The following is a 128,369-nucleotide window of genomic DNA, read 5'->3' on the forward strand; positions in this document are numbered from 1 at the left end:
AGAGCATTCTAAATATATGGTGGCATCTGCTTTGGCCAAGAAGGCGTGCCTCCTAGTGACTCTCCACCCAGCTTCTGATGGTGAAAGGCCCGTACCCCTTGCATGAGATTATGGATAGAATGAAGTGAGGGAGCTTCAAATAGTGGGGTTTGGGGGTGGATTTTTGGACTATTTTGTATTTAAAGATACATTTGTAAATAACATTTAGCGAATATGTATTATTCTTCTGAACAGTTTTATCAGTGGATTTGCTGAACACGCTTAACCAGGTCAATTAAAGACATACTGTGCCTGCATTTGCACAACGTGATAAGCTTGATAGTTTTTTATTGGGTTAAATTTTTCATGGGTTAGCATGTGTGAATCCAATCCTTGAATTTTATTTTATGAATTCTAGTTGTTTCAGTTAGAATTGACAAAATATTGAATTGTTGGACAGCTCCTGCCTTTTAGGATCAACTATCAACAACGAAAAAAACACCAGTCAAGAAATATACTGCTAACTAGCACTTAGTAGAGTAGCAATGAAGGCCTTGGAAAACATTCAGATGCCCAGATGTATCTATACCTACAAAGTTCAGAATAGTGCAGGCCATGGTTTTGCCTGTGACACTCTATGGAAGTGAAAGTTGGACTTTGAAGAAGCAGAATAGGAAGACAATCAACACCTTTGAACCTTGGTGTTGGAGAAGACTCCTAGGAATATTATGGATAGCCAAGAAAATGAACAAATGAATCATTTACCAAATCAACCCAGAATTCTAACTTGAGGCACAAATGACCAGACTCAAGTTATCCTACTTTGGACACATTATGTGAAGACCAAGCTCTTTGGAGAAGGCTCTAATGCTGGGAAAGGTGGAAGAAAAAATAGGAAGATGACCAACAGCAAAGTGAATGGATTCAGTTACAGATGGTTGCACTGTTGGAGGATCTGAAGGACCATGGTGGGAACAGATCCTCCTGGAGAAAATCTGTGTGGTTGCTAAGAGTTGGCAGCAATTTGGTGGCACATAATCAAAATAAGCTGTTCATAGTGTTGTATTAGAAGGTGGTATGCAAATGCAACTAACTAACTAACTAACACTGTTCATTTTATAATTAGGGAATCTAAAGCTCAAAGAAGAAACTTTTCCTGGGTTATCCAGTAAGCTTAACCAAACTGAATAGGACAAGAATATATAGAAGGAACCAGTGAATGAAGCTTTATTAGTCAGGGAGCCTAGTGCATGGTCTTGGGTTGGTTACTCTCAATTTATCATGTGTCACAGAAGAGAACTGCACATCCCAAACGTATTGGTAGATATTTATTTATTTATGGTCAGAGACCAATTTTTAAAAAATGTATACAGAACAAGTCAAATAAGTTAAAAACGTGCATAAATTGAAACAATAAAATAAAATAGTGATAAGCAATGACATTAGTAAGTAGCTGACATTAGAAAAATACCATTTTAGCCCCCTAAACAGTGGCTGACCAATCCACACTGATCAAGTTTAAGCCCACTGACCTTTTTTTAAATTGCAATGGAGAAAACCTGTGATTTTTTTAGAAGCTTCTGTTGAAATACTTGCTAGCAAAAACTGTACAGTCTTGGACTCAGTCCAGCCTCTGCACCTAGCAAGCAGGTGCAGTAACGTAGGTAGCCAGTCCTGTTACAGTGGGCAGTACAACCAGGCTATTGCTTTGATGGCTGCGTCTGAAGTGGTGCTGTAGGCCTGTGGTGCTCCATTGGTCCCCATGGTTCTGATAAGGAGAAAGCTGAAATGTTTTCCTGGCTCTTACTTGTAGCTGTCATCTAAGAGCTGGACTTTGGGGAACAAGACAAATTCAAGCTCAAAATCTGCTGTATCACTCTAATGTATATAATAGGATGCAGCTAGGATAGTGATGAAAATTAACACTTCTCTTTTTGTAATATTATATTTTTACCACTATGGCATTTGTAACTTAATAGAGTTAAACATTCAGCTCCCATAACTTGCTGTCAAGAATAAATAACACATCTTTCATTTGGAGATGCAATATGGAAGGTATGTTCTTATATATTATTGGCAGCCAAGTTTGAAATGGTTTGGGAGCAGAATGTTCCACACTTTTGATTGATTTTGGCTATGTGGATGAGGCTTTTTATGTATTCTGTGAATACAATGGCCAAAAGAGTCTGGGAATTTGCATCTTAAATATTGTCAATCAGCAAGGAAATTTTAATGTGAGCGGCAAAGGAAGGTGAAAGATCTCTCTTCTAACAGTGCCAAACTCCATTTGGCATGAGAACACAGTCTTAACAGTCTTATATAACAAATGCCGATTCCTGGACATATCCTACAGACTCGCGTATTCATTTTCCCCCAAGTGTGTGGCAGTGCCTTCACTCTTCTGGTAGTTTCAGTGAAAATTGCAGATCATGGGCTGCCTCAAACAATAATTGCTTACATATGAGAGGAAGGAGGAATACATGATTCCAAAACTCCTTGGATGTGCATTTATGCCTATATAAAGTTTGCCCAAATTTACATCTAAACCACCATTGGCCACTGTATGGCATTGTCATGAATTAGCAAGAGGATGCTACAAATCCAAATGTGCCTTACTGCTGTCCTACATTGTCCTGTCAGTACAAAGGGGAGACCAGTACTTCTGGAAAACAAATAACACGTCTGATTTGTTACAGGCAATGGATGCTACTAGCCCATCCACAAAGTGTGTAGCCTCTTGCTGAGGAAAAGGATGGACATAGGTAGGTTTTTGACTTCTGGAAGTGTCAACAATCAGGTATGCATGATGAAGGAGCCAGAGCTCACAGGACTTTGCATGCTAGCCTTTACATCCGAGCTAGCTATCTCCTGTAATATCATGTCACCATATGTCATCTGTGCAGCTAAATAGTTACTGATGTTAGTCGGCTTTCTTTGATGGGACAGTAGTTCTTCAGAGCCCAAGCTGCTACAGGACCAATCTAAGGAGCTACTCTAGACATACACAGGCCAGAGCATATTTATACTTTCTCATCCTGGAAAAGTACTATCACAAATTGACCTGGAGTACAGTTGGCTACCTCAAGATCTTATTACCCACCTCAAGATCTTATTACACATTGGAATGGCTACAGCTCAGTGATACATTATATACTTTATATGTACAAAATGTACCTGAAATGCATCACTTTTTGTGACGAGGCCAAAACATTTGGCTGGGCTAGAAACCAGGAGACGGAGAGTTCTAGTCCCACCCAAGGCATGAAAGCCAGCTGGGTGACCTTGGGCCAGTCACTCTCATGCAGCTCAACTCACCTCACAGGGTTGTTGTGGGGCAAACAGGAGGAGGAAGAAGTATTTGGTATGTTCCCTGCCTTGAGTTATTTATAAAATAATAAAGGCGGGATAGAAAATAAATAATACAGTGCTGAATCTTAAGAGAACTCCTCTACGGGGCAGTATAAAAATAGCATAAGCACGATCAATAGAGCAGAGGTGGGCAAACTGTGTATATCCAGGAGACATGTTTTTGAGAAGTATTTGAGATCTGTAGGAAGTTTGGAGCTGATGTCAATAGAAGTTGCAGTACTCACATTTTCAACTTTGAGGGGCATTTAGAAAATTTAAAATAGACTTTAGAGGATTAACATGCCTGTTTTCTTTCTATTGGCAGTTATGACTTGGGGGCTCTGAGGGCCATTCAGACAAAAGACAGGGAATACCTGTAGTCTGTCAATCCTTGAAGTAGATTGTCTGAGCATAAGACAACATAATGGAAAATGTTTATGCTCTAAGTCATAGATACACATTTATGAATGGAAAGGTACCAGGTATGTTGAGATGATCGTCACTGGGTAAGAAAAAAAATGGCACCCAAATAATTTTCAGTGGTTTAATGTTCTTGGAAGGCTTTTTCCTAATATGCTGATGATGAACTTGGGTTTGAAATAGTGTTATCAGAAAAAGAAAGTGTAGCAATTCATTTCTCATACTTAACATTTCTGGCAACTCCTTAAAGAAGCTGTGTCTTTTCCTGTGATTGCACAGGAGAAGCCATGCAACCCTAAGAAAATATGGGTTTAAGGATATGGCAACAAATCACTATGCTATGCTCCAAATCACCTTTTTCTTTTTGAATCCTGATCTCTGCCCAGCTCCAGTAGTTATTAACAGTTCATATTCATTATGGAAGCAAGTGTTTGGATTTTATGCAAGCAATGCTTGTGCTTCTCTCATTTTAATATACTGCTAAAAACGAATGGACCTGTCAATTTTCTTCCTGGAGATGCTCTTGGAGAAATTGGCATAAACTTTGCAAAATTACTACTGTATGGAAATATCCAAAACTCAACTGTAGCAAATAAAGGATTCAACCAGAATATAAATCTATGCTTTCCATATCCAGTTTAGTCCCAAAGTAGAAAAAGATCAAGATATGCATCTTGATTGCTTATTTTTGCCACTCTGAGTTTCAAACTTCTTCCTTTGCACAAAATACCTGAACCTATAATGTTGAGTACCAGTCCATAGCATTATTTCAAAACATATATCTTGCCAGATATATCATAATGTAGCATACTGAAGCTAATGAGAGCTCAGAAAAAGAGACAAACATTTCCTAGTTAAAATCTGATTTAATGCAGGAGGCCAGCGGACTAAGTATTTTGATGTCAATTGCTATTGAATAAGTACTTGTAATGTAAAGGTGTTAGAACCTAAATATTATGAGATAATCAACATTTCTACAGCATATGAAGAGGTTTAAGGATAGAAGTTTCCTGGGAATGGAGTATCTTTCACATGATATATTGGAAACTTTTACTCATGCTTGGCTTAACTTCCTTTTATTCAACATTAATCTTTCCACACTGATACAATTGTTTTCTCCATGTAAGGGCAGAACTAGTTGTATAGCATCAAGGGTGATTTACAGCTACTCTCTTTAATTAGATAAGGAACCCAAAAGCTTTGTTTGCCACAGTAAAGCAGATTTCTACTATAGATTTATATATGTATTGCATAGATCATGATCATGTCTAAAAAAAATGTTTGTAGTGTTAATTCCAGATTTTCATTTTCAGTTTTAGGGTTGTAAAAAAAAGGGCATTACAAAGGTTCAGTAATTATTTTAATGTCATATAAATGGCTTTTCTTTCAGGCATTTGGCCTCCCAATACAAGGAATGGCTGCTTATTTTCTGAGCTGATTTGTTGTAGTACTGGTCAACCACTCACTGGATCATTTTTGCCATGGGCACCAGCTGTACTCCAGCATGCTACTGGCATATATCAAATGACAGTAAATAGACTGCCAGAAGCAAGACACATGGCCAGAGGTCATGTGACTGTAACAAGAACACACTCTGCGACCAAAACCATCAGTAATCCAATCATATCTGTCTTTACCCTCAACTGCATCCTGTTCAAAGGGCTTGTGCTTACAAAAGAGGTCAAAAGATGCTTGCTTTCAGCTTTTGGTGGTGTACTCCCTAGGCATTTCAGAGAAAAACTGTACATTCCCACTCACTATTTAGAATATGAATCAGTAGGTTTTATTGTTTTTAAATAGTTTTACAGGGGGATTCCACCCCTATTTACAGAACACTTTTAAGTACAACATAAAACAATTTCATAAAGATACAAAGAACAGATTTCCAGAAGTCATTATATTCATCAAGTCTAACATTATACACCATCATCAGGAGCATCTCTCTCACCAAAATACTGCAAAAAGATAGTTGGATTACTAGTATAGAATTGATCTAGCAACTTCTTTCTCTCCTTTGTGGAGAGACTGGAGTCCTCATCAATAGTTTTTAGTAAGGACACCAGTTCTTCTTTTGTAGTCTTTTTGGCGCTGAAATGATACTCACATTCATCAAGCCTCTGGCAAAAAGTATATCCTAGAAGAATAAAATTCATTATTAAAAATATCATAGAAATTTGGGGTGTTTATAGCGGTTTTCTTAAATGTTCACACAATATTCACTTATTTACAATTCATAGAGTGATTGGACTCTAAGACTGGAGATTTCCATTTCTCAGATAAAGGTGGAGGATCTGTCTTGCTTAAGCCTCTTACACCTCTCATAGAAGAATGCACTTTAGACTTGAAGGGATCACATGGCCCTCAACTAATCCCAACTCTCTTTCCATGAAGTTTAGGATGTTTAGTGTTAGAAAATGGTAAGCAACGCAATATTCAGTACTTCTTCTGGAGAGATTAAAGCATCATGTAAAGTATAAAATAGTCCATCTTGATACATTTTTTAATTTACTTTTAACGTCACTCTTCCCCACCCCCAAAGAGCAGATTTTTCTAGACTAGCTTATTTGGCAGCTTCATTTTCATAGTGGACTATGCCCAAAGCAGCTCATGTTAAAGTTTATTACTAACATGACTAAAGCTTATGAAAATAATGTTTACCAGTATTCAGATTGGAATCTCTGCCTCTTTGTATAGCCAGAAGCTTATCACTGACCATTTTATGCAGGGTCCCTGGAATCTTGAGTAAAATAAAATAACATGTCAGTCATTAAGAATGGAGTAGACTATGTATAATAGCGCGGAGAAGATGACTTGAGGAGACCTACCTTTAAAACGTCTTTCTGATAGTCCACTAGAAATAAAATCAAAAGATCTGTTTTTCCTTTAGATAATGTCTTATTGTTGACTATGGCTTTGGAGAACATTCTTTTCACAACCATCCTGTTTTCACTCTATAAACCATGGGGGAAAAGCAGAAGGATTAACAGTTTGTACTGCTAGATCCACCTCATTTCCTACAGCTATAATTACAGCATATATTCTCAGTTTTCAAACGCATGTCCCTTAGTTCTCAGCAAATTGATCATCTTGTAAAAGTGCAGTCAACCACAGTTATACAAATGCAAGTGATTTTAAACATTATGCAAATGAGGTTGATTTATTTCAGGGCAACCTATATGCAAGCATGCTTTGCATTCTTCCCATGGAGTCCCTGCCAGGGCTTAGCTGTGTCAGCCACTGTACTGTAATCCTTTCCTGTGTTGCTTGGCAATATTAGAAGTTCAAAATCATGGGGTAGAAATTCTTGCTGAGGTCACCTTCTCACTTCAGTGCTCCTCTTTCTCAGGAGGAATGATGCTGCCATAGAAAGTTCACTTTATTTATTAAATATATATGCTGCCTAATTCCCAACAACTCTGGGCAGCTCACAAGTAAAATCGTGGTATTCTCCTATATAGTCTTTGATTTTAACTACTAATCAGTGACACAAGAAGGATCCACTGTCTAATGCATGGTTCAGGAACCTGCAGTCTTCCTGATGTTCCTGAGCTACAGTATTGACTGGTCTTGATGAGGTTGTTGGGAGTTGTAGGTTAGCACATCTGAAGGTCCCCAAGTTCTCTATTAGCATTCCAATGTCTCCCTTGTCACCAAAGAGCATGAAGAGGGCTCACATGTGGCGTACTTGCCTCACTTTGCAGCTTAAGTGCAGAATTCTGAGCTATCACAGCCATGAAATAAAGCAGCTTCCTGAACTCCTCTCTTGCTGGGCTATCCAATAACTTCAAATAGAGCTGAATGGCTTCCAAAGCCTGATCAGTCTTTCCATTAACTAGAAGGAAAACAAAAACCAATTGCTACATTGCTTTTCTATTTAAATACTGAATGACCAAAATGTGCATAGTTTGCCATCTCCCTCTTATTATGAACTATGTAAGAATGCTGAAATATAAATTTATTTAGATCAGATTAAATCAATATTCAGTTTTTTTCATGCTGTGCATCTGAACCATTAGAAAAAAAATGGGCATAGAATCAGTCTCCAAGGATAATTTTTGTAGACAAGATCCCTACCAGTCAGTTGGCATGATAGTCTACTGTATTTCTTACTAAAATAAGATGCTTAGTAAGACCATAAACATTTCTGAAAATGATCCCTTTATCAAACCTCACAGCTTCTGATCTAATCAGAATCCTAGTTATTTGTTACTTATAAATAACAACACGACCACCAGTATGACAAACTGGCAGAATGTAATCTGCTGACAAATCCCTATCATAGATTTCTATTGTTCATTATGGAAGTTCCTCCTTGTAAAGAGTACATGAGCTGTCCACATATTGGCTGTTGTCTGCTTAGCTTTAGAAATTAATTCTTCTAAGCTCAGTTGTGATTATGGATTACATGCAAACACATGACCTGCAGACACCAGTAGTAAAGACAGCTCTGGTTAGGATCATAATGGTCCCATGGCTTTCAAACTTCTGACCTGGAGAGGATCACTTCCATGTGTACAAATCCCACTGATCCTCTGCATGTTACAGAGGATAGTACAGTGACACAGGTTCACTTAGGTAAAGCTTTCTGGGTTACATTACTGCATCGGTAGGAGAAAGTATCCTACAATGCTGCACATTGAAGAAACTGGCAGACCGTTCGTGTCCAATACAGTTTCCCACCATCACTTAGACTGGATTTACACACTGCGATAAGTCATTGTTGTTGCTTGATTTTGGCTTAGCTATTAACTCTGGCACTGTGGTTTCTAAATCATGGATTATGACTTAGCATGTTGTGTAACCTGGCCACTACTATAGTTCATTTAATAAACTATGATAAAACAAAGCATGGTTTAGTGTGATATGTGAACCTGAAACATGATATAATACATTTGTTGAAACCAAATACATGTATTTTAAAGGCACATCTGACCTCAATTCCTTTTACTCCCATCACATCTTAGGCTACAAGAAAATAAGTAACAGCCTGTATTTATACATCTCCATTGTCTTTATAAGCAAGCCTTTCTGCATTTCCCTTTTTTCAAAATAGAAGCAGTATACATGGAGATCCCATGGATCCTTGCTTTCTTCTAGATGGCCCCATTTCACCGGCACAGAGCCACTGTTGCTTAATACAGGGGAAAGCATGACAGATTAAGCACTTTGCTTTTCACAGCATGTGTGTCAAATCCATTCACCTACCTAGCAACTCAGCAATTCCCAGGTGGATTTCAGGCACATGATTTAGCAATGGTTCCTTCTTTTGGCTGTAATACCTCCCAATAGTATCAAACAACAACAGTTTCCCCATATGCACTTTGTCAGGTCGATCAGGTAAACTGCGGCTTACTTCAACCACCATCGTGTCTGGGAGATACTCCAAACAGTCAATTGCTGCTGAGAGCCATTCATCTGCCCTAGAAAAAGAAAATTCCTACAGTTCTATATTGACTATGGTACTGGCTCGACTGCAGATAACATTTGGGTGTGAATAAGTCCCACTGGAAGTCAAAGGAATGTGTTAGGGCCAAATGGACAATGATGAAAGGATCGCTGTTTAAAGAAGATGAAGCAGCCACTGAGCAGGGCTGAGCAGGCAGGGATTACAGCACTGAGGAGGAGAGCTCTTCCCATATATCAGGAGCAAGCAACTTGCACCCCATGTATGGCCCACGAGTCCTCTGCAGGGAGCCCAACATGTTCAGCTTTCTGCTATGGCAGGGGGGCTTAAGGGATAAAATGGGTGCCTGGACCCTAATGTTTTCATCACTCGTAAACACACCTCCCAGCTAGTCAATTTTTCCTAATGGTGGACTTTCTGAAGGGGAGAACTGGTATTCTCTTAAGGCCCTCATCTGGTCTCTTTTCCCCAGAAGCCATAAATGGCCAGACATATCTCCTATGGCCTTTTGAAACTCCCCAAAATTAAAAATGTGGCCTCAAATCACAAAAAGTTGCCCATGCCTATGGTATACTCTATACTTGAACCTCTTCCTTCCCTGCCAGAAAAACAGCTATTATCTGCTTGGGAAGGCAAATAAACATTGCTGATAAATCAGCTTTTTGCCTTCCTATTCATATAGATATATACATATATACTTACTGGGCATCACCAAAAGCTTTCAGAATTTCTCGGTCTAGATAGTTGTTGGTGATGCTACATTCAGGTTCCTGCTTGGTTTGTGGAAATTGGGATCCAATCTTGTGGTATTCAAGTAAAGAGTCAAGCAATGGAAGATCTATTAGCTGCAGGAGACGGGCAATTGTTTGCTCTCCCCAGACTTGATTAATGACTAGGAAAGATGAAGGGACAAACCAAATAGTGAGATTGTTAACAAACATTATATAAAGATCAACAAAGGTAATACAACATTGCCGTATTTAGGTCTTTGCTTAAGGGGACCGACTATTCTGCTGCAGAGAACATTAAAATAATTTATTCCTGCTGCTTTACTGTCAACCACAAGAGTACTTCAGAATAAAAAAAGAAGATAACCGATATTTATGCAGCAAACAGTAAGGACTTCAATGTATTCAAAATGCTTTACATTCTTTCCTGTTGAAATTGCCAGCTAGATGGGAAAATCAATCACGTAAATCATGCTAATAAGGATGCATAAAAGAAAGAAAGCCTTGTTAACATTTTTCCAGTTCAAACAATGACACCCTTAGTTTGAAGTACTAAACAAAGAACTTGTTTGGGGTTTTCTACATTTTTTCAGAGCAATCTGCAAAGCCAGACACAAAACAACGATAGAACTAGCCACTAAGTTAGAATCAGATTTTGTTCTCATTCGGAAGCAGATTGAAAGAACATGGCAGCAACATGTTACAATCATCTTGTTTAAATCAGCTATGGCTTGGGAAGAATGGACTATTTGTACTGCTGGTCTCTAAGCTGTTTGGTAACTGTGCCATAAGTCAGGCCCAAAGTATGAGACAGGGCCACAGTAGTAAGTTTCCCGTTCCTTCAAAAACGTATGTCTAGCTTTTAAAAAATTGAAAGAGGGGAGGCAGCCGTAAGTGCTGGAGAAGGAGACACAAGTGAATGGAAATCTTTGGTTTTGTTATTGAGGAGTTCAGACCACATCCTGAGAAATCACTCTCCCTCACCCATCTCTAGCACGAACATGCCTATTTTATGCACTCTCTGGTCTGAATTGTTTCCAGATTAGATCAAGAACTGCAGGTTGTTCACCAGTGATCTATGCTGTCATTATTCTCAGACACCACCTGCTTTTCTTCTAATGTGTTATAGAGTCATACTTCCTAAGATGGCCATGGTGTGAGGCCATACCATAGGTTACTCATCTGATTTGTCATTAGCAGCTATGAAGAATTCAGGCAAATACCTCACACAACATGTTCTTTTGCTTGGAGCTCTGCATTTTATAATGAACATAATGGAAGGGAGATTAAATTACTAGTTGCCCCCAGTTTAAGAAACAGAAAATCTTTGCTGGAGATAGTTTGATGTCTACTCCGCCTTACCTTGGTGAGATAAATGTGAGGATGGATTTACTTGAGGAGAATTAACAGGTTTGAGACTCAAGTTTTCCAAGAGATCGTCCAAACTTTCTGATCTCATTGATGGTGTACCAAGTAATGCTCTTTTCTCCTGTCTGTAGTTATAAAAAAAAAAAAAAGGAATGGTCAATCCAAGTATCAGTATTGATAGAAATAGTTAGGTTATGTCTCTCTACACAAAAGCCGACCTTACTACAATTCCAATGGATACAGATATACTTCCCTTAAAAAAAATATCAGAAAGTATTTTTGTATACAATTGCATAATTCATCTACTTTACATTAAATTACTGCATGCATACTTCTATTAAATAAACAATTCTACATTTGTGTGCTTATATTTAGGAAACCTCCGAAATTCATTTCTGGAAGCCTCAGAATTCTTTCACACGTGGAGCTAGAAGCTAGCTGGTTTGCTAGATTTTGGTTAGCAAATTGTATGAAGTTAGCACTGGTGGTATAACATGGCTTACTGTAATCATAGCCATAATAGCCTTGTCACTGTAGCCAATATAAACTTATATTTAAGCAAATAATGGCTTAGTATAGTGGCATGTGAAGCCTGTCACTGAATTCAGTAGGGCTAGAAGTTATGATAAATGGATATAGGTTTGTAACCTAAATCACATATCCAATTAGCATTTAATGATAAAGCAAAATAGAACATGTTCAACATAATCCACAAGGGTTATGGCACATTGCAGTCAAAAGTTCTTTCTAGTTTATGATCACTGGGACAGCATTTTAGTTAAATCTCAAATGCAAGAAATGAACAAAACCCTAAATCATATAGATAAATCTCATGAAAATTACTCCTTAATCTTCATGTACCTCCCTATTAAAGACATTAATTTTTAAAATCCACTTTTATTCCACATAATACATTGAAACAGCTCGCCAGTTAATCATAATGATTATTACATGTGATTGAATCTTAAGCATGTGATCTCAAGTAGATCACTTTCCCATTAGCTAGGATAATACAAACTGAATGCTATCAGTAAATTTATTTGATTTATATCCTGCCTTTTGTACCAGAGCTGAAAGTGGTACACACAGTGTTTACTCCTCCTATTTTTCCCCACAACCACCAGCCTGTGAGTAAGTTGGGCTGAAACAGATTGACTGGCCCAAAGTCATCCAGTGAGCTTCTATGACTGAGAGTGGACTAGAAGCTAGGTCAGTAATATATGGATTTATACTGTGGAAATTAGTCTCATTTATGTCCAATCAAAATCAAAGAGAAGAATTATCTCTTCAGTTGGGACTATTATGCAACTTACTTTTCAAAGTAAGAAAATCTTTATTAAGAAATCATGTAATTATCTAGCTATCTTACCACTGCAGTCACCCATAAGTCTGTAGGTTGAGTCATGGCAACTGGATTTCTTTCTTTTTGATTGAAACGTTTTGCTGCTTGTCCAAGCAGCTTCTTCAGTCTTCAGACAAGCAGCGAAACATTTCAACCAAAAAGAAAGAAGTCCAGTTGCCATGACTCAACCTACAGACAATTCCACCTGGATGACTGAGGATCTTCATTGACATACAGTCACCCATAAGCTTCAATTATACAGATTGATCTAAAATTGCATTACTGGACTGCAGTTATTCTCTAGTCATATTCAATTAATATGGCAAACAAAAAGGAAATACAATTAACAACATGCAGACAAAAGGCAATGTTTGTGCTATAGATCAGTACAACAGAAACCATATGCAGCTTAAAACTGTGTCCTAGTTAGACTTACTGACATTGGTTTCTCCATACGCTGAGGCAGTAATTAAAGCAACCAAGAGTGGCCATCTGAACTGAGGTAACTAGAAAACCCGTTCAGCCAACTGCTGATGAAACAGCAATTGAAAGAGTTGGACAGAAGATTCCTTTTTATTAATAACATGAAGGCTATTACAATATTGCCATTTTGGGTGATTCTAATTCAGAGCAGTAAGCAGCCAACAATGCCCCTTTTCAAAATACTTAATTTCACCACCACAGCCCCCTAGTGCAGCTTTTTTCAACCTCTTGACCCTGGAGGAATCCTTGAAATATTTTTCAGGGCTCCGGGAACCCCTGCACATTCAGGCTCAAATATAGGTCAGAAGTTACAAATTATATTCATTTCACGTGTAGGCCTGTATATATGAATTAACAGTGTTCTTAAACTAAAAATAAGGAATGAAACTTACCTCTTTAATATGAAGTTGCCCGCATTTGAAATAATTTTTTAAATAAATCATGATCTCCCAGGGAACCCCTAGTGACTTCTTGCAGAACCCTAGGGTGCCACAGCACACTGGCTGAGAAACCCTGCCCTAGTGGTTTTCCATGTTCTTTCTCTAATAGTTAGCATTCCTTTGCCACCAAGCATGGAGGGGCATTTACAATAGTTCATTATCCATAAGTAGTGTCATTCTGATCACCTAACAAATTCATTCTCCAAGGGTAAATGATTAATAGACTTTAGAATTATTGCCAACGTTTATATTATGCAAAATAGCCTGCAAGTGTCCTCACTTTTAAGCTTCCTGTCTCTCACATAGGGAGTTATTTTCAATATACTGATGGGCAGTTGAAGCTAAAAACAGTTATTTGGCTAAAGCTACTAAGTGATTGTGGAGAAGTCTGTTTAACAATACAACATCCATGTCCAGTACCACCTGCCAATACTCATAAATTAGCTTGCTAATATCAAATTGCAATCTAACTGGTTTACTTTTGCTAAGTCAGGTAGCTTTGTGGCTGTGTTATTAACATTCAGTGCCACTGAAGTCAGCCAAAGCTATTCCTTGGAAACACTTTTATGGGTGTCTCTCCTTTCTGAGGTCAGATTATGGCACCAAAGTTATGGCCTTTTTTTGTCTGCCTCTCTAGTTGTGAAACTCTCTCCCCAGAGACACTTGAGTGGTCCTTACATTGTTAGCTTCTAGGCACATGGTAGCATGATTCTTCAATTCTTTAATATATATCCCCCATCTAGGACTTTCTAGATGTTCTACAAAACAGCTCTTTTAATCCCAATGTATCCATGCTCACTTTGTTATGGGATTTCTACTCCCATACAACTAGGAGGGTGTAGAAATTGGGAAGATGCAGCTAGCCCAACCAGAAAAATGTAACTTCCTCTCTAGTTTTTCAACACTTCATCTTGAGCATCCACACACAGACCTTTGCTGTATCAAATGACCGTGCTGTCTTCCGCAGAGGCTCTCCACTTGATTCACTGTATTTGAGAACCTGTAGAGGCTGCAGCTGCTATCCTCAAATACAGATCGTTTGTCTTTTCCAAAGACTTTAGTTGAAACAGCCTCAAAAACCTTGCAGTCCATCAATGCTTGGCATACTCGTACAACTTTAATCCGGTTAATATCCGTGTCACCAAAGTATTTGTTTTGGAGAAGATGGGCGTAGACAACATCTACTGCATCAGAGCCAATAAAACAGCCATTATAACACTTTAGATTCTGATGTCGCTTTTTCACTTCAACTTGGGTCTGAAGTGCGTGGATAATGCTGCTCCAAACATAAGTAGCTCCAAATGGTCTCTGTGCCAAGCTGAAGCCTTATAAAGCAATAAGGAAGATGCATTAGCAGATGCATTTTCATTCTTGAAACGATATGTACTGCACATTTTAAAGAACCCTTTCCAAAAGGGGATATGATTTACCAGGAAAATTCTACGTTTGCTTCGGAAGCTTTTCTCTCTTTCTTAAGGTGACATTAGGTAAAACCAATTTCCTTTAGTGCCATTGGAGCACAAGAAGTTTTGCTGGGCATGCTGAAGTCCACACTCCAGAAGTGGGCTCAGCTATGGACTATTCTGAGGTGGCAGCTTTGATGTTTTAAGAAATGAAATCAATACCTGAAGCACCTGCCAGGTACTAATTTTGGCTCTTAAATTCTCCCAGTGGCTCCATTCCAATGGAGCAATGGACACAAAATGCCCCTATCCATGTAGGCTGTGCAGGCCACCCCCCAAAAAAAAAAGATGCTGGTGATTTGCTTGGAACTGCCAGGCTAAACATTTTGCACTCTCATTCTAGTTGATAGCACTGGATAATAGTAATATTCCCTTCTCCTTCTAGATGTTGCAGCACAGACAAAGTTGTAGTCCAGCACGTCTGGAAGGCAACAGGTTGGCAAAGGCATTAATAATATATTACCCCTTTCTCAGGAATGATTCCATTTAATTTTAGCCAAGTAGATGTAATTACTTTATTTGGCTGATAATTTTTATGACATTGAAGTAAAAGGTGCAAATGATGCTTTGGAAAAAATAATCAGAAGGTGGACCCATTCAACTGTAAAGTGCATGCTGTTGTATGTAAAGGATTCTATATTCAAAGCCCACAATGGCCAATTAAAGAAAGAGTAGCTGGTAACTGAATGGGGAAAAGACAACTCTCTAGTGCTGCAGCAGTGAGGCACCCGCCATCCTCTAGGGGTTGCTACGCTTCAGCTTCCTATAACCCTTAGCCATGCTGGCTGGGACTACAAGTTTCTATGGCTACCTCATCTCTGCAGTACTCAAATACACAGACACCTGTTTGGGGAAAGCTATACCAGTTTCCTATAATCCCCAGTCGATATGGGTTATTGAACCAATCCCCAACAACCTTAAAGAAATCATGCTGGAGATGTTGAAAGAAACCAGTATGACGATTCAGTAAAAACAAGCTACATATTGTCATTGGTGATTCTTTTGTTAAAAAGCATGCAAAACTACTGTATGATGGGAAAATTGAGTAAAAGGACATAACAGATAATAAGATAACTCAGTGCCATATAGGGATGCTGTTTTAATCTAAGACCTTTGGAAACAAAAACAGGTTCTATTCAAAATTAAAACTGCTGTAACAAAAACATTTCCTCCAAAAATGCTTAATACGATTACTATATGTTGTACCTTAAAATTATCAAACAATCACCCACATAAGACATTATGAAAACAAATTTCTCTGACATGTGTATGTAGCTAACGCATCTACTCAGTTGTTAGTAGAAACAGTCAGCTCATAATAATTGTGAGTAGGCTACTATTTTAAGTGCTCCTGAGAAATATTTTATTCATTTGACATATCGGCAAGGAGATGCAGGGGTGGCTCTAGGCTAAGGCTGAGTAGGCACTGGCCTAGAGGCGCCAAAATTGAAAAGACTCCTGAAAAACACAATAAAAAAAGCAAAAGAAGTAACAGCACATTCTGTGAGCCAGTGTGCCTGTTCAAGGATTAAATATAATTTCGCAGAATTGTTGCCATATCACAATGGATGCTGACATAATTAAAATCATTTACTGTGTAAATAGGGTGAAAATGTCCAAGAATTGTCCAGGGCTGAAAATCATGAGTGTAAAGCTAAAAAACTTGAAGAAAAAACAAACAAAGAGGACACCTTTTTGAAATTCTTAACAAAATTGGAGGATGAGCCAAACCATAGGGGGCGCCACAATATGACTTTGCTTAAGGTGCCTAAATGTCCAGAGCTGGCCCTGGGGAGGTATGAAACCTCACCTTGGAACCTCTAAATAGCACCTTTCAAGAACATGCTTATCAGATCGATCACAGTAATATACCCAAAGGCATTCTGCTTAAACAAATGGAACTAGTTCTTGTGAGTATGTGCCTTGGTTTGCCGATTGCTCAAAATTTAACCCTGAATTGCTAACAAGCCACACAAAGTGGGTTCATAGAGATAAACTTCAAAAGACAGACTGCAAAACCTATTTTGACTGAGGGCAATATGTGAACATGGCCTATAGCAACTGGAAAGAAAGGAGAAGAAACAAAGGATTGTTGCTTAATTTACTTTTGGTAGAGCTACCTATGTTGGTTAGCAACATTTCAGTCAGGAGAGTTTCCTGGTTTGCTATTCCCAGAGTGGGAAGAGATTACCTCAGCTCCCTAAATCGGGTACAAAAGCAGCACTTCCCCAAAGGATCCTAAAGCAAAGCTAGAAGAGCTTTTCAAGCTCGACACAAACCATTATTTATTGATGTCTTTTATAAAGAGGCAGCAAACTAACACCACCAGCAGCCATTCTTAACTTTTTATGAGAAAGGGACAAGCCGGGGAGCCACTTCTGTTAAGGCAGAAGGTCGGGCATGAATCTCTGCTTACAAAACGGCTTTTTCTCCTTGAATAATACGGTGGAGAGAAGCCTTTGAAACAAAGTAAATAAAAGGAAGCCTGCACAAAGATAGCAGGGCTGGGAAGTAGGTTAGAGGGAGCCCGTCTAAGCACACACCCTCCCCAGCCGGCAACAGGCCCGGGGCAATCTCTGCATTGCTACCCCCTCGCCCAAAGCAGCGGAGCGGATGGAGAAGCGGCGAGCCCTTCCCCCCGAATCCGACTCCACGCCCCCCGGAGTAGCGAGAGGACCAGCCTTTCCTTCCTCCAAGGCAAAGGTGAACTCTCATCCGATAAGACGGGCGCAAGGAAGCCGCAGAGGGAAGTGCATCAGGGCAACGAACCGCTTAGTCCTTGCCTATTCGGGGCAAAGAACCCCGAGTCCACCCCCAAAAAGGGCGCGCGGGGGGCGACAGAGGGCCGCGCCACCGGGAGAGGGGGACCCACATCCTCTGAGCAGCAGCACAGAGAAGCGTATTAGCGCACAGACCCGACGTGAAGTTCTCTCCCGTCCTTACTTAGCTGAGAAGGAAGCAAAACGAGGGAATACTTCCCCCCCAAGCAGCACCACCAGCACCACCGCTTTAAAGAATCCGTCCCGACCGGTCGAGTTTCTTTACCCCTTTCTACAGACATCATGACACCTTGGCCAGCAGCTCGCCCTTCTCTGTAAACGAAGCCTTGGCTCCCCTGCCCTCTCGGTGGAATATAGCCCGGGAGTCCGCCGTTACCTGGGGGTTTATTGGCGGGACTATACACAGCGCGGAGATTCAAAGCTGCCGCCTTCTCCTTCACCGTAGCCATCAGCGCAGCTGCTTTCGGCAAACGCGTCCCCACGAGTGATGCAAACGATCGCTGCCTCCTAGTGGTCTCTTTGCAGGGGTGAGTGGGCGGTCCCTTATATGCGGAGGCCCTTGCTATTGGCCCAAGTTGGTTCTAGGGGGCGGTGCTTATTGCACGCTTCCATTCTAAATAGAGATCATCGAAGAGGAGGTGGATGTCTACTCCTAGATTTAGAAGATGCGATGTAGCGAGCGGCTCTTACCACCTGCTGTAAAGGCTGATGCCTCGGGTGATTTTCTCCTATTATTTTGCTGTAATAGAATAATGGGCAATCTTTGCTTTGCCGAGGGTGATCGAATGTGATAGAAGAGATCATGACTTCGTATCCAGTCATGTAAAAAGAACTTCAGATTCTTTTCACTGTGTGGAAAGATGAATGGTTTCTGATGGGAAATTCTCTTTTCCATCCAGTAGAAATCCTGCCCTGTATTACTGGTCTTCTAAAATCCTAGAAAGAAAGAGAAGGACGGTGAATGGGTAAGAACGATTGCCAAGCAGTGATAGGATCTGACTCTTTGCAACAGCCTGCATGTACATGTCTACTTGTGCCCTAGTGCAGGTAAGTGTGGCTAAAATGCAGCTTTACACATGCATAATCTGATATCAGAAGTAAACCTTATAAAGTCCAACATACAACAGCCAGGGTCCCTCACCATTGGCCATACTGGACCTAGCTGCTGGAGGCGGGGATCCAGACTTACTGCTTGGGGCAAACTACTGAGATAATGATGCACAGTGCAAGCTGCACTTACCTCTAAGGTCTCAAGAACTGCAATTCAGCAGAAAAGTCAGATCAATAAAGCTATAATTATGGAGCCATTTATTTTCAAGGAGCTTCTGAAAAAAGCGTACACTGCAGTGTAATATGGATGTAATTCTAACATTCACGATTCTCATATTAAATTTATTGCTGTATAACAGCAACATTTATCATACATAGTACTTGGCTCATGGAGGAACAAATTACAAAATGACCCAACAACAAAATTGTTCAGTGTCTCAGAACGTGAAGAACTAGGCCAGCACAGAGAGAACAGAATATGTGTAAACACTGCAGTCCTTGTTTTATTTCACTAGATACAAAACAGATGCACAATTCTAGGCATAATTTGTCGAAAGTAGCTCCCATTCTTCAGCAAAGGATCGTTACCTTGTCGTGGTGCTGGAGCTTGAGCACCTCAATGATGCCATGAGCTAAACCGTGAAGGGCCACCCAAGACGGGAAGGTCATGACAGAGAGGTCAGACTAAATGCAATCCCTGGGGAAGGTAATGGCAACCCACCCCAGTATTCTTGCCGTGAAAACTAAATGGATCAGTACAACCAGAGATATGTCGGTATACCATCGGAAGGTGAGACCCCCAGGTCGGAAGATGGTCAAAATGCTACTGGGGAGGAACAGAGGATGAGTTCAACTAGCCCCAGATGTGATGACGCAGCTAGCTCAAAGCCGAAAGGATGGCTAGCGGCCGACGGTGCTGGTGGTGAACGGCGAATCCAATGTTCTAAGGATCAACACACCATTGGAACCTGGAACGTAAGATCTATGAGCCAGGGCACATTGGATGTGGTTATTGGTGAGATGTCAAGATTAAACATAGACATTTTGGGTGTCAGTGAACTGAAATGGACTGGAATGGGCCACTTCACATCAAATGACCACCAGATCTACTACTGTGGACAAGAGGACCACAGAAGAAATGGAGTAGCCTTCATAATTAATAGTAAAGTGGCTAAAGCAGTGCTTGGATACAATCCAAAAAATGACAGATTGATCTCAATTCGAATTCAGGGCAAGCCATCTAACATCACAGTGATCAAATATACGCCCCAACCACAAATGCTGAAGAAGCTGAAGTAGAGCAGTTCTATGAGGATCTGCAGCACCTACTGGACAACACACCTAAAAGAGATGTTATTTTCATCACGGGAGACTGGAATGCTAAGGTGGGCAGTCAAATGACACCTGGAATTACAGGTAAGTATGGCCTGGGAGAACAAAATGAAGCAGGACATAGGCTGATAGAATTTTGTCAAGACAATTCACTCTGCATAACAAACACTCTCTTCCAACAACCTAAGAGACGGCTTTATACATGGACTTCACCAGATGGACAACACCGAAATCAGATTGACTACATCCTTTGCAGCCAAAGGTGGTGGACATCTGTACAGTCGGTAAAAACAAGACCTGGAGCTGACTGTAGTTCAGATCACGAACTTCTTCTTGCACAATTTAGGATCAGACTAAAGAGATTAGGGAAGACCCACAGATCAGCTAGATATGAGCTCACTAATATTCCTAAGGAATATGCAGTGGAGGTGAAGAATAGATTTAAGGGACTGGACTTAGTAGATAGGGTCCCGGAAGAACTATGGACAGAAGTTCGCAACATTGTTCAGGAGGCGGCAACAAAATACATCCCAAAGAAAGAGAAAACCAAGAAGGCAAAATGGCTGTCTACTAGAAGTAGCCCACGAAAGAAGGAAAGCAAAAGGCAACAGTGATAGGGGGAGATATGCCCAATTAAATGCAAAATTCCAGAGGTTAGCCAGAAGAGATAAGGAATTATTTTTAAACAAGCAATGCACGGAAGTGGAAGAAGACAATAGAATAGGAAGGACAAGAGCCCTCTTCCAGAAAATTAGAAACATTGGAGGTAAATTCCAGGCCAAAGTGGGTATGATCAAAAACAAAGATGGCAAGGACCTAACAGAAGCAGAAGAGATCAAGAAAAGGTGGCAAGAATATACAGAAGACCTGTATAGGAAGGATAACAATATCGGGGATAGCTTTGACGGTGTGGTCAGTGAGCTAGAGCCAGACATCCTGAAGAGTGAGGTTGAGTGGGCCTTAAGAAGCATTGCTAATAAGAAGGCAGCAGGAGATGATGGCATCCCAGCTGAACTGTTCAAAATCTTGCAAGATGATGCTGTCAAGGTAATGCATGCTATATGCCAGCAAATTTGGAAAACACAAGAATGGCCATCAGACTGGAAAAAATCAACTTATATCCCCATACCAAAAAAGGGAAACACTAAAGAATGTTCAAACTATCGAACAGTGGCACTCATTTCACATGCCAGTAAGGTAATGCTCAATATCCTTCAAGGTAGACTTCAGCAGTTCATGGAGCGAGAATTGCCAGATGTACAAGCTGGGTTTAGAAAAGGCAGAGGAACTAGAGACCAAATTGCCAATACCCGATGGATAATGGAAAAAGCCAGGGAGTTTCAGAAAAACATCTATTTCTGTTTTATTGACTATTCTAAAGCCTTTGACCGTGTGGACCATAACAAATTGTGGCAAGTTCTTAGTGGTATGGGGACACCAAGTCATCTTGTATGCCTCCTGAAGAATCTGTATAACGACCAAGTAGCAACAGTAAGAACAGACCACGGAACAACGGACTGGTTTAAGATTGGGAAAGGAGTACGGCAGGGCTGTATACTCTCACCCTACCTATTCAACTTGTACGCAGAACACATCATGCAACAAGCTGGGCTTGAGGAATCCAAGGCTGGAGTTAAAATCTCTGGAAGAAACATTAACAATCTCAGATATGCAGATGATACCACTTTGATGGCTGAAAGCAAAGAGGAACTGAGGAGCCTTATGATGAAGGTGAAAGAAGAAAGTGCAAAAGCTGGCTTGCAGCTAAACCTCAAAAAAACCAAGATTATGGCAACCAGCTTGATTGATAACTGGCAAATAGAGGGAGAAAATGTAGAAGCAGTGAAAGACTTTGTATTCCTAGGTGCAAAGATTACTGCAGATGCTGACTGCAGTCAGGAAATCAGAAGACACTTAATCCTTGGGAGAAGAGCAATGACAAATCTCGATAAAATAGTTAAGAGCAGAGACATCACACTGACAACAAAGGCCCACATAGTTAAAGCAATGGTGTTCCCTGTAGTAACATATGGCTGCGAGAGCTGGACCATAAGGAAGGCTGAGCGAAGGAAGATCGATGCTTTTGAACTGTGGTGTTGGAGGAAAATTGTGAGAGTGCCTTGGACTGCAAGAAGATCAAACCAGTCCATCCTCCAGGAAATCAAGCCAGACTGCTCACTTGAGGGAATGATATTAAAGGCAAAACTGAAATACTTTGGCCACATAATGAGAAGACAGGACAGCCTGGAGAAGATGCTGATGCTAGGGAGAGTGGAAGGCAAAAGGAAGAGGGGCCGACCAAGGGCAAGGTGGATGGATGATATTCTAGAGGTGACGGACTCGTCCCTGGGGTGTCGACGACCGGCAGGAAGCTCTGGCGTGGGCTGGTCCATGAAGTCATGAAGAGTCGGAAGCGACTAAACGAATAAACAACAACAAGCTCCCATTAATGGAACTTGTGTTACTCATGACTAAGTATTATTGTTTCCAATGGGGTTATCCTGCATGAATGTATCTAGATCCAATTCCTTGGGGATTAGTCTGAGGTAAGCGTATAAAGGATCAGTGACAAAAATGGAGAGAATTAATTTTATCCTGTTGCATTTCATCCACATTGATTTGTATGAGTTAATGGGTATATTTTCTCTATCAAAAAAAAAAAAAAAGATAAGTGCTTCCTGTCTTTTGGGACTTCTTAATAAACAAACCTGGTGATCCTGGAAGTATGCAAACTGTTTGTAGCGTTAAGTTAGCCTAAAGCAGATATTGCCCTAGTAAGCCATTTTGTATTTTTCTATACTTAATAAAATTACTTAAAATAGTATCCCTAGGAGATTAAAATTTCCTTTTGTTTAATATGCCTTTTATATATTAATACCCATAATAGGTTCTAGCAGGTCCTATTAAGAGCCAACTTGTAAAGGAAAAAAAGTCATGAATAAATGGCATATCAGCATTTATAAACTAGTTGTGTTGAAATACATTGTATATTGGGTTTTCATATTTTCACAGAAAGATGACATGGTTAGATTTTTCAGCTGCTTTTGTCACACTGAGGCACAAAGGAAAGAACACAAAACACCTGTCCGACCCCTTGAAGATCTCTAAGGCAGAGAAAACAAGGAAGTTAGGGGGGGAAAGTACCAAAGTATGAAAGTATTCTAAGTAATTTACTGAGGCCATAGTCCTCACCAGACTACCAGAGAGGAATGTTCATTGAATTCAGTGGGACCTACACTTCAGGAAACTAAATTTTATGTTATTAACAGTTTGGGCTATCCAAGTTTGTGGAAAGAGTAAGAATGAGAAATGGGAACAAATCAACCCATCAGTGTGGCCATTTGGAAAATACATAGGGTGTGTACAAATTCATAAGAGAATTTATATCTATCCCAGTATTTATCACTCTGAAAAGTGTAATGCTGAAATCGACTTCTATCTTAATTCCTTATTTGTGGGAAACTTCAAAATGGCATTTGATGTGTGTGTGTGTTTATTTTGTTAATATGTTTTCTACTACAGATTAAGGTTACTGTGGTAACTAATCATTTTCGCCGGGTGAAGAGGTTGAATTTAATTGTCCTCTTTTTGGTTGTTAATTTTTGCACCTGGGGGGAAGAACTTGCCTGGACTTGTTTTAGTTTCAGTTTCCCTTCTGTGTAGGCATGTAGAGAGTTAAGCAGCTCTCACTGAAAGCCTGTAAATATGTTTGCTTTCTGTAAATAAAAATATTTTTATAGAAATGCCTGGTGTGTGACTTTTCTGATCTCTCCTGAGCCAAAGGCTTTCCTAGCAATCTGCTAACAGGTTATGGGCCCAGTAAGCAGCCCAGTAAAACCCAGAGAGAATAGAGAGATCAGCTTCACACCTCATGCACAATTTAAAGGCAGGTAGCAAAGACCTGTGAAGATTTTCTTTGGAGCCACCTGGAGATTTTCCAGCAACTGCCGGTCTACAGGACAAAGAAGCCAGCTGAGGTGACTTGCAAAAGAAGGAAGAAGCCATGGCTACCTCCCAGCCCTCAGCGATGCCTCTGGAGGGCCTATCAGAGACCAACTATTTGAATTGGGCCCTGAAGATGGAGATGTATCTTCGCAGAGAGAATCTTTGGCTGCCAATTGGTGAGCAACCCCCCCAAAATCCCAGTGCTGAATGACTGAGACAGGATGAGTGGGCTAGAGCCACCATTATCCTGGGAGTTGAGGACAATCAGCTAGTCCACGTGCGAGGTATGCAGTCTGCAAAGCAACTTTGGGACGCTTTGAGAGACTTATATGTAAAGGCAACAGCAGGGAGTAAAGTTACTCTAACGAAAAAGCTGTACAGAGCCTACCTTGCAGAAGGAGATAGCCTTCCTGAGCACCTGCGTTATATTCAGCAGCTGTTCGTTGAGTTGCAGGAGAGAGGAATGGAATTTACACCTCTCACAAAATCCTATATCCTCCTGTCCTCACTGAATGAAACGTGGGACACACTGATTTGTACCCTGGAGGCTATGCCTGAAGCAGACCTCACCCCATCGTATGTTACACAGCGCTTACTTGCTGAATGGGAGAAGAGAGAGGAAAGATCCCCCCCCATCTCTTCTGGAAAGCTGCAGTACCAGAAAACAAGGGAAAAGAAGGGAAAGGAAGCTGAGGCCACAGTGCTAGCCAGCCAGTGATGCTTCACTTGTGGTTCAGCTGGACATTTGCAGAAAGACTGTGCCTTGAGACCCAAGAGTAGAAAGACAGAGAAGAAGAACACAAGGGCAACACAGAAGAAGGCTCTTCAGACAACCCAAATTGCATAGGTTGCTGAGAAGGGTAATTCTGATGTATGGGTGTTAGATTCTGGGGCCAGTTGTCATTTATGTAATTGTAAAAGCTCTTTTGTGTCACTGTCTAAAACAAAGAAAGTGTATCTTTGGCTGATGGGTCTGTGACCAAAATTATGGGACAAGGTGACTTGTATTTATTCTGCTTGGAAGAAACTATAAAAGGTGTGTTGTATGCGCCAAATTTACAATCAAACCTTTTATCTGTGGCACAATTGGCTGCAACAGGGTATATCATAACATTTAAGAAAAATGGTTGTGAGATACGTAAAAATGGAAAATTGTGTGCTACTGGTATGTTAAAAGACTCCTTGTACATTGTGCAAAATGCAAGGAAGCCAAGCTGCAAGGCTGCAGTTGGCAACACTCCATATCATGACCAATGTGTACACCTGATGCACAGGAGATTTGGTCATGCTAACTTCAAGTATATAGCACAAATGCCACAGCTGTGTGCTGACCTAAAGATAAAACCCTGTGACAAATACTTAGATTGTGTAGTTTGCAAAGAATGCAAAACACTAAAAGCTCCTGTGAGTAAGTACAGTGACAGAGTTACAACTAGACCTTTGGAAATTGTACACTCTGACATTATTGGTCCTTTTGCTCCAAGTCTTGGACAAGCAAGGTATGCAATGACCATCATTGATGATTTCTCAAGATACACATTTATCTACATCTTAAAACACAAAGATGAGGCATTTGAGAAATTTAAAAGTTTTGTGACATGGGCAAATGGAAAATTCCCTAGGCCTGTATCTGCACTCCAATGTGATAGAGGAGGAGAGTACCTTTTTCACAAATTCAAAAGGTTCCTAGTGGAAAAGGGGATAGAACAAATTCTTTCTAACCCTTACACCCCTCAGCAAAATGGTGTTGCTGAAAGAAAGGGCAGAACCTTGCAAAATGCAATGGGAGATTCACATTTATCTTTTAAGTATTGGGGAGAGGCAATATCTACTGCCTGTTATGTACAAAACAGATTGTATAACTATGATTCAGGACACTCCATTCCATTTGTTTTATGGTGTGAAACCAAAGGTAAACCATCTTAGAGTGTTTGGTAGCACTGCTTGGGTTCATATTCCAAAACAACAGAGAAGGAAAGGAGGCCCCACAACAAAGAAAGCCATCTTTGTTGGCTATGAACAAAGCCAAAGGAGCTACAGGTTCATAGTGGGAGAGAAATTAATAATTAGCAAAAGTGCTTCTTTTGCTGAACAAAACTGGGGGAGATTAAATTCTAGCTCTCCAGTTGAACTGACCACCACAAGAGAATAGCAAGGACTTGCTAATAGTGATCTTTTGCCTGATGAGGACATTAAACCAGAAAAGCAAACTAAAGATCTGAGGAGACAGATGCTTCTCAGGAAAGTGATAGGAGTCAAAATTTAAGCCCTGTATTACTTCGCAGATCTCAGAGAAGTAATAAAGGCGTTCCCCCATCACGTTTTCAGGCTGAAACAGTAAAGGCTTTTCACATATTCACAGAACCTGAGTCTTTAGAACAAGTGAATGCTTTACCACCTGAGATTGAACAAAATTGGCATTCTGCCATGCAACAGGAGTTTGTTGTTGTTTATTCATTTAGTCACTTCCGACTCTTCATGACTTCATGGACCAGCCCACGCCAGAGCTTCCTGTTGGTCTTCAACACCCCCAGCTCCCCCAGGGACGAGTCCGTCACCTCTAGAATTTCATCCATCCACCTTGCCCTTGGCCCCTCTTCCTTTTGCCCTCCACTCTCCCTAGCATCAGCATCTTCTCCAGGGTGTCCTGTCTTCTCATTATGTGGCCAAAGTATTTCAGTTTTGCCTTTAATATCATTCCTTCAAGTGAGCAGTCTGGCTTTATTTCCTGGAGGATGGACTGGTTGGATCTTCTTGCAGTCCAAGGCACACTCAGAATTTTCCTCCAACACCACAGTTCAAAAGCATCGATCTTCTCTCAGCCTTCCTTATGGTCCAGCTCTCGCAGCCATATGTTACTACAGGGAACACCATTGCTTTAACTATGCGGACCTTTGTTATCAGTGTGATGTCTCTGCTTTTAACTATTTTATCAAGATTTGTCATTGCTCTTCTCCCAAGGATTAAACTCTTCTGATTTCCTGACTGCAGTCAGCATCTGCAGTAATCTTTGCACCTAGAAATACAAAGTCTGTCACTGCTTCTACATTTTCTCCCTCTATTTGCCAGTTATCAATCAAGCTGGTTGCCATAATCATGGTTTTTTTGAGGTTTAGCTGCAAGCCAGCTTTTACACTTTCTTCTTTCACCATCATAAGGCTCCTCAGTTCCTCTTTGCTTTCAGCCATCAAAGTGGTATCATCTGCATATCTGAGATTATTAATGTTTCTTCCAGCGATTTAACTCCAGCCTTGGATTCCTCAAGCCCAGCATGTTGTATGATGTGTTCTGCGTACAAGTTGAATAGGTAGCCTGAGAGTATACAGCCCTGCCGTACTCCTTTCCCAATCATAAAGCAGTCCGTTGTTCCATGGTCTGTTCTTACTGTTGCTACTTGGTTGTTAGACAGATTCTTCAGGAGGCATACAAGATGACTTGGTATCCCCATACCACTAAGAACTTGCCACAATTTGTTATGGTCCACACAGTCAAAGGCTTTAGAATAGTCAATAAAACAGAAATAGATGTTTTTCTGAAACTCCCTGGCTTTTTCCATTATCCAGCGGATATTGGCAATTTGGTCCCTAGTTCCTCTGCCTTTCCTAAACCCAGCTTGTACATCTGGCAATTCTTGCTCCATGAATTGCTGAAGTCTACCTTGCAGGGTCTTGAGCATTACCTTACTGGCATGTGAAATGAGTGCCACTGTTCGATAGTTTGAACATTCTTTAGTGTTTCCCTTTTTTGGTATGGGGATATAAGTTGATTTTTTCCAGTCTGATGGCCATTCTTGTGTTTTCCAAATTTGCTGGCATATAGCATGCATTACCTTGACAGCATCATCTTGTAAGATTTTGAACAGTTCAGCTGGGATGCCGTTGTCTCCTGCTGCCTTGTTATTAGCAATGCTTCTTAAGGCCCATTCAACCTCACTCTTCAGGATGTCTGGCTCTAGCTCACTGACCACACCGTCAAAGCTATCCCCAATATTGTTATCTTTCCTATACAGGTCTTCTGTATATTCTTGCCACCTCTTCTTGATCTCTTCTTCTTCTGTTAGGTCCTTGCCATCTTTGTTTTTGATCATACTCATTTTTGCCTGGAATTTACCTCTGATGTTTCTAATTTTCTGGAAGAGGGCTCTTGTCCTTCCTATTCTATTGTCTTCTTCCACTTCCACGCATTGTTTGTTTAAAAATAATTTTTTATCTCTTCTGGCTAACCTCTGGAATTTTGCATTTAATTGGGCATATCTCCCCCTATCACTGTTGCCTTTTGCTTTCCTTCTTTCGTGGGCTACTTCTAGTAGACAGCCATTTTGCCTTCTTGGTTTTCTCTTTCTTTGGGATGTATTTTGTTGCCGCCTCCTGAACAATGTTGCGAACTTCTGTCCATAGTTCTTCCGGGACCCTATCTACTAAGTCCAGTCCCTTAAATCTATTCTTCACCTCCACTGCATATTCCTTAGGAATATTAGTGAGCTCATATCTAGCTGATCTGTGGGTCTTCCCTAATCTCTTTAGTCTGATCCTAAATTGTGCAAGAAGAAGTTCGTGATCTGAACTACAGTCAGCTCCAGATCTTGTTTTTTCTGACTGTATAGATGTCCACCACCTTTGGCTGCAAAGGATGTAGTCAATCTGATTTCTGTGTTTTTTATCTGGGGAAGTCCATGTATAAAGCCGTCTCTTAGGTTGTTGGAAGAGAGAGTTTGTTATGCAGTGAGTTGTCTTGGCAAAATTCTATCAGCCTATGTCCTGCTTCGTTTTGTTCTCCCAGGCCATGCTTACCTGTAATTCCAGGTGTCATTTGACTGCCCACCTTAGCATTCCAGTCTCCCGTGATGAAAATAACATCTCTTTTAGGCGTGTTGTCCAGTAGGTGCTGCAGATCCTCATAGAACTGCTCTACTTCAGCTTCTTCAGCATCTGTGGTTGGGGCATATATTTGGATCACTGTGATGTTAGATGGCTTGCCCTGAATTGAAATTGAGATCATTCTATCGTTTTTTGGATTGTATCCAAGCACTGCTTTAGCCACTTTACTATTAATTATGAAGGCTACTCCATTTCTTCTGTGGTCCTCTTGTCCACAGTAGTAGATCTGGTGGTCATTTGATGTGAAGTGGCCCATTCCAGTCCATTTCAGTTCACTGACACCCAAAATGTCTATGTTTAATCTTGACATCTCACCAATAACCACATCCAATTTGCCCTGGCTCATAGATCTTACATTCCAGATTCCAATGGTGTGTTGATCCTTAAAACATCGGATTCGCGGTTCACCACCAGCACCGTCGGTCGCTAGCCGTCCTTTCGGCTTTGAGCTAGCTGTGTCATCACGTCTGGGGCTAGTTGAACTCATCCTCTGTTCCTCCCCAGTAGCATTTTGACCATCTTCCGACCTGGGGGTCTCATCTTCCGATGGTATACCAAGATATCTCTGGTTGTAGTGATCCATTTAGTTTTCACGGCAAGAATACTGGGGTGGGTTGCCATTACCTTCCCCAGGGATCGCATTTAGTCTGACCTCTCTGTCATGACCTTCCCGTCTTGGGTGGCCCTTCACGGTTTAGCTCATGGCATCATTGAGGTACTCAAGCTCCAGCACCACGACAAGGTTACGATCCTTTGCTGAAGGCAACAGGAGTTAGCATCCTTGAAAGAAAATAAAACATGGAAACTGGTAAATCTACCTCCCAATGAACACCGTCTAGGTTGTAGGTGGGTTTTCAAACTAAAAAGGGATGCTGATGGCAAAATCCAAAAATATAAAGCAAGGTTAGTTGCAAAAGGGTTCGCTCAAAGGAAAGATTTAGACTTTGACAAGACTTTTGCACCAGTTACTAAAGGTGAATCAATTAGATTACTGTTAAAAATTGCTGCACTCAAAGGAATGTCAGTTCACCACTATGACATTCAAACTGCATTTCTCTATGGTGATTTAGACCACAGATTATACATGCAGAAACCCCCTGGCTATGAAAAAGGGGAGAATCTAGTCTGTGAACTGCAGAAGTCAGTCTATGGGTTAAAACAAGCTGCTAGATCCTGGAACCAAAAATTAGATGAAAAACTGCAGAATTTTGGTTTTGAAAAAGGAAAAGCAGATCCATGTGTATATATGAAGAAAGACAAACAAGGCTGTATGTATCTGTGCATTTATGTTGATGATTTGTTGTTGTTCACACCAACAGAAAAACAAAGGCTTGATTTTGAAGCCTGCATGAAAAGCCATTTCACGTTAAAAAGCCTTGGAACTGTAACAAATTACCTAGGTTTGGAAATACACAGGGAGAAGGATGGTAGGTTTCTGTTAAACCAACGTAGTAAAATTCAAAAGCTCCTAGAGGATTTTAATATGCAAGACTGTAAACCAGTCTCTACTCCGATGATAACAGATTTTCAGAAAGATATAGGAGAAACTCAATTAACTGAGGCAGAGAAATATAGATCTGCAATTGGAAGTTTACTGTACATTGCAAATCACTCTCGCCCAGATATCTCAAATTCTGTGGCCTTTTTAAGTAGACAGGTAGAGAAGCCTACATCTACTGGAAAAGCAGCATTGAAGAGGTTAATGAGGTGTTTGCAAGGAACAAAGAATTATTGCCTGAAGCTAAATGCCTCTAGAACCGAGAAATTGCAGGCTTTTGCCAATTCTGACTGGGGAGCAGATGTCAGTGACAGGAAATCCACTTCTGGGATTTTAATTCAATTTGCTGGGTCTAGCTTAGGCTGGCATTCTAAAAAGCAAACACTTGTTGCTCTTTCCACTGCAGAAGCAGAGTTTTATTCTCTAACACAAACCTGTAATGAGGTTATATGGTTTAAACATTTGTTAAAAGTCATAGGCATGGAAGTGAACCAGCCTATAACTGTTTATGAGGATAATCAAGCTTGCATTGCTATGGCAAAATCTGAAGCCTGCAAAAATAGGACAAAACATATCGATATTAGATATCAATATATCAAAGATATAAGCAAAGGAGAAATAACGTTGAAATATTGTGAATCAAAAGACATGATTGCTGATATTTTAACCGAACCTCTTGCTGTACCAAGACACACAGAGTTAACAAAGCAAATTGGTTTGCATCTTATTCTGTAGTATAAAAAGGGGAGTGTTAATATGTTTTCTACTACAGATTAAGGTTACTATGGTAACTAATCATTCATGTTTATATATATTATATACTTATATAAAATTATATACTGCCCATCTCAATAAAAAGAGACTCTGGGTGGTTTACAAATAAAAGTTATAAAAACCATTATAAAAATATAAAAATACAAAAAGTAGAAGATATGAGGGAAACTAAAAGGCAGAGAGAGTGTCTTTAAGCCACCAACCACCCCCAGGGCTGCCTATCACTCTTGGATCCCCAAGCTAGTTGGCAGAGCCAGGTCTTGACGCTCTTCCTGAAGGCCAGACGAGTGGGGGCCAACCTCACCTCAGGGGGCAAGATGTTCCACAATGGCAGAAAAGGCTCACCTCCTTGACCCCAAAAGGCAAAATTCTTTAGCTGATGGCATCTGTAACATGCCCTTTTTTCTGGACCAGGTGGGATGGGTTGATGTGTTTTTGGGATGAGATGGTTCCTCAGATAACCTGGGCCCATGACATGAAGGGCTTTAAAGGTCATAACCCACACCTCGTATTGGACTCAGCAGCACACCGACACTCAGTGCAGCTCGCACAGCAGAGGTGTTACATGCGCAGCACCAGAGGTGCCCATAACTACCTGCATTGTCACATTTGCACCAAAATATGGTGCATATGGAACTATAGTAAAGTTTATTACATTCTGCACATAAAACTAAACATTGGATACTGATAACAACATTGAAATAGGGATACTGTGCCCTTTAAAATAAATCTTTTCAAATATTTTTTTTTGCGCATGAAAACTAATGCACAAAATTACCTTGACTTCAGTTCCTGTGACTTCATAGACATGTGCATGAAACTTTCTTTTTTTATTGCAATGTGGAAGTGTCATATTGTCTTCTTCCAAGAGGTTTTTTTTAATGCCCTAGTTTTTTGTTGTTTATTCGTTCAGTCGCTTCCGACTCTTCATGACTTCATGGACCAGCCCACGCCAGAGCTTCCTGTCGGTCAACACCCCCAGCTCCTCCAGTGACGAATCCATCACCTCTAGAATATCATCCATCCACCTTGCCCTTGGTCGGCCCCTCTTCCTTTTGCCCTCCACTCTCCCTAGCATCAGCATCTTCTCCAGGCTGTCCTGTCTTCTCATTATGTGGCCAAAGTATTTCAGTTTTGCCTTTAATATCATTCCTTCAAGTGAGCAGTCTGGCTTTATTTCCTGGAGGATGGACTGGTTGGATCTTCTTGCAGTCCAAGGCACTCTCAGAATTTTCCTCCAACACCACAGTTCAAAAGCATCGATCTTCCTTCGCTCAGCCTTCCTTATGGTCCAGCTCTCGCAGCCATATGTTACTACAGGGAACACCATTACTTTAACTATGTGGGCCTTTGTTGTCAGTGTGATGTCTCTGCTCTTAACTATTTTATCGAGATTTGTCATTGCTCTTCTCCCAAGGATTAAGCGTCTTCTGATTTCCTGACTGCAGTCAGCATCTGCAGTAAACTTTGCACCTAGGAATACAAAGTCTTTCACTGCTTCTACATTTTCTCCCTCTATTTGCCAGTTATCAATCAAGCTGGTTGCCATAATCTTGGTTTTTTTGAGGTTTAGCTGCAAGCCAGCTTTTGCACTTTCTTCTTTCACCTTCATCATAAGGCTCCTCAGTTCCTCTTCGCTTTCAGCCATCAAAGTGGTATCATCTGCATATCTGAGATTGTTAATGTTTCTTCCAGAGATTTTAACTCCAGCCTTGGATTCCTCAAGCCCAGCATGTTGCATGATGTGTTCTGCATACAAGTTGAATAGGTAGGGTGAGAGTATACAGCCCTGCCGTACTCCTTTCCCAATCTTAAACCAGTCCGTTGTTCCGTGGTCTGTTCTTACTGTTGCTACTTGGTCGTTATACAGATTCTTCAGGAGGCATACAAGATGACTTGGTATCCCCATACCACTAAGAACTTGCCACAATTTGTTATGGAATGCCCTAGTTAGTTTGGTGTAATAGTTAATGCATCAGGCATTAACCGGGAAACTCTGAGTTCTCGTCCTGCCTTAGGCACAAAGCCGGTTGGGTGACCTTGGCAACGGCAAACTCCTTCTGAAATATCTTGCCAAGAAAACTGCAGGGACTTTCCCAGGCAGTCTCTGAGAATTGGACACAATTGAACGGATGAAAAAAGAAAAAAAAGTCAAGTCTATGGCTCTGGTATTTCTTGCTGATCTTCCATTCACATATTGACTAGGCTCAACTCTGCTTAGCTTTTTAAGATCAGCTAAGGTCAGCTACAGTGATAATTAAAGATCAGAGGTCAATACTACCCTACCAGACATGATTAAAGCCACTTAGGGAGGTCATTTGACTTTACACTGGATGTTGCTGTCTTGGTAAAGGCCTGAGCCAAGTAGTTTCTTAAAAGCCACATTGATGTAATTCATTTTGCTTTGTCTATTGCATGGACTGATTTTACTGTAGATCGCTTTCAGATTTTTGAAGAAATCAGTATATAAAATTTTAGAAGGTTTTATGTAAAACCAATCCCACAGTCCTGCTGTGTTGACTCATCATGGTGGGGAGTGTTCCTGGGAGGGATGAGCAAAGAACGTAGTGAGTGTATGCCAAGATTATATATATTCCCAGCAGGGTCACCCAAGGTATGAAGGTCATCCCAGCTGCCCAGCTAAAGCAAGCAGGCACCTACGCTGGGCAGTAACATAGAGGCAGATGATCACTTTAGTGACAATGGCAAAGGCATCAATTCATACCATGTGGGAGAAGGGAATGATAAACCACTCCTGTATTTTACCAAGAAAACCACATGGATAGAAAATATAAAATGATTGATGATGTAATGCCAGATGATGGGCCCCTCAGGTGGGATGGCACTTATCATGCTACTGAAAAAGAGCTGAGGATCTTTTGGAGTACTAATGGTGTTTATGATGTGGCTAGATTGAAGCCTTTGGGATATCTAATTGCTGATGTTGCCATGCAGGAAAAGAAAATCCAAAGCTGAAACAGTAGAATTACAGGAGGAACATGGAATGTAAGAAGCGTGAATACAGGAAAGCTCAACATGGTGAAGATAAAATGAAACGACTACAACTGACATCTTAGGCGAACTGAGATAGACTGGGATCGGATACTTTCAGTCAGAAGATCATATCGTTTATTACTCAGGACATGAAAAACGAAGAAACACTGTTGTTTTTATAGTTAGGAAGGGTATAGCAAGAACAATACTTGTCTACAGTGCAATCAATGACTGAATAATATTGATTGGACTTTGTGGACAACCCTTTAATATGACAATCATTCAGGTTTATGCTCCAACCACCAATGCAGAAGAGGAGGAGGTTAATGAGTTTTATGATCAAGTCTGATTTAAAATTGACAGAACATGCAAGCAAGATGTACTGCTTGCGATTGGAGACTGAATGCCAAAATTGGAAACTTTGAAGAGGAAAATGTAGTTGGATTGTATGGTTTAGGAAATCGAAATGGAGATCGACTTACCAATTTCTGCCACCCCAATTATTTTTTCATAGCTTGTCTTCATAGCTTGTCATCATTGTCTTCAAACAACCAAAATGATGCCTCTGTACATGGATGTCAGATGGAGTGCATAGAAATCAAATTGACTATATTATTGCTAAAAGGAAGTGCTCAACTATAGCATCAAAAACATGGCAAGGTGCTGACTGGGGAACAGATCATGAACTGCTCACGTGCAAATTCCAGGTTAAGGTAAAGAAGAAAGCCAGCCACTTTCCATGGATGGGCTTGAGCATATACCTAACATTTTCAAGGAGAACATCAGGAATCACTTTGAAGTCTGAACCTCATTGATAGAGAACCAGAGGAAATGTGAAATGAAGTTAAAGAAGATGAAAAATCTCTGAACTCAGGAGGTTCCAACCTCAAATTGGTATGCTAAAGGATGCCAATGGACAGATAGTAACCAATTCCAAGAAGATCAAAGATGGAAGGAGTATACCAAAATACTGTACAGTAGAGACGTTGATATCCAAGTTATGTTAGAAGATATTCCCTACTTACAAAAACTTCTAGAAGATGGAATTCAATCAGCACTCCAGTCATTACCAAGTTGGAATGCTACAGGAACTGATGGAATACCCACTGAAATATGGCAAGAAGCAGAAGAAGAATCAGTCAAGGTTCTAACTAAGCTGTGCCAGCATATCTGGAGAACAACACAGTGGCCAACAAATTGGAAGAGATCAATCTACATTCCAATACCAAAAAAAGGGAGACTTAACACAATGTGCAAACTATCATACTATATCTTTACTTTCACATGCTATCAAAATAATGCTTAAGATCATCCAACAGAGGTTAGAGCCCTACATGGAAAAAGAGATGCTAGATGTTCAAGACGACTTTAGAAAAGGCTGAGAAACATTAGAGATTATTGCTGATGCATGCTGGATAATTGAGAAAGCCAAAGAATACCTAAAAGAAGTTAGTACATGCTTCATTGATTATGAAGCAGACAAGGAAGAATATTGATGGTTTTGAACTTTGGTATTGGAGAAGACTCCTGAGAATTCTGTGAACAGCCAAGAAAACAAACAAATGGATCATCAAACAGATCAACTCAGAGTTCTCACTTGAGGCACAAATGACCAGGCTCAAATTATCCTGCTTTGGACACACAATGCAAGGACCTAGGTCTCTGGAGAAGGCTTTAATGCTGGAAAAAGTGGAAGGAAAGAGGATGACCAGCAGCAAAGTGGATGGACTCAGTTACAGTGGCCATGGGTGCAATATTAGATCTGAAAGAACAAGTTAGGGACAGATCATCATGGAGGAAATCTATGTGGTCACTGACTTGACACTGACTTGATGGCACATAATTTCAAACCAAGTTTGCCACATCTTTGAACTGCAATATTTGGAGTGGTTGTGGGTTTTTGGCCCCCTGGGGTCAGGGGAATTAACATCTCTGACTCTGGATGGGATAACACCCCCCTGTACAGATCTGATGTACAACTTGGGGGTCCTCTTGGACTCATAGCTCCGCTGGAAGAGCAGGTGGCAGCCGTGGCCAGGGGGGCTTTTGTACAAATCCACCAATTGCGCCCATTCCTGGAGTGGGAGGCCTTGCTCACAGTCACCCATGCCTGAGTCACCTCCTGTTTGGATTATTGCAATGCACTGTACATGGGGCTGGCCTTGCAGACCATCTGGAAGCTGCAACTGATCCAGAATGCACTGGCATGCAGTGTTTTGGGTGTCCCGCAGTTCACCCCAGCACCACTGCTGCCTGAGCTGCACTGGCTTCCAGTTGCTTTCTGGGTGCAATTCAAGGTGCTGGTTATCACCTTTAAAGCCCTATGTGGCACAGGGCCAGGTTACTTGCAGGATCGCCTCTCCGTGAGGGTATCTGCCTGTCCCTATTAGGTTAGATAGGATGGGTGCACTCCAGCTCCCCTTCCTTAAATGTTGCCATCTGATGGGAGGTGTGCCTTCTTGGTGGCCACCCCAGTCCTTTGGAACAGCCTCCCACTGGAGATCAGAGGGACCCCTACCCTTTTAGCCTCCCAGAGGGCTGTGAAGACCTGGGTCTTCCCTCAAGCATTGGGCTAGGATGGGGGGTTGAGCTGTGAGGATGGTCTGGCACTTGGAGGAAAGAGTATGTTTTTAACTATGTTTTATGGATTGTTGGGAGCTGCCTAGAGTCACTGTATGAGCCTATAAGTCAGATAGGAAGGAAGGAAGGAAGGTCCAGATCTCTCAACAAAATTCAGTAAGTTTTTTTCTAATAAATACAACACATTTATCTCAGACATTGCAATTATTTCACACTGACCAGTAACAGAGTACCCAGTATTTTGAAAAACTGCTTTCACTTTAATGAATTTAGTAACATCAAATCAAAAATACAAAAAATTATGAAAAAGTCACAAGTCTGTACATTATTGTGGACCACCTGAAAACTGGACTAGAAAGTATCTTTTATAAATCCCAGCCTACATGTTTGCAGTACACAGAGGATAGGTATTATCATGCATTTGTGAGCATTAACTTAAATAGGAAGAGATAAAGAATTATGTGCACTGTATAATAATATACAAAAAGGTATGTAAATATATGACATGAAACACTGTCGTCAACAAAATCATAAATGACTATAGACTGATTTTCAGTTTCATAAGAGTTTTGGCTTGCTCATTTTTTAAATTACTTTAAATAGTAGTAAAATTTAAATATTTAAAAATATTTTCTCTATGACAACTGTTTATTGGAAGACAGTTTATGAGTTTCCTTTTAAACATATATTATTAAAGGAAAATGAAACCGTGTTTTGGTGGAGAAGGCTATACACCCTAGTTGTTTTTCTGTTGATACAAGCAAAATCTGGAATCAAAAACATCAGATAATTTACATTTTTAGAATTCAGAGCACAAAACAGAGATTGTTGAAATGTCAAGATAAAGATGTAGTAATTTAGTTTTACACAGAATTTGTTTTCTCTCATTGAAACCATGAGATTAAATTATACTGGAGGGCAAATTCAGATGTTACGGTTTAACAAATCAGGATATTATGTACTTCTGAGAAAGTTAAATACTCTTGATCTTACACAGTACCTAAAATTTATTATTCAGATCCTCAGTTTAATCAGAAAACATTGTCTTTAAACAGATTAATTTGGAATCAAGTCCCATGATTTCAACATTTAGGTGATGTACCAACTGTACAAATATCAGCTACTCTACTTTTGTGACTGTCCTGACAGTTCTCTAAAGCAGCAATGTTGAACTCTTTATCAGACTAAGGATTGTCCTTAAGTCTTAAATCTCTAAGTAATGTGCCCCTAATGTAGGTGGAATAAAAACAAATGGCTTGCAAAAAATTAAATTTGAATTGAATGAAAATTGATAGTTGCTACAAATTTGTCCTTTAATTTGCTACCTCAGATTGCTGCAGTTTGAATACCTCCAGAACACAAATGGTGTCTAGTATGATAGGTTTCTATACATTTAAGTGAATACTGGCTGTTGAATACGACTTTCAACAAAATAGTACCTGAAACATTTCTGGTCCTCATGACAAATCTATCCTTCCAATATGATGCCACCCAAGCGGTAGGTATCTTCCAAAATGCATGTTCATTTCCAAGACAAAACTCAACAAACCTCATCAATACTTTGCCTAAACTAATGTAGAACAATCTTCTCAAATATTGTACAAAGTTTCTGTGGTTCTCAGTGAAACACTGAGGTCATTTTAATTGATGGGGAAATCTCTTAAGATCATCCCCTCCCCCCACTGCTGATTTATTAAAACACAGAAGCATGTATATTTACCTCTATAATCCTGAGAAACTGCTGCCCCATCTTTTGACATTTGCATCTACTCACCCTAAGAATAAAATAGAAATCTGATACACATAGTTATGAAATATTTGTCTTGTATAGGTTGCATATCAGTAAGTTCCATTGGTTTTAATGAAGCTCTTTCTCAGATAAGCAATTGTAAGACTGCAGTGTGAAATTAGAACTTGAAAGCCTCTTCATTTCATTAAATGAATACAAATTTCAAAGATGATTTAAGAACTGGGGGTGGGGAGTTAAAATGATAGGCCTTTGGAATATTTAAAAATATCATTCATCTTTTTTTAAAAGTACTATCAACTAAGTCCTCTGTGTTCTTTGACTGCTAGTTTAGAATCTGTTATAATTGATGAGCCAGCCATGCTCCAACTACATCTTTTATATATAAGCCTTTGTCAAGATAAATTTTAAATTGGTTGTAGAAGAGCTATTTTTGGATTACACTTATAAACCTTCAATTGCAGACACTTTTAGTCTTTTAGAAATAAATATGGCAGCTCTGCCTCCTTTAAATACCCATCCCCAAATAAGTAGGCTATTGCATCTATAGCAGGAAAAAAAGGTTCTAATTTCTTAATACAGAACAATATTCTTACATTGCTGTCCTACTGATTTATCCAAAAGAAAGTCCTGTAAGTAAATGGGACTTGTATCCAGATGAGTATAGGATTGCAATTTTAAAGTGAGAATGAAGTATATCTATTTCCAGTAAATGTGCATATACTGAAGTTCCCATGCTTTCAAGCAGCCCTGGTTTCTTGCTTGTCACCAGATGTATTCCACACATTTTTCTTAAGCAGAAGATCAAAATTTAGTCTTAATACCACACAGTTATGTGTCTTTAACCTTTCTATAGGACCAGTGGAAATATATCACATTTGGGCTGAATTAACACATTGTGCTAGGCCATAAGATAATTTTCTTTGTTTTGACTTAAGGTGATCTGTGAACCTAGCTACTGTAGCATGTAAACCATGGTTTATGGGTTAGAACTGTGTAAACTCAGCCGTTGTCACTTATGGAACAAAATCACAGCCAAAACAAGCCATGTCTTAGCACGAGGCGTTAACTCAGTCTTACAGTCATAGTACAACTTGACTTTTTCAAGGCAAGTGCAGTAGTAGAATCTTTAAGACCAATTATCAATTTTTACCAATATTTTGACTGAACCCATCAGAGGAATGAAATGAGAAGTACTACATCTAATAACATTAAAACATCTTTTGAAAATACAGAGGTTGTCGAATGTAACATAGATATTAAGATAACAAAATGCTGTCTTTTGATATTTTGAAATCCTAGTTTAATTGCTCATGAACACAGCCCTTCATTGTATTTTACATATCTAAGGTGCATGAACATATGTACAACTAAAGAAAATACATCATGCTACATATAATAATATCCTGGTTGGCTAATGAATGAGGAAACCTGCTTTCTTGGCTGAAATTAAGGCACTAAGTGGCAGTGAAAGGAGAAATGACTTTTTTATATATTATTTGATGAAAGTACAATTTCTTCAATCTTTTCACAAAATCTAAACAAGAAGACCTACACATATTGAATCAATGGCTAAGGTAAGGCATTCTGTTGGCAAATAAAAAAACCTTCCTATTGATGTGAGTTTAGCCCATTTGTAACTTAAGTGGGACTAGAGATTCTGATTGAAAATAATTCAGCAGAGAAAGTCATTTATAAAAGATCTCAGACTCTGAAAAGGCACCAAGAAACAAACAGTTCTGCCATTACCAATTCTAAATAACAAATATAAAAAAATCAGTTGTTTTCAACACTGCATATAGCCTGGTCAATTACTAATCTTCACTTTCCTGAAGACAAATGTAGTAGCTGTTTATTGAAATTTTCTATTAAGCATATTTAAGACAAAAATCACCTTCCATGTATCAGAAAATAAGTTGCAGTGTGTCAATATAACCATACATAAAGCAAACTTATGAAGTCTAATATGTCTCATTCATGGTTAACACTGAAGCAAACCTGTATAAACAAAGAGATTATCTCAAGATACATAGCTTACAATATGAAATTAATATATAAAATGAACAATAAAACAGTTGAAAGTGTATTACAAAGGTACATGAAACAATTTTAAGCCACAATACTTTCTCTCTGAAAAATACAACTATTTGTGAGATAAAATGTACAATTGATTTCTTTCCAAAGGGGAAAAATAAAGAACACAAAGGTAAAGGAAAATATGTTTTTTCTTCAAGAATCAGGGAAAATAATTAAGGTCATTGTTTTTATTATAATATAATTTGCCACAAAATAGCAGTCATAGGATTGCACTAACTCCATGTTGAGTTTCCTGAACAAAACATTAGTAAGAGGAGTCCATAAAGGAGAATGGTATTTCTGAATGGGGATGGAGATTATTCACATACAGTAATTCATGTCCTATTAGATTTGTCTGCAAAATATTTGAGACTCTACTTGATGTCAGACAGTTTCCCACTGTGACTTTTCCTAGTGTTCAGAGTAAAAAAATGGCATGATATTTAAAGTTATTTTAATCATAGCCAAAATATATATTTTAGTGCATGCTTTGATCATTTGTCAAAAATAAACCTAAGTTATTTCAAAACAGGAGTTTACAAAATAGGACAAAATATTCTCCAAGTTAAAAAATGCAGGTTTGTTTGTAGTTCCATTTGCTTGGCAGCAAATTATTAGAATCCAAGGAACCCAGAATACCATGATCTCTTTTGACCTAGAATAAAGCTTGGCATGACCAGCCTATTGTTTTGATGAGTAGGACAGAACAAAAAAAAAAGTGAGATTTGGGTCAATATTTGTTAGGAACATTTCTGCTGAACATGATTCAAAAGTTCACCAAACTTTTCAAAGAGATCTTCTATCCATTTTATATTTTTCATGCACTGCTGTACAATTTCCTCTTGACCTAGATCTACATTCTTCTTTTGAACAGAAGAAATCTATTGAGAGAACAAAGGAAACGGCACACAGTTAGTCTTCTATTATTTCTCCCAGTGCTCTAAGGTCTAATACCGTAACAGTGTATGCATGCTTTCTCTTAGAGTCTGTGAGAGTATGTTGCATTTGGTGACAGAGGTAGCCTTAATTACATAAAGTTCAGGGTTATTCAGTGATCTTCTACGTATGCTTCCTGATGTTCTAATGAACTATTACAATACCTGGTAAGGCAGGATCCCCAATATTTTTAATAGATCTTGTTAAATCATACTCTCATTATCCCCAGTCAGAATATGGAACTCAAGCTAGAAACCAATGAAGCTTCAATAGATACTAAGAAACAAACCCTTCCCATTTATACTAAATTTGCATTAGTACAATGCCAAGATCAGAACCACATGCATGCCCACACCATAGGATTGAGAACAAGTTTTACTGCAGAATGGGCAAATTTGTTCATGACAGGTTTTTAAAACAAAAAAGGGATAGAATGTATTCACTGCAACACTAGAAAGAATGACAGCCAGCATGGTATAGTGGTTAAAGGCTGGATTAGGAGTGGGCAGACCCAGGTTCTAGTCCTCCCTTACACACAGAAGGCAGCTGGGTGACTTGGACTAGTTACTCTCTCTCAGCCTTAAACACCATCAGGCTCTACAACAAGCCAGCTGATATCACCATCCCAAGTCCCATCATGCACTGACAGCTTTGCTGTAAAAATCAGGCCAACACAGTGCAAAAACAAGTGAGCAAATGCTAAGAAAAACACCAAGACAGAAACAGCTTTTCCTGGAAGGTGTGGAGCATTTATTATGGGCCAGGTTGTAGGAGAGGTAAAATACAGATTTTGTTTTTCCTTGCAAGCAGCCAAGCCCTGAGTAGATTCAACATTTTGACAATGAAAATTCAGAGATGCAGTTTAGATTTATGGGCTGAACTTCAAAACTTTTTTGAGAAAAAGTGAATTCAGGAAAAAAGGCTGCTCTGTTGTTAAATTTCAAAATGTTCTTAAATTTTACAGTTTCAGCAGAAGCTTAGGTTGTTAGCTTGTTAATCAGTAAAACTCTAATGCTTTACTGAAATAAAGATATGTATATAAGCATTCCCACAATCTATTAAGGAAATTACTGGTCAAAAAACATTGAAGAACACTAGTCTTGAAAGATCCATTCTGATTTTGAATAAGTATTACCCTTAAAGTCAAGGTGTTTACAGATTGACAAATCTGCTGCAGAATCTTCCCAGGTAGTAATATCAGACTAACTGGGTGCTGTTATCTCCCTTTTTGAAGATAGGGGCATTTGTTCTTCCACAGTTCAGTTTCACACATTCTCCAGAATTGTTCAAGAGAGTGAACACAGGATTCAACACAATCATCAGTAATGTCCTTCAGTTCTCTAAGGTCCAATCCACCTTGCCCAGGAGATCTGCACTCATTCAGGTTTAGTAGGTATTAAGTATTGTGTGTTCTCATGGCACAATACACTTATACAACCATATGTGTGTGTGCCTTTTAGTCAATTTTTGAATCCTGGCAACTGCGTGGACTAATCCCTGCAGTTTTCTTGGCAAGATTTCAGAAGTGGTTTGCAATTGCCTCCTTCCTAGGGGTGAGAGATAGTGACTGGCCCAAGGTCACCCAGCTGGCTTTGTGCCTAAAGCGGGACTAGAACTCAGTTTCTTGGTTTCCAGCCTGATGCCTTAACCAAACCGGCACTCTTTTTTTACAACCATATACAATCTGCAAAACTTTATTTAAATTATTAAATACAAAACTGCTCAATATCTTCTGAAAATAGTATATTGTAATCTGATTTTTTTTATTCTTTTGCATTTATTTTGATTGTACTGCACTAATGAATACAATAAATAATAATATAAACTAGAGAAAGACTTACCTCTACTTTACATCTGAGAAACATGTGGTATTTATAATGATGGAGTGAATGATACAAAGAACACAATGGTATTTTTTCTGGATCTACAGCAAACTCCTGCAGAAACAAACATTTATTTATTAATCACACTAGTAATTAAGTACAATTAAGTTTCTTGATACTAATAATTATTTGAAGATATAAAAATGTACTCATGACCATGCATAAAATCATATATGGAAATAGAAAGAAGTATATTTTATGCATATATGTTTTACTTCCTATATAATATTATTTCATGTAAGTCTGTGAATAATTTTGATCATTAAGAATATTTATTTATTTGATTTCTATAGCTGCCCTCTCAACAAGTGACTGAGTGGCGTACAATAAAAAAACATAAAACAATTAAAACAATATAAAACAAATATATATGGTTGCTGAATAAAACTATTGCCATAGATGTTAATATAGACAAGAAACAGGGCCCTTAACACACTTGGGGCCCCAGGCCCGGGCACATAACCAGGTCTTCATGGCCTTACGAAAGGCTAACAGGGTCAGGGTCATCCTGATCTCTGAAGAGAGAATGTTCCAGAGGGCAGGGGCTATGGCAGAGAAGGCAAGCCTCCTAATCCCTGCCAGCCAACATTCCTTGGCTGACAGGACCCACAGCATGCCCAACCCGCCAGATCGAATTGGATGGGTAGAAACAATTGGGAGAAGACGGTCCCTTAGAATGTGAGCTTGGAATAGATTTCCACTCGAGTGATGGGACCTTTTCCTTCTTCTGCAGTTACCTATTGTAGTGGCAACACGGAACACCGTTGTTATTTTGAGGAGTTTAAGTGACATATTTTGATTTTCTCTCTCACATGAAGAAGCTTAGCATTTATGTTGAGTCATACTAATGTTTAGCTGGCTTGTTTTTTATTTCTGTTTGGAATGGTGTGGGGAGATAAGAGAAAACCCCAAGGTTGTTTTTGTTAAGCACTAGCTTATCTGTATAGCTTCCCAAACTCTTGAAAACAGGAGCTCCAGACCCTGGGAACTATCCCATCAAGGTCAGATCCTGCAACCATGGAAACAGGGTCATGAGGCTTTAGGGCCAGACTTTGATAAAAACCTTAGGATTGTCTTTTGAGTTTGGGAGCTTCTGCACAGACCTGAGCGTTGGGTGCTGTGGATATTAAGCCATCCTGGGGTATCTCCACTGTCCTTAAGGAACTCCTGACAGCCTATGGGAGATCGGGTTTCAACTTGGTATGTTATGATTTCTTTTTCTTTATATCATGCTATGCTTTTTATGCTTCTGTTTGATCTGCCTAAACTATGTTTGTTTAACTCTGCTTAAGTTTATAATAAAGGTTAAAATCTCTTTATCCACTGGCGTGCTTATTGTTTCTGGATCTAAAAGAACCAATTGTCTGGGCACCTGATCACTGCTTGGCAGAACACCTATGTACCATCAACATCTGGGGAAATCTTCAAGCGGGGGATATAGGGGGAAGAGGTATTAACATTCCCCCATTCTATTTTTGGAACCTACTTTTATTAGCAGAACTATATACTTGGATTTTACCCATAAAATTGGAATTGGAAGTCTGGAACTGCATGGGATGCCCTTGAATCTCCCCTTTAAAACTGCTGATAGAAGCACATTAAACTGTGCTAAGGTTACGGCCCAGTTTAAGGGACAGTATTTTAGATTAGTTCATTGCCACACCATGCAATATGCAGAGACGCACTGAGTGCCACTATCCGTTGTGCTCCTTCCTGCACAAGTTAGGTTACTGTGTACGTCATGGGGATGGGAGGAATGCTTGCACTATCAGGCTCGGTCAGGTCATATATAGTCTATGAGAAGACTCAGCATACATCCCACTTATATAACTATTATTGTTGGGAACAGCATGTCATTCAGTTTACATATTTATACAAAACTGACCCAATCTAAATTTTCCATATTCTTTGGATGCTGAATTATATACCACATTTCTCATTTTTATAAAAATGGATTAAAAAGGTTAAGTAGAAAAATAAATACACGTTCTCTTGCTTGTTCAAAAAAAAAGTATGCTACTGTGGCAATGGTTGAGAATGGAGTTAATAAATGCAGCAAGAGAGTTGAAAATAGATTTGTGCATATAGAACCTGACTGCTTCCAGTCTGTACCCTCATTTCCATGTATGTTTCTCAGCCTATTTCTTACTGGGAACAGCTGAGCATCAGGACTATGTAAGACATGATGCAGTTGTAATCACAGAATTGTCACTTCTGATGACATGAAACAGAGAGAAATCTGCCCGTGTGCCTTTGAGTCTACGAGAATTAACAGTAACGTCCTTTACTTAAGTACTCATACATTAGTAATTTTGAGTCCTGATTTTTTTCTGATTTTTTTTTTATTTTTAAGGATAAATAAACCCTCTTCTCCCCACTAACCAGATTTTGTTTCCTAATACTATAATGACATAAGAGAGCCAGTTTGGTGTAGCGGTTAATCTGCTGGCCTAAAAACCAGGAGTCTATGAGTTCTAGTCCCACCTTAGGTATGAAAGTCAGTCACTCTCTCTCAGCCCAACCCACCTCACAGGGTTGTTGTGGTGGGAAAAATAGGCAGGAGTATTAGGTAAGTGTGTTGAGCTGAACAAAGGTTAAAGAAAAAACAGGTGGGATAAAACCATAATAATAATTAAAAAAAACTGGTTGTAGATGTCCATGTCTGTTCTTCATTTGAAGAAAGTACCAGCTGGTAATTATGAAATTCCAGGAAAAGTTTTTCTGGAAATAACCGGGTGTAACTTAATGCTGTTCTAGAAGAACTGGCTCCTTTTGCAATTATCTGCTGTTCTTCCATGACCAGACCTGCTGACTTTATTATTTAAGGGGAATTTATGCACAGAATGCTATGTATTCTTATTAAACAAGAAGTCATCCATTTCAAGTTTCAAATTGGGATTGATCCTTCTTGCCAAATAGGTTCTGTTGAATAAAGTTTTCCTAAAATTTATAGAAGCAATTTATTTATTTTTGGTGCCTTTGAGTCAGTGTTGACTCCTGGCGACTGTCTGGACTGGTTCCTGCAGTGTTCTTGGCAAGGTTTTTTCAGAAGTGGTTTGCCATTGCCTTCTTCTGAGGGCTGACAGGGAGTGACTGGCCCAAGGTCACCCAGCTGTCTTTGTCCCTAAAGCAGGACTAGAACTCACAGCCTCCCGGTTTCTAGCCTGGTACCTTAACCACTATGGATTTAACAGAAGAAATTAAAAGTTGTAGCATAGTTCCTTACAGTATCAACTAAAATCATGTCCTGAGACAACATTTACCATTTTCAAATGAAAATTATGGCGACAGTTTTTACAGTGGTAAATAGAAATAGGCCAAAAAGTGTCCAGGTAAAGGCAGAGACAGGAAGAAAATTTAGAAATTAATTAACAAGGAAGGACCTTTACAGAGGAATCCTATTTATGTTTAATTATTAAGTATACTGGCACTTCCTCCCAGGTAAGGATGCTCAACCATAAGGAGCTTCTATCTTTTAAAAAACAGGTCTCTTTGGCTTTAAAAAAGAAATCTTGTAATTTAGTTTTTTAAATCTTATAATGGGAAAGGTATTTATTCCTAATCTACTGCTTAAAAGTACATACAAGGCAATCAAGAAAACCTTGAGATCAGCATTCCATCAGAAATATGGCAGAAAAAAAAAAACTACATACACATACCTGTGCTAATTTTGTGGCTGCTTTAGAAATCTTCAGTGTTTTCTTATTGTAAGCTTTCCCATTCATTTTGATTCTAGAAACTGCATTCGCCCCCATTTTTGCTTTAGAATCTCGAGTTATTACTGTCAGTTCAGGAAAACATTCCAAAGCAGCCTTAAAAGGAAGTTATAAATGCAGTAGATTACAGATTAAACAGAATTATAAAGCATGTCTAATTAATGTGTTAAGAATTTAAACTAGGATCCTTTTTGCTAAAAAATCAAAGGCTGCAAACAGTATGACTTTCACAGCTGGCCAGCCTATATGCCAGACAATCTTAGACAAAATCCATACCCACAAATGAGGCTTGTTGTTTGGTCACACAGAGAGTCAGATTACCCCAAAATTTAGCTCTGCTTCAGAGATTTTGGAATGATTTTAAAATCAATTGGCAGAACTCAAGGAGAGATCTTCAGCAGATGTCTGTGCATGGAGGGGCTGAAGAAAAGTGGGGGTTTAACAGCTCCTCAATAACTTTATTGAAGCTAGAAGAAATCCAGGCAAACGAAGCAGAGAATGTATGCTTTTGAAAACTCTTATTTCAGCAGAAATAGATAACCAGTCTAGCCAGGAATCTGCATTAGTTTTTAAAAATTTTCCCTTTTTCTGTGTGGTACTTGACAATTAGTCAAATCTTATTCTTTTAATTTTCTCAGGTAAATTCAGGAATTGTGTGTAATCTCAGGTATTATATTAATGTCGCAGGCTATGCACAAAGAAATAACACTGTCTTTCCACTATTCTTGTAATTTATAATATAATTTGGAATCCCTTTGCAGCTTCTCTTCTAAGATACTGCCTGAGTTCTATTTGTAAACAGACTGGTGCCATCTTGTGGTCTGTGCTTTCTTTTGAATGTTTCTTTGAAACAGCTGTTTTATTATGATCCAGACAGGTCTGGAATTTATCCTATCTCTAAATGTTTACATTTTAAAATTTAAAGTTAATCAGGGCTTTTCTTCTTTTTAAATAAAGTTTGATTTTGTTTATCTCTTGTGATAAAAGGAAGGTAGAGCTGAATAAGCTACTCACATACTTCAGTGTTTCATGGCCAAGAGGTTGCCCTAATGAAATTATTTTACTTTTTGCATTTTTAGCTTTTAATTGTCATGAAGGAAGCACAGGTTATAAAAACTCTCTAACACACTAGAGTTACAGATGGATGTTATATGAGGTGCCACTTGGAAAATAGTAGACGGCAGCAGGAACTACCAAACCACTACTCCAAAGCAGGAGGCAGGGCCAAAGGGTGAAGACCCAGAATTTCTGGGAAAGAAGGTTTGAGACCTCCAGCAATCCATCTGTCCATTATAAAGCCATAAAAAGCAAAGTAAAAACTAATCTTGACAAATAAATTGCTGTCAGCCAGTTCCTTAAAGTTTCTGGAAGCAATCCTGTTTCAAGTGTAAATATAGATTTATGTCCTACTTACTGATCTATAAAAGATGCCTTTCATTTGAAAATACAGACTTTTTCAGAGAGAGTAGCAAACTAGAAATATGGCAGAAATTTGTATAGTGGCTTATTTGCTTTGCACCACTAATTTTCAATTTCTATAAAGATATTAATGAATGGAAGACTGGCAAATGATGAAAACATAATTATCAATACCTTGAATGGTCGCTCTAAACGTAATTTGGAAAGTAGCCTTTTTCTATTGTCATTCAGCATGCCATCAATTTTTCTCATATGAGGCAACAGCAGCTCATCTAAAAAAGGAAATGCAATAGATGCCTTTTACTGAATGTAATGTTTCATGACTCTATGACTATCTCTATTCAAATAAGTTTACTTAATAACTATTTAATCAATTTATTAGCTCAAACTAGCTATGCCCCAAATACATACTTCAACATAAAATAATTTTAAAATGTGATGTTTGTTATTTGTAGACAATACTCGGATGTCCTTAAATGTCATAAAATGTGCTGTATCATAAAACTGAATTAGTATTTTAATGCAATATACAGATAGTGTGAACAGATTTTTTTTTAAAAAAATTATTTTTACTGCAACAGTGAAGATATGTTGTATTAGTTGCAGGCTGGCTGATCTTGTCTGGGCTCAGAAGTCAAGCAGTTAGGAGACTTCCAAGGGATACTTGTAAGACAGCAAGGACAATTAACTTCCATACTGTTGCCAAAAAAACCTGCATGGGCACGTTCATATAGTCACCAGAGTCAAATTCAACTTGGAGACTTACCTTTACTTTATTAATCTATAATCAACCTACTTATACCATATCAAAGCAGAGGGAACAATTTGGTACAGGACAAGAAATACTATAAACACAATAAAACATGCCAATATAGTAAGCTAAAGACTTCCTCAAATTGAACTTGTTTCCTGGTAACTATATGGAGATATTATTAGCAAAAGTATGAAAGTGGTTTGCCACTGTCTTCTTCTGGTAAGTTGTTTCAACTTCCCAGTCTAGCCTACTGTCCTGGTTCTGACACCTGCTGCAGCTTCAGTGTTCAGTTAGCTGCGTTACCAGCTAGCTTGACCAAAATTCTCTTGGACCTCAAATGTAAATGATTAACACAGAAAATGAAAGCAAGATCTCCCAAATAAATAATTTTCTAAGTACTTTATGAACAATGAACTCTGCCCCAAATCCCTAACATGTAGTTTCATAAGCCTTACAAGGAATACCCAGACAAGCATTGTGTAAAAAATCCTAATAAAAGCAACCATTTGTCTATGAAACCATAATGAATCTGGAATACTCAACAAGCCAGGTATTTCACATATACCACTGCATCAGCACACACATGGTCTAGCATTGCTATTGCCCAACATTATTTTCAGTAAAAAGCTTGATACAGAACAAAGAGGTTCTAATTACTTCTTCATTTCATTAGCTATTCTTAGAAATTTTAATCTACTACATACATTTTTTCTATTCTCATCTTCTGAATAGTTCAACTGAAACCCTAGTTCACTGTCTTTTGCATGCACACTGCACATGGCTTTGAATGAAAGTACATAAGCCTGCAAAGTTTAATTTGTGTTAAGAGTAACAGGAACTGATTTGGATTAACTTGAGTAAGAGTTTTTAGGGTTATGCAAGGCTTTGGACTGAGAGCTGAAATGGTAGTTCAGTATCAACGCAGGCACCTTCTTAAAGAAGCTGCTTCTTTTCCTAGACTTGCAGAGTAGCTGCATTAACCAAGGAAAATATATGTTTGACTTACGAAGGGGCTGGCAGGATGCCACAAGGTCCTTCACAATGGGCACAGGCATGCCATCAATACCTCTTTAACTCAAACACCTATTTTCCTGGGATTGTGGGCTATTGCCTGAGCCCAGGAAAAAAAGCAACTTCTTTAAAGAGGTGCCAACAGATGTGGCATGACTCTGGATACAAAGTGCTGCCCATCCTTAAAAGTTTCACTGTTAGGCCAGGCATGTTTCAGTGAATCCTGAAAGGTCTCTGTATGTATGTAGACATGCATTTTTATGAATGTGTAAGCATGTATTATGGTTCACCCACCCCAGGTTCATTTTGGCATCCCTCAAAAGGGGAAGTACAAAATATGAAGTCCCATAGATTCTTCTCCCTGTAAAAGAGTTCATCTCAAGTCCGAGTAAACCAAACTTATAAAAGTCTAGAATGTGTAGCCGATTTATGAATCAATCTTGATGGTATTCTAACAGTTCACTGATTCTCTACTATCATTAAGTCACAAATAATCTTGCATCTTTTGGGTGATCTTTTCACATAGTTGGGAAGCACTGCTCTAAATGTCAGTGATCTCAACCTGAAGATCACTGAACTGTGTTGCCATAGGATCTAGCCACCACATACCTTATTCTGTTCATAAATAATACACAGCCATTATTCTAATTTTTAGCAATAAGGCATTTGGTTTTCTTGCTCAAGTTTGTCTGTCTGCTTCCTGTTAACATAGCATCTTGGTACATGCATTAAAAGTAGACGTTTTGACAACTTCTGAATTTCTGCCCTAAGGGTTGTTACTAGTGGAAAACTAGTAGAAAGCATGTTATAAAACAGGATTTCATTTAAGCTTGGCAGCACCTTGTCAGGCACTTTTGCTGCTAGAAAGAATGGAAAGTGCTTTCACTATTGGGAAAAATGCACCTCTGTGGCATCTGGTATATTTAATTTTTAGACTTTTAAAGGTATCAATTCTTTTTGTCATAACCAGAAATTTTCAAGTAGCTCGTCCATTTTAATGAGCAGCAACAGCTTAAAGTTAACACATTTTATGAAGTATTATTTCCCACAACAATTTGCCATTATATAATACAGTTGTAATTGAAATTATTCAACCCCCATTGCAAATCAGGTTGATTGTCAAAATGTACAGACTTTCAGCTGTTTGCAATGAACAGATCAAACAAAAGCAATTGAAATAGCTCAACACAATGAATACTTCAAGTGGTGACCCCAAATTCAACTGAAAATACAACTTATCATGACTTCTCCAGTCTCAAAGTTATTCAACCCCTTCATGGCAAGCATCTTCAGCACTTAGTAGAGGACCTTTTTGCTGTTATGACCTGCTGCAAAGGAGATGCATAGCCAGACACCAGCTTCTGGCAGCGTTCCTGAGGAATCTTAGCCCATTCCTCATGAGCAATGGCCTCCAGTTCAGTAATCTTCTTGGGTTTGCGTGCTGCAACTGCCTTCTTCTAATCCCACCAGAGATTTTCTATGGGGTTCAAGTCAGGTGACTGTGATGGCCACTGTAGAATCTTCCAGGACTTCTTCTGCATCCAAGCCTTAGTGGAATTTGAGGTATGCTTGGGATCATTGTCCTGTTGGAAGGTCCAATGACGCCCAAGCTTCAGCTTCCTTACAGACGGCATGACGTTTTCTCCTAGGATTTCCTGATACTTCAATGAATCCGTCTTGCCGTCCACATGCTGCAGGTTTCCAGTGCCAGAGGATGCAAAGCAGCCCCAGGCATCACCGAGTCACCACCATGCTTAACTGTAGGCAGAGTGTTCTTTTCAGGGTGTGCTTCATTTGTCTTCTTCCAGACATACCGCTGATCCATTGGGTTGAAAAGTTCCAGTTTTGTTTCATTGCTCCACAGAACAGAATCCCAAAACTTCTGTGGCTTATTTATATGATTTTGAGCATATTGGAGCCAACTTTTCTTGTGCTTTTGGGTCAGTAGTGGTGTACGTCTTGGAATTCTGGCATGGGAACCTTCTGTGTTTAGTACGTGCCTTATTGTGCTCACTGAATCTCAGTACCTGTTGCCACCAAGTCTTGCTGCAGGTCTTTTGCAGTCACTCGAGGGTTTCTCTCAACCTGCCTTCTCAGAAATCTGGTTGCAGTCATTGACAGCTTCCTTTTTCTGCCCCGTCCAGGTAGTGTAACCACTGTTCCTTTAACTTTGAACTTGCGAACTATGCTTCCAACGGTGTCTCTAGGAACATTCATTGCCTTTGCTATCTTTTTGTATTCTGTTCCTTGTTTGTGAGGGGCGATGATCTCTTCTCTTACCTTTTTGGACCATTCTTTTAACTTAGCCATACTGTATTTCTAAGACACAGTCAAATGTGACACTCAACAAACCCTTAGCCAGTTCAGGTATTTCATGTGTTCCAGCTCAAGCACACCTGGTGCAACTAATGAAGCCCTTGATTAGTTGCATCAGGTGTGCTTGAGACAACACCTGTTTTACATACTGTATGTGTGCTCTTGTGACAGATTCTATTCAGGGGGTTGAATAATTTTGAGACTGGAGAAGTCATTACAAGTTGCATTTTCAGTTGACTTTGAGGACACCACTTGAAGCATTCATTGTGTTGAGCTATTTCAATTGCTTTTGTTTGATTTGTTCATTGCAAACAGCTGGAAGTCTGTACATTTTGACAATCAACTTGATTTGCAATGGGGGTTGAATAATTTTGATTACAACTGTAAATGTTTTATGGTCTGAGATGGTCATTAGCAATTTTCATCAACCGCTATCTAATCTTTTCAATATTGTAATTATTGCTTTTCTGCTGCTGTTCTGTATTTTACATCTGTATGTCTCAAAGTAATGTTTTAACTGTTGTTCTGTTATCAGAAGACTTAGACTTATGAGTAGGATGCATTCACAACGGTCACACTGAGTCCATTTCCAAACAACTGCTGTAAAATGACCACCTGATTGTTGGCTAGGAGTTAAGTTGTGTTCTGGTGTCAGCAGAGAAGCAATCTGTTCAGAAAGAACACAGTAGGAGGGACAGCCATGGCAAGGAGAGCAGGCAGTAGTGGTCCTTCTCCCATCTCAAATAGTGGACCTTATTAGGCTTCTTGCCACTAACATCTGGAGCAGTGTTTCCCAACTGTGGCAGCTTCCTGATGTGTGGCCTTTGGTACCCAGAATTCTCCAGCCAGCATGGCCATAAATCTCAAAGCTTGCAAGGTTGGAAAACACTGATTGAAAGCTTCAGAAGTTCCATACAATGTACCTGTAATATAGATTCTGACCAATAGGTAGCTTCTAAACAAGAGTCATAATTTGGTAAACAATTTTTAAAAAACCAAGAGATTTAACAAACTATACCATTACTCTTCTCCAATGCCAGCATAGTATCTGGGTCCAAGGCAATGCTGACAAGCAGTTCCATATAATTCCTAAATGTCTCCTTCATAGCTCTGGTGTTTAAAAAGCGAGCAACAATAGGTGCTGGTGGTTCAGTGTCTGAAATATCAAAAATAGAAATATATTGTTTAACTGTTTTAATTTTTTCACTAGCTTGATTATTGCTCTAGTGACTCTGCAGAGAACTTCAGTCCTAATTAGGACTGAGATGTAATATTTATATTCACACTGATATCTGATACTTCATGTGGACAGTTTTAGTAGTCATGGCCACTGGTTATGTATTTTATTAGTCCTATTGTTTTATATCACATGTTTTATTATATTTTAGATTATACTGAAAATATTTTTTTATAATGGAGGAAAATGTTGTAGTAGGTCAGGTTTACAACAGTGACATAAAAATAAAAGTAAAATTATACAGTAGTGTAAAATTAACCCAGTAGTTTCTATGGTTGGTTCATATTGAAATTACTTTCTGATGTATTTATTTAAAATATTTGTATGCCATCTGATAAGCCACATAGTTCCAGGCTCTGCATAACATTAAAATGTCTTCAGTCTGTATTTTGGCTGGGAAATTTAGACTAACAATTGTCCCAAAGCTGAAAGCTGTCCTATTAATACTGATGAAAATTTAACTATTATCCACACTAAAGACTTCTGAGGCCAATTATTTATGCTTAAATAACCTAAATTTGGATAGACACTGATGTTGTGGACATGTTGTTTCTGAAATACAAATTAGGAATTGTATGATCTTTTCAATAGTTTCCTCTGCAAAGATGTTGCTACATTTACTAAATATTGAACAGGAACCCAAATATGCCCATGGCACTGCAATGGATATAACACACATTGACCTTCAGACTCTGTACTAAACATGACATCGGAAGAGGCTTCCTTATACATCTACAGCCGTAAGCATAGAGATGTTTCATGCCACTGGGCCATTTGGAGCGTGTACAGCAGACACTGGGATCAACAAGCAAATAACTAGAGATGCTGGGGCTACTGACACAGGGAATGAGCTAGGGAGTGCAGCCTCCACTCCCTCTTCTATATGCAGAAAAAAGGCACAAATGCCATAAATAAATAAATATATACATTAGGGTTCGTCATATTGTACTAATTAATATAGAAAATTAAAATAGAATTAATATTAAAAACGCACCTCCTTATATATTGTAACTAATAAATGGGACAATACAACAGTGGAAATGATGCAAAATCACAGATGTTCATAATTTCTTCTGATATAGGGATGCTTACCTTCCTCATCACTCTGCAGCTGAGGAGTAGAGGGCAATTCTTCTTTCCATGTTTTGCGTTTTTTTGGTGGGGGTTCAGCCTTTGTCTTTGGCTGTTTTGCTTTGGGTTTCACTGAAGTGACTTTTGTTGTAATAGTTTTTGGCACTGGGGGATCAGGAACTTTGTTGATGCTCATGCTTGGCTTACAGTGAGCAGTTCTGTAAGTTAGAACAATTCAAAGAAACTCTTATAAATCCAATCTTTATAAATCATACACTTAGCTTATTAGTTTTCTTCTTACAGTTTTCCATACTTCATCCATCTGTGCATTAAGATAATTGTTTACACTATCTGATTACAGGGTCTAGGCAACATTAGATGCTAGCCTTAAATCTCCATGCCCATATTAACTAAAGAGTACCTCTAAATAAATAAATAAAATGTGCTCTTAGCAAGGAAACTCTTAATTTCCTAACAAGTAAACAAATCCTTGAAAAGAGAACAGAAAGAAATCCCTAAAAATATTGGCCCATAGAATATTGGCTAGAAAAATGAATACCTGAAAATTATATTGAGTAAAGGACAGAATGAGAATTGATTTGGTCAAAATGATCATCATCTAAAAACCATCCTTCACAAACCTAATAGAACTGCAGTTCCCAGAACGTTAAATGGGTATAGCCAGTGGCTGCTGGGAATGTAGTTTCAACACTTCTGAGAAGAAGGTTGGAAAAAAATGATTTAATACATGAATTAAGTTTGGGGATTGTATGTTTGCTTTCTCTATCCTTTGCCAGCAAACAGAGTAAAAACCTTTACTTTCACATTTGATTAAACTTTGATTCCTGAAATTTAAGGAAACTGATTAAGTGAAAAGTGGAGAGCAAAGATTTCAAGCTCCTCTCATGTTAAAAACAGAAAAATGTTCATGGCTTTTTACAGCTCTTTCCTCATAATCTAAATGAAGGTAGGTTTGTTTTGAGATCTATTCTAGAGCATAAAATACCAACTATTTTAGGTAGTAAACCTTCAAAATAATATATATGAAACAGGTGCCTTTTAAAATCAATTTTTAAAAGTGATAATACATTTTGCCCCCAAATTACATACAATTACAAGACACATCAAAGATCAGAGTAAATGGATTAAAATAAAATACCTTGCAGACTGTACAAGTGTATTTTTTGGCTTCTTGGAACATACTCTGACATACTCTTTTTTGTTTGTATTTTCTATGAACTTCACATATACTCGTTTATACTTTGATTTTGCATCACCAAAATACCCAAGATACTACAAGGAAAAAAAGACATGTATTATGCTAACTTTGTAAGTAATTTATAATCTTGTAAGAAATTAATAAAGCACAAAAAATGGATGGGTCAGGGATAAAACCCCAAGTTAATTTTATTTAAATTTTATTAAATATTAGGGGTGTGCCAAGTAGCTTGCATTCTCATTGGTGAGGTGAAGAGGTAATGTCTCTGAGAGATACTTTGTGACATCTTAAAAACTTTTCCTGAGAGTTTCATTAGGCAGAAGAGTCTTCTGCTGGAAGCACCAGAAAAGACTTCTGCACTTATGTAACTCCTGTATACAAGCTTCTTCTGGCTAATAGAACAACTGGAGGAGGGAAAGTGAAGCAATGCAGCAATCTGACTTGTAAAGTATGAGGGTTCAAAAGGGGGCACAAAGCAGCATTTCGAAGTTCTGCACAAGCCCAATGATTACATCCCAGTGTATTTAAGTTTTCTTCCTAGTGGTAAATTCTGGGGGAGTTTTGCTGTTAATACTTCAAGACAATGTTTCTATTTTTAAGAAATCCTACACAATTCTACTGACAACTGTTTAATTAATTCATTCCACTTATATGGCCACCCATCTCACGTATGTGACTCTGGTGGGTACAATAAAAACAGACCATAAAAAGACATTAAAAAGTATACCATAATAAAACATTAATACTATTTAAAAAGACTAGGAGAGAGCATTTTTGATATTATATACAGTGTAGCCATCTCCCCAGTTAATATAACATGATTAAAGCTGAATAATTATACTTACACTATTAGTAGCTGCAAATTCTCTTTGTCCATCTCGTACTTCAGGAACAAACTTTTGCAACAAAGCCTTTTGAACTTTCCAGATGGCTGGGGGCTCTACTCCTCTTTTTAAAGCAGTCTACACGGACCAAAATGAAAAGCACCAATTCTGTTAGTATTTGCTTTTACACATTGCAACTATTATTCAAATAAAGCTAATTTCAGAATACAGTTTGAATATTTTAAAGAATTCCTTACACATCCCATAGCAGCTTTCAGCATACGTCATAAGTAAGTAAGTTAACTCTAAACCTGAATTTTCCTCATAGGTAAACCCAGCATTGCTACCTGTTACACCTTATTATATTCTTTTTCATTGCTTTGGAACAAATGACAGCAAAAGTGCAAATGGAGATTTAAAATATTCACCCACAAACTATATCCAATTAAATAATAGAAAATATTAATGTAGTCTTTGGAAAATGCTTCATGTCAATGGTGGCATCCCTCTTATGGGACAGGGTGGCCTCATGTCTATTAGAACTACCTCCTCCCTAATGAGTTTCCAAAAAGAAGCAAAATCTGGCTATGGGATATATTAGGTGTTGGTATCTACCTATGCTGGGTCAGTGCCATTATAATTCATATTGTTAAGTACTGTTATTGGAGATATTTTTGACCAGCTAAAAACAATACAAATATTAGAAAAGAAACAAAGAAAATAAAGAAATATAGTGAATAGGAAATAGAAATAGAAAAGATAAGATTATAAAGAAGCAGGTTCTGATATTTTTGACAGTGTTTATAAATGCATTTATATTTTACTTTCTCAAGGTTACAACATAATATCCTTCTTTCCCTAAGCTACCCTTTCTAATCTTCAAACCCATAAATCACAAGTTCATTTTTCTCTTTTTTTCAGCAAAAAGCAAGGGGTTCCTAGTCACCGATAAATGTTGATCTTTCTCTAATCAAACAAATTAATTTTGCCATCTCTGCTAATTTTGTCCTCTTCACCAACCATTCCTCCATTGCGGGTATTTCAGAATCTTTCCTTTTTTGTGCATATAATACTCTCGCAGCAGTAATCATATATAAAAATAATCTTCCATGGTTCTTTTCTAATTGTCGATCCATTAATCCAAGCAAGAAAAGTTCTGGTTTCAGCTGAATGTTGATCTTTAGAATTCTTTGTATCATTATACGTATTTGAACCCAGAAATTCCTAACATAAATTTGAAGTACCTTTATACATTCTCGACAATTTTTCTGAAGTCATATACCAATGGTACATCATTTTATAAAAATTCTCTTTTAAATTATAGCATTAAAAAAAAGGAATTACAAAAAGAGGAGAAAAAAACACCTAAGTGCTTTAACAAAAAAGTGAAAGAAATACAACAAAGGAAAAAAACATTAATATGTCATTATAAGAGAAAACAATGGCAATTCTATATATACTTATCTAGTGCAAATATTATTTACATATATATTTCTAATAGATTTATATGACTGTCATGTTTTCTTTTAAATTATAATGTAAATTTCAATCCTTTTAACCACATATTTTCCCACTGTTCCATCAGTATATTGTGTCCAAAGTTCTTGGCTCATTTTATCATAGCCTTTCACTTGTTCTTCTTCCATTTCAAATTTCAATAAAAATTTATACATTTTAACAATTACATGTTCATCATTTGTACATAGTTTAACTTCACATTCTGTCTTCTGCTCCTCACTTCCAAATGTCCTATTATCTACCTTAAATCTTTCTCTTAACTGTGCATACCAAAACCATTGAAAACTAAATCCCTCTGCAGTCAATTGCTCTCTTGATTTCATCTTATATTGTCCATGCTCTTGTTCTATCAACTCTTGATAAGTTAACCATTTCTCTTTACCTGCTGTTTCTTTCCTGTAAAATGCTTCTTGTGCTGAGACCCATAAAGGCATTTTCGGGCACACTCTGGGTTTATATCTGTTCCATATTCTCAATATGGCACTTCTAATATAATGATTCTTAAAATCTACATTAACCTTATCATACCGTAAAAAACCATGCCATCCAAACCTCAGATTGTGCTCTTCTAATTCTAAAATTCTCTCATTTCTCAGCAAAACCCAATCTTTCATCCAAACTAAGCAGCAGGCTGCAAAATACAATTTCAAATCAGGCAGTCCCAATCCTCCTTGTTCTTTTGCATCTTAAAGTGTTTTTTATTTAATTCTTGGTTTTTACCCTTGCCATACAATCTTAGTTATATCATTCTGCCACACATTGAGTATTCTTAGGTTGTTTTTAATCTTCCAGTTTTTTTTCTATACACATTGATCTGAACTATTGGGAATGTAGTAGCAATACAAAACAATTCAACCCAAAAAACTAACTCAAACATTGACAAAAATGTTAACGTTCCATATGCTGGAAATCTACTGCTGCAGATCAGGTGTAGATTTATTCTGCTGATGCATAATAATTCTTTTAGCTACCCTATGCACGAAATACCTGTAATTCTTAACATCTCGGTTTCAAATATTTGGGATATCCAGAAAGAGAATATGTATCTCTGACAAGTAACTATTTTAAAGCTATATTGACAATTTTGTGAATTTCAGTCTAAAGTCAGACCTTTGTAGTACAAGCCCAAGCTTTCTAAATTAATATCTCAACTCCTGAATTGTACGCCCAATAGCAAGGCAACTGTAACCAGACTTAAATATTCCCTGAAGTGTTATAAACATGCATTTTTGTTTAAGGGCAAAAGATAATAGTTTTAATTTTAAGCCTATCTGCCATGGTTTTGCAAGAACAGGACATCCCAACTCATTATTCCACAAATAATTGTGGAATATCCTGAAAATAATTAACACAACTTTCATTCATTTCTTTCAAATTCTGATGGAGATAGCTTGTTGGCTTAGAAACCTCAGCTAATCACTTTAAGACCTTTAACCAATATAGAATTTCAGTGGCAGTAAAAACATCAGATCAAAGAACCCAAGCAGCAAAATTGCGAAAATACTTTTTTTAAAATTTAAAAATAATGGTACTGAGTTTCTTTTATCCAAAGCTAAAACTTTTGAGCCTGGGGTATGGCAAAGAAGATAATTCAATGCAACAGAAAAGAAAGTCACCTTCCAATTTTAAGAAGTATGAGGCTATGAGGATGATATATATTTTTGAAATCTCTGGGTTTGAAACATGAGAAGATGGTGCAGTACATTGCTATATGGGTTTATGTTTATTGCACAAATCTTTCTGGATTTTTTCTGGGTGGGCGGGTTACATTCAGTTCATTCAGCTACTATAACATATTTAAGTTTTTTTTCCCACTAAAGAGTCACCATTTGATGAGTCACCATTTCCCTTTTGTCTCTCAGTATTTTAACAATAAATAAGATTAAAATATAAAAAACAGATTACAGATTAAAATGGATGACTTACCTTTAATGGTTCTATATCTTCAATCTTCACTACAAATTCATCACGCTCTCTGTATATGCCTTCGCCTTCACTGTCTCCATGGTCATCCTCAACATATCCTTCTATTGCAACCAATGCTTGTGGTTTTGCTAAGTGGTCTGTAACAACACTCTCCTTTTCAAATTGTGCTAAACAGGTTTTCACCTGAGCATCTGCCACAGTAACAGTCACATGGGAAGCTTCCTTCTTTACATCAGTATTAGTGATGGCTTGAGAAACAGTGTTGTCAATTTCTGAAGTACACAACAAGCACTTAACAATAAGAATTTGAATTCATTTTCACATTTATAACACAAATATTTTAGTTTACACATTACTGCTGAATGCAAAATATTAGCTGCCCTGATAACATTAGCAGATTTCTCATATTCTGGAAATCCTGAATATATTTCATAGATCTGCTTTAAGTTAAAAAATCAGTAGAGGGTACAAGAAAAAAAATAAAGCTTAACATTTATCTTGCCTTTCAAATAAAAGTAATGTATTTACATATCTGACCTTGTCATGGAAAAATAATGTGCTGAAGATATTTAAATGAAAAAAGCAAACAAATTCCCATAGGACTTTCTAAATGTATATATTATCTATGTTATGGGCAAATCTAAAATTATTTGTAGAAGCTTTTAAAAAAATTCCTCATTTTGGTAGGTTATTGTGATTTCAGTTTAAGCAAGCAATTGAGGTAGCCTGTAAAAAAAATTTTTTTTAATGCAAATTCTATATAGCATGAATTCGTTAACTGTTTTGATTAAATGACATTTAAAAGCACTTCCAACAATCTTAAAAACTAAATTACCCTCAAAACATTTCTGAATCCCCCAAAATGCTCATTAACTCAAAGAACAGCTATTTACTGAGTGAAAACTGGACTGGTTTAAGTTTATCTTTAAAGCTACATTTAAATTAAAATCACATGTCTAGTCACAAGCATAGTAATCTTTACCTGACTTTATCCTTCTATCAGTTGTTGATAATGGAGAATTTACACTCTTTTGGTGATCATTGTTGCTCCCCATGTTATCTTTATCAAAAGAAAAAAAAGGCAGGGCTTCTGACTTTATCTTAGGTTCTTCATAATTGTTTGTAATTGAATTTTCAGCATAGTAATCAAAACATGAAGGAACTGTTGCTGTCTGAGCTTTTGAGATTGACAGCTGACAAGGTGCTCTAATAATGGGGGTGACAGGTCTTCTCACACGATTAGGAACACGGATAGCAGGTGCTGAAAACTGCTGTCTGGGTCCAGATTTTAAGAAATCTAAAAATGATGCAATAAATCCTGTTCTAACTTCTGGTTGCTTTTCTTCCACCTCTTTAATTTTCTGCCTCATTTTTTCTTGATGTTGGTAAGTTTCATGACAGTTTTCAGGAACAGGAGAATAAGGCAAGCTGGCATCAATTCCTCTTGAATTTTGACGTTTGCACTGCCCACTTCGTTTCAGTTGCTTCTGATTTGCATCAACTTCATTGACATTTTTGATTTGATTTTGTCCTCTGTCCTTTTGCTTTTGAAGGTCCTCTTCTGGTAAAAAATGGCTCTTGTCTTCAGCATTAACATTTTCATTTCTTGGATGCTGCATAGATATTTGTTGCAGTGGAGTTTCAGCCTTGTCACTTGCCATGTTATAATCTGTGTTTGACACCGCAATCTCTTCATTTAGAGTCCTAGTACTTGAAATAAGGTCTATATCTTTCATGTTTAATGTTCCATCCACATGAACATCATTTTTAGCTTCAGATTCAATCCTGGTGCTGGACTGTTGCTTAAGCTGTTCCTGCCTTCTTTCAAGCTCAACTGTTGTAACTCTAGCAGGAATACTTTGATCAGAAATCTCAATGTGTTGTCGGTCAAGGTTCCTGCCTTTTGTCTGTACTGTAGACATTGCTGTTAAATTTAGGGTAATGTGACCTCCATTTAAAGAAATATTGTTTACACTTAGTGGCTTTCCAGAAATTGCAGGTGATGAGCTGAAGCTAGGAGTCACGTGTCTAACATCTATTGTATGGAACTGAGATTTAGGACTATCTCCATTTTCAGCCGAATGAATTTCATCTTCATTGGCTGTTGATTTTGCAAATTCAGATGGTGTTACCCCACAAGCTGCAGCTGTGGCTGCCAAGATATCATCTACATTAGACAGTATATTCCTTTCATCATTGAGAAGTACAGATTCTGGAAAACATACAGAACTGAGGGAAACAAACTGATTCTTAGATTCATGATTTGGCTGCCCAAAATTATCTTTTGATGTCAAATGATGCTGTAGTGGCTTTGATGATTCAGAAATGTTAATTTTCAAAACTTCAGAGTGTTGTGAATGAATCTGCTCCTGAGAATGTCTCCCGTTACTTTGAATCACATGACCATCTCCTTGTAGATACTGAGAATTCATAAGGTGCGGCACTTGTGGAACACTTTTTGTGTATCCTAAGCCAGATTGCAATATTGACTGCTGAAGCATTTGTAAATCACAGGCAGGCTCTAGAAGTACCTGTGGAGTAGGCAGGCACAGCTGATGGCTATGCCGTATGGCCTGAGCATGAAGCTGAGGTGGTGAGCTAACAACATGACCCTGTTGCTCTGAGGCTTTAACTTCATGTACCTTGTGCATAAGAGACTGTTGCTGGCTAAGCTCTTTATTGTTTGCATTTACTTGCGTTGTTGACAGTAAATTAGTCGCTTTTTTAATATCATGGCTCACTGTATTAGTAATATGGCTGATTTGTGCCACTGAGTTAACCATTGTTTCATCTTTTTTTGACCCCTGAAAAGTAAGCCCAACAATTTGATCTTCAAGACGAGAATTACTTCTGATTACACTTTGAGAATAGCGATTATCTGCTTTGGAAACTTTGTAAGTTGTATCCTGAGCATTAATTTCACCATCAGCAAGTCTCTGAGGAGAGGAATCAAGAGATGTTTGCTGTTGCAGTGCCTGCAAATCATGCACTGGAAATTGATCATCTTGTTTAGATGTTTGATACAAATTAGGATCAGATTTCCTTTTAATATATGACTTTGTATCTGAGGAAGATCTGTTGTTCTGCAATGCTGGTGAATTAGGTGTTACTTCAAAAGGAGTTGACTGTACAACTGGCAAAAATTTTTGAGACTGTGGAGAGGATGACTCTTGTACCTGAGAATGTAATGAAATATAGTTCTGGGGAGGGCTTGTAGTTGACAAGTTTTGGACATGAGAAGAAGAAAATGTTTCTGAAGGACTAACAACTGACAAGACCTGCGACTGAGATGAATAGCTAATCTGTGGCTGGCTAACTGTTGACATACCCTGAGAATGACTAGAAGAATAATTTTGAGATTGGGTGCTTGAAGAAAGATCCCTTGTTTGCCCAGAGAAGTTGTTATTTGAAACTGAGGTCAATACCTGTTGATCAGAAGTGTAAGTTAGTGCCTGGCTATCAGAAGTAGCAGCTTGTGATTGCCCAGCAAAAGCAAGTGTTTTGTATAATGATGGTAGCTTCTCAATCTTGATGGTAGAGAATACTTGGGCATGACTAACAGGTGGCACATTCTGTGACTGCGTTGAAACATAATTTTGTGACTGACTTACTGACAAAAGACTTGGAAGTTGTGCTGTAGAATAGATTTGTGCTTGACCAGCTATTACAGAGTTCTGGTTCTGTGCAATTTTGGAATAGCTTTGTGTCTGTACAGGAGGGGCTACACTTTGTGGTTTAGGGGTCTTTGTTGACCTTGGTGGTTGCTTTGTGGAACATTGTTTTGCCTTTGTAGTGGAAACAGATGGGAAACCTGGTGATGGAACTGCTGATGAATATGACTGAGCAAGCTCCACTGAAACCTGAGAGGTTTTCTGCTGTGGACCACTACTGCTCACCTGAGTAGCATCACCAGCTGGGCTACAAGATGATTGGCGGGATGCATCCTGAAAATCAGTTTCACTTGTACTTGGTAAATAGTTCTGTAAGGAATGCTGTGAACCAGTCAGTTGTGCCTGAACAGACTGTGTGTTTGAAGGCCGCTGATGGTGTTTAATTACACTACATTCACGCTGCAGTGCTCTTTCAATGGAGGCAGTGGAACCAGTAAACAGGGTTGAGCTATACACCTGTGGAGTCTGCTGAGCTCCTCCACCAAGTGATGAAGGCAATAAACTGAACTGTGGCTGTAGGAGGTGTGGTGCAGACTCTTGAGCAGAACGGTATGTTGAAGACTGTGGTGGTATGGTGGTACTTAATACGTAACTTCCCAGACGTTCAAATGTCAGTGCAGGGGGAACTGTGCCTTGGGATGTCTTGATCTGCAATAAAGGGTCATGAGCAGCTAGAAGCCCATTTGAGGTTGCACTAAAAGTTGTATCCTGAAGTGTTAGAGAAGGGGTAGTAACAAAGTTTCTACTGCTAAAAGCATTGGGATGTTGATAAACTGAGGTTGATGGAAAGGTTCCAGATGTTGGCAGGGTTCCAGTAACAAAAAGCTCAGTTGATGAATGCATGCCTGCTTAAAAAAACATAAAAAGAGATGTAATTAGTTATAATGAAAAGGGAAATATAAAACTGGTAACCAACCATTTCATTTAGTCTTGAACCTAATCACAGAAAATATTTTACCTCTGTATTTGAAAACCAGATGCACTCAAAGGCAGTGCTAAGTTCTCTCAGGATTCTGAGTTTGCATGAGATTTAGCAAGCAGTACCAAAATAGAATCTTTTCAATTATTCTACCCCGTGCTAAGATGACTGATGAAGATAGGGTGAAACACTTCATCCTCCTTTTACATCTAACATAGAAACCGAGAGGACTGTATTAGACTTCAGGCCAACCAAAATCTCTACAGTCCAGAAACTCAGCTGACTTCAGGAATCCTAACCCCACAGGGTAACAACAACAGCTTCACAAACTTCACAATGCTAGGTAAATTACTTCACTGAAAACACAAGGAAGTCATATATACTCATACCCTGGTCACTTCCCGAATGGACTATTTCAACTTGCCCCACATGGGGTTGCCCTTAAAGAGTATCCAGAAGCTTTAGCTGGTGCAAAATGTGGTGGCACAGGCAGTTATGTGTGCTCCGAGAAGGACACGTTACCCCTCTGCTCTGTGAGCTGCACTGGTTACCAGTGTGCTTCCGGGTCCAATTCAAGGTCCTGGTTTTGACCTTTAAAGCCCTACATGGCATAGGACCAGGTTATCTGAGGAACTGCCTCTTTCCAATTACATCTACCCAACCCATCAGGTCCAGCAGGAAGGGCATTTGTGGGTTCTGTCTGTGAGGGAGTTCCATCTGATGGGACCTAGGTGACAAGCCTTTTCTGCCATGGCATCCCTCCTGAGGTGAGGTTAGTCCCAAAACCTTGAGACCTTCCAGAAAACCCTTAAAACCTGGTTTTATCAGCAAGCCTGGGGATCCCCTGGTAATAGGGAGCCTGAGCGCTGGCTGTATTATATGCAATATCTTCCCTCTCATGATCTTTCTTTATTTATGTTCATTGTTTTTAACTAGTGTTAATAGAACGTTTTAATTGCTGGTTTTATTATACTTTACCTTGAATCACTTTGTTTGAGATGGGTGGTCATATAAATTTAATACATAAATAAATAAAACTTGCCCATTACAGAACACAAAATTCAAGCCCTATATGTACATCAGTCCCACGGTTTAAATCTTAAGCCTTTTCTTCCCGCCCTTGTGAGTCAATGGACTTTTGATCATTCTTTTCCCAACCTTGAGACTGGAAGGCATCTGTTCAATGTTGACATTATGATTCAGACCAGCCTTAGTACCACTGGTTCCTGTCTTGACAGTTTCAGCTATTAAACACTGCTTTATAGGAGACAGGAATCTTTCCCATCCCATTGGAAACTATCTTTTTTTTTTTTGGCTTCATTTTTTATTATGCCAACATGAGTATTCACAAGTAGAATTATACTCAAAATATTCCCACAGTAGAATACATTGGGAGTTTTGCAATTTCTCCATCTATTCCCACTGTCACAAGCACAATCCCCAATCCAGTGAACTAGAAGTCTTCTGTGGATTGTAGAAGCTTCCTATTCAGAGAAGAATGGCTCTAGATCTAAGCCAATGTTATACTCTTTAATGATTTTTACACAGAGATATGCTGACATGATTACCAAAGTATTAGGAAAATGTCACCTGGTTGCCATGTGGGAGCCCTAAATTGTGGTAAAAGAGTTGTTCCTGAAGAAACAGTCTGAGTATTGCGAGATTCAATTGCAGAGAGAAAATTCATAACTGATGTTTCTTTAGTGTTGCTATTGCCACTGTGCGTAGTATTATCAAAAATTCCAGGAAGACCTATACGAAAAAGTATATCACACATGAGTGATGTGATACTAAGACTTACACAAGCATTCATAGGGAGATATACCTCAATGCTTTAATGTCCAATCAAAAAGCTCAATCACAACACTCTAGCTGAGTTTTGGTAATGGCCAAAAAGCTCTATCACAATGTTCTGGTAGTTTACTTAATTAACCATACAAGTTGCTGAAAGTAATTAAAGAGAGGAAATAGACAATAATATAACAAAGTATCTACGGAAACTTTCATTTATGTTGTATTTAGCACACTATTAGCTGAAAGATGAAATGAGGGAGGGAATGGACAATTTTCACCAATTCCACTCTTCTCTAAATTCCCGTGCTTTCAAAAAGCTAAGAGTTCCAAGAAAGAAAATGGGATCAGAAAAATTGCTCCATCCCAAACTTTTTAACAGGTATACAGATTATAAACATACATCTCAGTAATTCTCATGAAATGTATTCTATCATTTTTCAGCTCTAAACTATTTTAGAAGGCATTCATTTCATAAATTATTATTACCAGAAGGATGGGGTGTGGTAGAATATACAGGAAGCTGCTGAGAAGTTGTATACGTTTGTCTAAGAAGATCCGTTTCAGAGTGTGATGAATGTCCTCCTCCATAGTTTAAACTTCAGAAGACAATTAAAAAGGGAGAGAACACACATGAAGATAAAATTCTGACAATTAACCAAAACATGTTAGAGAGATTAATATTCGAAGTTTAAACTTTAGTGGTTGAGCAGTGACTGATCTGGAAGAGTACAAATTATTATAACTTAGAATCCTTTTGCAACAATATACTGGTAATGCTGTAATGTAGTTAGCACATCCAAAACAGAGAGAGATTACCTTTCTGTATTTCAGAGTGATTGTAAGATATTATTTACTGTTCTGTTCCCTGCATTGCTAATTGTATGAATATTTATCCTAGTTTTTAATTTTGCATTCAAGTATATATAAAACAACCTTAAATGTCTTTCAAATTTCTAAAAAGCTATACATACAGCATCTATAACTACCTTTCATAGGCAAGTCTCCTTCTTTAGAAACAGAAATACACCTCTGATTTCACATGGTAGCTTCAGAAAGCATTGCTAGGTCCAAAAAATGTGAGTCAAAGGACTCATGGCCGTTCTTAACCTTCAAGCAGAAGTAAGGATTTTTCTTGGAAATACCTCACATTTGAAAGATACTCAAGACTCTAGAAGCAAAACAGAGAGCAAGTCCCAATCGGCCTTTAGAACTCCAAGCAGAAGAAGTGCAGGGAGATGTTTCTGATCTTTCTAGGTTCTCCAAGTATCTCAGAAGCAGATTCAAACCAACAAACCCTATTTCATGAATTTGAAGGAGAAGACTGTGTCAAGTGCCTCTGATGTTCAATGCAACTGTGAAGATATTCCCTGTTTTCTCCAAGATTTGTCAAGATATACCAAACTTTGGGTGGAAATATAAACAACGCAGTATCTATTACAGCAAGTAAAACTGTTAACTCTGCATATGATAAACCACCTAAATGTGTGTGTGTATAGATTATTTAAATGTATATAATGAAAGTATTTTCACTTTTTAGAGACATCACCTTCTATAGTAAATCAATCACAAAAAATGAGATGGAAGTGTAAAAGAAACTTTTTAGGAACCACAAACACACACACACACACACACACACACACACACAAGAAAGAACAAATGAACAGCAAGGCTGTTTCCTTTTTATCTTACACTGTGTAGAATTAGATTTGAAAGCACTATCTCAGAAGTAATGGTTACTAGCTGGCTGCATGGTTTCCCAAATAGACAGAACACTTGCTTCAAGTCTGAAAAGTGATCCTTAGCTCTCCAGACAACTACCAAAATAATATTTAATGGCAAATGTAAAAAAAAAAACCAATATTCCAAATAATTCCTAAATAATGACTTAAATAATGCTTTTCTGCTGTGATGCCTGCCCTCTGGAACATCCTCCCTCCTGAGATTAGGATGGCCTGACCCTTTTGGCTTTTCAGAAGGCCTTGAAGACCTGGCTTTGTGCCTGGGCCCCCGAGGGTGTAAACGGCCCCGTTTCATGGTTGTGCTGACACCGATATTTTTTAAGATCTCTTGGCTGTATTTATATTTAATTTTTTGTATTGTTTTAATTGTTGACTGTTTTTATTATTGTTAGCTGCCCAGAGTCGCTAGTCTGAGATGGGTGGCTATATACATCGAATAAATAAAGAAATAAATTCCATTAAAAAGAAAAAAGAAAAAAAAAAGCTCTCATTAATTCTTACAGGTAAATGTCTTTCAAATCAAACTCATCTTCATTTTTATACCATATAACTATAATTTCCATATTAAGTATTAAATATGTTTTGTCAGCTACCAATGCACCAGAAGCATGACTGTTATATGAAAGAAAACAGGCCATCATAACATAGGTATTATCCTTTGCATTTGACAGTACCATTAAGCCCCATGGCACAGATGTATTCTCTTCATCTTGGGCAATGGTTGCAGATTACTTATCTAACAAAGACTGCTCATTTCAGTTATGGCAAAATACCAATGCTCCAAATTTTGTTAAATACTGCCAATAGGTCTAAATACTAGCATGCACCTCAATGCCACTTTACTGCAGTTGTTTTATATCAAAATTATATTACATCAAAATTTTATCTGACAATAGTCTTGCATATACACTATATCTGACTAAGCCAGGAACTTACAATTTAATATACTAGGCTGTATTATTTGGCACACAGTCAGATTACTTCCTATTTAATATTCTGTTTGTGCAAACATAAAAACTAAGCTAAAAGTCTGTCATTTCTTGAGGCATGCAAATCTAAGTTTACAGATCAGTATATCCATGTAAGCCAGCATCTATAAACCCAAGTCTTAATTTAATGTTGGCTTATATAGATTATTTGAGCACACAGCTTTTTGTACTCAATAGAAAAAGAAAGCAAAGAACTGAAAAGGAAATAAGGATAGATATAAGAGGTGGAAAGAGGGTTAAATCAACAAGGAACTGTAAATACAAATAACTTAAGATATGGTGTCAGAAAGGCTAACGCTCAGAATGAGCTGAGTTTGTTAATGGATGCTAAGAACAACAAACAAGGCTTTGGATATGGTCAGAACAAAAGGAGGAGAAAAAGAATCAGTATACCAGCTGCTCAGGTACAAAGAAAAGGTAGTACTACCCTTATTTTAGCTCACACTTTTCTAAGAAGATGGCTAAGTATTTTACCAGGCAGTTGTGAAGTGTAGGACGAAGGGGCAGAACTGAAGCCCAAGAATGAAAAAAAATATGTTTATGAATGGATTTACAACTCTCGGGCCAAATGAATTATATTCCAGGACTCCAAAGTAACTGAATCTTTATATATTATCTCTGAGAAACCCTGAAAAAGAGCAAACATCGCTATCTTCAAAAAGGGGAGAAAAGAGGAACAAAGGAACTACAAACCTGTCACTCTGACACTGATATATTGAAAGATTCAAATGCAGAACATTGAATAATTCAACTATAAATATTGCCATGATTGTCAAGAACAAGTATTATCAGATTAATCTTATTTCATTTTTTAAACAGCAATTTACTTAGCACTTTGTGGGAATGTTATAATCATGAAATATGTTGATTTCAGCAAACATTTGACCCATTATCCGATGACATTCTGATTACCACTGAGTGTTGGTTAGATGACATGCAGTTTGACAGCTGACTAAAAACTGTACTCAAATCTACTCATCAAACGTTCCTGATCAAATTCAAATAAGGTATCAAGTGGGGTACCACAACATTCAACATTCTTCAACTTTGTCATTAGTGACTTGGATAAATGCTTATCAGATGACACACAACTAGGTGGAACAGTTAATAATCTAGAAGGCAAAAATAAAATTCAAAAAGGTTGTAATAGAGGAAAGAAAAGGGCTGAAAACGATAGGACAAAAGTTAAAAGCAGAGAAAGAGAATGGAGGCAAATTAGTTTGGGAGTACTACTTACGATCCTGGAATAGTAGTTGATTAAATCTGCACATGAATCAGTAGTATGTTGTTGTTGCAAAAAGGCTAATGATTTTTAGCTGCAGCAACAGAAATATAGTTTTAAAATCATGGGAAGTAACAATCCTACTTTATTGTGTACGTATTGATGAGTTCAATTCATTTATTTATCAGGCTTCCATGCAGCTAATTCTTGTAGACTCTAAATGGCTTACAAAAGGCCATACATGGGGTCAAAAACATCACACCACTCCAACAAACATCTAATAACCCTTCATGGCTTGGGACCATCTCTCTCCAGTTGTTTCTACCTGTCCCATCCAATCCAACAGAAGGGTTGAATCTGGAAAAGAACAATCTGAACAATGCTTGTTGAAAGAACATTTCACTGCTCACTCTTCTATAAGCTGTTTGTCAAGAGATTATCTGGAATGCTACTGACCATGCCACAGGTGTCTGTGACAAGGTAAAATTCAATATGTCTGCCATGCTCATGCACCTATCACTCTCACAAGACACTTTTTAATCTAACCTAAGATTACCCAATCCCTTTTGGGGAAAAGGGATTCAGAGATCCATCTACAGGGCTGAGCTGAGGAGTTAAAAAATCACTCAGAACGGTTCCAAGTTAGACTCTGAGCATGAGGCAGGGTATGTGGAGATGCCCGGGGAACATTCTTACTCAGTTATCTGGGAACGGTTTGATCCTCTTGAGCCTGAGGAAGCGGACAGGATTCTCCCAACTTTAAATGCCACCACTTGCCAATTAGATCCATGCCCCTCCTGGCTGGTGAAGGCAGCTTGGGAGGGGACGTGTGGTTGGGTCCAGGCGATGGTAAATGCATCCTTGAGAAAGGGGGTATTTCTGGCAGCTTTTAAGGAGGCGCTGGTGCACCCCCTCCTCAAGAAACCATCGCTGGACCCTATTGTACTGGACCATTTCCATCCAGTCTCCCACCTCCCCTTTTGGGGGAAGGTGGTTGAGAAAGTGGTGGTTTTGCAGCTCCAGAAGATCCTGGATGAAACAGATTATCTAGACCCCTTCCAGTCAGGTTTCAGGCCCGGTTATGGGATGGAAACGGCACTGGTCGCACCTATGGATGACCTCTGATGAGAGTGGGATGGAGGTAGTGCATCCATCCTGGCTCTTCTTGACCTCTCAGTGGCTTTCGATACCATCAACCATGGTATCCTTTTGGGTTGGCTCAGGGAGTTGGGGGTGGGCGGTGTAGTCTTGTGCTGGTTCACCTCCTTCCTCCAATTGGTGGTGATAGGGAGCGAGAGATCCAGCCTGCAGCCCCTTTTTTGTGGGGTGCCGCAGGGCTTGGTACTCTCTCCGCTCCTTTTTAACATCTACATGAAACCTCTGGGTGAGATCATCTGTCACCATGGGATGAGGTATCATCAATATGCTGATGATACTCAATTATATATTCCCATCCCGGGTGAAGTAAGTAATGCTGTGACCACCCTCTCCAGGTGCCTGGGGGCCTGGATGGGGAACAACAGGCTTCGACTAAACCCTAGAAAGACGGAGTGGCTGTGGATTAATGGCACCTCAGGTTCTGGGAAACTGTCACCTTTAGTGCTGGATGGGGTTGTGCTGCCCCAGACAGACCTGCTGCGTAACTTGGGAGTCCAAGTTACGAGGAGCAGGTGGCAGCCATGGCCAGGAGGGCCTTTGCGCAACTTTGTGTTGTGCGCCAGTTACGCCCTTTCCTGGACCGAGAGGCCCTTCGAACAGTCACTCATGCCCTGGTCATCTCCCATATAGACTACTGTAATGCACTCTACATGGGGCTACCCTTGAAGAATATCTGGAAGCTATAACAGGTCCAGAATGCAGCCGCATAGGCAATCTTGGGCGCTCCAAGTTTGTACAAGTAAAACCTTTGTTGCGTGAGCTGCACTGGGTTCCAGTCTGCTTCCGGGTCCAATTCAAGCTGTTGGTTATCACCTTTAAAGCCCTGCACAGCATGGGACCAGGATATCTGAGGGACCGTCTCATCCCTATTACATCGACCTGCCCTACCTGGTCATGCAGGGATGGCATGTTATGGATTCCATCCGTAAAAGAATTCCATCTAGTGGGGTCTTGGAAGTGTGCCTTCTCTGCAGTAGCTCCCACCCTTTGGAACATCCTTCCCCCAGAGGTGAGACAGGCCCCTGTGCTCCTGGACTTTCGAAAAAGATTAAAGACCTGGTTTTGCCAGCAGGCTTGGAACAGGAGGGGGAATAGCCATACCTGGGGATGGCTAGTGCCCTAGAGTGATTTTTGATGGACCTATTACACCCATGGATTGATAAAGAACTCTCAGCCATCTAGATTCCATAACATTTTTATTTTTATGGTATTTATTGTATTTATAATTGTTTTGAATTTGAATTTTGTTTTTATTGTAAACTGCCCAGAGTCCCTCCTTGGGAGGGAGATGGGCTGTGATAAAGTTTGATTGATTGATTGATAAACAAACAAACAAACAAACAAACAAACCTATAATTTGGGGTAACTGTACTCTTTTTCACAAGTAGTCCGCTCATAGAATGAACTAACTAGGCAGGCTTCGATGTTTCATTTGACAAAAAACACTAATTAATTAAAATAAACCTAACTGCTAAGTTAGCTGAGTTCTCTCATTAAGTCATGCAATAATGCTTTCTAAGTTTATCAGCTCTCATAGAGATGAACATTTTTTTATGTACTGAGAGTTTAAGGAAGCAGCCCAAATCTTATTTTTCTGTAGAATGGAAAATACTAAACCAAATGTAATTGATTTAATTTTGGCTTAGTTTGCTGTGTGAACGTTGCCATTATAGTTTGAACTCAACAGAATTATTTCCAAGTAAATATACATATATAGGATTGTATGTCAACAATTATAAATTTTTTCCTTCAAACTTGTTTTCATAATTATTAATGTGACCAATTAACTGGTATAAACTGTATACAGACTACTAAGAACCACAGTACCGTTTCTTTAACAGCAATCCCTATGAAACATATGGTAATTTGGGGAGAATCAGGGAGTCTGAAACATACTTTATAGTATGAGGTGGGTCAACTGTTCAGATTAGGAGGAAAAAAAATATCCTCCTAAAAAATGCAGAATCAATGTTCTGCATTACCCAAAGTAGCTTTTTAGCTGGACAAATGTCAGGTTTTGTTCAGCAGGAATAGGTATTATTTATGCTGTTCCTGATAAATTCTTAAAGACTATAGAACTATAGTCTTTAACTATAGTCTAGAGGGACGCGGTGGCGCTGCGGGTTAAACCGCTGAGCTGTCGATCGGAAGGTCGGCGGTTCGAAACCGCGCGGCGGGGTGAGCTCCCGTTGCTCGTCCCAGCTTCTGCACACCAAGCAGTTCGAAAACATGCAAATGTGAGTAGATTAATTGGTACCGCTTCGGCGGGAAGGTAACGGCGTTCCGTGAGTCATGCTGGCCACATGACCCGGAAGTGTCCTATGGACAACGCCGGCTCCAAGGCTTTGAAACGGAGATGAGCACCGCCCCCTAGAGTCGGACACGACTGGACTTTACGTCAAGGGAAACCTTTACCTTTACCTTATAGAACTATAAGAAACTAGGAAGAACTATGCTACCCATAGGCCATAGACCACAAAATTCCAGCAAATCCAACCATACCTTTATCTTCATTCTTTGATGTTGTCAGGATGGAGGCTGAGGAGGAGGAGGAGGTTCAGCCAATTGCAGAAAAAGCGAGAGTGCGCCTTTAGCAGCAAGTTCCAGAGCCACCTATCGGTGGAGGCAGATTCACCGCCACCTATCGGTGTGCAAGAAAGGAGGCTAGAAAGGTGGGCTGAGCAGCAAGAGAAGCGATTGGCTCCTGCACAAAAAAGGCGGGAAAGCCGAAGATATAAAGATCGCCAGAAGCCAGAGCCAGTTGTCAGAGACAACAGTTCTCTTCTCCCTGCCTTGCCCTCGGAACATAGCACTGGTGTCTCTATATTGTAGGCATTCATCATCTTTCATATAATCCTACTCCATAGGGTTGAATTAAGACCTGTTTTATATAGTAAGAGATACTGTAGAAGTCTGTAGAGAGCTGATATACTATACATGTTGATGAACAACACATATTTCTTGTGTTCTTATCACCACTGTTTACTATATTACATATAATAGTTGAAAATCCTAACGTTTTCTTCTCCTAACTTCCCAAGATTCTATCAATTTTTTAATCTTTTTTGTTGTTGTTTTGTTTTCCCAGGAGTTAATCCTTGTTATTATCACCAGGCCCAGTTAATTCCAGTTAATATAAGCACCAACATTTACTACCATACCCCTTACCAAAAATATACTTCAGCTATTTGTTCTGCTATCATAGAGGCTATCTATACCAGTACCAACATACTATATATGTTGGTTCCAAGCTTTTTGATTTTACTTTATTTTTTTATTAAAGATTCAAGAACCAAGTAAAACCAGGTACAAGGTAATGGACATGGAAATGTGAACAGTGACTGGGCTCATTTATTGCTTTAAATCTTAACTTACGTGACTATTGTTGGAATTATCAGAGGTCAACTCAGTATTGTCTCATAAGCATATGGGGGCCTTTCTAGCAAATGCATCTCTATTGTGCTTGTGGGATATCACATAGGTCACCTGATTTCCACTTCCTCCTCTTCCTTGGGCTTGGGGATTAACAATCTCCATTACCCTTCTGGCAGACAAGCAAGCAGGAAGAGCTTGCCGCTTTTTTCATCATCCAGTGATGTTTAAGTGCTTTCTACTATGAACCTACCTGTATCCAGATCTACTGAATAAAAGTAAGCTACCTCTATTTTTCTTCATCTAACTACTGTGTGAAGACTGAATTTATTTCTGAACGTAATTAAGCTTAATGTGCAAGTTCTTTTTTTTGGTTCATGCTTCTACTCTGCAAGATTGCTGTTAGCTGCTTGGAGTTCTTTTATTAACCTTTAAAAACTCCATCAACTATAACATGGTTTACTATTATTGAATAACTGTGTTTGTATAATGCTAAACATAATCTCAAATTTGGGTTATTGTGATGTACTGTACTTTCAGAGAACTCTGGTTTTAGCTGATCAAGAGGGCTGTAGTTAGTGCAAAATACTGCAGCTAGGTTGCTAAACAGGGCAACTTATTGTAAATAAATTACAGTGTTTGGAATCAGTTGCACTAGTTGCCTATAATTATCAAGCTAAATTAAAAATGAACAGCAAGCTGTGCATGACTCAGGCCTTGGAAATCTGAAGGACCACCATACTGCTTACTATCTCCATGAAAATTAGCACAGAATTCTGCACTTTTCAGACAATAATTACGTGTCAGCCGAAATAATGGCATTCTTGACATGGCTACCTGGGTTATGGAATTCCCTCCTTGTCCAGTTGGCAACAAGGTTAGTTAACTTCTGGAATCAACTAAAGGCCTGGTTTGCTTTCTCAAACTTTAGACTGAATATATGCTTTTGTGTCACTGCAATTCTGTCGTCATTCCCATGGTCCTGTTTATTTTACAATTTTAACCTTTGTAATTTCAGTAAGATTTATTGGTTTTATTGTATGTAATTTTGGAATTTTTTTTGCAAAAACCAAGTCCAAAATTATAATAAATGTAACAATTTTTTGTTATAAATTTGTAATAAATAAACCATGGTTTAAAGCCACAATGGCTAGATTCACACAGTGTGCTGTTAAATCACATGATGGCTTACTATGATATACAGACCCAGCCATACATTTATAATTAAATTTTAAAAATATGCCTTGACCACATTCTAACTTGGACAGGATACCTTAATAGTGGTCCCACCCATTGCTCTATCTTGCTGTTGTACTAAAAAAAACTGGGCATAAATAGGCCAAATTCCTCACTTCCTCATTTAACTAATGTCAATAGCACATATCAACTTACTCATCTAGGATCAAATCTGAATTACAGTGTTTGAAACTGAAACAAAATTAACAAAGAAACAAAAATAAGGAATTTCCTTCTCTTTCTCCCAACTCCCATAATATACAAGATCCCAAAATTAAACAGAACTACAACATTAGAAGTGTACTTTAAGGACAAATATTTTAATGCTATGTTAGTCTTAAAATATTAATATTAAATTATTTGTTCCTATGTTATTATTTAACCATTTTGAGAATCAGAGAGCTGAAAAACAATACAACTTGCATATTTAGGATTGAGAAAATACTACTTGTTTTCATAACAAGATTTGATACAAGGTTTATGGACATCTAATTATATAAATATATGCAATATGATATATAAAGCAACATATTTTATAAGCAGGATAATTTAAAATGGGCATTTAGTCTCTACTTTAGTGCAATATTCTTATGCACAAACTGAAGGAAAATAGAAATCTTAAATACTAGAAAGCAAGTACCAACTTGCCTGCTTAAGCCTACTAAGAATCTACAATACTTTTAACAGTAAAAACAACAGTTCTGTGTCTTGAAGCTTATATTGACTTTTCTGCAGCCCCTTTTTCCTCCCCACTCTCTTCCCCTTCATCCATAGCAATGTTATCATACTCAGTAAAGGGTTCTTAGTGATATTTAGTAATGTGTTTTATTCTCAGTGAGACTTAGTGATATATTTTGTTTCACCATTTGATTTAAAAAGACCAATGCATGGATTTTTGTTTAAAGGATCTTAATTGGTTCTGATTTTGTAGAATTTTCCATTGGTAGCACAGGTGGTTTGCGCTACTGGCAATTCTATTCTCCATTGGTAAATACTGACCAGACCACATTATCCATGGTAAAAGGGTACACATATGCACTCTTTTTGGCACACAGTTCTATTTAGAGGACAACTCTTAGAATATTTTTATGTGTTTTATGCATGTACAAAATGGTGAATAGCTTTACATGCACATCCTTTTAAAAAAGATCTTGTTATCTATGGTTTTGTTATTTGTGATTGTTAGACTGAAAAGGAGCTTTCATAAATAATGAGGGCATCTCTATATCTAAATAAAAGTTTAATTCTCCTCCTGAGAGTTTTACTTATTTGTAACATGTTTCCATGCAACATCAGCCATTTGGGAAGAAAAAAAACACATTATTTCTGGACTATCACTAAACAAATGTATAGGTACAATGTATATTTAATACACTATTAAAATTTTACCATGGTACCATTAATGTAAAAACAAACAATAATTCAGATTAGACTCATTAATTTTGGTCAGTGAAAGAACAAACAAGATGCAATATGGAGGTGATTCTATAGGGCAAACAATATATTCAGCAAAAATCAAGGGACTTTAAGGTTTGAAAAATTAAACTATATCATTGTGGCTATTTATGGGCTCTATGTTGTCCAAAAGAAATGCTGGCTGGACTGCTATTCTGCTAATACATGGCTTATCTTAGTGTTTGATGACAAGCCATAGTGTTCTGGTTCACAGGTATAACACTAAATCTTAAACCGTATTTACAAATCATAATGGCTAAGTTCAGCTACTGGTAAACTCATAATCTATATAAATGTATATGGTTTATGCAGTGTATCCAGACACATGCTTGTTCAACTAATCACAGGTAAACAAACTGTTCTTTATTAAAATGTGCAAATCCAGTCAAACATTTTATACAAATTTAAGTTATAAAAACTGAAGCACAAATGTCTTATACAAAACATGCATTAGATTATGGGTCATGAGTAAAAGCTGTTCATTCTGATGCATAATATATATTTTCTGCTGTATTATAAGTATGGATTAATATACAGCATTTAGGTATCTCTAATTTCTTATTGCATAAATTTGAAGAATTTTTAGAAATTGAAGTATAGGATTCCTCAACAAATACAAAATCCATCCTCTAAAGTTTAGCACAACAACAAAAAGTTCAGTCTTCACTTTTATTTGACACTTTACAAATCTACTTGAAGTATTAATTTTTATTTATTTATTTTCTATCCTGCCTATTATTTTTATAAATAACTCAAGCAAACATACCTAATACTCCTTCCTCCTCCTATTTTCCCCACAACAACAACCCTGTGAGGTGGGCTGGGCTGAGAGAGAGTGACTGGCCCAAAGTCATCAACTCTTCTCATTATGGATGATTGCACATAAACAATTGAAACAACAACAGTGTCACTAATTCCATATCTTGCAAAGACAGAGATAAAAATTAAACCTGTAATGTCCATCAGGCCACACCATAATTTAACCTCTGTTACAATTAGGTAAGAAAATACCTTATAAAAGGCATAAAAAAACCAAAACACCCTTAAAGGTATTTGTATATCTAAGTATCCAGAACCATAAGCTAGTGCCAATATCCAGATTTTACATACCTTCCTTTCTCACACCTACTTTTTCAGCAAGTTCAGTCCTTTTAAATTCAGACAGCACTATCCATGCCAGATATATTTATATCACAATATAAAAACAACTCAGAGTTTTTATAGGAATAATGTTGTAAGTAAATGAAGCCACGAAGACTACAGAACCTTAGGTCTAAATACCTAATCAGCCATTAAACATACCACCCAATTTTAGTATTTTTTACAACAGTACTCTTCTTTACAAGATTGTTCTGAGAACAAAATGGAGTAAATTTTATATGCATTATCCCGAGTTTCTTGGAAGGAAATACAAGATGTGAATATTAGAGAAATCACTTTATCAAATCTCCACATTATATTTATCTCACCTATTTTTTATGTTATTCAATTACTATTCACAATTCAGAAAAAAGATGTCATACCCTGTAATCAAGAGTGAACAGTTCAATGAAACAGTTCCATACAACTAGCTATGTAGCTTTCTCAAATATGCAATTAAACATAAAGCAGACACAATTTTAGTACGTTTGTGATTTTACTTTCCTCTTTCCTTTATATTTTGTACCAATTATTAAAAGCGAATGCTGAAACAGAGGAAAAATACTATATTATCCAGCAACATTAATATACTTTTTATTAAAAAAGAAAAGGGAAGTTTTGTTAAATTATTCAGAAATATAGTGGAAACTAACTTGGTTCATTCTCACTGACAGATTCACACAGAAATAAAACAAATGCATTTTAAATATTATTTACAAGATCTTTCACTAACTTCCAAAAGATTCAGTTTTTTTAATACTGGAGTTCAATATTCTGCTATGCAAATCTGTAAGTGACTGCCATTACAAATTTTCTTCATAGAAATCTCTGACTGCACAACATAATAGGAATGAGTGACATAAAAATAAACATTTGCTTATCTTACGCCCTTAAACACACAGCACTGTGGTAATTGAACTGATAGAGATTGATGTCTGGCAAGTATGTATTGAAATACCCATGCGGTTGAAAACCTTATCTCTAGCTTGACCATTAGGATCTCAAATGTATCAGCCAATGGAGAAGTACCATATTAAAGATGGAAGAAAAAACTTAACCACCTACTCAATTCTATAGTAACACAATGATAAAATGGAAAGGCTATGAAAATGCTCTGTGATCATGGCACTACATGTAGTTATACATAGAAATAAATTATATTGTGGATAAATAGCTCTTTGGGTTAACAAATAATTTCCTTAATCTGCCTATAATTCAGCATTCATATTTGTAATTCAAGTTAGAGAAAGCTTTTTAAAACCAAAAATAGATATTTCAGTCAATAAAATAATAAAACTGGGGTTACTACTAAGCTATGGTCTGTTGTATAATGACTGAATTCACATTAAACTGAACCATAATCATAGTTTATAAATCACAGGGCCTGAATTCACGTACATTGCCCCAAAACAAAACTACACTGCCCCAAAACAAAACTAAACCACATTAGGATCCATTAACATGATGTGTGGATCCAAACAAACAAAGCCTTAAAACAAATACTATGTATAGGTTTATACATAGCACCAATACATTATATGTGTAATACATATTATGAGGAATACATAATATGTAGGCACTGCTGTTTGGGATTAGCAAATCGTGTGAATTTGGCTACTATGGTTCTTAATGCATTGTCTCTAATTAATACTGTATGTTGCATGCCCAGGATTGTTCCTTGGTCTACAGCATGGCATCTGAATCCAATGATTAACAGCCCAAGATTGTTCCTTGGTCTACAGCATGGTATCTGAATCCAATCATTAACAATTAAGCAGATCTAGCAACCAAATTATTCCACATCATTACTCATCTCAAACAGGAAACTGAAGTGCTGGATGGAGCCAAAGCAGGGACAGGAAAGAACAAGAGATATCAGCCTGCCTACTAGCCTGTTATTAAAAAAAATGCTAAGGCCACCCCCCTCTTAAAATGCAAGATAGCTCAGTGAGACTTAAGCATGATCAGTACATTGTGCAATATGGAGTGTGAGATAGAAAATTAAAAATGGAACATGGGGGCTGAGCTTATGGAGTGGCCTACTGAAGAGGGCTTGAATGACTAGCTGAACACTCTTACCAATACACTGAAACAATTTGTTGCAGATTCTATTTGTTTCTTTCAGGAATGGCAACCTGGATCACTAAAAAACAACATATGAATTTCTACAAAACTCAGGAATCTTCAGAGTCATACAAAAATCATAACTTTTTTGGTTTAAGCTTTAACCAGAAAATGGCCATATAAATAGTAAAAAGATAGGGGCACAGAATTACTAAAACAATAAAGCCGTTCATTTTAACGTTCTGGGAGGATTTTTGTTTTGGCTATTATCTTTTGTTGGTGCCTTATCACACCTGACTAAAATCTAAGCATTCATCATTGTCTTCTATGGGTAGCATTATTTTCATCGTAGGGGAAGAAGATTAAGTGCAACAGAACTAAAATTGAACAGATGGTGGCTGGATTCACGCACTGCCCTAAGATGTGATTTGTTTAATCAGCCACAACGTGGTTTGGTTTTGATTTAGCATGTTGTGTGAAGCCAGACTGTATCACAACTTAGTTGTCCCTTATCACTAACCATACAGGCTAAGACTGATAGGAGTTGGCAACAATGTAAGGAGAGTGGCATGTCATCCACTCCTGATTTAATTCTATAATAGATTGAATTTGAGATATACACATTTTTAGTATGAATTGAAGCTGGGACATAAATGGAACACAGAAAATAGAGGAAACTAACCTTCTAAATCTGCTAAAAAGATAACAACTAAAGACTGTGATACATTATACAATTCCTGCCAAACAATCCTCTTGACAGCAACAAAGTGTTAATGTATGGAAATGATAATCACCTCCAAACCTACTGTCTTCAGCATCACAGTTTATCAGGGAAAAGCTTCATGGAACAAAACTATTCCACCCTCAGCCCACCCTATACCAAGAAACCTAGTGCTATAATTTTGCATACTAAGATGGCTGGAATTAGGGGCTAGAGGCATTTTTCCTTGTTCCTTATAATTGCAAAATCAGTTATTGGTTTGGAAGCAAAACAGGACAATCAGCAAAAGAGAAGGCTTTCTGCATACATGGAAGAATCTTCAAGGTATGTAAAAATAAATATCTTTCCAATATTGATTTCTCAAGGATCTAGAAAGGCAACATCCTTATGTTCTTCTAGGCATTCTGACTACATACATGCAGTGCATAAATGCAAATCATTAAGTCATCATTTGCATGCTCTGGATTCTCAAAGTAAGAATTCTGAACAGTTGCTGTCACAGTCCTGTACCCCCCCTGTTATTAGGTGGGAAACTTGAAACAAGTTATTACACTGCCCTCATCTTGTGTGTGACGTTTTGAACTCATCAACCAGCATAGAAGAGCTATTGTCTCAAAATAAGGAAGGTTGATTCAAGTTTGTGCATGATACTTCTACAAGTTCTTTAATTAAAGGGCTTTCTGAAACCATCATTTCTAAATGGAATGAATTAGAATTAAATTATTTTGTTTTTACAGGGTTTCTGAGGGTGGGCTACGGGCAAAGCAAGGCAGGCTTCTCAGTCAACAATGGAGGTTTGAGTGGTCCTACACATGGGGCATATCCAGTGGTATTCCTTTATCTTCCATAAACTATTTTCTTGAGTAAGCTGAATGATATATTCTGAGATATTAAAAGAGCTCACTACAGATTTACTTACTGCAATAAAACCATACAAAGAAAAGTTAATAAAATTTAGGATTAAAGGAAGCTGATCAGTGGAGATATTAATTTCCTCCAGATATCCTGGGTCATCTTTCCCACTAATCTTCACATTAGAATCAAATCTGTCACTTTAGTTAGGAACCCACTCATCCCCACCCCCAAAGAAATGAACAGATACTGTATAATCAGCATCAACATAAGAAACCATTTCCCCTCTATTTTTAAACGTTTTTTTTCCCTCAGTGCTTCAGGCAGCTTCCTACTCCACCCTCTCACCTTGCAGGTGTGCCTTTTTGTGCTTCCTCACCAAAATACCACCTGCATAACTGCCTACTCCCTCAGTGAAATGTGTTTCTTGCCTTGGGCTATTTGTATGTTGCTAAATGTTGGTAAGTTAAACTATAAAGCGATTCTGCTCAGAAGAGACATAGCTGCAGAATAGGAAGAAGACAGAGCAGGCAGAATTCTCCCCACCCATATAAACCATCACAGGATGAAGGATTACTGAAGAAACCAAAGCTAATTTAATTCTTGCTGACATACTGGCTTGATGATTTATTGTATTTTTGTTGTTGTTATTTTACACTTACTGTACACATATATTACAGCCCAAATAAATTTCAAGTTCAATGCAAACCACTGGTAAACATGTGCAACGTCTCTTAAGAAGCAACAAAGATTCTCCATTAAATATATTACTACAGCTATATTAAAATTCATGTAATAATCAGTTTTAAAATTTTTATTTAATACCTGCAGGGTGAGAAAACCACCTGTTATTCTATCTGATAAAATATCCTTGAAAAGTGTCTCATTAAATATTCTTTACGTTACTATCCTAGCCCCTGGGATCTGAATATTCTTGAGCAAGTTTCAGCATGAATCAACTTTTAAGCTGTAGGGCACACAGACCAAAGGCTATTGAACCTCTACGTATGAAGAAAAAAAAAAGAGAGAGAGAGAGAGAGAGAAAAGTGCAAACTGGCAAAATGAGACACAAAATGATGAAGGGGTACTGGGAATCAGTATGGTGAGCTCAAACTAGTCTCAGGTGTTTTCAGATGAGATCACCCAGAATTGGCAATCTCCATCCCTGCCACTGTTACAGCCTGGCAATTTTGTTTTTCAACCTTGGAGGCACGCATGCTATTGCTTTTTATGCTCCAGATCCTCAGTTAACAAATGGAGCCACACCTTCTTTAAAGCCTCTCTTTAAGGGACTGCTTTCCATTAATAGATGGGGTGGGGGGAGCCTTCCCTGTTTTTTTCCCCAGAGACCTCAAAAATGCCTCTCCTAGGCAACACAGGAAGTAAACATGAACTCTTGAACCTGAACGGCCTGCCCCACACACACCTTGGAAGCAAAAAAAAGAGACCAAAAGCTTTCCCTGATTCCGCTGCGTTTGCAGTGACGAAGGCACCCGGGAAACGGAAGGATCGGGAGAGGGAAAGGGGGCTTCTGTCATGCTGAACTCTTCTCCCGTGGTAGCGGGACGACACACACGTTTTTCAATTTAAAAAAGCGTGTGTGTGTGTGATGGTGGGGAAGAGAGGAAAGCGTGGCTCGGGGTTACATGGCAGCCGCGAATTCCACTGCGTCCCTCCTCTATGGCACCATGCAACGCCTCCTGTTTTCATTGTCCCTTAAACTCCCTGCACGCGCAAGTTTATCTCGCTACGCCCCTCTAAAATCCCCGCTTGAGCTCTAGGGCAATGGGGATCCCGAGGATCCTAGTGCTTTCCTACTGGCGGGCGCAGCCCCGGGGACGCTCTCTGCCCTCTCCTCTTCGGGAGACCTCTCTTCTCCGTCCCACGCCACGGAGCAGGGAAGCAGCCCAGCCTAGGAGGAGAAGGCGCCGCGAGCACGTCTCGCGGGCGCGCGAGGGAAGGCAGGCCTCGTCTCAATCCCCGGCCTTTCCTGACGCAGCCCCCCGGCCTGGCGGGGAACAGACCCTCCTTACCTGGGCTTGAGGCTGCTGGCGCCCCGTTCATAGGCCCAGACGGTGGCGGGTTGCGAAGACGCGGCAGCTGCGGCCGAACCCAATGGATCAGGGTAGCTAGGGGCTGGTGGGTAGTTCCTGTCCATCATCCGAGTGGGAAAGGAGGGGACGCCGGGGCTGCGCTCGGGGCCTGGCGCGCAAGGAGCGGCCAGCCGGGGCAGGGAGGGGGGGCTACTGCAGGGACCGAGCAGAGAGGGACGACTCCCCCTTCCCGCTCGCAGGAGGAGGGCAGCTGCGGCGGCCACCCCCCCACCCGGTCCTCCCCTCAATTTCCGCTGCGAGAGGCGGGAGGGCGGCTTAGAACCAGGGGAGCTGCGGCACGCCGCGGCCAAGTTGGCTGCGAGCTGCCTCGCCGAAGACCCATGTCGGGCTGTAGCTTTCCCAGGCTGCCCCTCCCACCCTGCTGCAGTTGACTGGGGCTGATCGCCTTCAGGACACGGGAAGCGACGCCCGCCGCCGTCGCCGCTCTTCCTGCCGCCGCTGGTAAGCGGGAGTTGCAGCCGTTGCAGAAGAAAGAAGAGGGCGCTTGCATTGGGGAGGACGCCGAGCTGGAGCGCAAAGGGATTGCCCCGACTCACGTTGTTCCCGCGGCGGCGACACGAAGCGGCGCGGGTTTTTTCTCGGTTCCCGCGGTTTCTATCTCCGCGACGCCTGTAGATGAAAAGCTTTGCTGGAATTTGTAGGCGGTTGTGTAGTACCTCTTGCATATGGTGTGCAAGTGAAATGTCCTTCTTAAGTAGACTGACAAAATAATGCATGAAGTGGCCTTGTGACCACAAAGGCTTGTCAGCTTGGAACAACACGTTTTCCCTGTGCCGTTTCCTATTTGTGTGTGCTTAATGCTGTATGTCTTCAACACATGTATCATACAGTTAGAACCTTGTCTGAAGGTTAAAATGAAAGGGGTGCGTAGAAAATATTCTTTATTGTACTATTTCAGAATGCATGTGAAGTAAAATGCCTGAACAATTGAACTTTATAAAGTGTTTTTTAAATGCTTCCAATGTTTCTTAGCTTAGGAGAATCCTCTCCCTGCCTATTGAATGAATTACTGCATGTTACTGCATCTGTGCTTGACCGTTCTGACACTGCTACACACACATTCTTTGCATTTACAAATGTTTGAGAATTATAGGAGGCTATAACCGATGTAAAAATGAGTATTGTATGTTGCCAAAAATCCAGAGGCAATAACAGTGCATGAACAAATAGGACACATCTTTTCAGCACAGAAGTACTAGTACAGATTTTCCCAACCTTTGTGCTCTCTCTGGCCTATCTAGAGCAGCTGGGGATGATAGGAATCACAATTCAATGCAATTTGACATTAACAGCTGAGGGAAGTTTGTAGTACTTACTCTGGCATTTAAGGACCTACCTGCAAATATGGAAGTGTAATTTTTGAAGAGTTTTATGCATTGAAAAAGAGGACACAGAAACTGAGATACAATATTGCCACTGAATTGTGCAGAGGAAATAGATTCTTTAATCTTGCATTTAACTAGAGCCAGTTTGGTCTAGTGGTTAAGGCAACAGCTAGAAACCAGGAGAGGGAGAGTTCTAGTCCCACCTTAGGCCTGAAAGCCAGCTGGGTGACCTTGGGCCAGTCACTCTCAGGCCAACTCACTTCACAGGGTTCTTGTGGGGAAAATAGGAGGAAGGAGTATTTAGGCATGCTTCCTGCCTTGAGTTATTTATAAAAATAATAAAGGTGAGATAGAAAATAAACTATCTTGACCGTTTATTTATCAGACATTTGAGTTCTAGTGGAACAGTCTGCAAAGATGGCTCCTATGGCAATTACAGCAAGCTTGTATAAGTGAGTATGGCAGACAAATTAGTTTAATTCCCAAACATAATTTACTGAATTACATTTGAGAAGGAAAGCTGAAAACTTTGTACATACTTTTGTAGCTCAAAACTTCAGCATGTAACATTTTCTTACAGAACAAAGATTGGTAAACCACAGCCCCAGGGCATCATGAGGCCCTTAGAGTTCCTTTGGACTATGCGGGCTGAAAATTGAAGGCAGTTTCCTTTCATTCTGAGATGAGAAACAAAAATGGTAGTGCAAGACTTACAATCACCATTGGAAAACCTGAAGAACCTGGTTAGGGACAGATTACCATGGAAAAAAATCTATGTTGTTGCTAACTTTGTGGCATATAAATTCCTTAAAAGAAGCCTGTCTTTTTTTTTTAAAACCCTCCCTCTTCCTAAAATCCAGCTGCACTTCTATTTGGTGTGACCCCACCTACTTTGCAGCCATATTGCCTGCCAGATAAGCAAAGAAAGAGGGGCCCTTACATCATGCCTGCCTTGTTAGCTTCCTATGAAAGTCTGTTTAATCATCTGAACAGATCTTTGGCTTCATAAAGCAAGGCAGTTTTTCAGATATCACACATTTTCCTTCAGATTCATTCTTTAACTGAAATTAAGAAAATGGAACTAGGTACAAATAGTTAATTTATAAAATCTTATTCTTTTTATTGATAAAGTGACACCCACAAGGATATATTCTTTCTAGTATAAGAAATATAGCTTAAATATTCAATTAGAGATAATGTGAAACTAATGTGTTAGTATTTTATCATTTTTATCACAGGAGAGCTAGTTTGGTGTATTGGTTAAGGCATCAGGCTAGAAACTGGGAGACTGAGTTCTAATCCTGCCTTAGGCAAAGCCAGTTGGGCAGTCACTTTCTGTTAGCTCGAGGAAGGAGGCAATGGCAAACCACTTCCGAAAAATGTTTCCAAGAAAACTGCAGGGACTAGTTCAGGCAGTCACCAGGAGTCACAAACTGACTCAAAGATGTACACACACATTTTTATCATGGGAGAAAATTACTCAAAACAAAAGTACTAACTACTTATTACTCTAAAATAGTTAGAAAACTAGTGCAATTTTTAGAATAGGAAATGAAACTTTTCAGTTATGAGAAACAGGTGAAGTAGCACATCAATTTACTCAATGGCTCAAAATGCACAGAAACCAAGTTCAATACAGTTCTTCGCACATAAATGGAAATATAATAAAAGGAGTCTTTCATCCTTAGCTACCAGAACACTGGAGAAAGGTGGGTTCCTTGTTCACCTGAAACTCTTGAGTCCCTCATAGGCATGCTGAAGAGCTTTCCACATTCTTAGAGGACAGTACTGTAACATTTCAGCTGTACATCTTTTATTAAGACTAATTCTCAACAGTTTCACAGGTTGTGTTTGTTCATTAAGGACCGGGAAGTGAGAGAGACTTCTTGAACACTTTGAACCTTCCTGAACATCCAGGATATGGTGGGGGTGGAGAATCATAATGTTCTCTTAATGCCATTGCTTGATCATAACTTGGCAATCCTATCTGTTCTGTACCATGAGGAGAGACAGGATTTAAAGAAAACTCTTCTTGTCTTTGGAAGATGATAGAAGAATTATGCCTCCTGCAGCTCCTGTGCCTAAAATAAAAAAAACTTTGATGAATAAGAATGATCAAAAGTCATCCTAAATCAATTGAAACAGCTAACATTAACATTTTCAGCTTACTAGTTTAGAAGTTAGTTAATGCAGCCATATCAATCTAGCATCTTCCAGGGTGGGAATTCTAAGAGTATTTGTCCCAATGCAGCTAAAGGAGGTCACATTGGAGAAAGTAGTTCTCATTTATTTTGAAGAAAGGTAAAGGTTTTTTTCTTAAAAAAATATCTGGCTTCCCAGTATTTCCCTTCATGCATTAATTTTTTAGATGCTGTGGAACACTATGGAATGATAGTTTGATAGTCTGATTCAGTAAATAATTTTTTGGGAGAGAGGAAGTGACCTTCCTATGAGATCAGGGTCACATATGTACACTATGGTGAACCAGTACTCTGGGGGAAAAAAATGTCATAGGATCAGGCAACCCTCAGTTCTTCCCTTAGCATCTGCTGATGAAAAGAGCCATGAAATCTGGACAATTTTATCCATGATTTCTTGAATTGCAACAATGCCCCCCCTCAACAAATCAGAGTACAAACCAAGGGGGAAAAAGCTTGAGAGTCTGTTTGTTGCAAGAAAAACAAGCCCAAATTCCTGACTGATATGTAATACTAAACACAGCATGGATGATATCACCAGATTTGTTAGCCTTGCCTAATAGCAACAGAAGCCAAATGAGAGTGATGATAATATGAACCAGGAAATGGCTCATTTTCAGATAAGCCCGAATTATAATTCTAGTTTAGTCACAGTACCTTATGAACTTTTCAGTCCAGAAGTTTATTAATTAATGTTAGAATTTTTGGTACACTTTCAAGAGTTGATGAGACCTCCAGGAGGCTTCAGGAAAGTGAGACATGCAGAAGCAAATAGACATTAATCTCAAAGTCAAGGCCATTTCTTCTGTTAAACTGCTAAATGCCATAAATAGTTTATTTATAAACTCATCAGTTTTTAATGCCAGTAGGATTTTATGATAAAAATTTAACTATTCTAGGCATTTGGAGGAATAGTGTTAAGTTTTTTGAAATAATTTTATATTGAATTAGAGGAATTGGAGTATCTTTTTATTGAAATAAATGTGTATTTTTAAGATGCCTCTTTGAATTGCTGTCTTTTGAGGAACAATTACTCTTAAATGAAAATAGTTTTTTCTTTGTTTCCAGGTTCATGCAACCTAATTCTCAAAGTCTGTTTGTAGTTTATTTTCTGCCAGAGCTTAAAACATCTTACATGGGGGTTGTCTTCATTTTAACCCTACAAGAACCCCTGTGAGGTAGGTTAAAGTGACTGGTCCATAGTCAAGACAGTCTTGAACATGGACAACTTAAACATAGTTGGCTTGAAAACACTCACAGATCTACTCTAACAGCATAGTCACTAGACCATACAGGCCACTTCTCTCAACTACTCCCTACGCTTCTCCAATGTCTAAATTCAATTTTCAGATGCTTTCAATATTTCTATTTCAGGTTTATTTCATATCATTTTGTTACCTTTGACCTACAAAAACTGTATCTGCTTTCACTGACACCTAATCATAAATGTCTCCTGTCTGGTTATTCTGGGTACAGTTACAACGCACTGACTTATAAAGTAGCTTACATGTAAGGGGTAAGATTTAACAAATCTGATAAATGATAAATTGTTATTCTGCAAACTGATTGACAACTATAACACTGTCTGCAGATAATACAGGATAATCTTATACACTCACGAACACATATTCTTGGGTTTATGGAAAAAAGACACTTAAAAATGTAAAATAATGCTAATAGGCAATTCACTGTATTTTATACATTTTTGTATTACCGATCGAAGCAAAAATTTGTAGCTCAGGGTTGAACTGTGGAGTCCTTGGTGCTCTCTGAGCCTTGTTGTTTTCTTGCAGACGTTTCATTGCCAGGCTAGGCAACGTCTTCAGTGCGAAGAGGGAGTGGGCCTTGCTCTCTGTTTATATACTGTCCAGCTTGTGTTGGTGGAGGTGCTGTTCTCTCCTTGGGAGAGAAGGACCACTCCCTGTTCGCACTGAAGATGTTGCCTAGCCTGGCAATGAAACGTCCGCAAGAAAACAACAAGGCTCAGAGAGCACCAAGGAATCCCCATTTTTGTATTAATCTAAAATTAAATTAACTGAAAGTGATTAACTTGAATTCAACACTATCTCACTAAGTTTTCTCATGACATTTTTAACTGTCATATAAAGTTCTGAAGAAGTGACAGCTTATTACAATGATGCAAAGCTTTCTAGAGGAAATAACAGAAACCACTTGGATTTTAGGACAAAACATAGGCAATGAAATGGTTACACTCTATTTCTCTTTGCATGGGACACAAATATGCAGATTGATATATCCTTACAAATATCTTTTTTGATGGGGTACCCATATGTTCTAGGCTATAATGAACAGATTAGCACTAGATAGAATGAGCACATGAGTTTTAAAAATAGTTATACAAAAAGATAAAATCAATTTTAAGATAGTAGACATTTCAAACTGGTACCAGCTAATAGATATGGGTCATGAGTTGTCATATTGTCACCTTTCCAAATCACAACATCCCATAATAATATTTGGATAGAAACTGCCATTTGCTATTTACAGAAGCCAAATGACAATTGTAAAACAAGTAAACAACTCCCTGCAGTGAACTTCAGCAATCACTAGTGGTGATTCTCTATAAAGGACAAAGTGAAATGCTACTTTTATGAAGAAGGCTTTGGTCTTCTACATCAAAGACTACTGAAAGCTGATTAAGTTATTACTCTGAATCCACTGTTGGACAGAATAGAGTGTGATATGTGCATGAGTCTCTTCTACAACTTGGAACAATTTGAAACAGTAATATTCCATAGAAGCGGAGAAGAGGGTTTTGTTGATACTACATGCCATGATTTTTAGAGCTTCCTGTGGTTCATTCAAAGCATTAAACATAAAAGAATAGTGTTCAAACCATTCCTGTTTAGAAAAAATTTATCAGTGAAGCAGTCACGCTATATTGTTGCTTAATATCCCCTTACCCAGTTTCTAAGAAGCTGCTTCATGCTTTCATAGGCTATCAAGTAAAAACTATTTTCAAGGATTAAAGCCCCCCCCCAATGTTTTGTTACTGAAGAACATGTTAACGGATGACATCAGAACTTAACCATAAATAGCAACTTGTTTAAAGAACGGTACATTCTAAAATCATCAACATTCTAGCTGCAATCCTATTCTAGATATGCTTTACAACTGATGGCCCTAAGAATGAGCTTTCTCACTCCTTTAGTAAGATAAACTGATGAAATGTGATGTACAACATTAGTAATGCCTTTGTCTTAAGAAAAGGTATGCCTACTTTTTTTATTTTCAGCTTTGAAACACCAGCCCCCTTACTGCCAGAAAATATGAACTAATTTTTCTCTACACATATTGCAATATCTGAAGAAAAATATATACAAATATACAGGTTTTAATACGTGTTTTAATCTTTATGAAAATATTACATAGCTTCAAGATTCTATGTTTTATTTAATCTGTTAGGAAATTTCTGGAAGGAATCATAACTCGTAGATAGATTTTATGCAATGCATAAGAAAAAGTCCCAGATTCAAGCTCTGCCATGTCTAGCTAGGGCTGGAAATAATCCAAAATGAAATGCTGGATAATTGTAGAGTCTCTACTGAATTAAGTAGACCAACATTTGGACTCAGCATAATGCCACTTTCTATGTCCCTTTTTGTTATTATCCATATTCATCCTATCCTTCAATTCCCAATTATTAGTGGTCCACAAGTTCTCTTAAATCCTCAAGTCTTATCTGTACTGCTGCCAAGCCAGTCTTCCAATCCTGTACCTATTCAAGTGCAGGATCTTATACTTCCTGTTGGATTTCCTTTGAGCCTGTTGAGGTTGTTTTGAACTGTGATTTTGCTTATGATATTAGTCAATCCCCATCACCTGGGGTCATCTACAAATTTGATAAGCATACATTCCATCTTTGAAGTCATTTATAAAGATGTAGAATAGCATTGGGCTAAGAATACAGCACCAGAGAATCAATGTTTCCTTCCAGGAAGATGTAGAACCATTTATGGGTACCCTTTGGGTGTAGTTATTCGAATAGCTGCATATGTTCCAGATCCCATTACTGTCTAGTTCATATTTATTCACCTGGTTTACTAAGAGTATGATATACTACATCCACAGCATTCTTTTGGTCTGCCAAACTAGTCACCTTATCATTAAAAAAAAAAGGTGAGTCTAACTTGTTCTTGACAAATTCATGCTGGCTCCAGATAATGGTAGCATTTTTTAATGCTTGTCGACATGGCTTTATTATAAAAATTAAACTAACTATTCTATAATTTCCTGGGTCCACCATCTTTACCCTTTTGAACATTGGGACTGTATTTGTTCTTCTTCAAACCTCTATCACCTCACCAATTCTCCCAAAGTTATCAGGTACATACAGATATTGCACAGCATAAATCCATGCAGGATATAACTGGCAAATGTAAACAGATAAATACATAATATGTCCCGATACAAATATATATTTAATGTTGATATCAACACTGAAAACGATATTGGTAACTGCAGCATTTATTTTCTTACCCTGGTAATCTTGGTTTGCACTTTCTTTGGCATAGATAATAAATAAGCAATCCAATTATAATCAATAGTACTCCAACTGCAATCAGTCCAGTCAAAAGTCCTATAACATCAATCTTCTCTATTGCTTGGCCACCTGCACAGAAGGAAAGACTATGAAGTGTATTCAAATCTCTCATTGTTTCCTAATCTACCCTAGATTTTATACTCTAGATACTTTAACCCAATATTGCCAAAAACATGATTATAGTATGCCAATAAATATATGGGATAAGCTCCTTAAGTTATTTTCTGCATTTATAAAAGCAATATACCCATTACCCATCTTCTGAAGAGCAATTATAGCTCTTAAATGCTAAAGAATTAGATAACAAGTAACAATAAGTGGATAAACCCAACTGTGTCCATCCATGCATGAAACCCATTCTACTACCACATCAGATTCTCCCTTTCCTCTGCATCTCCTAAATTTGCTACAGAGAGTGGGACAAACCCTAGTTTTTGGTATGGCAGAACAGAGTTCCCTTAGTACCTGGTGAATTCTTTCAGTCTATGCTGAAAGGCCTGAACAAATTAAATTCAGCTTTTGTTTTCCCCAATACTTTTTCCTATGTAATTCCTACATAAAAATGCAGTCTTTTCAATGGTTGTATCATTATATAAATATTTATATAATGATACAACCATTGAAAAGTAGACTGCATCTTTATAATTCCAGCAAAGGTTGTTAGCAAAGTGGGTTTAGCCTATAGTTAATTTATAATTTGTTGGCTAGACCCAGGACATCAGAAATGAAGCATCTTCCATGACTGGGGAGATTATTGCTTTGCCCAAAGAGGCTGACTTTCAATTATTTCCACATTTTATAACACTGAGGAAGGCAGAAAGAAAGACAGACAGACAGACAGAAAGGAAGGCTACATAGAAACATACAAGCAGGAGAAGCAGACTTCCAACCTTCTTTTGCAAAAGAAGCTCTCAAAATGTGCTGAAACCCAATAATTTATTCAAGGAGGTAATAAGTAACTAGTTTCACTAGGCTGACTATACTGATTTTACTTGAAATTGTGTGTGGTGTGGGGGGGAAGAGATCATTGCCTTCCCTTATTTTTCCTGTATGCTTCCATTTCTAGTAAACTTTGCTGGCTTTGTAAGAAAATTTCTCATTATGCACGGGCAAGGCTGCATGATAAGATGCTACACATTATGTTTCAATATTGGCATCAGACTGGCTAATTTCTGGCCTTTAGGCAGGAAGATCCAAAGCATATTCCTTTCTATCAGGGGGTAGGTAGAACTCTCTGGGCCCCAAGATAAACCTCTCTGCTTAGGCTGCTCGATGATGAGAGATCTTGGGTACCAAGCTTCTCCCCTCCCTCCCACGCTGCAGCAATTGAAGGCAGGCAGGAGAAAGGAAGGAGGAGGATAATACAGTGGCTTCTTGTTCCCCCGACTTGCTGCTGCTGCTGCAATAGGCCTGAGTCCTATAAGGATCTCCCCTCCCCTCAGTCACCACAAAGTATTCCTTCCTTGCTTTGGCTGAAGGGAATTGCCCTTTGTAGAATAGCTAAAAACTCCCCAACTGCATAGATTAGGACATGTCAGGAAGTTCAGCCTGACCAGTGGCAGCTTGTCATAGGTATCTTCTATTAACAAACTCTTGGAAGGGGTCAGTCAGAAAAGTTTTATATTAATCATCCAATTTGTACCAGTGTCTTAGAAAAGTTTTGGGGAGGAGATTCAAATGGGGGAACAACAGAAACTCTTATATAAGTAGACATTTGCTAGCATGATATTGGGATGTTGCTCAAAATCTTCATACATTAGCCCACAGATAATTGAGAACACAATGTGTTTACTACAAATATATGACTTGCATGATCACAGCATATGACAGAGCAGATAGTGGCAGGAAATTAAATATCTGAGTAAACAAAATCTTGCCCTTCTAAGCATTACTAGCTTGTGAGAAAACACTTTTCCATATTATAAAATGCAGCATCTAAAAGAGAAAATACCAAGTCACAATACCATGGATATCCTTTTCTAGTATAAATTCAATCACTTTTACTGACAGTGTCAACAATTCCTTTATTCTATTGTGTACATCAGAAGAACCACAAGGAATTCCTTATAGAAGAGGAATATACTGATTACAGCTTGGTCATCTCTTGTCTGCCAAATCCATTGAAAGACCAGCTTTAGCACCTCACAGATAGAAGACATAAACCAAGATACTATTATGTCAAAAGTATTCTAATACATGACTATGTTGTTTTTGTCTTACCTGTTTTTGAACCAGGACCCCTAAGAGTATATTCAGTCCAAAAAGACATCTAAGACAACAAACAAAAAACGATGTGCCTAGATTAGGTCTACAAGAGCCTAACCATGATTTGCTAATTTTTTTTTCTGAAGGTAGACAGATTTTGCCAGATTAGCTTTTAATTTTACTTGCTTTCAAAATGCTTAAAACTAGACATTAAATATAGCAATATCCCAGCAATTTCTTTGAAACATACATTACATGCACACACATTTTTAAAGAAATTTCAATTCTCTTTGAATCGAGAGCCATACTTTTCTAGATAAATAGAAAATATGTATCTATGCAACTGCCACACATTTCAAGGTCTTTACTCCCTATAAGAAATCAACTAGTAAGTGAAGTGGTGAGTTCCCTTCACTAGTAAAGTGGTCACACACAGTTTGAATAGCCAGCTTTCTTAGTCCCAAGAAGAATAAAGAGTAGAGTAGGTATTCCTATTTCGCATGTTCACCCCATCTGTTTGATAGAGATAAGTTTCTCTGCTTGTTTCAGGGATTTGGGTTTATAAAGACATTTGCTGGTGTATTTGATGGCTACTTTCTAAACAGGGGATGGTTTCCATCTCTGCATAGCACTTCAAACAACTGAAGAAAAATATGACCTGAGCTAACATAGAAGGCTTTATTATTAGGGTAGATAAGAAACATTAACAGTTGCTTCTATGCAGAGTATACTGTTGACCTGTTATCAATCGATAAGCATGCATGTGTCAAATGATGAGTAGCATTGATATTTAATATGTCCTCCATGTAAGTCATCAAAATTAAATTACTGTTTTTCTTGAATCTCCAAAAAATTCCCTTGTTTCCTCAAAATCACATTGCTCTTCATAGCATTCTCTTTCAAGATCCCCTTGGGTTATCAGTTCAAAGTCAAATCTGTTGTATAGAAGGTGTCGTCCAATGAATAAATTGGCTTTCTCTGCAAAGATGAATACTAAAAAATAATTAAAACTATGTTAATACCATAGCTTTGTTTCTAATATAAATGAACTTATACCAGTAGTGTTTGCCAAGGATTTGTTAAAATATTTAAAACCCCTAATCACTTCAGTTCTTATATGGTTATAAACTCATAAATGCTTATTGTTTAGCTACGGCTACATTGAGAAAGTCATATACCACTCAATGATTACTGAGAATCTGTTTTTAATCATGCTATATATTTTTAATCTCCTATGTTTCCCAAGTCACACCAGAAAACTGTGTAGTCCTTGTGGTGTATACATTATTTCTTCCACATTCCTGAAACAATGACAGCATGAGAAAGATTAGGAAGTATTACGTCTACATGCCAGAATCCATTTTTTAGCTTGACTGTCATTTATTATTAGTGAACTTTGTGAGTTAAAATATCTTTTACTTAAATATTATGTTTAAGATATGAGAATACTAGAAAAATATATTTTAAAGATTCCTACCATTTCAAATTCCTATCAAAAGATATAGACATAATTTTCTGGTCAAAGCAACTGAAACAGAAGATAGGCCCAGTGTTGTTTAATTTAACAGGTCTCTCTTTAAAGCTATCTATATTTTTTTATGAAATACAAAAGATGGGAGAGGCTTTGTTTGGCTGCATTATTTTATTTACTGTTGCCTTAATTTTTTTCTCAGATGGAAATATGACTTATATTTTAATATACACAAATGGAATTCCCAAGAAGAAATAAACAAACATTTTTTTAATCCATTCAATTGTATCTGATTCTCAGAGACTACCAGGACAAGTCCCTGCAGTTTTCTTCACCAGATTTTTCAGAAGTGGTTGGCCATTGCCTCCTTCCTAGAGCTGAGAGAAAGTGACTGGCCCAAGGTCACCCAGCTGGCTTTGTGCCTAAGGCAGGACTAGAACTCATGGTCTCTAGCCTGATGCCTTAACCCCTACACCAAACTGGCTCTCACACATACATTAACTTGTATTAATTGTTATTAATGACAAAAAGCTAGTTGTTTTGATGCAGTTCCATTCCTCATTTTATAGATTAAGAAGAAATTATACACAGGAAAGCCTATGCTACTGTAGTAAAGTGCACAGATCTTAATAGCTGCCCACAGAGATTTTCTGATATTTAGGAAAATGTGCTTATTTCCCAATAACTAAGGAATACAGTTCTCTAAGACCGCAGGACTGGAACACATGGACATGGCATCCTATGTCCTATAGATCTGCTAGTCTATAACTGCAAAATGTCAGCTTGGCCAAAGGTCAGACCATACTGGAGTTATAATTGAAAACATATGGATATTATGGATATGGCTGTTTCTTAACCCACCTTGTAGTTTAACCTTACCTTATTATTCATTAAAACCTATCATTATTTTTACATTTCCTTTAATTTTGCAAAGCCAGTTAGAAGTAAAACTTGAAAACAAGTGTGGAGTGTGCCTTCTATAATTAGAGACTCCAAAGCCTAGTTTACATGTTACTCACTTTTGCCTTTGTACAATCAGTGGCTGGCATGCCTGAGAGTTTAAGGGGCAACAAGATCACCTTGTGCTCTGGCTTGAGGAATGGAATCACCCATTAATGGAATCACCTACTGTCACCCTTAATTCCCCACCCAACAAAACAATTGAGGCAGTTTTTTTTTTTCCCAAGGGGAAAGAGGCAAATCTCCATAACCCACCTAAGCCTAATTCTACAAAATATAGCAATGTTCTTCCAACATCTCTGTGTTATATTAGCATGCAGTAGTATAGATCTGGAAGAATCTTTAGACTGCATCATTGTTCATCTTTACCTAACATAAATTGTGGAAGGTGAAAGGTCCCCTGTGCAAGCACCAAATCATGTCTGACCCTTTGGGGGGATGCTGCTTTCATGACGTTTTCTTGGCAGACTATAGTGGGGTGGTTTGCCATTGCCTTCCCCAGTCAAGTTACTTATTACAAAATATTATAGAAGATAACCAGCAGGAATTTATTAAAAAGAACCTGAACTTGCTCAAAGAGGGTATATATTAAAAGCCACTATCAAATTTGGTGAGACTGGAATGTGTCAAGGCAACTTTGAAAATGTTTAGGGGTTAGGGTACTGTGAGCAGATTGGCAAATTGCTGTCATATAGTTGGACAATCTGACTTGATCTCAGAAAGATAATGAGGGTTATACCTGTTTAGTACTTGAATTTAGTTTGTTTTGTGCTTCTGAATTAGCCTTGAGTCCTGGTGACTAGCTGGAAAAGTTCCTGCAGTTTTCTTGGCAACATTTTTCAAAAGTGGTTTGCCATTGCCTCCTTCCTAGGGCTGAGAAAGAGTGACTGGCCCAAAGTTACCCAGCTGGCTTTATGCCCAAGGCAGGACCAGAACTCACAGTCCCATAGTGTCTGTTACCACTACACCAAACTGGCTCTCTAGTACTTGGATGGGAGACAAGAAATCCTGAGACTGTATAAACTGGAAGTAAAATAAAATCCTGAAAGAAAGGCAATGGCAAGCTATCTCCATAGCACACCAAAAACCAGAAAAAGAGCTTGACTCATAGGTAATTTGAACAAACATGGTCACATTTTACTGAAATTCCTCCATGGTTACTCATTTTATTCCAAAATATTCATTCAGTTAAAGGAAGGAAATAATACCCTATGAAATTCAACTACTGAACATTAATATACTTATAAGTGATAATAGAAAGAGTAAAGGAAAACCTCACAGGAATACTTGTTATATACCGTCAAACTGAGTTTGGGAGAAAATAGGGATTTCAAAACTAGCTAGGGCTCTAAAGGCTGCAGATATTCCTGATGATGAAATCTGGTAAAACTTTGGGTATATTAAGGGATTAGTATTAATGCTGGGGAATTCTACTTGGATTATAGGGAAATTATGTTCTAGGAAGGAGAGAACATATATTCATATAATTGGTTATAACATATTATTCTGATCTTCAGCAAAATATGCTAGATAAAGAGAAATTGTCTGGGAGGAACTGGTTTAAATCCAGAACAATTGATCTTTAGTTTCATCCCTTATGATGACTACCGCAATTCATTATATTGACTATACATACCACAATAATGAACTCCAACTGAACCATTTTGAGCAACAGCATCTAGGTTAGGCTACAGTATGCAACCATAATTGTACACTTCCTTGATGATTTTGTCCTTCATATTGGAACAATTTTAATACAAACAGATTCAAAATGGTTAATATAAATAAGTTACCTTCTTCTATTGCATCCTTCGATTCCTTGAATTGTCTTGAGCAGTGAGGAAATGCAGACAAATGTAAAAGCAGCTGAAGTAGCAAAACGTAAAAAAATAACATACCCTGATGCCTGTCAAGAAAACATTAATAGATTAGTCACTGCAGACTTTGAAAAAGGACTAATCTGGCTCTAAGAATATCAGCCACAAGTCAGCACAAGTCAAATACAGTGAACGCTGCATTGGAAACAGGTTATAGGACTCCCACAAACTAGCCTAACCTGTACAACCACTGTGTTTCATAAGATAAATGACACAGATTGTTCCCAGAAACTGCCCAACTGCACAAGCATCAGAAGGAAAGAGGCAATATTATTACTGAAGAGAAAGACAGGGTTACACATGCTAAGCATTTGTATACCCATCTGCTAGCACATTTCCTTTGCATACAGAATTTTGCTTGGGAAAGTTGCCTGGCTCACAAAATCCCATTCACAGAGCAAAAGATACTGAACTACAGAAATGAAAGGACATATGACATAGCAGAAATCCGCGTTTACTGAAGATAGTAACCAGAACCCACAAAACAAGTTTAAACATTGCCAAGAACTATGCCCTGCGGATGGATTGACTGATTTTCCCTCTTTCAAAAATACCCCGGCCTCACCAGACCCAGGTGCTGAAACGCGCTTTCGTAAGAGACTGTGAACTGGGGGGACCGCTGCTCTCCAAGCACCTTTGGACTAGCTGCAATTACAGCAAGGTTTTCCGAGGGCTGGCTGGTGGGTTCACAAAAAGTTGACTATATCAGAGCAGATCTCCGCGTGGGAAACTGATCCCCGCTGAAGCTAAGGCTTAGCTAATCCCACTAATAACTTTCGAGCTCTCTTTCTCAAGATTATTCCGTTTTCGGCCAAACGTCAACGCAAGAAACTGATTCGGAAGGGCAGCGTATACCTTGAACAAGCAGGATAAAGGAAAGTAAGCAAGCGCTAGAGGCAAAGGAACGAAAACACCTCTCTGCTTAAGTCACGCTGCCCACCCGCCCTTTCCTACATTATTTAGAAACAGAGAAAGCAATCTTGCGAAAGTCCCAGAAAGACCTTTCACTGGAGAAAGTTTATTTCCGTCGCTCGAGGAAACCCCATGGGAGGTGGGTGGTTCAGTGATTTTCCTTTTGCCCACCTTCCCGCCCCCGAACGGCCTCTCCGAGCGGGTACTTCTCCGGCCTTCACGTTCTTACCTGCTGCTTTCAATGCGCAACTTTTGGAACGCTCGTGCGGACCGCGAAGGAAACCTCTCTCCCCCTCTTTCGAGGGCTTCCCGGGCGGCTGAGAAGGGCTGAGATCACATGATCTCCCGACTGCTGCCTTTGTAACCGCCCACCTGAATTCTGGGCGGGGTCCGGAGGGTTGGAGAGAGGACTCAGCTGCGGAAGGGAGCGCGCATTTAAACGTTTAAATAAGCTTGTACGCAGTGTGTCGAACCAAGTTTTACTTTACATGTTCAGAACTGAATCTCCTGGGAAACAAAGTATTTTGCTGTCCTTGTTCCTTTCTTTGCGTAACGCGTTGAGCGCATGCTCGTTGGAATCCGAGAAAATAGGAAAGTTGGGTTTGGGAAGCGTTGTGTTGCGATTTGTTGGACTGTAATTGCAAATAAGTTTAAGAATCACTCAAAACGTTGCTTGTACGGTTGCAAAAGCTTATCTACCATCTGAAATAAAGTATGATTTTATTTCTACTTCACTCTATTCATTTGACTAGTAGTGTTGGTATGGCAATTTAACTTTTAAATTTAGGATGAATTCTGGCATGTAATGCTGCTTGAAAAACTATAAAACCTGGTTGGCACAAAATATAAGCTGCTGGAATGCTTCAGTGCTGTTAGACTAGTCTTTGCTCCTGTGAATGTGTTTTATGAAAAATATGAATAAGCTTCTACCACATTTTCTTGATGCCACCAGATCTGGAATTACTAGTCCAGCTGAACAGAGCACTAATAAACTTCTTTCCTGTACAAATTAAATTAGACTGAGGACTGGAAATGCTCTTGTCACATACTGAATTATTTACATTAGCCCTGATAAGATGAGTATGTGTGGCCTGCACTTTATGCTTTGACTCATTGAAAACTTCATCCACAAAGTTGCTTTAATTTAGTTGTGATTAAGAGTGAATGTACACACAAGAGAAAATGATGTTTACAACAACTGTTTTTTGGGGAACTTCTTTGAATTACACAGTGCTACAAGACTGGCTGAATCAAATTTATTATGATTACTTTATAGGTAAGGGTAAAGGTTTCCCTTGACGTAAAGTCCAGTCGTGTCCGACTCTAGGGGGCGGTGCTCATCTCCGTTTCTAAGCCTTAGAGCCGGCGTTGTCATAGACACTTCCGGGTCATGTGGCCAGCATGACTCACGGAACGCCGTTACCTTCCCGCCGAAGCAGTACCAATTAATCTACTCACATTTGCATGTTTTCGAACTGCTTGGTGTGCAGGAGCTGGGACGAGCAACGGGAGCTCACCCCGCCGCGCGGTTTCGAACCACCGACCTTCCGATCGACAGCTCAGCGGTTTAACCCGCAGCGCCACCGCGTCCCTATGATTACTTTATAGCATAAACTAAAAAAAACCGCAGTACTCTGAAGCACTTTTATGGTTGTATTTGGGGCATTGTTGCACTGCCTTCCTCTTCAGACTGAACTGGGCTAGGATATTGTTACTATTGGACATTGCCCTTTGTACTGCTTCAAGTTTTGTGCATGGCATTGCTTGTATAGAAGGGCAAAGACTTGAAGATTCAAGTCTGCTCTGTTTTGACCTACTTCAGTTGGCTGTGTTGTGAGCAGACAATGGCACTGCAATCACCAGGCCCATCTCCCAGTCTCCTTCTCTCTATGTGTAATTTTTGTTGACACTTATGTTCACTGAGCAGTTGATTGGAATTGTAATGCCCTCTAGTGAAATTTTAAAGCAGTTGTGCTTGTTTGAACTGCATTTAGTTTACTGTAAAGTAATTCACTAAGTATCTAATATTATACCTTCTGATGCCTTTCTGTGTACTCTTCATTTTTTGAATTATACTTATAAAGCAGATTTAAAATACTCCAAATATTTTAAAGTACCATAAAATGAAATATACCAACAGTAAGTGTCTAAATATACTTCCATCTTGCTGCTATAGTTTAATGATTTACATTAGATTATAAAGAGAGTCAGTTTGGTGTAGTGATTAAGGCACCAGGCTAGAAACCGGGAGATTGAGTTCTAGTCCCACCTGAGCCACAAAGCCAGCTGGGTGACCTTGGGCCAGTCACTATCTCTCAGCCCTAGGAAGCAGGCAATGGCAAACCGTGCCGAGAAAACGGCAAGGGCTTGTCCAGGCAGTGTCCAGGAGTCAACAACACTGACTCGAATCCATAATGATGATGGTGATGATGATGATGATGATGCAACATCCAGCATATAACTTGGAGAGATACAAGATATTATTATTTATACCAAGGGAACTGAATTAGATGACCAGGTCTCTGAAATGTTTTTACATTACACAGATGAGATATTGGCATGCATTTCCTAGTATGGCTCCAGAATCTGTGCCTAACAATGATTGTTGGTGCCAAACCAACCTTATTAATGCAATGTTTCAACCCAAAGGTTGCCAATGCAAAGGTTGCCAATGATATTGGATTGAGTATTTATTTATTTATATTTATTCATCACATTTCTATAGCAGCCCATCTCGCAAATGTGACTCTGGGTGGCATACAATTAAAAAACAGACCATAAAAAAGAAATAAACATTAAAAATCATGCCATAATAAAAAATCAATATTATTAAAACAACTAGAAAAGAGTATCCTTGGTGCTACAAACAAGGTAGCCATCTTACCAGTTGTCCATTTCCCTGAGATCCCCAAACCAGTTTGACACAGCCACATTACCAAGGACAGGGCCAGTCTCACCTCTGGAGGAATGATGTTCCACAGGGTGGGTGTAATGAATGCCTAATCTAAAACATGCTCAGACTCATGAGCAGGAATGCAAAGATATCTGATTTATTAAAGAATAGTATGCAGGATCACAAAGAAAGCTCAGAATGATAAAAGCACGCCAAATGTAAACTAAAAACCCTCGGTACAAATGAGATCCCTCCCCCCATAGAATCTTCCCAAGCTCACAATCCCAGGTGCTCCTAACGGCTTCTGATGGTCTGCGGGAAAAGTCCTTGAGCAGAGCACATAACCCAAACACATTCCATTGAAATGAACATAGATACAGAGCTTGGCACAAAGTTTCACAGCAGCTCCCTTCCAAACAGAAACGCGCATCAGCGCCATGGCATGTGAAACGTTACGATGTACAGTGCACATTGAAACAGTGAACATGACATACTTCCCCCCCAAAAGAAAGAAAACACTAAGCAGCAGGCTTTAAAGGGTATGCCAAGTGGAAACGGTGAATTAAATCAGGAGCATTAATGTGGAGAGCAGACACCCATTCAGGATGAGGAAAGTCTTTCCATCGGACCAGATACTGGAGCGTGCCGCGAAGCTTGCGAGAATCAACGACCTCCTTGACCTCAAAGTGCTGTTGGCCGTCAATCATGATCGGAGCAGGAGGAGGAGGTTGGGGATGCCAGCGGGAAGAGTGGTGGACAGGCTTGAGCAAGCTGCAATGGAAAACAGGGTGCAAGTGTTTCAAATTGTGAGGCAGATCCAACTTAACAGTAACTGGATTAATAAAACCAACAATAGGGAAAGGACCAATGAACTTGGGAGCAAGTTTTTTAGAGGGTTGTGGGGACTTGATGAATTTGGTAGATAGATGCACTTGATCCCCAACCTTGAAATCGTGTTGCAAAGAACAATGCTTATCGGCTTGAAACTTGTAAGCAGCCTGGGCATCAGCCAAAGCCTGTTGAATCACCGGCCAGGAATCAGCAAGCTTAACAGCCCAATCAGAGGCAGAACATGTTTGGGGAGGGGGTTGTGGCAGTTCAGGGATGGGAACAAAGTCGTGACCAGAAACCACATGAAAAGGGGTTTGCCCGGTACTCTGATGGACAGCATTGTTGTAAGCCACTTCAGCAAAAGGCAACTCCACCCAATTGTCCTGATGGTAGTTAATGTATGCTCTAAGAAATTGTTCAAGGGCGGAGCTCAAAATCTCAGTAGATCCGTCAGTCTCAGGATGGGATGAGGTGGACAGTGCCTGTTTGGTGCCAATCAATTTTAAAAATGATTTCCAAAACTGGGAAGTAAACTGTGTTCCGTGGTTGCTGACCAAATGGGAGGGGCTACCATGGAGACGGTAGATGTGGATGAGAAATTTTGTTGTTGTTGTTTATTCGTTTAGTCGCTTCCGACTCTTCGTGACTTCATGGACCAGCCCACGCCAGAGCTTCCTGTTGGTCGTCAACACTCCCAGCTCCCCCAGGGATGAGTCCGTCACCTCTAGAATATCATCCATCCATCTTGCCCTTGGTCGGCCCCTCTTCCTTTTGCCCTCCACTCTCCCTAGCATCAGCATCTTCTCCAGGCTGTCCTGTCTTCTCATTATGTGGCCAAAGTATTTCAGTTTTGCCTTTAATATTCCCTCAAGTGAGCAGTCTGGCTTTATTTCCTGGAGGATGGACTGGTTGGATCTTCTTGCAGTCCAAGGCACTCTCACAATTTTCCTCCAACACCACAGTTCCAAAGCATCTATCTTCCTTCTCTCAGCCTTCCTTATGGTCCAGCTCTCGCAGCCATATGTTACTATGGGGAACACCATTGCTTTAACTATGCGGACTTTTGCTGTCAGTGTGATGTCTCTGCTCTTAACTATTTTATCAAGATTTGTCAACACTCTTCTCCCAAGGATTAAGCGTCTTCTGATTTCCTGACTGAAGTCAGCATCTGCAGTAATCTTCGCACCTAGAAATACAAAGTCTGTCACTGCTTCTACATTTTCTCCCTCTATTTGCCAGTTATCAATCAAGCTGGTTGCCATAATCTTGGTTTTTTTGAGGTTTAGTTGCAAGCCAGCTTTTGCACTTTCTTCTTTCACCTTCATCATAAGGCTCCTCAGTTCCTCTTTGCTTTCAGCCATCAAAGTGGTATCATCTGCATATCTGAGATTGTTAATGTTTCTTCCAGCGATTTTAACTCCAGCCTTGGATTCCTCAAGCCCAGCATGTCGCACGATGTGTTCTGCGTACAAGTTGAATAGGTAGGGTGAGAGTATACAGCCCTGCCGTACTCCTTTCCCAATCAAAAACCAGTTCGTTGTTCCGTGGTCTGTTCTTACTGTTGCTACTTGGTCGTTATACAGATTCTTCAGGAGGCATACAAGATGACTTGGTATCCCCGTACCACTAAGAACTTGCCACAATTTGTTATGGTCCACACAGTCAAAGGCTTTAGAATAGCCAATAACACAGAAATAGATCTTTTTCTGAAACTCTCTGGCTTTTTCCATTATCCATTGGATATTGGCAATTTGGTCCCTAGTTCCTCTGCCTTTTCTAAACCCAGCTTGTACTTCTGGCAATTCTCGCTCCATGAATTGCTGAAGTCTACCTTGCAGGATCTTGAGCATTACCTTACTGGCATGTGAAATGAGTGCCACTGTTCAATAGTTTGAACATTCTTTAGTGTTTCCCTTTTTTGGTATGGGGATATAAGTTGATTTTTTTCCAGTCTGATGGCCATTCTTGTGTTTTCCAAATTTGCTGGCATATAGCATGCATTACCTTGACAGCATCATCTTGCAAGATTTTGAACAGTTCAGCTGGGATGCCGTCGTCTCCTGCTGCCTTGTTATTAGCAATGCTTCTTAAGGCCCATTCAACCTCACTCTTCAGGATGTCTGGCTCTAGCTCACTGACCACACCGTCAAAGCTATCCCCGATATTGTTATCCTTCCTATACAGGTCTTCTGTATATTCTTGCCACCTTTTCTTGATCTCTTCTTCTTCTGTTAGGTCCTTGCCATCTTTGTTTTTGATCATACCCATTTTTGCCTGGAATTTACCTCCGATGTTTCTAATTTTCTGGAAGAGGTCTCTTGTCCTTCCTATTCTATTGTCTTCTTCCACTTCCATGCATTGCTTGTTTAAAAATAATTCCTTATCTCTTCTGGCTAACCTCTGGAATTTTGCATTTAATTGGGCATATCTCCCCCTATCACTGTTGCCTTTTGCTTTCCTTCTTTCTTGGGCTACTTCTAGTGTCTCAGCAGACAGCCATTTTGCCTTCTTGGTTTTCTCTTTCTTTGGGATGTATTTTGTTGCCACCTCTTGAACAATGTTGCGGACTTCTGTCCATAGTTCTTCTGGGACCCTATCTACTAAGTCCAGTCCCTTAAATCTATTCTTCACCTCCACTGCATATTCCTTAGGAATATTAGTGAGCTCATATCTAGCTGATCGGTGGGTCTTCCCTAATCTCTTTAGTCTGATCCTAAATTGTGCAAGAAGAAGTTCGTGATCTGAACTACAGTCAGCTCCAGATCTTGTTTTTACCGACTGTATAGATGTCCGCCACTTTTGGCTGCAAAGAATGTAGTCAATCTGGTTTCGGTGTTGTCCATCTGGGGAAGTCCATGTATAAAGCTGTCTCTTAGGTTGCTGGAAGAGAGTGTTTGTTATGCACATTGAGTTTTCTTGGCAAAATTCTATCAGCCCATGTCCTGCTTCGTTTTGTTCTCCCAGGCCATGCTTACCTGTAATTCCAGGTGTCATTTGACTGCCCACCTTAGCATTCCAGTCTCCCGTGATGAAAATAACATCTCTTTTAGGCATGTTGTCCAGTAGGTACTGCAGATCCTCATAGAACTGCTCTACTTCAGCTTCTTCAGCATCTGTGGTTGGGGCGTCTATTTGGATCACTGTGATGTTAGATGGCTTGCCCTGAATTCGAACTGAGATCATTCTATCATTTTTTGGATTGTATCCAAGCACTGCTTTAGCCACTTTACTATTAATTATGAAGGCTACTCCATTTCTTCTGTGGTCCTCTTGTCCACAGTAGTAGATCTGGTGGTCATTTGATGTGAAGTGGCCCATTCCAGTCCATTTCAGTTCACTGACACCCAAAATGTCTATCTTTAATCTTGACATCTCACCAATGACCACATCCAATTTGCCCTGGCTCATAGATCTTACATTCCAGGTTCCAATGGTGTGTTGATCCTTAAAACATCGGATTCGTCGTTCACCACCAGCACCGTCGGCTGCTAGCCATCCTTTCGGCTTTGAGCTAGCTGCGTCATCATGTCTGGGGCTAGTTGAACTCATCCTCTGTTCCTCCCCAGTAGCATTTTGACCATCTTCCGACCTGGGGGTCTCATCTTCCAATGGTATACCGACATATCTCTGGTTGTACTGATCCATTTAGTTTTCATGGCAAGAATACTGGGGTGGGTTGCCATTACCTTCCCCAGGGATTGCATTTAGTCTGATCTCTCTGTCATGACCTTCCCGTCTTGGGTGGCCCTTCACGGTTTAGCTCATGGCATCATTGAGGTGCTCAAGCTCCAGCACCACGACAAGGTAACGATCCTTTGCTGAAGGGATGAGAAATAGGTGTGCCAATTGCGGGGCTACGGGATGGACGCACATGGAATGAAATGGGCTTGTTTGGAAAAAAAATCTTTTACAACCCAAATGACAGTTTTCTTCTGACTGGGAGGAAGATCCACAATAAAATCCATAGAAATCTCATCCCAGGGACGGGACAGGCTGGCCACAGGCTTCAGAAGCCCCTGCGGTTTCCCCACTTTTCGCTTTGGCATTGCACAAACAGGACAGGAAGCCACATAGTCTTTTACATCGCGTCTCAAGGTGGGCCACCAGAATTGACGATGAACCAAATGCAATGTTTTAACAAAACCAAAATGCCCAGCAAGTTTATCATCATGGGAACGCTGTAAAATGTCAGATCGTAAGGTTTCGGGTACATAAAGGCGGTGTTGCACCCATGCCAGACCGTTTTCAAAAGAAACAGTGTCTTTATTAGCTAGCAACCAAGTGTCAGATTTCAGTGCCTGGAGAAAGTCTTTCTGTAATTGGCAAGGAACTTGCACTTTCCGCTTCCCAGACTGGGCTGGGGGCGGGGATGCCTGCGCACGGGTCTGGCTCCGGGTGACAGCAACTAAGACCAGTTGTGGTTCAGTGAGAACAGTCCCAACCACATCTGCCACGTGGTCATGGTCCTGAGGTAAACGTGACAAAGCATCGGCCAGAAAGTTTTTCTTTCCCAGAATAAACTTTAACTGGAAGTTAAAGCGACTGAAAAATTGAGCCCAGCGAATTTGTTTAGGACAGAGATGCCGGGGGGTGAGGACGGCTTCCAAATTCCTGTGATTGGTCCAAACTTCGAAAGGGCATTTAGTGCCTTCCAGGAGTTGACGCCAGGCTTCCAAAGCGGCTTTTACAGCAAAAGCCTCCTTTTCTCAAACATGCCACTGGCGTTTGGTTTCAGAAAATTTTCTGGACAAATAAGCACAGGGTTTTAAGTGATTTTCAGAATCTCTCTGTAACAATATAGCCCCAACTAAGGAGTCAGAAGCATCAACTTGGACCACAAAGGGGCGTTCAGGATTGGGGTGCTGTAGAATAGGCTCAGCAGTGAAGAGGGTTTTTAACTTCTCAAATGCTGCCTGGCATTCAGGCGTCCAATTCAGCACTGCCCCAGGGGTTTTTACTTTGCATGTCTCCCCCAAGCCCTTGGTACAGAGTAAATCAGTGAGGGGCAAAGCAATCTCAGTGAACCCCTGGATAAATTGGCAATAGTAATTACTGAACCTGAGGAAACATTGCAATTGCCTCCGGGTGCGGGGACGTTCTCAACTTAAAATCGCCTGAATTTTTGCAGGGTCCATTTCAATGCCCTTGTCAGATACCCTATAGCCCAGATAGTCAAGTTGGGTCTTGTGAAACTCACATTTGGAAAGCTTGGCATAAAGTTTGGCATCTCTAAGCTTGCTTAACACCTGTTTGAGGAGGCGTTCGTGTTCCTCCTTGGTTTCAGTGTAAATGAGAACATCGTCTAAATAAACCAGGACCCCTTTAAACAAGTGATCATGTAATACTTCATTAATCAATTGCATGAAGACTCCGGGCGCCCCTGCCAACCCAAAAGGGAGGACTTTGTACTGAAATGAACCCAGTGGACAATTAAAAGCGGTTTTCCACTCATCTCCAGCTCGTATGCGGATGCGGAAATAGGCTTCACAAAGATCGAGCTTGGAGAAAATCTTGCCCTTAGACAAGTGAGCTAACATGTCCTTCATGAGCGGAAGAGGGTACTTGTTGCAAATTGAGATGGAATTTAACCCCTGATAGTCCGTACAGAGTTGAAGTGTGCCATCTTTCTTTTCCTGGAATAGCACAGGGGCCCCAACTGGGGAATTTGTAGGTTCAATAAACCCCCTTGACAGATTTTTGTCAATAAAGTCCCGTAATGCCTCAAGCTCCTTCTGAGTCATTGGATAAATTTTTGGCTTGGGCAATTGAGCGTTGGGAACCAACTCTATTGCACAGTTTTCCAATGGGGGGGGGGTAGCTGATCTGCTTCCATTTCCCCAAAGACGTCTGCAAAGTCTTGGTATCGATCAGGCAAGCCTTCTAAATGTGCCAAACTAGGGTGCGGCGTGGCAATTGCAGCCCTTCCAACCCCTGCACATGAAGCTCTCTCTGCTGTAGGAGCTTGGTAAAACCCATCCTTAAAAGTCACAGTTCTGTGTTCCCAGTTTATATATGGGCTTTGATAGGTCAACCAGGGGATCCCCAGAATTACCAAGGGATTGCCAACAGATGCCACTACAAATTTTAAAGTCTCACAGTGGATGCCCATTTGCATTGCGACAGTTCCAGTGAAATGGGTTGCCGCCCCCCCCTCCCGCCATTGAACCATCCAACTGTGTAAAGATCAAAGGCTGCTGGAGGGGGAAGCTAGGCAGGTCCAAAGCCGCAACCAGATCAGGGTGAATTAGACACCTGGAACACCCAGAGTCAACTAAAGCCCAGACCTCTGTAGTCTTTGTGCAGGAGCCCAATTTCACTTTTACTGCTAAAGTGGGACAGTCAGCACTCACCATAGCATCCTCGCGCCCATCCTCCTCCACCTGCCCGCAGGCGCTCTTCATGGCAGGTGGCTGGTGTTTCCCACCAGCTCCTTAGAGTCATCTTCAGCCTCTCCTGAGAAGTAGAATGCTTCCTCAGCATTGGCTGCCCCCTTGGCTGCTGTCATCCGCCATGAGGGGCGGGGGTGATTTGGCCGGCAGCTTGCCTGCTTGGTCTCCAGCCTTGGCTTTTGGGCAATCAGCTGCTCGATGCCCTTCCATTCCGCATTGGAGACACTGACCCCTCGCATAGCGCCAATCTCTCTCCTCTTCCCAGGCTCTATAGCCTGGCCAGGCAGCAGTTGCGGCACTTCGGGGTCCCCTCATGGTGGCTGGTGGTTTTTCAGGTCGTCTGGTTTGCATGAAGGTATGCTGGGCGTGCTCAGCCTTGCCGGCCAGACAGATCCATTCGTACAATGACTCTGGGTCGTCTCTACACAATGCCCATCATAGGATGTCCCGGTTGAGTCCCTCTTTAAACCGTTCTATTAAGGTTGACTGAGACCAGTCGGGGATTTTCCCAGCTAAAGCCTTAAACTCCAGTGCGTAATCAGCTACAGACAGCTGGCCCTGGGTAAGATCCTTCAGCGCCTTCTTAGCTCTTGCCTTGGCCAGAGGATCCTCAAAATGCAGCTTTAACGCCCCCATAAAGTCCTTGAAATACTCAAGTTCAGGGGAGTCAGCCTCACTTAATTGAACATACCAGTCAGCTGCTCGACCCTTCAACTTAGTGGCAATGGCAGTTATCTTAGCTTCTTCGGAAGGGAAGTATGCTCCAAACTGCCTCATGTAACTTTTAGCATTGGTTAGAAAGAAAGATAACTTGGTTGGATCCCCATCAAACTTGACAGAAAAGTCTCTCACGCCCACTCCTGTGGGAGCGGAACCGGTGGCTGCTTGAGTGTTTGGGTCCCAGGTTACAGTAGTTGTCGCTCTGCGGGGTGGAGATTCATCCCGGAGCCATCTCTGGCCCTGCTCTGCCGGCGGTCCGGGTGGGAGGATGTGGGATGTTTGTGTGATGCTGGGACCTCTGTTGTGCCTCCCCTGCCCCCCCCAATGATAGAGACAGGTTTCTTAATATGTACTCCATCGATTCTATTTTGGCCTCCACCACTCTTAGCCTTTCAGGGGTTTGAGATTCCTCCTTCCCTCGCGTGTTAGGCTGTCTCTCCGTTGATACTGTGGTAGATTCTACGTCTGGGGTCAGCGGGAACCGATGCTTCCAGGACACCTGGGACGTCCCTGGCTGGGGTTCTCCCATTGCATCCCAGGTGATCAACTCTGCAGGCAATTCGCTGGGTGCCGGTTGCTCTGGTTCTCCCCCATCATTAGATTCCTCCACCTCAGGGCTGGAACTTGAATCCTACCGGAAATCTGAAGGTTCTGGGGTGAGGCTCAGTTCTCCGCTCTTGACCGTCGACTCGGGCATCAAGCTACCCGGCTCCTCAAGTCCCCTGGTCGTGAGCTTGGACTCAGCCATCGTTAACTATTTTCCCTCACAAGAAACTGATCTTGGTAGGAGCTAACGGTACAACTTTTATCTTTCTCAGCTTTGTGTAATGAATGCCTATTCTAAAACACTCTCAGACTCATGAGCAGGAATGCAAAGATATCTGATTTATTAAAGAATAGTATGCAGGATCACAAAGAAAGCTCAGAATGATAAAAGCACGCCAAATGCAAACTAAAAACCCTCGGTACAAATGAGATCCCTCCCCCCGTAGAATCTTCCCAAGCTCACAATCCCAGGTGCTCCTAACGGCTTCTGATGGTCTGCGGGAAAAGTCCTTGAACAGAGCACATAACCCAAACGCATTCCATTGAAATGAACATAGATACAGAGCTTGGTACAAGGTTTCACAGCAGCTCCCTCCCAAACAGAAACGCACGTCAGCGCCATGGCATGTGAAACGTTACGATGTACAGTGCACATTGAAACAGTGAACATGACAGTGGGTGCCACAGCAGAAAAGGCCCGTCACCTTGTTCCCACCAGATGTAACTCCTTAATAGACAGGACCTGCAATGAACCCCTTCTGTCAGACCTGATGGGATGAGCAGGCATAATTGGGAAGTGGTGGTCCCTCAAAACCCAGTCCCATGCCACAAAGGGCTTTAGAGGTCAAAACCAGCATATTGAATTGGACCTGGAAGCAAACTGGCAACTCACAGAGCAGAGGTATAACATGTGCACACCTAGGAGCACACATAACTGCTTGCACTGCCAATTTTGCACCAGCTGAAACTTCCAGATACTCTTCAAGAGCAGCCCTATGTAGTCCACCTGGGAGGTGACCAGGGCATGAGTGACCATGAGCAGAGCCCCCTGATCTAGGAACAGGCACAACCAGCGCACAACACAAAACTGTGCAAAGGCCCTCCTAGTCATGACTGCCACCTGCTCCTTGAGCAGGAGTTGCAAGTTCAGGTGGACCCCCAGACTGCACACTCTAGGGTTGGGGAAGTGCAACCCTATCTAGTAACAAAGATTGCAATGTCCCAGAACCAGAAGGCCCCAAAACCCAAAGCCACTCAGTCTTGTCCGGGTTCAGCTGAAGCCTGTTGTTCCCTAACCACGCCCCCTTAGCCCCCAGACACCGGGATAGGATATCAACAGCATCACTTAATTCACCAGGGGCGAAGATGTATAATTGGGTATCATCAATGTAGTGATGATACTTCACCCCATGGCGACGGATGATCTCACCCAGTGGCTTCATGTAGATGTTAAATAGGAGCAGAAAGAGCACCAAAGCGTGTGGCACCCCACATATTAGAGGCCGAGGGTGGGATCTCATGCTCCCAATCAACAGTGACTGGTATCAACCCCAGAGAAAGGAGGAGAACAAGGACAATACAGTGCTGTCCATCCCCAATCCCCAGAACTGATTCAGAAGGATACCATGATCCATGGTATTGAAGGCTGCTGAGAGGTCAAGTAGAACAAAGATGGACGCACAGCCCCCATCCCACTCTCACCCAAGATTATCTAACAGTGCAACCAATGCCATTTGCATCATGTACCCAGGCCTGAATCCTGACTGAAAGAGGCCCAGCTAATATAAATTAAAGGAACATTAAGAGTGTAAGTATAACCCTTAGAGTACCCCAGAGGAGAAGACAATTAAGCCACTGATGGAAAAAAGGCTTGATAAGTTCTTGGACTAGTGTAATATGTTCTACGTGGGGCTGTCCTTGAAGACAAATTGTAAGTTACAACTGGTCCAGAATGTGGTGGCATGAGTAATTACTGTATGTATATACTGTACCTTGGTTTGCCTAGGTAACACCTTATCTCTGTGAGTGTCAGGCTCTGCCTGCTAACCAGTAAAGACGCAGACGCTAGCGTGGGCTTAGGTTCTGGCTTTATTGATAGAACAGAATGCATGCCATTTTGAAAAGCTGAGAGTGAATGGAGCGCGCCGGAACGGGATTTAAATAGCCCGCGCTGGTCAGCGCTCCACCCCTTCTTACTCCGGGTGCGCCCCGAGCCCCGTTGGTTCTGTTGCCGGTAGGTGAGGGGTTGTGGAGCCCCTCCTGTGCTTCGGGCGTTTCCCTGACTGTTTTCCTGGCCGGTGATGGTTCATTGCCGGGCGATCAGGTTCGTAATCTTTTTGACAGCTCGGGCGCGCCTCGTGGTCTGGTCTTGTCAATTACCTTCTTTGCAACATTGTATCTCTCTCTTCCGCGCCTCCGGCTAGAGTCGATACTTTGTTGCCAGCACCTGTTGCTCTCTTTTGTTAGCTAGTTGCCTTTTTCCTTAATCCGCCCGGTACCCATTTCCCTGTATTGTTATGCGAGCCGTTGCGATGTCACAAGCATCGCAACGGTGATCATGACAGTGAGCTGCACTGGTTACCAGTTGGCTTCCATGTTGAATGCAAGGTTCTGGTCATCATCTATAAAGCCCTTAATAGGTCAGGGCCTGGTTATCTGTGAGACTACCTCTCTCTAGTTATATCTGCCTGTCCCTTTAGATCCAGTAGAATGGGCACATTCTAAGTCCCATCAGTAAAATTATGTCATCTTGTAGGATCATTTACCTATCAGCAACTGTTGGTATTAACTATAACACCGTATATGGCTTGGCACCTAGGTACACTCAGGCCATCTTGGGAGAAATTGTTAATTATTCCCCATTTTCATGAAGTGGGGTGTGGGAAGAGCTGAGACCATTTCTTTTCTGTTATGATTCTGGTCCTATGGACAGCTTCCTTTTAGAAGTTGGACTTACTCTATCAGCAGTGGCTTTCTGAGAGCTCTTCTGCACACTTCTGAAGAGTGTTTGGCAATCCATAGATTTAGACCATTTAGATTTTTATTAGTTGGGTGATTGCTCCATTATTATTGTTACCAAAGTATAATGTTATTCACTTGAATAAATATATTATTGTATTTACCATGGATGCTTTAATGGTATTTTGGATGTTTTAAATTAGGTAACATTGTTGTTAACTGCTAGGTGTCATTTGAAGATATGGCAGTATTTAGCAATACAATAAATAAATAATATTTTGCATAAAAATTGCCCATAGAGCTAAACCTTTTCAAAACTTGTTCCAGATTCCTCATTTCAGTAAAACTGCCAACAGTTTTAATGAGCCTTTTCAGCCACAGACCAATCTGGATAGTCTTTGGTGAGATTAACTATCAGGTAGCACATTCCTTGGTCCAGAAGACAAAAATTAAGAGTGAGCTACAGATACCACATATTAACATAATTTAAAGACCACAGGTTTAGAAATGAATTAGCCATTAATTTGTAACATTCACCTCAGAGACATAGACGCTACTGACAAAATTTGTCTCTGTACAGCTGGGTCTCAGTATATATTTCTACCTCTAGTACTATACACTTTGATTTATATCCTGCACATGTTTTACAGACAAGACCTTATTAGCTGATTGACTTCACTCTGTAAGAGTTGAAATTCTGTATACATTTACCTGAAAGAAAAATTCATTTAACTCAATGGGATTCACTTCTGAACAAGATACACATAGGATTGCACTTGAAGTTTCTTACTGGAGCTATATGAAACGGTGAGTTTATTCTTGTGAAAAAAGACTTATTTTAGATATATATTTATTGTATTTAAATACAATAAATTTATTGTATTTATTGTATTATCTATTTGCTTAGATAAGCAGGCAACATAGGATTTTTGTATCTGGGATGGATGATCACTAGATGGCAACAAAGAGTTAGACTTTTTTTGTATCATTTTGCTGCCATCTGGTGTACTTGGCCTAAAGATGGAAACTCTAAATTACCGCTGTTTATTTCAAGAAAACAAAATATAAAACATGACAGTAAAATCAATACCATTCAAGTCAATGTCATTAAAATAAATTAACAGTTAAAATCTTGGTGAAATAAATGTATTTTTGCTATTTACCTAAATACTGGGAGAGTGTGGGTCAGTTATAGCTTTATGCATTCCATTGCCTTAGGGTCAAATTAGAGAAAATCTGCAATTTGTATACCTTGCATTGGTTAGTAGTCTAGTTGCCCCAAGTTTGCCCCAATTGCCATGTAGAGTGTGTTGCAGTAGTAAATATGGATTTTAATCAAGACATGGGTAACTGTTACCAAATCTGACTAGCTCAGGAATTAGTGTACTAGCCATAGTTGTGCAAAAGCTTTCCTCACCACATGCAGGTCAATGATAGCTGGGGATCAAAAAGCAACCTCAAAGTGCAAACCTGCATTTTCTGTGGTAGTGCAATCCCATCCTAAAAAGGATGTGTGTCAATCCCTGAATTTTGTTTTCTCCTTTCTCAACAATTCTGTCTTCTCTGGATTGAATTTCAGTTTATTTTCCCTCATCCAATCCATTAGAGACTAAACAATGTTGAAGGATGTCAATTGCTTTCTTGGAGTTAGATGGTAGGGAGCAGTAGAGCTGGATGTCATCAGCATATTGACAGCACATCACTTTGAGTTCCAAGTGACCTCCCCAGTGGTTACACAGCATAGGGGATAAGATAGAACACAGTGGAAGACCAGCAAGAGTCCCCCAATACCACATTCTGAACATCAGGGAAAGGCTGGAGCCATTGCAAAAGCCCAAATGGGTGCCAATTTGCCAAGAGATCCAAGAGAACTAGTTGCACTCCTCCCATTTAGTTTTAAGTGTGACCAAAGCCAACTGAATACCATATCTTAGGCAAACCTCTGATTAAAATGGGTCTGGTTAATCAATCTAATCCAGATGGATCGGGAGCTTTGAGGTCACAGATGAAATATTTGAAGCTAGCCTATACTTGTAGAGGTCTTCTGGATCAAGTAAGAGCTTTTTCAATAAAGGTCTTATAACTGCTTCTTTAAAGCAGTTGGAAACATCTCACTTATCCCACACAGACACGATCACTTTTGTTTATCCTTTCATTGCCCTCCCTGGTTAAAATGGTTATTATAATCACATTGCCTAAAGTAAGTCTAAATAGGAGTCTGTGATTTAATTAAGAACCTTATAACATAACCATATATGTTTATTTAGAAGAGCCCCTATTGTGACCTATTGAACACACTATGGGACTTAAGCCCTTGTAAATGTACATAGGAAAGTTAGTGATAGTTTACGACTGTTTCTTGTTACCTGAATGGACAATTCCTTTGTAAGGGTTTGGTTCAAAACTGGGTGATTTTGCATGAGAATTAACAAATGTAACAACATTATTTGTTTGTAAGAAAAAGAGTGAGAGCGAGAGTCTTCCAGCAGGGTTTATTCATGAGGACTGTCTCAGAAGCTCAGCAGTAAGATGTGCATTGTACAAATAAACAGATTGTTTACTTTACAAATAAATCAGATTTTCAGTGATCTTAACCAACTGAAATGGATGGTTAATTCTATATGAGCCCTAGTAATTTCATTGGGCTTTGCTTCCAAGTAGTTTGATGTGGCATTGCAAACGAATGTGTAAGTATTGTTACCAGAACTTCTTAATGTAAGGAAAATAGAAGGCATGTGACTAAATCTACAGTGACAGTTACTTCTAGTCTTCTGGTTCTGAGGAAGCCACTTCAGTAAACTAAACATTCCTTCTTTTACAGATCATCTTATTTAGCAGCATATTCTACTGTCTGTTCTCATTATCCATAAAAGATTCAGATTGTTCTATGGGACCAAACATTAGAATCAGTTCAGATGTTAGATATACAGGATTTGTGTTGTACAATTCTTTGTATCAGGACAGTTATCAGTGTTGGTGTTAGAATTTTATATAAGCTGTGTCTTTGGACTGCTAGTTAGTGCTTCTGAATACATTCTGCTAATCTTCTGCCTGTTTGTCCTATGTAGTGGTATTCACAGTTTTTTGCATTCTATTTTATATATAACTCCTGTTTTGCTTCCTTGGGTACTGGGTCTATGAGTCGCTCAGAATGTTTTGCATGGATTTGTTGGTTTATGTGCTTCACTTATTCTGAATTGTCAGAGTAGCTGTTGGTAGACTCTGAAATGCCTTTATTGTAAGGGAGGTAGCATTAGAGATCATGGCAACCATTGACTCAGTTGAGGGGAATTCCTGCTCTGGGGTTAACCTGTAATGAAGAAATGTGCCTCAGCCAAAATTGACAGGAATGCTCAAGGCAACATAAGGAAGAAAAGAGTTCTTTAAACCTGCACCAGGAAAACATGCCCAGAATTGCATTTGCAATGGGGTGGGGGTGGGGGTGAGTACAAAATGATTTCATCTGTTCCTGCCCTCAAAAAATAGTTGCTGGCCTGTTTTGATGATAAGGAAACAAAGCAATATAGATAACCTAAGAGTCAGGTGGTTGGTTTATATGACACAAGTACTGTTCCAGCTACATTGGTTGCAGATTGTGCATTTCCAAACAAAATTTGAGAGTTGATTTGGACCCTTAGTGCCTTAAATAGTTGGAGGTCAATATCTTCCTGCCTGAACAGTTTAAATTTTGCAGCAGAGGCTCTTCTAGTTTACCTGCCTTTGAAAAGTGTGAGAAAAGCCTATATGAAAGAGAAGCCTTTTCTGCATGACGTCACATCTACGGAATACGCTGCTACATGAAATCTGTCAAATCACCACCCATCTCACTATAGGCCTTTAAGAAAATCCTAAAAATTTATCTATATTCCGAATCCTTTCCTAGTTAATGTTTGTATAGGGCTTATTCTAGGTAAATATGTAGGGTCATAACCTTAATAATTGAAAATTAATTTAGAAAATTATTTTGACAAGAAATTCCTGTATTAATGATTATTTTCATTAATTTGAAAACCATAGTAGAAAATAAATTTCACTCCCACATTTTAATGAAGAAATAAAGCAGCTAATTTCCTTTCCTGTTATAGGTAGAGTTGACTCCTTCATATCAGAAAATTAATATAACATACTCAACCATACATTTCTAAACTTTTCTACCGGAACTCAAAACACAAAGATATATGGATAGCAAACACTTTTTCTATTTTTGATATATCTTGGAATAACTCAGAAAGATATTTATCTGAAAATATTTTGGCTTCTTATCACATAATGGAAGACTTGGTATTCCAAGAGTCAAAGAAAGCACAGTTTTAAAAGTGCCTGACATGTTTGTGTTAAAAAGCAACTGTGTGAAGGATGCATGTAACTTCTTACAAAACTGGAGAATTTCACCAATAATTTATCATCGTGATAAATAATCATGTTAATTATTCTCTCTGTTTTTGGTGTTCACAAGTGAATATCTTGTTTAGGCCACCAAATGCATTTACTTAGAAGAGGGAGATTATCAGAAAGTTTGGGAAAACCTCAACATTTGCAGTGGTGGAGGAAAAAGTTGTAGGTTTCTTGTTTTTAAAAACACAAATGAAATGGAAACTGCTAAACCAGTCTAAAACTGGTCACTCACGTCTTGGTCACTTCCTGTTTTAGACTGCTGCAATGTGCTATACGTGGGAATGCCCTTGAAGACCACCTGGAAGTTATAACTGGTTTAGAATGTAGAGGTGCACAGTGTTGGGTGATCCTAAGTTTGCCCACGTTACACCTCCATTGCATGAGCTGCACTGGCTTCTAGTTTCCTTCCAGGTGCAAGCCTAGATGCTGGTTATCACCTTTGAAGTCCTACATGGCAGGGGACCAGGTTATTTGAGGGACTGCCTCTCCCTGAGGGTATCTGCTAGTCTTATCAGATCAGATAGGGTGGGCATGCTCCAACTCCCTTCCCTGAAATATTGCCATCTAGTGGAACCTAGGAAGTGAGCCTTTTCCTTGGCTGTCCTACCTTGTGGAACACCTTTCCTCTGGTGATCTGGCAGCCTCCCCAGCCTTTCAGCCTTCTGGAAGGGCATCAAGACCTGGCTCTTCACCCAGGCAATGTGGTGGGGTGATGGGAGCTTGTGGATTGTTGTTGAGGTTTTGGGTTTTTAGTTTTTGTTTTATGTCATGGTATTTGTGGTTTTATGACTGTAGTTTCATTGTTGTTGTGAGTCACTGTTGTGCTCTAAGATGGGCAGCCATAAAAATCAAATCAAATCAAATCAAATCAAATCAAATCAAATCAAATCCTGTCTCTTGAGAGAGAAAAATAAGAAAAAAAATGGGACAGTGGGACTGGAACAGAGTATCTTGGAGAATTCAGGATTATATTCTGTTGCAAGGTGTAGTTTATTTGATTTCTATATTGCTTCCCAAGTCAAAAGAGACCTCTGAATGATTAATGCACATTTTTTATAAAACACAGTAAAATACAATTGAAAGGGTGACTGCCTTTTTTTTTTGCTATAACTGCATGCTATTAATAACTACATGGAAGGCAAACATGCAGTATTTGGAATACAATTTTCCATTTCAGTTCTGCTATAATGTGTCTCTGGAAGGCCTCCACCCCTGCTGCATTTGGAAGTGGCTCATGAGTTGAGCAGCCCCATTCCAGCTTCAAAGATCAGCTGTTTGATCTACACAGTACAAGTCTAGGCCATTGCTGTCTCCTATGCTCAATGTCCATAGCAGCACAAGGAGGAAACTCAACATTTTCACTCTACCAAAATGGAAAACTACAGAAAAGATTACTGATTCTTTCTTTTTCATTCTTGTTTTCCCTTTCTTGTTTTCCCAATAATAAAGACTTCCTTTATTATTATTCTTTTTCTTTTCCCGCCAAAATTCTATCCATTTGCCCTTGGTTTGAATCTCTTTCCATCTGTCTCAGAAGGTCCATTACCTCAGGAGAGATCACCAGGGAAACAGCATGCTGTGTAAGAAACATCTAACTTTCCCTCATAAGCCCATTTTTCCTTTCATATTTTATTGATATAAATATGCATACCTTTCCACATTGTTTAAACCCTGCATGTTACCACTTTGGTTCAGCTGATAAATTAATCTTGTTCTGCTCAAATCAGTTCTATGGAGGAAAGAAAGGTATTTACCCTGATTTAATTAAACTAACTCTGAAGGGGGGAAATATCCTTGCCTAAGTGATGAATTAAATTTGTCTCATACTTACAGGCATAAACCGACTCAGAGTGATGCCGGTCAGGAGACAGCAGCAGGAAATAAAAAATGTTAGGCCTTCATGGTTTTGCACTAAGGGGTGTGTGTTTGTGTGTGTGTGTGTGTGTGTGTGTGAATGAAAGAGAAAATATACTATTCTAGCTAATGGGACCAGACAAGAACTTAATTTCTCACCTTGTCTCCCCGTTTTATATGAGTTCATTATAGCCTGCAGCAGGCCTGAGGCCTATCAGCCACGCTAACCCTGGAGAACTGTGGATTCACTGTTTATAAGGGGGGGGGATGCTGGGAGCACTTGATTTTTTTGAATGATAGTATCCTTAAAGTATCCCTCTCTTCTATTTCTGCCTTTTCAAATCTAGGAGTCTCTTTCTGCCGTGCAGCTCCTCCCAATGCAAGAGAACTTCTCTGGTAAGAGAATGATTCAAATCCTAATGGAGATATTCCTTTATGCTCTTGTAATTTACCCACTTTCCACTAACCTAACTCTTGGATAAGATAGGATCAGTTTCTGGTAGAGATGAACCGAAGGAAAAAATGTCCACTGTACTTGCTAGGGAAGAATGTTCTCTGCTCTTGGGCCAGCTAAGGCCTGGACTGACCCATTTGAGAAAACAAGCTCCCAATTGTTGGAGAGAAAACTCATTAGCACCACAGCTCCTTCTCCTTAACTGTTTTTACAGAGAGCTTCATCCCAGTTCATTTGTCCACTCAATCAAGACAATGAACCCAAAACACAGCCTCCAAAATAGTTTAAGGGTCTGCAAAGCCTGGTCAATCACACAAAGGACTTATTAGCAACGCTCCCAAGGTGAAACACCCCCACGCCCAATACAAGCTATATCTACTTTCCAGGAATAAAGAGACTCAAATTACAAAGAGATTATTGGATACAAGGTAGGTGTCAAGCACTCCATACTTGGATACAGATGAAATCATGGTAAGATAAGCATGTGTATTAGAAAAATATGCAGTAAGCAATTTCTTATTTCTACTGTGCTATGTGTTAGGCTGCACCAAATGCATCAGAAACCCTAGAATTTAAACCCTGGAGCATAAACCTATATATAAACTTTGACTGGTATGTACTGCTATGAGCAGAACTGTTGTAGATTGCTTCATTCTTCTCTGTAATAACATCTGGACTAACATCTGAAATGAAAGAAATTATTATGTGTCTGTGAAAGTAAGAGAATGGGAAAGAATACAATACATCTGAACATACAGTAGGTACAGTAGATTCTCAGTTAACCAGAACTCAAGCAACCGGCACTCTCAAGGAACCCGCACAAAAATTGAACTGGAAAAAAAGCAGCACTCTCAAACAACCAGGAAAAAAAACCCCGGCACTCTCAAGCAACCGGCAAAAAAAAATCTGTATCTCTCTGCTGCCATCTAGTGGGTATTAGAGTTTAATAGTAACTCTCAAGCAACCAGAAACTACATTTATCTGGCATCTACCAATCCCCATGGGTGCTGGTTAACTGAGAGTCTACTGTAGTATGATTCTTCTCTGTAATAACATAACTAATCTAGCTGAGTTACACCTATGAAACTTCTGCCAATCAGTCTATTCTTGAAGAGTTAAGAATCTGGAGAGTTTAGATTACACCTATGCTAAATATGAAGTCTGACACTATTTTTAAACAGTTTCCCTTGTAGCAAATATGAATAGCTGTAGATAACTCAGAATGCTGTCTGTCAGCACATTGCATGTATTTTCTAGTTGGTGGGAGGTACTATATGTTCCCTTGTCAGGTAGTGTCTAGATTAGACATCCTAACTTGCCTTGAATAAAATGAACATACTTGGGGCAAAACTGGACTTTAATTGCATACTGCATATTGGTCAAACTGTGCCAAAATGATCAATACTCTCCTTAGTGTTAGCAGGGAATGCTGATGCGGCACAAGTACAACTAAGTATGATAACTTAGTTTATAGCTTTTATGTATTTCTAAAAATAGTTCTGTGAAAGCCTCAATTAATTTAAAGTCATGATGGGTTATGGAGGTCAATACCAGTGGGTACTGATGGTAACTACTCAGAAAAAAATGTATACTCTAAATATGTGGTTAAAGTTAAGTTCATTCATTGGACACCTGACAAAGGCAGATTGCTTAGATTGCTTAGATGGAGGAATGAGATAATTAGTGAAGAAAAGAAAGGTAGTGAGAGATTCTGAATGTAGGAAAGACCATTTTTCTAATATTAAGAGTGGATTTCGAGGAAAAGAATAGCTATAGAACAAAAGCTAAGACATGAAAGAAACTAGAGTGGGAGTAGACTGACTGCAGAAAGATGAAGTACAGTTCCTGCATAAAAAGACTAAAAGATAGAGATGAAGATAGATCTTACATAAAAAGGGTAGAATCTCCCAACAAAATGAATGGAAAGTGGATGTAAGAAAAGAGGAATGGGAAGCTGCTTGGAACAGAGAGAAAGAATTATAAAGTGCCACAAAGTGTCTGGAGTCATGCTAATAAAAATTATGAAAAGGATGCTTGATGAAATTAGGAAGTGAAAGAAGCTGTGGAGAAAAAATGTATATAAGAGAATAATTGCTGCAAAAAATGAGGATAAGAAAAATATATTGCATGATTGGGGTGGATGGATGGATGCAGAATTTGAATGCAGTAATAGAGATCCAAGTATGGTAATTTCAGTGGAAGAACATTAAATTTATTCCTAATATTATACTCAGAGGATATTGGTATGAGATGTTTTGGCATTGGTATATTATTTCAGTCCTAATTGCTATAATGAAAATTCATTGTAAAAAAATTGCTGGAAATGTAATGAGCTCGTCAGATCATTTTTTCATATTTGGTGGATATGTCATAAAGTTCAACAATCCTAGAAAATGATTCATACTTGAATGAAACAAATTTTAAAGTTGAATTTCCATTTCAAGCTATGATATTCCTATTAAACTTTATCAAACCATACATCCCTTCAAAGTACTGTATACTTAATTAGCCTGGTATATACTAACTGCTGCAAACAGCAGATTTGAGTTTTGGGTTTCTCTATGCATACAATCTATGGTAAGGTGAAGGTCTCCTGTGCAAGGTCTCCTGTGCAAGCAGGAGACACCGCTTTTGCGATGTTTTCTTGGCAGACTATATTGGGGTGGTTTGCCGTTGCCTTCCCCAGTCGTCGATCCCAGTGGAAGCTGGATTCTCGGGTATCCAGCTCAGGTCAACTCAGCCTTCCATTCTTCTGAGGTCGGTAAAATGAGTACGCAGCTTTCTGGGGAAGGTGACGATGGGGAAGGCATACAATCTATATTTCATATTAATTATAAGTTCTGGAAAATACAGTATTTTCTATAGTTAAGGATGTAGCAATATGTTCTTCTTTGGTACAGATTTTATGATATTTTACAATAATATTTTGTATCTGATTATACTATAGTATTATATGGTAGTTTTAGTAAACCAGAAACGATCTGTAAGTATAATATATACAGTAGAGCTTTTTTGTTTTCTGATTTCCTCCCTTTTTCCTCTTTTCTTTTGCTGTTTTTAAAGTTATTTTTAACTTTAAGGATTGTTCAGATTAACTTTGTTATTGTAGCGTATCTTGGTATTTTGCCTACATTTTATACTCTTCTAAAATAAAGGGAAAAAAAAGAATCTATATTTTAGTGTTACAGGACATCTAAATTTCAATAAATTCTTAGTAACATGGATTGAATTTATTATAGCTCATTATTTTACTCTGTGATTTCTACTGTGCTGACCATGGGGCTAGATATTCACTCTTAGCTTAAAGCTTAACAGTGATACTTATTAAACAAACTTATGTAGCCACCCATCAGCTAGAAGGAACGCTGGGCAGTGAACAAAATAAAAACACAATACAACAAAATGACTATTTAAAACAATAAACAATGTTGTGGGCCTCAATAAAACTCACACTGACTCACCAATCACCCTGTGTCGGCTCTATCAATATCCTGGTCCCAGTGCCTAGATGAAAAATCAGGTCTTCACCATTTTCCTGAAGGCCAATAGGTCAGCGCCATCCATATTTCTGGGGGAAGGTTGTTCCATAAGTCAGGCATCATGACAGAAGGCATGTTTCCAAGGCCCCATCAGGTGACACTGTTTCATCAAGAGTACTCAAGCATACCCACCCTGCTAGATCTAAGTCTTAGTTTTTTAAAGCGACATAATATATTCAGTTATATACAACTATAGAGTATGGTAGTTTTAAGTGTATTTCCTTCCCCCTTTCTTATTTCTTACCTCTGATTCTCTGGTTTGCTATTCCTTACTCCTGTTCTCTATCTGGCATAACACTGGTTACCCTGAATGGAAGTAGCATGATGAGTATGCATTTTATATATATATAAAAAATTCCTTTCTCACCCCTATGGGTGGTATGTGTCTTCTTCAACCTCGGGTCCTCTACCTAGGGGTTTGAGGGTTCTGCACAGTATCTTAGCTGTTCCTAGCATCACATTCTTCTGGACAGAGAGCTCTGATGTTGTTCCTGGGATCTGTTGGAGCCACTCTCCCAGCTTTGGAGTCACAGCCCGAAGTGCCCCAACCACCACAGGGACCACTTTGGCCTTCACTTTCCACATCCTCTCTAGTTCCTCCTTCAGGCCCTGGTACTTCTCCAGCTTCTCATACTCCTTCTTCCTGATGTTGCTGTCACTTGACACTGCTACATCTATCACCATTGCTGTCTATATATAGTTATAGTAGCTATAGTATATAGTAGCTATAGTAATTATAGTAGTAGTTATAGTTAGTTATAGTTACAGTTAGTTATAATAGTTATAGTTTAGGCTGTGTGCAATCTTGTTTAAAAACAGAGAAAAAACTAATGTACAAATTTTGAGACCCAATCCACAGTGTCTCCATCTTGTCAAGGTCAGATATCATATTCATTCTTTTTTAAATTTGTTTCTTAGCTAGTTGCTTCAATGTATAAATTTGAAACCTATTAGTTTAATACAATATCATTAATTGCTTGTATTTTATAATGCAACACTTTTTAACTTAAACGTCTTTCATTTTTTCACAGGAGTAGCTGTCTAATCTTTGTAATGAAAAGTCGTGTGGGACTTTAAAGACTAACAAATTAGACATTTTCTGTCTTTATAGTATTTCTGTGTTTAACTTACATAATTAATATTCTTGAATAGTACTGTACTGATATGTGTAAAACATAGAAATTGTGTAGTTCATTATAATGACCACTGGATGACAGTATGATGTTTAATATTCTAGATAGAGAACTGCAATTTAATCAGATTTCTTCAAAAAGTTCTACTGTTGTAAGTAGAGAAAATAGAAATTGTGTCTCCCAAGTTGTTTGTACCTGTATGAAGCTAAATTTTCAGAATATGATTCCTGTGAAATGTCCTTCTGAATGGTATTAACAAATTGCATGCTAAATTTTTCCTGATTACTCTGGAAAAAAGCGTCCTGGTCTTAAAAAGCTTTGACACTTTCCAATAGGGATCTTCCTATAGTTTTAATTTTGTAAATTTAGAAATCATCTTTCTGATAATTTTATTTTTAGGATAGTTTATTGTCATATTTAGTTTTTTCATTATGTTGTATCTGGTATTTTCAGCTGAAGGGGGAATGGTGATTTATGGCATATGTTTGTTTAGTTTATAAACTAACTTGTTCAGCTAAATGAGAAAAATACATAAGCCAGATTATGAAAAAATTGACTTTCTGGTTATAAGCCAAGAATGCAGAATTATTTTGTAATGAGAGCAATTAGAAGTTATTGAAAGTAGCAATGGAAAGCTTAAAGCTGGAAATTGGTTTCTATTAATCATGAGAAGGCTGCCATGCCAAGGACCACAGAAGCTAATTTCTTCCCCCATTTTTTTTCTGCATGTATAAAAAGAAATGTTCATTTTTTGTGAAAGAGATAGAACAGTAGAGATGGTTATGTTACCTTACAGAAGTCAATCCTGCAACTGTCAATTTTTCTATAAAACACATAAGCAAAAACTTCAGCAATGGTGGTTAATGATTGTTCTAGTTAAAATACAATCTAGGATTAAAATGAATAAAAATTGGAGCTATCCCCAAAGGTTTGCAAATATTAACTGTTCTTGGAAATATATTGCACTGACTGTAATACTACTGAACAATAAAAAGAGTGAACAATAACAATTAATTGAAAGATGGTGGTGAAAAAACGGAACTTCAGCCTTATAAAATTCCACATTGTAATCTAGTGTTTACTCTGAAATCAACAAGAATTGAAATATGCCTACAGGTAGGATTATCAGATATCTGAATAGACAAAGGAGGACATGGACAATTAGAAAGGAGGACAAGGGAGGAAGGAGGACACACTGTTTAACTTTCTTGACATCTACGACAAAAATTACAGCAAAAAACTGCAAAAAAAATGTACTTAGGCACATGTATATGAAGTTACTTTTTCCAGCAGCAGAAAGACTGTTTTTTCAATTGCAATATTGTTCCAACAAATCTTTATTTTCAAGAACATATGCTAGCGATAATATAGAATCAATAACGAAGCACTTTCCAAATTTCTCCATAGAAATGTATGACAAATCATGTGATATACAGACTACAGAGATCATAAATTTGAAGAGGCTAGATTGAAGGTGATTGGTGGAATCAGGAAATAAATTAAATAATGTAAATCTAGATGGTTGAGTCTGCCAGCGGACAAGTCCCCCTTTGGGGGAGATGGGTGGTGACAGAAATTTGAAATATAAACAAACAAACTGGACAGTATTTGATTTTAAAACTATGCCTGCTGGATGGAGGACATGAGGATAAAAAGGACATGTCCTCCTTTTGCCAGGCATCCAGTAATCCTACCTGAATCACATATTTCTGTTGTAATCTTGCTACTTATGGAGCCTTCTCTTACCTCTATTCAGTAAAAAGTTTAGCACTTTTAATACTGCTGATTATTTGGTAGATAATTAGAGGAAAGAAAAAGGATGCCTCCTGTCCAGTTCCAGGTGTGGAAATTTCCTGCAGTGAAGTGTGGCAGGAGAAATGTCTGATGCAACACTGAGTAGGAAAAATGGAAAGAGTTTCTTTGTTCATGCAAACTGCAGTGTTTTGTTTGTACACTATTTTTATAACATAATAGGGAATAGCAAACATTTCAGATATATTTGGGTTATATGGAATTTCATATATTATTGAAGTTAGCACATAATAACTACACAAGGAAAACTTTTCATGCCTTTAATCTATATCTTTATTATACAGGTAGGTTGTTAATTTGATTTTGTTTTCAGTGAAGTCTATTTGGCATAACTTGTACAGCTGAATGAGTTCCAGAACAAACTTTATTCTCTCTTAATTTGGACTCAGTTGTATTAATTGATTGGTACAAAGAATAGTACAATTTTTG

The 128,369-nt window shown here is 39.1% G+C and overlaps 3 protein-coding genes across 3 annotated transcripts; all 3 read right to left on the reverse strand.

Annotated features, from left to right (window-relative positions):
* Positions 1-5,507: 5,507 nt before the first annotated feature.
* DEPDC7 (DEP domain containing 7) lies at positions 5,508-18,250 on the reverse strand. The gene is made up of 9 exons (XM_063289515.1): positions 18,132-18,250; positions 14,444-14,837; positions 11,242-11,372; positions 9,854-10,043; positions 8,953-9,167; positions 7,437-7,579; positions 6,573-6,698; positions 6,406-6,484; positions 5,508-5,881 (listed from the first exon to the last, which is right to left on the reverse strand). The coding sequence occupies exons 1-9, from the start codon at positions 18,202-18,204 to the stop codon at positions 5,664-5,666; spliced, it is 1,569 nt and encodes a 522-aa protein (XP_063145585.1). The 5' UTR covers positions 18,205-18,250; the 3' UTR covers positions 5,508-5,663.
* A 22,989-nt stretch (positions 18,251-41,239) lies between these two features.
* Positions 41,240-85,237, reverse strand: QSER1 (glutamine and serine rich 1). The gene is made up of 13 exons (XM_063289516.1): positions 84,824-85,237; positions 67,329-67,438; positions 66,639-66,800; positions 61,441-64,974; positions 60,459-60,730; positions 57,036-57,152; positions 56,131-56,264; positions 54,993-55,189; positions 53,682-53,819; positions 48,757-48,854; positions 47,107-47,259; positions 43,406-43,501; positions 41,240-41,509 (listed from the first exon to the last, which is right to left on the reverse strand). Exons 1-13 carry the CDS (start codon positions 84,949-84,951, stop codon positions 41,369-41,371), a joined length of 5,280 nt encoding a protein of 1,759 aa, XP_063145586.1. The 5' UTR covers positions 84,952-85,237; the 3' UTR covers positions 41,240-41,368.
* Positions 85,238-86,692: 1,455 nt separating this feature from the next.
* PRRG4 (proline rich and Gla domain 4) lies at positions 86,693-100,723 on the reverse strand. The gene is made up of 6 exons (XM_063289517.1): positions 100,646-100,723; positions 99,421-99,533; positions 96,026-96,189; positions 95,212-95,260; positions 92,928-93,060; positions 86,693-88,310 (listed from the first exon to the last, which is right to left on the reverse strand). Exons 2-6 carry the CDS (start codon positions 99,521-99,523, stop codon positions 88,088-88,090), a joined length of 672 nt encoding a protein of 223 aa, XP_063145587.1. The 5' UTR covers positions 99,524-99,533; positions 100,646-100,723; the 3' UTR covers positions 86,693-88,087.
* Between the last annotated feature and the right edge of the window lie 27,646 nt (positions 100,724-128,369).

The sequence above is a fragment of the Candoia aspera genome, chromosome 1 (assembly GCF_035149785.1).
Source record: "Candoia aspera isolate rCanAsp1 chromosome 1, rCanAsp1.hap2, whole genome shotgun sequence".
NCBI classification, from domain to species: domain Eukaryota; kingdom Metazoa; phylum Chordata; class Lepidosauria; order Squamata; family Boidae; genus Candoia; species Candoia aspera.

What these genes read in the sequence shown, in the direction of transcription:
- DEPDC7 (XM_063289515.1), bottom strand. Translation starts at nt 18,204, where the DNA reads ATGGCTACGGTGAAGGAGAAGGCGGCAGCTTTGAATCTCCGCGCTGTG. An exon ending in AAAGCTTTTGGTGATGCCCA is followed by an intron (nt 9,168 to 9,853) that starts GTAAGTATATAT and finishes TTCTTTTTCTAG; the next exon opens with GGCAGATGAATGGCTCTCAG. An exon ending in ATCAGAAAGACGTTTTAAAG is followed by an intron (nt 6,485 to 6,572) that starts GTAGGTCTCCTC and finishes ATTTTACTCAAG; the next exon opens with ATTCCAGGGACCCTGCATAA.
- QSER1 (XM_063289516.1), bottom strand. Translation starts at nt 84,951, where the DNA reads ATGATGGACAGGAACTACCCACCAGCCCCTAGCTACCCTGATCCATTG. An exon ending in GCCAGCAGCCTCAAGCCCAG is followed by an intron (nt 67,439 to 84,823) that starts GTAAGGAGGGTC and finishes TGTCTTCTGAAG; the next exon opens with TTTAAACTATGGAGGAGGAC. An exon ending in TTCTCAGATGTAAAGTAGAG is followed by an intron (nt 41,510 to 43,405) that starts GTAAGTCTTTCT and finishes TTCTCTCAATAG; the next exon opens with ATTTCTTCTGTTCAAAAGAA.
- PRRG4 (XM_063289517.1), bottom strand. Translation starts at nt 99,523, where the DNA reads ATGTTATTTTTTTACGTTTTGCTACTTCAGCTGCTTTTACATTTGTCT. An exon ending in GAAGGATGCAATAGAAGAAG is followed by an intron (nt 96,190 to 99,420) that starts GTAACTTATTTA and finishes ATTATTTTTTAG; the next exon opens with TATTCATCTTTGCAGAGAAA. An exon ending in TTGGAGATTCAAGAAAAACA is followed by an intron (nt 95,261 to 96,025) that starts GTAATTTAATTT and finishes TTGTTGTCTTAG; the next exon opens with ATGTCTTTTTGGACTGAATA.